At 39.8% G+C, this 123,817-nt stretch overlaps 1 long non-coding RNA gene, 1 other non-coding gene and 1 pseudogene across 3 annotated transcripts; 2 read left to right on the top strand and 1 right to left on the bottom strand.

Moving 5' to 3' along the window:
* Positions 1–4,959: 4,959 nt before the first annotated feature.
* On the top strand, positions 4,960–86,120 carry LOC132372597 (uncharacterized). 2 transcript variants are annotated; one of them, XR_009505211.1, is made up of 3 exons: positions 4,960–5,092; positions 45,107–45,218; positions 86,105–86,120. It is a non-coding gene; the product is annotated as an uncharacterized LOC132372597 (long non-coding RNA). The 2 variants fall into 2 exon arrangements; XR_009505210.1 differs by lacking the exon at positions 86,105–86,120 and adding an exon at positions 45,370–45,587.
* LOC132372596 (large ribosomal subunit protein uL30-like) lies at positions 63,351–64,082 on the bottom strand (annotated as a pseudogene).
* TRNAE-UUC (transfer RNA glutamic acid (anticodon UUC)) lies at positions 64,203–64,275 on the top strand. The gene has a single exon. It is a non-coding gene; the product is annotated as a tRNA-Glu (tRNA).
* Positions 86,121–123,817: the final 37,697 nt, after the last annotated feature.

The raw sequence follows: 123,817 nt of genomic DNA, 5'->3' as shown, positions 1-123,817 counted from the left end.
TGAACTAGGCTCTGAGGTTGGAGAATAAATTTGAACCTTCTTTGGAATTTTTCCTTTTGACTTGTTTTCCTTTCCAGATACAAACCACAGAAGTGGAATTTGTTGCTCTTCATGCTGTGTATAAATTGTTGTTGGCACCGACTTTTTGAATGATATTATCCTCTAAGCATCCTTCAGAGGGCTAAATTTTTACTCTTTCCTCTCCATTTTAAATGTAAAAATTTCAACTTCAAGAACTAACAAGATCCAAAGGTCTCCTGGTTCATCATCTGTTCAGAGTTTTCATTAACAATTCATTTTAGAAAAATTTCCCCTTTTTCAGATTAACACAGGTAGATAATGAGTTACTCCTTTTTTGTTGATGTTGTTTTTTGCCTACAATGAAAAAGATTTAAAATCATTATCTATAATTTAAAGAAATCTCCGGTCTTCGAAAGGTTATTAGGTAGACTAAGAAAAGTACATCTTATAATCAGTAAAATCTTAACGTTTCATGAAAACTGATAAATATTTGATCCTTTTGGACTTTATTATTAGGCTTGTTATCAGTTTCAATTGCTACTAAGTTTTTGTAAAAAAATTAAAATTGACGTGTTTTAATTCAAATGATCATTTTAGCAGCATAAAGAGATATAGTAATATCTCCTTATTTGTTGAGTGTATGTGCATATATGTTTGTGTAGAGCAAACTTTCCATCACTTCTCTTTCTACCTATTATGGCAGAGCAATTATAGCAGAGGATTTGAAACCAGAAGAAAGGCCTGCTTTCCAGTCTTCATTCTGCCTTTTGCTGGTTGGATGACTTTAGGTAAGTCCCTTAATTTCTTTGAGCCTCAATGTACTCAGCTCTAAAAAAGAGGAATTAATAACACCTACCTCGAGGATTGTTGTTAGAGAGGACAAATTCTAACATATGTAAAAACATTTTGTAAACTGTAAGGTGATATATAACCACGTTCGTTACCAACCAGGGATGAGTATCTGCTATAAGTAGCTCTCCAATTAGCATGTTTATTACCTAAGACAATGGGGAGATAGTGGTTAAGAGACAAGTCTTTGGAATTAGACATTCCTGCGTTCAAAACTTGGCTCTGTGTGTTGTTAGCTCTAATAAACTTTGACAAATTTTCTTGATCCCTCGGACTCAGATTTCTCACCTATAAAAAAGGGGATAATAAACTTACCCCAAGGGGTTACCAAGAGGATTAGATTTGGTAATATTTCCATTGAACACTTAGTATAGTGCCTGGCACTTGTAATTGCTCAGTACGTAGTAATATAATTTTACGATTTTGTCTTTGCCCATGGTAGTCACTGTAAGTTCTCCTTGAGTAATTATAATCATTACTCTATAAAAAAAGTGACATGTCAAGGATTTATAGCTGATAGTATCTATACAAATGAAATAACTCAGTAAACATTTGCTGAGTGAATATATATAACCTTAACCAATATGGAATTTTTAAAATGTACTTTGCATTATCTAGCAAACGCTTAGCCTTTTTAAAATATTTTTGTAAGACAGCTATCAATCAAGGCATAGCTACATAAGTTTCCAATGATTATTTCACCACAAAACTTCAAACAAAGATACTTATAACTGTTCTCTGTTCAAGGACTTTAGCCTAAGATAGGTCTTTAGTCACAACATAATTATCTTTATACAGTGCACTCCCTTGCTAATAACGTCAAATCCCTACACTTGCTGTACGGACTTTTCCTAGTGCTCAAGAAATTCAGAATTATAGTCGTCCAACAATTTTGGAGACTAACGAAAAACGTTTTTCACCAAAAAGAACATTTTGACAGTTTCATAATTTTTTCATAAAATAAAACAAGTATCTTGATTTTCTGTGAAATAAATCAAACCAAAAACAGAAAGTCCGCAGATTATTCTCCAATTTTATTGCACTCCTCAATTTGAACTTTTATTGGTCTAAGATGTAACAGTAGCTGACGGCATATAATAAGTGCTATGTTAGTGTTTATAAAATAAATCTTTAGTACTATGAGGGGGGGTAATGGAAGGTTTGGCTACTTTTTTTGGATTGATTTCTTATTTTATTGCATTGTGGCCCATGAAAATTATTTGTATAATATCATTGTTCCAGAATTTGTTGAGGCATCCTTTGGGGTCAAAATACTGAACATTCTCTGTATGAAGGTTAGAGTTTTAGGTTAGGCTTGTTACTTGTCATAACCTTTTTAGTTGTATTAACCCACTGATTATTTTATTAGTCCAAAAGAAATGTGTTAGTATCTCCTACTATAATTGGGTGTTTGTCAATTTCTCCCTGTAGTTTTATTGGTTTTTGCATAATACATTTTGAAGCTACGCTGTTAGGATCTTATAAATTCACTAACGGGGAAAAAAAAAAAAAGAAGAAATAACAGTAGCTGAAAGAGTGGAATCACACAACCAATTGTGGGCATAAAAGTCAACAAACAGTGAAAATAGCCAAATGGTAAACAACAGAGAAAGTTATTGAAAGCACGGCTAATACACATATGAAGCAACCAGGCTCTGGAATTTAGACTACAAATGGTTGTTTGAAGAAGCTCTTTTTGTGAGACTGACAAAAACGAGGACGCGACTTATTGCTGTTTATCTGGTCTTCCCACTGGTGTCGCTCAGGTCTTCTATCACATGCTTGAGAATTTAGGAGCAGACGCTACCATTATTTGACAGAAAAAGAAGGGAAGACGGGAGAGCAGTTAGGGGTGTCTGGGAGACTGCGGGCTGGGGGCCGGCTGGAGAAGATGCTGGCAGCAGATGTCATGAGCTGAAGCGGTCTGGTGTCTGACTCAGCTCTCCGTGCAAAGCCCCCTACAAACACTGCCCCACTTCTCAACCTTCTCAGGAGGTTTCCTCTTGATCGGTAGACGCCCGGGAGACTCCCAAATCATGCCATTTCGGCTTTGAGCTTGCTTCGCCTTTTGCCTGGAAAAGTCCTCATCCTCCTCTTGGGGACCTTCTGTTCTTTCAGAGCCGCTCAAACATCACTTCCTCCGTAAAGCCTCCCCTCCCCCGGGCACGCCCCCACGCACCCCACGTGGTAGTGTGGCTGATCTACAGGCACGGGTCGTGTATTGTATATCGTCAACCATTATCCAGCTCCCTGTGCTGTGATCAGTGGTTTACTCACCTCTCTCCCACTGTACTCTCAAGTCTGGCTCGTGTTGGATTCTTTAACGTTCAACCCACAGCATAGCGCCTGGCAGATAGAAGGCCCCAATGTAATCTAAAATAATGGCATATAAATGTAAATGAAGCCATTTTTATGTGCATTTTAATTATATAATGGCTTTATAAGAGAGCTCAAGTACAATGAATAACCCTGTAGGAAATTCTAAACCTGAACATTGATTGGGAGATTAAAAAATTAATTTTCAAATGTAAAGGAATGACTTAGAGTGGCATTATTAGGTGCTTCTTGACAAAAAAAGTTTTCTCAGGATTCAAAAAGTTAGAGAAATATGGGGTTCAGCAAAATTAAAAATAACATATCTTTAAACTCCAGGTTTTACCATAGCCTAGTTTATTGTGTTTTGTTTCCTTACCTAAATTTTAAATTCCTTAGAGAGTATTTTTATTTCTATTTTCCAACAAGTAGGCACTCTGCTTGACATGTAGTTAATGCTCAGTAAATGCCTAATTGACATTACACACACACACACACACACACACACACACTCTTCACCACCACACACAAATACCCCACATCCTGAAACCCAGTGGGAAGACTGGCACTATTTTTGGTTAAGAAACATATAAGAAGTTATCAGCTTTTAATTGAATTAATAAATATATAGTTAATTCATGAATAAGAGAATACGGGTCTTAGTCAGTGAATGATTCAGAGTCCCCCCAAATTCCTGGCAGCCCAGTGACTCCAATTAAAGAAAAAAACTTCAAGGGTGTTTTCCCAATATGGAACTTAGGCTTGTTTTTATTTTGTATTTGTGAAATCCTATAGCTGCTACTGTAACCCAAAAGCTGGTGTGATGTGAATGTGCCTCTAGCTGCAGGAATGATTTCAGCTGTGAGGACTTCTCCAGACAACCTGTTTTCTCTATTTGTCTGAGGAAGAGATAGAGAGCAAATACAAGAATTTCTCCCTTGTAGGACTGACTTCCTCTGAGGCCCCAGAGAAGCCATTTGAACACTCTTCCTTAGTTCCTCCAGCTGTAAAATGGAACTAATAATGACTAATAATGTATTTCACAAGGTAAGTGTGAAGATTAAGTGGTCAGTGTTTCAAGGTGGTAGACTCTGAGTACTGAAATATTTCTATAATGTGAAACTCTGTTGGACCTATTTTTTTTTCCTGGCTGAGCATTATTGTTTTCTTTTAGATTGGATTTTCAAATCTCCTAAGTTCATTTAAATACTCAATTCAAGTGACATGCAAGCAAGGTGATTTATTTCTATGTTAAGAATTCCATTTTGTGGCAAAGACGTTTCTAGAAACAATAACACTTAGCATCAAGACAAACAATGTGAATTCCTATCCCAGCTACATTGCAATGTGGGCAGGTCCCCACATTTCTTTGCTCCTCTGTTTCCTTTTAGGTCCTAACTCAAAGTATCTGGTGCCTGACTACGGGAGTGTGAGAAGTAAAGAGGTAACATATGGTGAAATGCTTTAAGCTCTGTGGTGAGGATGCCAGAGAATATTATTCTACAGATGTGAAAACTGAGTCCCACAGAAGCAAACAGGCTTGCCTTAAATCATGTGACAAGTGAGCATCAGGAACTACACTCGATGCCCTGGATTACAACTGGTTATTTTGGCCTTATCGCTTCCTAAGGAATCAAGTTCCTACAGGGGTCGAGTTTTCTCTTGGAGGAACTGCCCTTCCCACTTTGATGGAAGTCCGCTTTCGTTCACCTGTTGAGCTAGCTTTTGCCTTGCTCTAAAAATGGAGCTGTCTCTCTTTGCCTGCAGGACAGAAGAGGAAGCTGCTAGAGCTTCTTGCAAGGAAAAGAGCCTGGTTACAGTGTCCAGCTGAAGACTTATTACTGGCTGCCGAGAACCCCATTATATGGCTTGTAGAAATCAAATAAAGTCTTGAGAGGAGGCCAGAAAGGTAAAGAAATGCTGTTAAATCTTGAGACCTTTATGATGCAGAATAAGGGGAAAATATAGGGTGTAAATTGAGTTGTAATTCCAACCAAGTCAATGCAGTCAGTTGTGATGGCCAAACAACAGATACATAAAGGCTTAAGGACCCCAAATGTTACAGACTCTGGCTGCTACCCAAACACCCTTGCAGCTGAAACAAAAGAGTCTTGTATTCTTGCAGAGACAAAGCCTTAAAGACAAAGCAGCAGACCCTCTTGACTAAAAGGGTGTGCAATGGATATATTGCTAGTAATCTTAAACCTGCTAGGCAGAGACTGGGCAGGCTTGGAAGCAAGCAGCTTTTGTAGAATGACGGGTTTTGTGTAATGCCTCACATCTTCGTGGTACCCAACGACCTCGTTATTATGCCTGTGAGTACTGGTTGATGTAGCACAATAGTATATGGACACAGGACTCCCTGGATGGGGAGTTTCTTTTCTAGAAACTGGCATGATTTCTTCAACTCCTTCCTGCTGGTCCCACCTCTTTGGGTCTGGGCTAAAAGGAGGAAAGAAAAGCTCAAAATAATAGCTGGCATTTTTGATTGCTTATTATACCCCAGGCCTGTGGTGAGTATACAGTATCTCATTTGACTAACACAATATATCTGTGAAGTTTATGGTCTACATTTTTTAAGAAGAGAAAACAGGGGCTTAGATAGGTGAGACAGTGCAGGTATTAAGAGCTTGTGGTCCCCTACTTCTGAGCTGCCTGACGTTGGGCAAGTGACTTAATTGCTGTCTCATCTATAAAGTGGTGTGAAAATAGTACTTACTACCGTTATGATGATTAACTAAATTAATAGACACAAAACATTGAGAAGAGTACCCAGCACATAGTAGGTACTCTGTAAATGTTACTTTTTTTTTTTCGGCCTCGCCATGCAGTTTGCAGGGTCTTAGTTCCGAAACCAGGAATCAAACCTGGGCCCCAGCAGTGAAAACGCCTAGTCCTAACCACTGGACCATCAGGGAATAACCTTATTTTTATTACTGCCCAAGGTTTTAAGCACAACTAGGAACAGCTGTGATAGCAGAACGGCGCCTAGAACTCAGGTCTCTCTGAAGCCTGAAGTGGCTTTTCCCTTAACCGTCTCACTCTATTGCCGATATAAGAAGAGAGGATGTGGCCAGGAAAGGCAGAAGCGATGTTCTGGAGCAGTATCTAGCTGTTTAGCAATAGTGAAGCATCAGAAAGACAATGCCTTCCACGCTCCTCCCTCAGCCACTCTCACCACCACCACCTGTATTTATTTTATTTTTATTATTTCCAATTGCTCCCACTGACAGCCAAAAATAAGAGTAGCACAACATTATTTACTTTTGTGCTGTCTCAATTTTGTCTGCTAGCAGTGTGTCCCCCTACTGATTCTTGCCTTTCCTTTGCATCCAATGTTTCTTGCAAACAAGAGAAAGGAGAGATGGTTTTTCTGGCGTCCCTTATGAACTTAGAACAAATAGCTTCGGGGGGGGGGGAATCACCAATTCTATTCAGTGTTTTAAAGGCACAGGCATTTAGATGTTGAAAGGGGACTGTCTAATGTGATTTCCTTCACACAACCCTTTGGACTTGGCTTCAGTTTGGATGAAACACACAGGAAAGCTCTCATCATCGGCTTGGACACATACTGCTTTCCTCACAGCCCTGCATGTTGTCTGCACAGGGAAAGGAGAATGTATTGTGTCCTCTTATGCTTGCAGCTGCCAGCCGTGCTCTGGTGGCAACAAGGTCCTAGGCTCTCTGCAGGTCACAGTTAGATTTCAAGTAGGATTTGAAGAGCCTGAATCTGTAACAGAGTGAATTGTAAAACTCAAGCTACCAGTTTAGAGGAATAAAGCAGTTATTAGGTTTTTAATTTTAATAATGATGTTAAGTTTTTAAAAACTTAGGACCGAAAGAAAGTACTCACATGGCTGTATTCACGGGGTTTGCAAGTTTTAACCCGGGACATCTGAATTGATTTGGTCCTGCTGGCAGGCTTCTCTGATGTCCGGTAGGAGGTGGGAAACAGCGCCATGGAAGTCCCTGCTGTTAAAATGGTACAGGCAGGTAGGGCCCTGCCTAGCAGTGTGGGGACATCTTCTCTGGGGCCTGCAGCATCACAGCGTTCTCCTGCAAGTGGCCACTGCTTTGCCTCAGACTCCATAGGTTAGAGACCCAGAAAAGACCTCCCACTTGTTGGGTGGGAAACCAGGACTTAAAGGTTTGAGTTACTGAAGGGACTGATGCGACAGTGGAGTCCAGGAACTTGGCCTTTGCCAGTGAGCACAGAGGGCACTAGAAGAATCTACAGCACAGTCTCTGGAGGCATTTAAACCCCATTTCCCCCCCCCCCCCCCCCCGCATATAGCAAATGTTCTCTGGCACATACCCAGGGGCTGTGTTATATTTTCACTTCAGAAGAAACTAGCCTATCTCCAGTGGCCACAGGGAGACCACGTCAGAGTATTTCAGCAGCTCTCTCTCGGGGGCAGGCTTCCCTCTGTCCTTGAATGGGTCCGTTCATCAGCAAATGAACAGCATGTGCTATTCAACATCTGGAAACACTGAGTCCACACTCCTGCCCAATGGGGAAATCCTTCTACACGCCTGACACTGAATATGCCCTGGGACAGGGCAGGCACTACTTTCAGAGTTTGATGGAATAAATCATCTTTATACTGGGTCAAAGGCTTCTTAAACAGAAAATGATAGAAATGTAAGATTGACCAGCTAATATTCTGGACGAATATCTGATTTGTCATTATGTTGGAGCTGGCTTCCCTTTCTGATGGTTTTGTTAGCTCCTGCATATGGAGCTGGTGTCTGTGTGGAATGATTATGAGAATTTTCCTATTTGTAATAAGCTTGATCAAAGAGTTTTGTTTGAGGGAAGTTGAAACTAATACCTAAATTAAACAAGAGTGTCATCTATGCATTTTTCTTATGCTTAGTGTTTTCACTGCCAGTCTTGCTGGGGAGAGGGGAAAGCTATGATTGGTGGGTACTAGGAAAGCAGCTCCTTCCCCTCTTTTTTCTTCTAGAAGTATGAAAAGTCACTTTACATGGTGAAAAGTGGGTAAGTTCACAGAAGCCTGTTCCCTGCTGGATGATCAAGACTTGTCTCAGACAAAATTGCTTTCTAGAAAACGTTTTGCTTCATATTAAAGACCTACATATGGACACACACTTGGGCTCATTGGCTTCCTACCTCCCTAGATCTTTTAAGCACTCATCTCTGAGGTAGATGTTGGTGATTCCCATACTGAAAGAAAATGTTTTAAAATTGTTTTTCTTATCAATGGGTGATACATCATTCGCCCATTTAGCCATGAACACAATGCTGCTAGTCAAAGTTCTTCTTTGTTCCAAGTTTTCTATGTTAACGTGGTCTGCGTAGTAAAATCCTTGCCAGTGAAGGGAGAGCCAGATTTGTGGCATGGCCCATAACACACATACGTTACTGAGACCACACACAGATCAAAAAGATAAAGGCACGCATTACTTTTGAGCAGTGACCCGTGTGCCAGAAATGAGGTTTCACCTACAAGAGACCAGAAGAATGTAAGAGTTTGGGTTCAGGGTATCAAGAGTTTCCTTTTCTGTTCTAGTCTTTTTTTTAAAAGGACAGTAGGACAACATTTTTTAACCCTTTCGATTGTCCTAGTCTCGCTATTTACAGCTGAAAAAGGAATAAAGAACATCTCCCTCCCACCAGTAACCTTTGCGAGGAGAGGAGTAGCCTGATGCAGGGCTAAGATCTGTGGCTCTGGAGCCAGACTACTTGGCCTCATTTCTGAGTAATCCACTGTTTAACTATGGGCCTCAGTTTCCTGTAAAACAGGAATAATCACTGTACCTACCTCATGAGATTGTTGTGAGAATTAACCAAGATAATACAAGTAGAATGCTCAGCATGGTACCTAAACCTGAGGAAGGTTTCAACTGTTTGCTATGAGTACAGTAAAAATCTTGCCTTGATGCCATCAATATGCTCCAAAAATTAAATTGCATAAAATATGGGGTCAATTTACTCCAACATTAATAAATAATATACTTTCAGTTGATCTGTGCTGTTTCAAAAAGCACCAAGAAGACTAGATGGTACAACTATCACTAGACTGTAAAGGTCACCTCTTGAATGCATCCTCTTCCAGAAAATTAAAGCTTTACTCATCTGCCCACCTCCCAGCCCCTTATAGGGTTGGGGTGTAGCATAGGTATAATGTGTCCGGACTGGTGTTAACAGTAACAGGGGAGGGGAAACATTATGGAAGGCGTTACTTGTTATTACGGTGGATATCTCAGACCTGCTTTTAACCTTTCTAATAGGTGACTTTTGACCTGGATGCACATTAGAATCACCCAAGGAGCTTTAAAGACATTGGGCCCAGCAAAATGTAGTCACCCGGACTTGGGTTCAGATTCTGTCTCCACCATCTTTAGATATATAACATTTGACAGGCTATTAACCTCTTTCTTTTCTCATCTGTGAGATGGGGCTGTCGTAAGGGTTAAAGATAATGTGTTTAAAACTCTGAGCATGAATCTTGGCGTGTGGTAGTTTATCAATAAATACAATTTGTTAATAACCTATTTTCTCTAAAGAGCTCAGCCTGAAGTATCCTCCACCTCCACTAAGCTAAATTATAGAAACTTTGCCGTGAAAATGGTTAAGAACTGGTTAAGAGGGCCTCTTATTTTACAAATGAGAAAACGAAAACACAAAAAATTGCTCCAGGTTACACAGCGAATAATAGGCTAGAACTTGAACCCAGGTCTCCTAACTCTTTGTTCACGGTTTTTCTTCCTGTTCCACAGTTTTCAATCACATGATCTCTGAGGCCCCGAATTGTGGCCCTAGACCCCAGTTTCAGCTTCACGTTTTGACAGTCCCTTCCTGCGTTTGGCTTTATGGTGCATCAACACCAAATTGTTACTTCCTGAAACTTGTGCTTGTTGTTTCTCACCTGTTTTCCTTGGCTTATGCGATCATTCTTGCCTGCAATGCTCTCCTTGTCTTTATTTTCTACCAACTACAATATCTCCTGCTTCTGCTGTTGATTAGCTACTACAGCAATTGCCATACCACCGTAAACATTTAGAAATCAGACAAAATGTCAGCTATTGGACAACAAGACTTTATTCTTGTGAATGAGAAAGCAAACAAGGTGAGCCCTATGATTGCCAGAGCTTACTGCTTGGAGGCAGTTTCCAAGCCACTTCTCAGGATGGGGGAATGAAAGCAGAGCCCAGTGATCTCAAAGCTTACTCAAAGTGTTTGGCTGAATATTATCTGCACATGCATGTGAAGAAACTACCAAGACTAGGGAAAGAATGCACTGAGCTGAACCATACCTGGAGCTCACACAGAATTGGGAAGAGTTTCTGTCTCCACTAGCTCATGTGAAGAAACTTCAAAATCCACAGGGCCTTGGGTGGAATTCTCAGAAGTGTGAAGCCTTAGTAGTGGGGTTACATTAGTCCTAGAATAAAAGCTACTGTGGGCCCACCATAAAAAGCTTGAAAGCTAGTCTCTCATGGATCAAACTGAGCTGCTATAAAATCCAATATTCTTTAAAGGAAGACAATAAAATCCAGCATCCAACAAAATAAAATTCACAATATGTGAAATTCAAAAAGTAATGACTAGACATAAACCAAGAAGAATGAAAATATTGTTTATAACAAGAGAAAAATTAATCAATAGAAACAAGTTGAGGAAGGACAAAGATAAAGGAATTAGTAGATAAGGACCTTGAGAATACTGTACAAAGCTTATTCTTATGCTGAAGGATGTAAAAAAGAAAACATAAACATGATAAAAGGAGAATGAAAGATATCAAAATGACCCAAATGTAACCTGTAGAGATGAAAATATTTGAAATTAAAAAGACTGGTTAGGATTAGCAGCATATTATATGATACAGAAGAAAAGATCACCAAACCTGAAGACATAGTAACAGAAACTATCCAAAATGAAGCACAGTTTAAAAAAAGACCAAAAACAGAACCAAAAACAAGTACACACACAACAGAGCCTCAGTGAACTCTGGGACCATATCAAGCCATGCAATATATGTGTGATTGGAGTCCTAGAAATGTGGTGTTGGGGAAACAGAAAGACTATTTGAAGAAGTAATGGCTAAAAATTATCCAAATTTTATGAAAAATATAAACCCACAGATCCAAGAACCTCAACAAACTCCAAACAGAAGGAACATAAAGAAAGTCACACCCAGGCACATCATAATTAAATTTCTGAAACCAATGCCAAAGAGAAAATCTAAATAGCAGCTAGCAGGTAAAAAAGATACCTGCTATAGAGGAACAAAAATAATAATCATTGCAGACTTCTCGTCATAAGCCATGCAGGCCTAAAGGCAATAGACTGTTATCTTTTAAGTGCTGAAAGAAAAAATTCCCAACCTAGAACTCTATACCCAGTGAAGATATCTTTTAAAAATGAAGGCAAAATAAAAACCTTTTCAGGGCAATAAAAGGTAAGAGATTTCACTGTAAGAAATGCTTTTTTTAAAAAATAAATTTATTTATTTTATTTATTCATTTTTGGCTGTGTTGGGTCCTTGTTGTTGCACGTGGGCTTTCTCTAGTTGTGGAGAGCAGGGGCTACTCTTCGTTGCGGTGCACGGGCTTCTCATTGCAGTGGCTTCTCTTGTTGCAGAGCATGGGTTCTAGGCGTGCGGGCTTCAGCAGTTGTGGCACGTGAGCTCAGTAGTTGTGGCTCATGGGCTCTAGAGTGCAGGCTCAGTAGTAGTGGCACATGGACTTAGTTGCTCCACAGCATGTGGGATCTTCCCGTACCAGGGCTCGAACCCATGTCCCCTGCATTGGCAGGCAGATTCTTAACCACTGAGCCACCAGGGAAGCCCAAGAAATGCCAAAATAAGTCCTTTCAGCAGAAGGAAAATAATATCAGATGGGAATTTGGAGCTATAGAAAGAGGTAAAGAGCAATCCAAATGATAAATATGTGGGTAAATATAAAAAAACATGTTTTTTTTCTCATTTTCATCTCTTTCACACCTATCCATCCTTCTAGGGAGAAACCCTATACTTCTTTAGCAACTCTCCTTAGGTCAAACTCAACACCCTATATGAGCCAGATTGATTAGGTAAATGAGGGAAGCCTGTGAATGATGACAGGAAATAGCGGGGACAGTGATAAACTCAAGAACGTATGCCTCATCTAAAAGGAACATCTGTTACTCAGCTTTGGCTGATTTTTGTTGGGAGGAAATTGAGCACAACTCTTCCTTTATTTTAATGTAGTCAACTAATCAAACTCAACCAAAACTGAAAAGCCCTGTCTCTATATATTATACTTATGGGCTATATTTAGCCTCTGGACCACCAGGATACGACTAGTATGTTAGCTATTCTTCACGTGTACTCTCATAGTACTCGGTGGGTATCTCTGTTACACTTACTAAAATGTATTATAATGTTTTGTTGATATATATATGTCTTCCCAACTAGATTAGAACTGTTCGTGGGAAAGAGCCATGTCTTATTTGTTTTATATTCCAAGTGATTAGCACACAGCCTGGTACAGGAAGCACTTCAGAAATGCTTATTAAAGTGGAGATCATTTCGATGTATTTTTTTCACAAATAAGCTCATACTCTCTGCATCTCAGAGAACTGAGGAAAGTTTAGGAGTTAAGCACTTGACTAAAAGTTTGGTGCAGTACTCTGGGAATGCATCAAAATAATTTGGTTTACTTTCTTTCATTCAGTTGATAATTCTATGCTATCCTTATTGTGGAAATGTTCTGTGACAACCACAAATATGAGGATTAAAGCAATCTGGCATTTCGGTAGCTGCAGTCTTACTTCAATGCCTTTATTTTTGGACTAAAAAACAGAAACCACAAAGCTTGTCCCTCACCTTCTCCAGGAAATACCTCTCCTAAAGTAATTTCACAGAGGTGCATTTGTTACTGGCTAGTTTCTACCTAAGCATGAATGGAGGTATGGGTGGGAATCTCTCATTTTATTCCACCCCAGGTTTTCTTTTTAGCCCACCTCCTCTACCCACCCACCCAGCCTCCCTACACATACACATTTCACCTCATCCTGCACACCTTGGTCTCACCATTAAAAAACCAAGTTGACAATGAGCGTCATTTTTTGGAAGTTGTCCCAGTACTCAGAGCAGTAAAAATAAAATATTGATGGTAGTCAATGCCTCGAGTCCTTATTATGTGCCAGGTAGATGATATCATGTCGTTTAATGCTCACAATAATCTCTGTTTCACAGATAAGAAGACTGAAGCCCAAGGTTTCACAGCTCATATGTTCTGATATTGGATTTTGTGTCCTTACTTGCTCCTCAAAGCATCATCACCTTCATGTCTGTTAGAAAGGTAGCATCTTGGGTCTCACTCAAGACCCACTGAATCAGAACCTGCATTTTAGTATGATCCCAGGTGACTCGTATGTACGGTCAAGTTTGAGAAACACTGGTCTACATGGCACCACTTCCTGCTGGGTACACACTTCCTGATAGTGTCCATGATCTCTGTGGCTGAAAGCTCCAACATACTTCTTGGTGTGCCCAACTTTCTCTTCAGGAGTGATTTGAGCAGCAAGATTGTTGCTTGTAGAATCCCATTGTGTTGATATGAATACTCACCCCAAGAACTCTCCTTTCCTCCCATCCATCATCATGTTTCATTTTCCACTTTTGGACTTAGCTCAAAGATGTGAACAAGGAGGGCCAGGAGGTTTGCAGAGAAGTGGGTGGGCCACTGGGCTTGCTTGTGGCACTGATGCCGTAAACAGTATATGGCCCCAACTTCTGAGTGACTCTGGAGGGCCACCTAACTAATAATTTCTCCCAGTGGCTGCTTCTGTCCCTGTGAAGGTCATAGGGAAGTGCTATGTATGGGAGGGCAGGGGAACCCTCACAGGTAACACCCCTCAAACAAGAAATTGGCAGAACTAGAGGTATAGAAGCGGTTATGGGTACAAAGGTACATGGATGCTAGTAACTTTATTAAAGCTTATTTTTACATCAGTACCACTCACAAGCAAACGTCTAACCATTACATACACATGTTATTGGGTCCAAAACAGCATGGAACTGACTTATTGTAAAAGTGGGCTCTCAAAATACTATGTGAATCAAAGTTGTTGGGTGGTCAATGAAAAATGGTTTTTCCAGTTAAGGTGTTTCATACACATTTGCTTTGATATGGCACTGGTGACAAAGGATGCTTTTTATGACATTCTTCTAAGCACCATTATGATGTTAATAAATAAATAATTAATGTTCTTCTTTTCAAGAGCTAGGGTGTCTCCAAGCTTTTTTTTCCCCCCCCCCAAGCTTTTTGTTTGCCAGTTCTGTCTTAGGAAGCCTTTTGTCTTCATCACCAGCCATCTGTAGGGGTCTGAGTTAAGCAGAAGGGGCTGCTGTGGAGTGATGGGAGGAATTCTTTCCTCCTGAGATGTGGTTGAGGCAGAATGCTGGGACAGGGGCCAGGTTTCTTGCCAACAGTGTAGAGCATGAAACCGTAGGATACTCACTGATGTTGTTGTAACTTTGTTTTCCACATTAAGTGAACATAAACACTTCATAGAAATAATGTCATTTTGTACAGACAGCATGGCATAGCCAACCAGAGCCCTGTCTCTGGACACTTATCCACCTGGGTAGCAAAGGGACATTTTCACAGGGTTCTTGCATTAGCAAGACTAGGAAGTTATGGGAGTATCTTTACCATAGAATCGAAGTGCTCCAAGGAGGCTCTGTAAGATCATTTTATGTATTCTCTTCAAGGATAGGCAAACATCCAAATTTTTACAGAGATGAGAGGCAGTGAGGTATAATGAAAAAAAGCTAGGCTGTAGGCTGATCCAAATATTGGAATGAATTGTAGTCATATTATTTACTAACATGACTTTGAGGGAGTTGTTCAAGCTCTCTGATTTTTAATTTTCTCATATTCAAAAATGAGGAAATAGGTGCTTTTGTACTTTCGATTGTAAGACAGTGAAACAATGGATTTAACGGGTGAGGCATGCTGTTTCCATATAAGTTTTGCTTTTTAGACACAATATTTTAATGATTTAGATTCTAGCATCTCACCTATGTTCTTTAATTTTGTTTCTCTTCGCAGCTGAACAAGTAGTAAGCCTGTTTAAGTGAGAATCTGGTGAGGTTAGAGATTTACCATTTTTAACATGCTGAGTAACTTTTCGTCCTCTTCTGGATTGTATTAAGTTTGTGATACTCCTATTACTTACTAGTATCTATCTTTTATTTTTCAATTTTTCACCCTTTTAATAGAAAATAATGATAAATTGGAATAAAATATTCAAATAACTGCACGAATATTGAACTTTGTTTGGATTGCTCTATTCACAGACGTTACTTATTGGGGTAGTTGGTAGTTGGTAGCTGTTGCTACAAAGAACTTCCAAACCTCAGTGGCTTTTTTTATTTTTTTGCTCACATAGAGTCCAATGGAGCTGATCTTCCTTGAGCAGTTCTTCTCCAAGCTGGGACCCAGGGTTCCTGACATCTTCCCTGGGTGGCTCTGTCACCCATTAGGGCCTCCTTGGGAGGCCTGTGCTGAATCTGTTCTATTCAGCTAGCTGGTGCGCAAAGAGAAAGAATGAGGAGAATCTCATGGGTCTTTCTAAGGGCCTGTAAGTAGGTATATAATATCTGCTCATATTCCATTGGCCATAAATTGTCAGAAGATCCCATCTAGATGCAAGAGGAGTGAGAGATGTTGTTTTCCTCTTTGTTTTCCAAGAGAGAAACAAAATGGTTTTGGTGAACCCATCACAGTGTCTCTGCCTGACAGCACTGCTGACCACACTGAATTATAGCTCCAGGCAGCCAGCAGGTGATCTCTCAGAAAGTTTGTTCATCAACTGATGTACAAAACGGTGGTTTGGTTGTATAGTAGGCAGTTTATAGCCGTCCACGCATGGTATATGGCAGCTGAATGTATGAACGTTGTAGAATTATCTGTATGTCTATCTCTCAGAGTTACATCTACTTCTGAGTTGTCGCAAAGAGTCAGGGAGAGAGTTAAGTGACAGTGCCTGACACCGAGTTAGCACTGACCAGTGGTTCTCATGGTGCAGCACCCAGATCAGCATCATTGGCATCACCTTGGAACTTGGCAGAAATAAATGATTGAGTTTCACCCCAGACCTACTGAATCAGAAACTCTGGGGGTGGGGCCGACATTCTGTGTTTTTACAAATCCTTCCAGGTGATTCTAATGCAATGAAGTTTGAGAACTACCACCTGAGACATCGGTAGGAAGGGAAATATTCTTTTCGAAGAAAATAGATTCTTTCACAATCTCCTTTAGGAAACTTTTCTAGTGATGAATGGGTTCCAGCTACTCTGAAATTTCTTATAGGTTGCCAAACTTGATTCTTCTACATTTCATCATATTCATTTTGAATTGTCCTCAGAGAAAGAGTAAAACATCTGATCATCACTCTTCCTGTACTTCTCCATCAATGTCAAGACCGTTTGGCCAGCTGTAAGTCTTTTCTTCTTTAGGTTCACTTAAAACTTTTATGACTCAAAAATGTATTATGACTCAAAGTGTATTAACTGCTATTTTTTTGTGGCTTTTTGGGTGTGAAATATGGAGCATTATAATAATTTCATACCTGAGAAAATTTCCAGTGACTTTTATTTCCCATTCAAAAATGGATGTTCATTTCTTCAAAGCTCTTTATCAAATAAGACTGTATAGCATATGAGAACACATCAGGAAAACAAAGATTTCTTTAGAAAATTCAGAATGTTAATTTATTGCAATGGGCTACTGTTATCTGAAAATTGTCAGCCATACCAGCATAACAATATTTTCTATCAAGAACATATGAGTGATACTTGCTATTATGATCATTATTTATATCAGAACATTTTAAAAAGAAGTAAATCCTGATGAGTTCAATAACTTGAAATGTATTTGACTTGAGTGAAAAATAGTTAGGTCATACAATAAACCACAATTATTTAACCAGATCGAAGGTTAGTAGTTTTTCTTCTGGACTGGTGGTGAGATCTCCCCTTTCTTCATCTGGTGGAGAGAAAAGGAAGAGATAATGACTTCATAGGTGAATTTATAGAAGGCACTTTAAAAAAGAATAGAAAAGAAATACAATCACACACAGAAGATGGCTTGGGACACTGGCTTGGGAATAGGGCAGATCCTTTGGAAATACCTTCCCAAGATTTTCACCTTATCCTTTTGTTTAATTTTGTCTGCATCTGAAAACTTAGAAGATATTCCCAGAAGATATTCTGGGAATGAATTCGATCTGTCCTGGGCCTTCCTTCTGATGTGCCCCTAGGATTCAGATCCTCAGGACTGAGGAGCCACCTCATAATGTGGACACTTAAGGGAACAGAGACCATGTTTTCTCTGGTATGATTAGAACTTGGGAGCACTGATTTGCCTAATTTCAGAAGTGTGGTGACCCGGAGACATGGGGGCCATGTTTTCCTGCTTCCTTACCAATCCACTTACCAGTTTCCTGTCCAATTCTTTTCTTTTGCTTAGTAGCTTTTTGGATATTTTCATTTATTCGTGTTAAAAATACCTTTTCAGATGAATTACTCATTTACACATTCAACTTAGAATTTTCATTTGCCAGTTTTATCACAGCTGGCATAATTAACAATGTCAAGTTTTTAAACTATATTGTGACAACATTTAAACTTGTTATGCTTTTGCTTGTGGATGTAATTAAGACAGTGTGTTTGGTATCAGTTTATTCTCAAAAAGCAAAGTAAAAGCAGATGAGGTGTATTTATAGACTCATCAACCAATGAATGGATGAAAGATAAAAAGAAATTAATGGGGAAATGTCAGCCAGAATGGAGGAGGGACCCACTGCGAAGTTCATTTCCAGACCAACTATTTGGAATTTATTCCAAAGACAGCTGTCTCTTGAATTACAGTAGGGGAAAAAAAATGACATTGTAAGACTATCAGGCCTCAAGTTAAGAAGCAGGCAAAGAGTAACATACTTCAAATAAACTTCTGCAGTCAGGATGGGGGCCCAGGCACAATACATTCAGTCAGAGCCCCACCTGGAGTTATGCCCTCCTACAAAGATTGGGGCTTAGGAAAATCTGGGAAAGAAGGAAAATCTCTAGGAAGCGTAGGAGCTTTGGAACTTGGTCCTGGCCACTTGAAAGCTGTTTTGATTTGGAGCCAAGGACCCCGCTGTGGGGGAGGGGAAGTAGAGGAAAGGGCAGAAGACAAAACTGTAGCATGAAACTCCAACCCAGGGAATTCAGTTTTCAGAACAGGCAAAGAAGAAAAACGAATTGGAAAGCTTAAGGGACCTAGATTCATTTCTCTGTGTTTTCTTGCGAGCCTGCGCAGTACACTTCCTTGACTGTGACATGAAGCCCAAAAGTTGTCAGAGATTCTTGGGCACGTGTCTTACGTTGGGCACGTGTCTAACGTTAGACACAGGTGAGGCAGAGCAAATCTGCATCGTCTTGAGTACATATAAAGGGGCGGCCTGGTGGGAGGAGGTATGGTTGTTTTGGGCGTCCTAGTTTTAACCTTCAGTATTTCAGAAACTAGGAGAAATGACTTGGGTCCGATGGAAGTTCTGTGGTCTGAAAGCTCAGCTGCGGGCGGGGTGGGAGGCGGGAGCGGCAGCGGGAATGGCTTCACCAATTTTCTTCGCAGAAGAGTCTAAAGGAATCTCTATTAATGACTTAGAAGAAATTTCTCTGGATTTTCATGGGTGAACGGCCAAGAACAGTTCTTCCAAAATTCAGATTGAAAATCCCTTTTCTAGACAATTAAAACATGTTAGTGAAAGGTGACTTAATTCAGAAAAAAAGGGGTTCATGGAGGAACGCTTCTTTTGTTTGCTGTGGACGCTCCTCCAGATCCTAATGTACCCGTGTTTCCCATCCGTAGTTTTGTTTCTTCGTATTTCCCTACAGTCTTTTCCTCCTTCTTCCACCTCAGTGAATTTTCTTGACATAATTTATTGATGTGTGTGAACACGGGCTCTTGGTTTCACTCTTTAAAGAGAGAGAAGATTATGACACTGTCTCTACATAGAAAATAAAGAAGGGAGGGAGGGAGGAAGGGAAGAAGGAAGGAAGGAAGGAAGGAAGGAAGGAAGGAAGGAAGGAAGGAAGGGAGGGAGGGAGGGAGGGAGGGAGGGAAGGAAAAGAATCAAGGCGTGACAAGTTGTTTTCATCATCTAATCATCTAATCAAACCATCCTATTTCTGAACAATCTCCTCAGCTGTGGCACATCTGGAAAGACTGAGGAAATGAGTTCACAGAATTTCGAGCTTTGTTTTTGTTGAGTTGATTTTTCTGTCATATAGATAAGGCCTGTGTACATACATATTTTAAATATATATATATACATATATATATATATATGTGAAAGCTGTACATTTAATTCACAAGGCAGTTACCTGACTATCCAGATCACTTTGTAGTTTAAAACAATACTTCTCAAACTACCTGTGACAAAGGTCCAGTGTGAGAATTTCCAATCAGTCATGACTGATATTTTTGTAAAATATAACAAAAATGAATTACAAGAAAAATTAAATTAAAAAAAAACCCTCAAATCATGCACAATGCAAGCCTCTAATGTTAGATTTAGCAGGCAAAAAAATTACCTGTGAAATTACTCTAAAAGTATCTAAATGCTTCCTCTCAGTTTCTGTGCTTCACTTGTTGTATGGTGACAGTCAGCTCAGGGGCAGGCACTGTCCATCGAGTAGCACCAGTTTAGATGGTCTCTGTGCTGAGGTACGGAAGGAAAAGGATAATAGTTTAGATTGTTAAACTTCAGAGCCATTAACGTACTCTTGAAATACAGACAGGGAGGTCAATTCGGGTACTTTTCAAATAATTTGGTCTTGTATAATTATGTATTCTTTTCTTTTGAAAGAAAATATTTAATTGCCTGAGCACTGTTGATTTATAAAAATCACTGAAGTGTTTGCTTAAGTAAAATAAACTATATACATGGAGTATCTCTGGTATCATATGGGTCCTGTTTGTACTCAGACACTGGAAGAATGAATCTATTTTAACACTGAAATTGTTTTAAGAATGAAACAGTTTCTAAAATGTAAATAAGGGCATGGTATTCTGAAATGCATATACAGCTGACATGATATACACATTCATGTATGCCATGTTTTTTTTTTTTCAGTTGATCTTTCTTTACCCAAATATAATGAATTAATGTGGACCATTGCCTAATCCAGTGTTGACTGAAGTAGTATTAATTCACATATTGGGTTGAAATGCCAGGAATATTGTGGAGAGCTGGAAAGATTGTAAAGTGAATTGTATGTTTTCCTCTTAAACTATAAGACATTTACCAATTCCCACCGATCCTGAGTTGCCGTAATGAACTTTCCACACATAGGCTAATAGAATTTATGTCTATAAAAGCAGTAAGTTAAAGAAATGGAAGCTTGAGTCACAAAGACATTCTCTTGCTATAAATTTATTATTTGTGAGGAAGAATTTCTTTTTTAACAAAAGATGCAGAGCAGAACTATTGATTATCGTCCCCACATGGACCAAGTGGTGAAAGGACTGTGGCATTGTGGAAATCATATTTATTGTTATCATATGTTTTCCTTAACTGTGGCTATCAGAGAGAACCTTTTTGGGAGGGTGTCATTTACAATACTCTATTGTTTGACATTCAGCTCTACGATTCTGTTTCAATAGTAGTTTATTACCATCACATCTTTTTTTTTTTTTTCCTTTGTAGATTTAATTTTAGATAAATGTTGCACTCTAGTAATGAGATTTTAAGAATTACTCAGTAACTGAGCCATGTGAATTCAATGGTCTCTAAGTCTCGGGTCTTAAGAAATTACTGAGTAAGTAAATTTTGGGTGGTGAGCATGAAGAGAGTTCACATAAATATGTAATTTAAACATGGAACTAAAATCCACAGAGAGACAACAAATTGACACCAACAGGCTTTGTTGTGGCCAGTGAGAGGAGCTGGCTCTCCCAAGGCTGAATTAGAGGTGGGGACAGAATGTCAGAGCTTGCATGGGGGTCTTTGTGGGTCCAGGTGCACTAAGGCTTGGAGTGTGACTGTTGACTCTGTACTTTGGACACCTCAGGCTGCTGAAACCTCTTACAATTTTCCCAGTGTAAGTTGTTTGCCCCCCATAGGGGACCCTTCCAGTGCCCTGGACAGCAGGAACCATCCAGTTTTGTCAAAACACATGCATAAATCTGAGGGGCTCTGTGTTCTGAGAGAGGATGCATCCAGGAGAAGACCATCATTCTCTTTGTCCCTTGGTTAGATCCATGTTTGACCCCAGGGCATGATTTGCCATCATTTGGCCTGTTCTGGGTCTCTGTCTTCCGTCCCTTGTACTTGCTAATATATAGCCCCCAGCTTGTTGCTTTTGTGTGTGTGTGGTGAATATTTTTATTTATTTATTTTTAAATTTTATTGAAGTATAGTTGTTTTACAATGTTGTGTTAATTTCTGCTGTACAGCAAAGTGACTCAGTTATACAGATATGTATGTATATATATTCTTTTTCATATTCTTTTCCATTCTGGTTTATCACAGGCTACTGAATATAGTTCCCCGTGTTGTACAGTAGGACCTTCTTGTTTATCCAACCTATATATACTAGTTTGCATCTGCTAATCCCAAACTCCCAATCTTTCCATCCCCCCACCCCTTGGCAACCACAAGTCTATTCTCTATGTCTGTGAGTCTGTTTCTGTTTCATAGATATGTTCATTTGTGTCGTATTTTAGATTCCACATATAAGTGATATCATATGGTATTTGTCTCTCTCTTTCTGACTTAACTTCGCTTAGTATGATAATCTCTAGGTCCATCCATCTGGTTGCTTTTTGAGTGTCAGTTATGATCCATATTTCCACAGTGATGACATTCGCTGCTTCGGTTTTAGGAACTGTCAGAAATAGCCACTAACTAAGAGAAAGAGAGCAAGGACTAGGCCTGAGTAATTGGTAGGTGACCCTGGTTTTGTCAGTTTCATTTTCCTCTTGCCTCCAGGGAAATACAGTCCTCCAAAGTGACCACTGAGAATGGGTTGAGACTCCAGCATTGTCAAACCCAGAAGGATGACTGTGAGTTCCGTCACCTCATCTGTTCCCTATGGACCCAATATTAGAGTGTTTTAGGAGGCTTGAATCAGATTCTATACTCTGACTCTGGTCTGTTCTCCAAATGGAAGCACAAGGGGAGAATAGACATTATTTGTCTTCCTAACTTTCTTACAAGGTACTAAGTAACATCGTTTGGGGACCATTTTGAAGATGGGGAAATTCATTTTTCAAGGCCAGCAGGGATGGTTGCTATGAGCAGACTGATGTCTGTGCACACACCCTGCTCTCCTCAACCTGTGAAGTTTCCAGATGATGAAAAACTTTTCCATAATCAGAGGATAGTAGTTGAAGGATGAGGGGGTCACTAGATTATGAAGATGGTTATAGTAACAGTGACTGATCATTTCATAAAGTTTTGTTGAACCTTTACTTTGTGAAAGGCCCTCTGCCAGGTGCTGGGGAGTAGTATATTTTCATTGCTTTGTGAACTCTTTAAAGTCGTTTTTGTTATTTTATTTTATTAGCATTTATAAGTCAACATCTAGGGAACTTGATCAAAGCACTCAATAGAACTTCCCCCAGTGGGCAAAATCTTGATCTAATGATTTAGATGCCTCTGTCTCTCTGTCTCTCTCTGTTTTCTCTCTCACACACTCCCACCCATACACACTTCTCCTTCTAAATATTTATCGAGGTTGCAGTGGGAGGAACAGTAATATAGCTATACAATTACTTGAGTGAATTTAAAATGATTATTTGTGAGGCCTCTTTCATTCATGTCCAGAGAAGCAGAAATAATTTGATCTAGACTTTGTTGAAGCAATGTTTCAAGGTGGAAAATACTGGTTCTCATTTCAGAAGAAGTAATAAGTAACACGTTGTGTTTTATTGCTGAGGTGTGTAAGACATAGATTTATAGAAATCCAAAGAAGGAAGTGTCTTTAAGGGAGGCTCTCCATGGAAACCTATCAAGCTCTGAATTTGAAGAGTGCTAAGTGGTTTCTGGTAAAGCCACCTCATTGGAGAGGTTTATCACTTAACAGTGTTTGCACATGGAATGCTGTAATTCTGTGGTAACTGCAGCCAACACCTCCTAGGTTTTCTGGACAACTACACGAATGTTTTCTCTTAGTGTGATATTTAACATCTTCTATCGTAATTCTGAAGGTTTTTCTCATGCCTCTGCATCTGAAACAATTCAATGCTGTATTTATTTGAAGTCTCTTCTGGTCAGCGGGCTGGCTGTTAGTGATGTATCACATACAGTGGTTTCTGTGATGTGGTTTGCTGACCACGGAAAGATGAATGAAGGTCACAGTCACATCAAGTTGAGGACTATGGTCAGACTTAAACCATTTTCCTTGAGTTGTATGGCTGTTTATTAATCAATGTCCTCATTTTTAAGAATGAAATCTTCTCAAGGTTGCCGTACACTTTGTGGATGTATCAGATGAAGTATAATGTTATACTCGCTCATAACTTCATAAATAAGAATATATTGCTTTGAGGCTGGAATAAAATGACAAGCTCTATTTGACATCTCTATATTAAAAGGGTCATGAAGAGATTAATGGTTGTTGGCAGCTCGTCAAATTTCTTTGATGTCCACTATTTTTTTTTTCCACTAGAATTCTGCATCTGTCACTCCCTGAACGAGTTGCCCACACATTTATGTACACAAATTATGGTGCCTTTATTACATCACTTCCAACCTATCTGGATAAAAGCATGGTGGGATTTTTTTCCCCGTGTGCAATTTCCATTTTGGTGGCATTTCTGCTTCTTAATAAATTCCAGACAAAGCAAATACCCAAGCCTATTTTTTTAATGTAGTTCAGCTTTCTGTTTTCAGTCACACTTTGTTTGGGAGATATCCTGCTAGGAAGTTACTTAGATTCATGAATATTTGGAGAGATATTTGCAGACATGGGGGTCTGGGGATTCATATAATCCCATTGTATATGGTATCTCTTTTCTTTTTAAATTCTGTATTTTAAATTTTAATAATTTGGATGTGATATTTAATAACTTCCTGGCGTAATTATTTACTTAATAGTTTCAATTTTGATCTCTTTCTAAACTGTTATCAGAAGAATGTAAAAAAAGTCCAAAATGAACTCTGACAGATACAAAAGGTGCCTCCTGTATTCATATGGTTTTCTGGTCTTCAAAGACAGGCCAGGATGAGGAGTAAAGATGGCGGTGTGGGAAGACGCCGAGTTAGTGTCTCCCCACAACTAGGGTGCCTGCTGTATGCTGGTGGGGGACTCTGACGCCCAAGGAGATGGGAGGAACCCCAAAGTGAACCGGTAGGATGTGGGGGGATTGAGAGGGGAGGAGAAGTGGGGGCCAGACAGGATCAGCACCCCTGAGGCCGGGGAGATCTGGAGAGGCAGGCGAGAGGAGCAGGAGAGGAGAGGAGGGTGTTTGCCCCGCCCACTCGAGGCCAGGAAGGCTGTTGGGCTCCCAGGTGAGGTCCCCTGTCCTCTGAGACCAGGGGTGGGGGCACGCCTGGGCCCCTTCTGGTCCTTGAGCCTAAGTCCCATGCCCCACAGCCCCGAGGGCCTTTTCCAGCCCTGTGGGTCCTGAGCATTGGCCCCGCCCACCATCCAAACCTTGTCCTTGCTTAGGCCCCGCCCTCCACAGCCAAGGCCTTCCCCCCCCTTTTTTATTTTCTTTTCCCTCCTCTTTTTTACTGTTGTCGTACTGATGTACATTCTGGTTGTTGATTCATCTATATTTTTATTTTTGTATTCTTTCTAACATTTCTGTTAGTTTCCCAGTCTAATTTTAGTTTTTACTTTGTTATTGTTTTCTTTTTTTTTTTTTTCCCACCCCATGCAGCAGGATCTTGGTTCATGAGCTGGGAGTCTGGCCGAAGCTCCTGCAGTGGGAGCTCCAAGTCCAAACCACTGGACTAACAGAGAACCTCAAACCCCAGGGAATATTCATTGGAGTGAGGTCTCCTGGAGTTCCTCATCTCAGTTCCAAGACCTAGCTCTACCCAATAGGCTACAGACCCCAGTGTTGGAAGCCTCAGGCCAAACAACCAGTAAGACAGGAACACAATCCCACCCATTAAAAAAAAAAAAAAAAAGAGATGGCAAAAAAATATCTCACAGATGAAGGAGCAAGGTAAAACCTACAAGACCAAATAAATGAAGAGGAAATAGGCAATCTACCTGAAAAAGAATTCAGAGTAATGATAGTAAAGATGATCCAGAATCTCGGAAATAGAATGCAAGCACAGATTGAGAAAATACAAGAAATGTTTAACAAAGATCTAGAATAACTAAAGAACAAACAGATATGAACAACACAATAACTGAAATGAAAAATACATTAGAAAGAATCAATAACAGATTAACTGAGGCAGAAGAATGAATAAATGAGCTGGAAGACAAAATGGTGGAAATAACTGCCAAGAAGCAGAATAAAGAAAAAAGAATGAAAAGAATTGAAGACAATCTCAGAGACCGCTGGGACAACACTAAACGCACCAACATTCGAATTATAGGGGGTCCCAAAAGAGGAAGAGAAAAAGAAAGGGTCTGAGAAGAGACCCTTACTACTCAGCTATAGAAAGGAATGAAATTGAGTTATTTATAGTGAGGTGGATGGACCTAGAGACTGTCATACAGAGTGAAGTAAGTCAGAAAGAGAAAAACAAATACAGTATGCTAATGCATATATATGGAATCTAAAAAAAAAAAAAAGGGTACTGATGAACCTAGTGGCAGGGCAGGAATAAAGAGGTAGACATAGAGGATGGACTTGAGGACATGGGTGGGAGGGGGAAGTGAGTGTAGCATTGACATATATACACTACAGAATGTAAAATAGTTGGCTGGTGGGAAGCAGCAGAATAGCACAGGGAGATCGGCTTGGTGCTTTGTGTTGACCTAGAGGGGTGGGATATGGAGGACAGGAGGGAGGCTCAAGAGGGAGGGGATATGGAGACGTGTATGCATATGGCTGATTCGCTTTGTTGTGCAACAGAAACTAACAGTACTGTGAAGCAATTATACGCCAATAGAGGTCTATTAAAAAAAAAAGTGAAGGATAAATAAAGACTTTCTCAGAGTAAAAAAAAAAAAAGACAGGCCCACTCTTTAACTTCCACCACTTCCCTAGCATAAAATGTATAGGTGCCCTAAAGAGGTCTCAGCCCACACTCACTTTCTGTTACTTCCTTTCTTCATTTCACTGCTTTTAGGTGTGGAAGTTGGCTTTTTCTATCACTTGAAACCAATGTCTCAAGGATGAGTGTTTATATATTTTTATTTTGGTTTTTTAATGTTTTAATACTAACACACCACTGAATAAATGTTTCTGGGGCAGATAAAAAGTCCAACAAATATTAAATCAATAAAATCAGTTTATTGATTTTGCTTAAACCACAAACAAAACAGGAAACACATTAATATCTAAACCTGCAGTCTCTCAAAGTAAAAAAATATAAAATTGTTATGTTCATTGTACTGAGGATTCAATAATAGTACTAGATTTACTGAGAAAGCATTCTACCCTCTGCAAAGATGTGTATAACAATATGACTCAATTATCCAGGTCAGTGGGTTAGAGCCCCAGGCTCATGGGAATCCACAGAGAAATATCAGAGCATGACATTTCTGGTCAGCAGTTTTGACTTCCAACCCATATACTTTTTACTCACCTGGACTTGGGTTGACTTGTTGCATTGCTCTCCAGTGGAGATGCTTAGGAATATACTCAGAAGTTGGCAGTGGGTAGGGTTGGCAGATAGTTGTGGAGAGAACAAAAACCCCTAAGCCAACAGACAGGCAGTTATCTGAAAACTAACTATGATGTATGCAACAAAGGTGACTCCAATGTTAAACTTTCTGCTCTAAGAAAAACCACTTAAGATATATTTCACACCTGTTAGAATGGTTATTATCAAAGAGGCAAGAGATAACAAGTGTAGGTAAGGATGTGGAGAAAAGGAAATACTTGTACACTGTTGGGAATGTAAATTGGTGCAGCCACTATGGAAACTGCTATGGAGGGTTTCCTCAAAAAATTCAAAATAGAACTACCATATGATCCAGCAACTCAACTTCTGGGTATTTATTTGAAGGAAAAGAAATTACTAACTCGAAAAGATACCTGCACTCCCATGTTCATTGCAGCATTATTTACAAAAACTGAGACAGGGGAAACAACCTAACTATCCATCAGTAGATGAATGGATAAAGAAAATGTGGAATGGAATATTACTAAGTCACAAAAAAGGAAAGATATCCTGATATTTGTGACAATATGGATGGTCCTTGAGGGCATAATGCTTAGTGAAATAAGTCAGACAGAAAAAGACAAATACTGTGTGTAGTCTTAAAAAAAATTATATGTGGAATCTTAAAAAAAAAACAAAAAACCGAACTCATAGATACAGAAAACAGATTGGTGGTTGTCAGAGGTGGAGGATTGGGGGTGGGCAAAATGGGTGAAGGTTGTCAAAGGGTACAAACTTCCAGTTATAAGATAAATAAGTCCCAGGGGTGTACAGCTTGATGACTATAGTTAACAATACTATATTTTATTATTATTATTATTATTTACATTAAGCTGATTTTTAATTGTTTTCTCTTTGCTCATGGTAGTTTTTTTTTTAATTGAAGCATAGTTGATTTATAGTATTGTGTTAGTTTCAGGTAACAAAACTGTATTTTATATTTGATTGCTAAGAAAGTAGATCTTAAAAGTTCTCATTACATGCACACAAATTTATAACTATGTATGGTGATGGCTGTTAAGTAAACTTATTGTGGTGATCATTTTGCAATATTTACATATGTCAAATCATTATGTTGTACACCTAAAACTAATACAATGTTATACGTATATCTCAATTAAAAAATCACTTACATAAAACAACAATAAAAACAAAGTTAAGTCAACAAAAGAAATCTTCCCCAGTCCCAACCATTAAGGGAGGGTTATTTGCAGATAGAGTTTTTGTTTTATCCCAGGCTCCTTCTCAGTCTGTTTTCTTTGTTGTTGTTAAACTCAGTAATCTTTTCTATTGCATTAAAAAATAATTCACTTAATAAAGCTGGAAAAAAAGTAAAACAAAAAAATAAGCTAAATTTTAATTTCAAAAAATTTTCACTTAAAAAGTTAAGTTTTAGAACAAAGTTTTGGTAGATGTACTTTGTATGTCTTGTACAACTTGTCAACTGCATATTGTGAACTGCTATTACTACATTTTGTGGTAATGTCTTCCTATCTTACCACATAAGATACTGAGTTTTCTTAGTCCTAAAGGTGAAAGTATAGTGTCCTCTGTACATGAACTAGTAACCTCATTTAACCTTAATTATCTCCTTAAAGGACCTATCACCAACTACAGTCACATTGGGGGTTAGGGCTTCAATACATGAATTTGGGTGGGACACAATTCAGTCCATAACAATCACAGACAGTTGTCAGAGTGAGGTGAGCTGTAGAAAGACGTGATCAGACTTTCCTTTTGAAAGGATCACCTTGGTTGCTGAGAAGCTGGGAGTCCAGTTAGAAGGCTGCCACATAAAATGTGGAGAGACGGTGACAGTGGTGAACCACGTGTTGGATCTACCGTGCAGGTGAATTTGAGAATAATCTGGATGCGACATTTGTCCTTCCATTGAGCTCTTCTGTCAACCTCTCAATTCCTTTGTGCATCAACTTCTCTGATATAAGACTCTGCTGTGTCTTAGTCTGTTGTGAAATGTGTAGGGAATTTCATTTTGATCAAAATTAATAATAATAGTTAAAATGTCAAATCTTACTAATGAAAGTTTAAAATTCAGAATAAAATATTTTTCTTTATTCTTAGTAGGATGACACTTGCAGTCACTCGCAATTTTTTTAAATAAATTTTATTTTATTTTTTTGGCTGCATTGGGTCTTCGTTGCTGCGCGCGGGCTTTTCTCTAGTTGCAGCGAGCTGGGGCTACTCTTTGTTTTGGTGCGTGGGCTTCTCATTGCGGTGGCTTCTCTTGTTGCAGAGCACAGGCTCTAGGCGCGCGGGCTTCAGTAGTTGTGGTGCACAGGCTCTAGAGCGCAGGCTCAGTAGTTGTGGCGCACGGGCTTAGTTGCTCCGCGGCATGTGGGATCCTCCCGGACCAGGGCTTGAACCCGTGTCCCCTGCACTGGCAGGTGGATTCTTAACCACTGCACCACCAGAGAAGCCCTCACTTGCAATTTAATAAGTTATCTTGGGTAGAAGAAGCAAACAGGTTAAAGAAAAGCATAACTGGGGAAGTCTATAGGAGCAAGTTTTGGCTGAAAAATCTGTGTTCCTCCAGTCTTCACACGGCTGGCTTTTTCGTATCATTCATGTCTCAGCTCAAGTCTTCTTGCCTAGGAGGCCTTCCCTGACTACTCAATCTAAGGTATTTACTGTTGTCACTTTCCATCCCATCACGCTGCTTTATTTTCTATATGGAACTTTCAGTCTCTGATATTTTCTTGTTTGTTTGTTATTCACTATCTGCCTGCCCCTCATAAGATCTGCACTCTGAAAAACAAGCTCTTTGTCTTGTTCACCACTGTATCCCTGCATCTAGAACATTGCCTGATGCATAGTAAGCACTCAATAAATATTTGTCAAATAAATGAAAGGATAAAAGAAAAACGTGAAGACCCAGTTATGCAGCTCACCAAGACTTACAGACTATGTAAGGGGAAAGAAATCCCTTCTGTGTAGTGCAATGTTAGTGGTTGACAGAGGACCACACAGCAGACAAAGGGCTGGGCAGATTTCAGGGCTAGAAGGTTTGTATTTTTGATGGTTTATGTGCAGATCTGGGAGTCAAGAGATTGGGGGTTCACATCTGCTCTATCTCCAAGTTGCTGAGTGACTACGGTACAAATCATGAACTTCCGCCAGCATTAGTTTCTCCATCTGGGTGGCGTTACTGGCTAGTTTAAACATTTAGAAACCTTCATTGGCAAATATGACTCTATTTATGCTGTTTCTTTCAGGAGATTGAGTGCTTTGTGGAAGCGAGCCCTGTTTTTCCCTTTGGTTTCTGAGTTGCCCCACCTCGGCAGGCAAGGTGATTAATTGCTCCGGATTCCTCCTCTGCTGTTCCCTTTCCCAGCCTCTCCCAAATATGTCCTCATCCAGTGAGGCTGCGTGGCTTTGGTGGGAAAAACGAGCCCTTGGTCACCTTAAAACTGCCTTGAGTTGTCATTCCCAGACTTCATTCCTCTTTACTGGCCTCCCCTGGCTAGATGAATCCACCAGCTCTCCACCACCCAGGCTTAGTACCAGAGAGAGGCTGGTAGCTTTGATTCATCTCCCACGTGATTGAGCACAGAAATTGTCTTGTGCCCAGATTCAAGAGGCTGTCCACGCATCCATCACCCATTTATTCTTCCCTGCCAACCAGACCTGCTCTGCAGCAGAAGGCCTTGATCCTGTGAACAGCCATTGAGTGATTTCCATCTTCACTTCAGGGCATTCTTACCTGCTAAGAATCTAGCTTTCCTCTAGATATGGCTCTGCCTTCTGTCCTCTGGCCCTACCTAGCTCAGAAGCAGGAGAGCTATTGGACACGGCAGTGAAGGGCATAAGCTTTGGACTCAGCCAGACTTGGGTTAAAATCCCAGCTACACAACTAGCTCTGTGAGCTTGGGCAAGTTACTCAACCTCTCTGAGCCTCAATTTTCTCATCTCTCAAATGAAGATGAGGAGGGATGATAAGAATTAAAAGATGTAATATGGGCCAAGAATTCAGTGTAGAGCCTGGCATGCGAGTCTAGGAGTTACTATTCTCAATGACTGGTGCCCTCTTTACAAGTCTAGGGAACCCACCTGAAAATGTTATGCTCCCTCTTTTTCTTAGTTCCCAAGGTTGTTATTGAAGATTTACATTTTGGGTTTAAAAAAGTTGATCTCCACCTTTTTGAGACCTCATTTGTACGGTTAGATAATCAAATGATTTTCACTCTCGGCATTATCTATTCATCAGCTCACCACTGATGGCTAGTGTTGCTATTGGTCAGAAATGTTTCACTTCATCCTTTAAGTAAAAACCCTGAAAAAAGGAAGTGTTCTATCTAATGCCATGTCTACACAGACAAAATCCAGCAGAAGTTCATGTAATTTCTGGAAACTAGGATTGTAGAGACAGCCAAACTGGATGATTCCACTTGGATTATAACATATTAATATTTTATAGGCTACTTAATTTTTCTTAAAATGTTTGATATGAGCAATATTTTAAAAAATGATTTTATTCTGAAACTGACCTGATCTAATCTTTTCCATGCAATGAATGGTGTTTTGGCTTCCCAAACAACCCAGATTGATGAAATATTTGCTTAGTCCCATGGATGGAATTTGTTTCCTCTAAAAAAGGAGATATCTCAATAGGGGCATTTGTTATACATTTTCCAACTTATCAAGTGGTCCAGCAGGTTTTCCTGAGTGGCATGTAATGTTACCTTCTGGTTTAAAGTTCTAACTTATCCTGTAAGTTAGAACAGTGAAAGGGGGCATAATCTTTTGGTGTTAAGAAGTCAGACTCAGCACTAGAAGAAAGAAAGGAAGAAAGAAAAAGAAAGAAAGAAAGAAAGAAAGAAAACAATGGAAGCATTGTAAGAAATATTTATAAGTCAAATGTTACAGAGAAAAACCCCAAACCAAAACCTATTTCAAAAAATGTTGGAGGAAATGGTATATCTTTTTATGTGCTTAAGAAAACAGTTAAAAAGAACTTCACAGCATTGGGTCTATTAAGTACATTTATTCCAGTGATTTCCCAGATATTTCCAAGTTCCATTTAAAACAGAAATCTCCTATCAAGCAATCCTTTGAAATTATTTACTCTTTTGTGGTTGTAAAGTATGGAAACCTAATACTTTTAATGGAAACCCTAACAAACGGCACATGCTACAAAGTGTCTACTGATGTGCTTTATAGGCTGGGATTCTTACGTCACACAAACTTGCCAGTCTATGTTTCTGATCCCAATAAATGCCCCAGTGATGTGGAAGAGGATGGCTGGAAGGGCAGGGCCATGCAAGAATGGCATGGGTCATTCATACTCATCAGAAAGGTATGGCAGCCGGAGTCCTTCTGACGGGAAGCACACCCTGCCAGCAGGCAGAAACAGAATTATTTGGATTAAGGGCTTTGTTTTGTTTGAGGGATGGTGATTTGGTGGGCACCATAACTTGAAAAAGGTTTTTCTTATATTCAATATAAAGGAATGTTTTGTAAAAACCTGGTTGTGAATCCCCAGGATAAAATAGTATGTAATATTTTTAGCACATATTTAATTGGCAACAGAAAAATCAAAACCACTTGACTTATAATGTTAAAATGGTACTCTGGTTAAAATTAACTCCCAATCAAGAAAATTTAATGTGCTTCACCAAATGCATATTTTCATACAAAATAAATGTATTTTAAAGTTATATACTCTTAATTTTATGCTGAAATAGTACTAGCAGTTCACAGATGGATTTCCCCACCCCCCCCGGCAAATTATTTTTCACTGAAATGTTTTCAAAGCATTCTCACTTGGTGGGTATGCTTCGATTTAACAATTCAGGCATTCTACATTAAACAGTAATTGATTTACTGACATTTGATGGATTCACACTCACGTTCCTTGGTTTAAAAATCTTGTTAAAATGTTGTTAATAATCTGTGGGTATATATTTCAAATAACTGCCATTAAATTTAGAATAACTGTCATTAAATAGAGAGAATTAAATTTAATAGAGTAGTTACTATATATTTAAATACCAATGATGATTAGAAGCAGATTTATTGAGGGTTTAATCATGGCTGGACAGATTCATGCCTTTCCAGCAAATAAATATATTCATTTTATTTCTTTTGTTTTATTTTTCTATTTTAAAGTAAATGGCTAGTATGCATTTAAATTGGTAGTGTATCAAAAGTAAAAGCTTCAATTAATTATCATTCAAAATATACAGAAAACATTTTACTTCTTGAGACAATTCAAGACTGTACCTTAAATCTTTTTTTTTTTTTTTAAGTGGAATGAAAGGGGTTTTTAAAAAAATTTTTTTTAAATTTTATTTTATTTTTGGCTGTGTTGAGTCTTGTTGCTGTGCACAGGCCTTCTCTAGTTGTGGCGAGCGGGGGCTGCTGTTCACTGCAGTGCGCAGGCCTCTCATTGTGGTGGCTTCTCTTGTTGTGGAGCACGAGCCCTAGGCGCGCAGGCTTCAGTAGTTGTGGCTCGCGGGCTCTCGAGCGCAGGCTCAGTAGTTGTGGTGCACGGGCTTAGCTGCTCCGCAGCATGTGGGATCTTCCCGGACCAGGGCTTGAACCCATTTCCCCTGCATTGGCAGGCGGATTCTTAACCACGGCACCACCAGGGAAGCCCGAGAGTGTACATTAATTCTTCATGAACCTGGAAAAGTATGCCTTTTGTAGAAAGACTCAGAGAAGCCCAGAGAAGAATGGCTATGAGGAAAAGAGAGTTAGGAAATTCACCTGATTTTGTTCATTTTTTCCACATGGTAAAACAGTTGTCTAACCACTTTTAAAATGTCTTTGATACTGTGGGTTAAATATCAAAGACTGATGCTTTTAACAGCAGTGTTCAGAAAATGTCAGTTTGATACACTCAGACTATCATGTTTTAGTTTTGTTTTTATTTTGAAATAACAAGAGATATCTTCCAAACTATCTGGAGAGGTTGGTTTCTATTCACAGACCTTCAGCCCACCCTATCCCAAGTCTGAAGCATTTTGTTAGATCTCTTTGATCTGTTTGACTTCTGCTTCATGGAAAAATGCTCATAAACCTTCAGAGAAAGGCTTTCTTTACTTTTAGCTTTATTCAAGAGTTATAAACAGTGGACAGATCTATAGCAAAATGATTTTAAGAGCACTTAGGACCCCCATGCTAACTTATTTGCTCCCTAGCAAAAAAAAAAAAGAGCTTGTTTGGTAAAAAGAAGTTAAAAAAGTTCAACTTTGCTTAGTGAAAAAGAACTCCACTTTTAAGTGGCTGAAAGTATTGCATTTCATTTTTTTAAAAAAAATATTAAGATCTCTAAAGCAACAATCTTTTTAAAGATGTTATGCACAAGGATTGGCATGACGTTTGAAATGGCTTCAAGAGTCCTGTTACTCTTGACATAGTGGCAAACACTTCACAGATGTGCTTTCTCACTGCAGCCGCGTCGAGAGAGAAGACAAAAGCTGCGTCTTCCAACGAGTCCCCGCGTGCGGTAGTGCTCCGGTGAGATAGGCTAGAAGCCGTGAGGGTGAACGAACCCTATTCCCTGTAATCCATCCTTACTCCAGCCTTATTGTAGCTTCTCCATGAATTATGGGATCCACCAGCTGAGCTCTACACTCTTAGATGTGGGATAACAGCTGTAGCTTCAGAAAAAACGAGCAAACGATCAAAGTTCGAAATCTTTGCCATGTGGCATTTTGCATTTCTCAAAGTATCTTCAGTATAGAAAGTGAGAGACAAAGATTGTTTCTGCTACTGCTTTTTAAAAATGGAGTCTCCTAAAGCTCTACAGGAGTTGTAAAATGATGTTTCCTGGGCAGAACCCGTACCGTTGAGGAATTTTATTCGGAAAATCACTTAATTTCATGTAAAAATTCAAATTTCAGCTTCTCTTGGAAAATCAGATCTGACTACATTGGCATTTTCTCCAGCAGCATCAAGTGGAAATAGTAGTGGCTGAGCATTTTATAGAGACAGTTTCAATTTTTATAATTTTCCCCACTCTTTAACCATGTCACTGGGCTGCTCATCTCACTGGTGGACCTCAGCTGGCGTGTGGGTCTGTGACTCCTGTAGCATAAGATTACTCTGAAATACCAACAATGTTACTGGTGTATAGGCTCTGTCCAAAAGGCACCAAAACACCTGACCAATTGCTGGTATTGTCGATTCAGCCAGCTGGCTTGGCTTTCTTATTTCACAAAATTAGCTGTTCGGCTGAATTGACTGATCAGTTCTGGATCTTGCAGGGGGGCAAGGTGGGTGAAGTAAGCATTCAAGAGTTAATCTGTGAACCTGGACCAGAAAGGGTATATGAGATACCCTGAGTTAAACCGGGTTTTCAGCCTCAGGCTCTCTCCTCTCACCTGGCAATTGGCCTCCCTGACCCCATCATTTTTTAGCTAGAAAGTCTAAAGGGTTGAATTTTCTCTGGGAATCCCCTTTGACCTCTGGTTTGTTCGCCTATGGCTTGAAAGCCTGGTCAAACTCCCAAAGCTTTTGGCCTTCCTTGCTTCCTTTTGGCTGTGTCTGCCTTGTCTCAGATTTTCATCTTCGTATGTCTAGCTCTGGCCTGGTAATCTTACTCCAACTCCTGATTTCTCCCCCAGCCTGGCAGTTTGGGGTTGTGTATTTTTGACCTTGAACAGTAGCCAGACCCAGTTAATCCAACCATAGGAGTGCAGCACACAAAACTCAAGGCCTTTGAATTGCAGTTGAACTGATCCGAACTGGTCAATTTAGCATGAGGCTAGGAAAGTTATTTAACTTTTGTGTCTCATGATTACATTTTCCTTCCTTCTTCATGGAGCTGAGTGGACAGCTGTAATGGTGCTTATAAAGTCATTAATAGAAAAATGCTCATGAATTCCAGATAGTATAGTAATATTTTTTACTAAATTTATGTTGTTATATTTAAATATAATTACATAGGTATAACCACAAAAACAATCTTCACATACAAAATCAAATAATTATGAAACCCAGAATGGAGAATCAAAACTGAAGCAAAGGTAGAAAGAGATGACCATTAAGGTGAAATAATTAAACAACTTCTGGAATTGGGATCCATATTTTTTTAGATAACACTTTTGTCTGTATCCCTCTCCATAATTTTTTTTTTCATTAAAAAATTAGTGTAGTTTAGATACAACAAAATTTACCATTTTTAGTATAAATTTCTATCAGTCATATAACTACAACCACATTAAAATCATAGAACAGTTTCATCACACCAGAAAACTTTCTGTGCTTCCTTGTAGTCAAATTATCCCTTTAACCTCAGTTTCTGGAAATCAGTGACAACCAGTATAAAATATTTGGGTTCCCTAACCATTTGCAGATATCATCCGGCCCTCTTCAGGCTGCCCTGTGGGAACTGGGGTTAGAGTTACTAGCACAAGAAAATACTGATATTTTGATGAGTGCTATTGCTGTAAGTAATGAAGTTCTTTTCTCTGACCCAGGAATCTTGTGCCCTCTGCCAGCATCCATAAACTGGGGCAGGCTAACTTGTTAATTTGCAAGTCGGGTAAAATTTCAGACCATTTATATGGCTCCAGACCAGTTTATTTCCTCTTTTCCAATCCATACGCATCTTTTTTCTTTTTTTGCCTTATTGCATTGGCTAGAATTTCTAATATGATGTTGAAAAGGAGTGGTAGAAGAGGACATCCTTGCCTTGTTTCCAGTCTTATGGGGAAAACATTCAGTTTCTTACCATTAGTTATGATATAAGCTGTAAGTTTTTGATAGATGCCCTGTGTCAGATTGTAGATGTTTCTTGTTATTCCTAGTTTTCTGTTTTTGTTGAGGATTTTTTTCATCTTTGTTCAAGAGGGATATTTGTCTGCACTTTTCTTACAACATCTTTGGTTTTGATATCAGAAAAATGCCTGCCTCATTAAACAAGTTGGGAATTTTTCCCATCTCTTCTATATTCTGGAAGAGTTTGTACAAAGCTGTTCTTATTTCTTTCTTAAGCATTTGGTAGAATTTGCCATGAAGTTATCTGGACCTGGAATTTTCTTTTTTGGAAGATTTTTTAATTAGAAATTCAATTTCTTTAAAAGATATGGGACTAGTCAGGTTAACTATATCTTCTTGAAGGAGCTTAAAGTCTCTGTCTGATAGTTCCAATGTCTCTCTATTATTTGAATGTGATTCTGTTGATTGCTTTGTCTCTTAAAATAGTGTAATATTTTTATTTTCTGCTTTGTGTGTCTTGCAATTTTTGGTTGAAATCTGGACATCTTATATAGAGCAGTATAGACTAAGGTCAACTGAATTTATGCCTGAAAATGGGCATGCTTCCTATTTTTGCTAGTGTGTGAGATTGTCATCCTAGATGGTAGGGCTGGGTTTGGGGTTATTTTCTTGCTATGGTTGCCCTCATTGTACCACAAGCTTCAACATCTAGCATTACCTTGTGTTTAGGGTGGGGAGTGGTTTGCTAGAAGGTTTTTCTCAATGTCTACTTCACTTTCAGATTTAGATCTTCCCTTTATGCCTATGCTTCAGAAAGTTCTCTCCCCATACTTTTGAAGACTGCTATTACTTGTTTTTTGAGTTTGCTAACCTGGTGTTGGGGAGTGGAATGGAGGTGTTTTCTGTTGTTCTGCTTCAGTCCCAGTTTAAATAGACACTGCATCCCTGGGTCTTACAGGTGGAGCCCTCACAGTGATCCTTTTGCTCACCCAGCAGTTGGGTATCTCTAATGTTCTGAGCTTTGGAAGTATTCCTGATCTTTCTCAGAGGGTATTTTTGTTCCTCTCCCCAGCTGCAATATATCTTCATCTGTACTCTGATGGTGACAGGGTTTAATGTCTTTTCCCCAGTGGGATAAGACTTTTATTCTGTAGGAAATATAGGAGGGAAGGAATGGGCAGATCTTCATGCCTTCACCTCAGTGCCTGCTCTTCCTTTCCCCAGGTCTGCACCGCAAGGGATGCTTCTCCAGACTCTCATCTCGTCTCCAGTTTTCTTATGCACACTCAGTAAAGTCTGTGGAGAAGAGCCTGTAAATGCGTGTGAATTCCTCTACATCTGTGACTCTCAGTAGTTCTAAACTCTATACCCTATACTCTTACACTTGCCCTTTAAGGGTTTGTTAAATATTTTAGCCAAATTTTTCTTACCAGCTTGTATAGCATTTGGTATTTGCTGCAGTTCAGCAAGTGCTCTCCTTGGAGGCATCTGTCCTTCCTTAAGTTAATTTTCTGACCTGTGACCACATCTCTGTGACAGATTCAAGAAAAGTTGTAATTTTGTAAGTTATCTACCTTTTTTTTTCTTGGTTGTGAGTGTGGGGTGATGTTCTTTCCTATTTTCTACATCCCCTAGTGAAGCCAGAAACCTATTTATTGACATAAGAAAATTCATTTCTAGGTGTTCAAACCGTCTATAGGTAAATCTTATTTTATAGACCAAATATCAGTTAGGTCATCTAGAACCTCAAGTAACAGAAAATCCAACTTCAAATATTGAAACCAAAAGTTATTTATCATCTCATTTGAAGAGAAAAATAGAGGTAAAAGGTTTAGTTAAATCACGTCAACAATTTTATTAGGGTTCTAGGTTCTTTCTCTTTTCTACTCTGTTATTTTCAGGATATTGTTGTGTCTTTTTATGGTAACTTCCTCCAATGTCCTAAGATGGTTACTGAAGTTACCAAAGAAGAGAAAAAAAGCACATAAAAATATAAATAAAATTAATGGCCTTTTTGTATTATTATTTGCTCAGAGAAAGAAAAACGTCCCAAGAAGCTTCCCATTAAGACTTCCTACATGTCTTATTTAGCAGGATTGGATCACACGCCCAGTTGCTAAGTAGGAATGGAACTACCATGTTTGATGTAACATCAAGATTCATCTCTGGTCTGGGAGGGGAACAAATTCCTCTGAAGCAGATAGCCACCTGGTAGCTGAGCAAAATCAGGATTCTATTACTAGCAAATAAAAATGTAAGGAATAGCTGTTAAGTGATTGACTAATGGTGCCTGGTAGAGTGATAAGGTGTAAAGAGGACAAGCTTTGCAGTCAGACATATCTATCCTGGCCCACTGAACTTTGGAAAGTACGAAGGGGATAATATTTTGTAAATATTGATATTTATCTCCCTCCCTTGTTAAATCATATTCCTTGGCATTCATTATTTTGTTATTGTAGCCCAGGAAGGGGGCATGGAGAATGCCACCTGAGGAAGATAGAGGAGATGATTTTGGACTTGGTAGATGCTCAGAATATGTAGCTATTGTTAACCCACAAATATATTCTTTTTTTTAAAAATTTATTTATTTATTATTTATTTTTGGCTGTGTTGGGTCTTCGTTTCTGTGCGAGGGCTTTCTCTAATTGCGGCAAGTGGGGGCCACTCTTCATCGCGGTGCACGGGCCTCTCACTATCGCGGCCTCCCTTGTTGCAGAGAACAGGCTCCAGACGTGCAGGCTCAGTAATTATGACTCACGGGCCCAGTTGCTCCGCGGCATGTGGGATCTTCCCAGACCAGGGCTCGAACCCGTGTCCCCTGCATTAGCAGGCAGACTCTCAACCACTGCGCCACCAGGGAAGCCCCACAAATATATCCTTATAATATATTTAGCTAATGGCTTTTTCTAATGACAAGCCCTTTATTACAACTGCACTTTCCATTTTTGAGGGAAGATAGGGAAGTGTTTTCTTGCTGAAATGTAGAGTGACAGGCCTTTAGCTGAGCACCTCTTATGTGATAGCAAAACACAGGGTCATATGGCAGAAATGGCAATTTAAGCCTCTCCCATTAGAGAGGAGGGCCCTATATTCCTCTCTGATTGAGGTGAGCCACAGCTGTAGAGGACAGAGGGCCAAAGAGGTGCAAGGGAAGTAAGAGAGCTCTTCAGGGACTGGTGTTTGTCTTTCTATCCACAGCTGTGGGACTCTGCAATGAATAAGAAAAGTAATAGCACTGAACAAGAAATAAATAAACTCCTATTTATCTTTAGCCATAACATAAGAATAAGACACTGCTCAGGTTAAAGTGCAATGCATTTAATATAGGACCAAAAAACAAATGAGTCTTTCTGTTTGCACATCAATTATACTTTAGTTATTCTAAAATTTATGCTTAGTCTTAGTAGTCTCTCAATGTATTTATTTCCCCAAGGCCCTCAATCATATTAATTCCTTCTTAATCCTGGAATAATTTTTCTAAATTGAAAGTGCTATAGCCATTCTGAAAAATAAGATGGACCCCCATCCACAATTTGGTTCCAATATAGAGACACACCAAGAGGGTATGAAAAGGTTTATTATTCACCTAACTGAGGATTTTCTGGGGAAGGCAGGGCAGAAACCCCAAGTGGGTCTGAAAATGGCTTGAGAGAGCAAGGAAAGGAGATGAGCTTGGGGTTTTAATGGTGTTTAGGGGTGGATCTGGGCTGAGGGTTCCTGTGCATGAGTGGAGATTTGTGTGGTTTGAACCCCCACCAATGCCGAAAGAGGGAACACCCAGATTTTATCAGTTTGCCCAGATGTGGGGCAAAGGGAAAGAGAGAGGTGAGGCTTACAAGCTGTCAGCAGTTAAGGCAAAAAATGGAGTCAGAATCCTCATTAAAATAAGATATCCTTGTGAAGTCCTATTGAAGATGATATTCCAGCTATTTGGACCTCTTGAGAGCTGGGTGGGAAAGTTGCAGGAAGCAGGATGAAGAGAGGATGGAGAAGAAGAGAACAAATAACCTTGCAAAATCTTTTGCTAGTATTAGTTACTTATTCTAGTTCTCAATGAACTTCAGACATATTATTTTGCCTATGGCTCCTTCGTGACCAAGCTCCTGCCTGCCTCCTCCCTGTCATTCACTAAGCTTCAGCCCCACTGGCCTTTTATTTTTTTTAATGCTTTACAATTGTGAACTATTTCTTACACACACAAAGTTTCTTTTAAGAAACTATTTTAAAAAATATGTTCACATACCCGTAACTCAGATGTAAAATATACAGTTGGGGGCTTCCTTGGTGGTGCAGTGGTTGAGAATCTGCATGCCAATGCAGGGGACACGGGTTCGGGCCCTGGTCTGGGAAGATCCCACATGCCGCGGAGCAACTAAGCCCGTGAGCCACAACTACTGAGCCTGCGTGTCTGGAGCCTGTGCTCCGCAACAAAAAAGGCCGCGATAGTGAGAGGCCCATGCACCGCGATGAAGAGTGGCCCCCACTTGCCGCAATTAGAGAAAGCCCTCGCACAGAAACGAAGACCCAACACAGCCAAAAATAAATAAATAAATAATTAATTAAAAAAAAAAAAATATATATATATATACAGTTGGGAATTCCCTGGCGGTCCAGTGGTTAGGACTTGGTGCTTTCACTGCTGGGGCCTGGGGTTCAATCCCTGGTCGGGGAACTAAGATCCCGTGAGCCCAGCGTCACGGCCAAAAAATATATATATTTAATAAGTATATTATATATATATATATACACACACACAGAGTCAATTCTCATTGTTCACGGTAGTTAGGCTCTATAAAGTTCCAGGGAACACTGAGTTAGTGAATATCAGACCATTAGTACTAGGAGAAATATAGAGTTAAATTCCTGCCCATCAACGCATAACCTGTCTTATATGTTTCTGTTTAAAGACATCTTATTTAATGTATATTGTTGATTCACTAACACTGAACTCACAGCAACAGCATTATAACTCATGCCTGATTAGAGCTTATATAACATGTGTTGTCAGACTTCTTAATTTTTGCCAAATTACTTAGCATAATGTGCTATTCCACTTTCGTTTAATTTGCATTTTCATAATTACCAGGGAAGTTGAAAATCTTTCTGTGTGATTATTTGCCATTTGGTTTCCTTTTGTTGTGAACTGCTTGTTCAGATCATTTGCCCAGCTTTCTTTCTTTTTCTTAAATTAATTAATTAATTAATTAATTTTTGGCTGCGTTGGGTCTTTGTTGCTGCACATGGGCTTTCTCTAGTTGCAGCGAGCGGGGGCTACTCTTCGTTGCAGTTCACAGGCTTCTCGTTGTGGTGGCTTCTCTTGTTTCGTAGTGTGGGCTCTAGGTGCACAGGCTTCAGTAGTTGTGGCACGGGGGCTCAGTAGTTGTGGCTCACGGGCTCTAGAGCGCAGGCTCAGTAGTTGTGGCGCATGGGCTTAATTGCTCCGTGGCACGTGGGATCTTCCCAGACCAGGGATCAAACCCATGACCCCTGTGTTGGTAGGTGGGTTCTTAACCACTGCACCACCAGGGAAGTCCTCCAGGTTTCTATTTGATGGTCTTTTCCTTATTAATTTATAGATTTTAAAAAATGTACATTCTGTATACTAATATTTTCTTGATTATATCATCAACATCTTCCTCCAATAGTGTGTCTTTGCATTTTTAGATGAGCTTTGCCATATGGAAAATTTCAGTTACTTTCATGAGGTAAATTTTGTGTTTTATTTAAGAAATTCCCTAGCATTACAAGGTTACAGAGACATTCCTATATATATTGATACTCTCCACATTGTCTTCTCATAATTTTAAAGTTTTGCATTTCATAGTTAGACTTTGAATAAACCTGGAATTCATTTTTATATGTGGAATTCATTTTTTAAACATAAGGGTAGTCAATTTTCTCAGCCTCATTTATTAGATAGCCCATTCTTTCCCCACTATTTATTATGCCACTTTCAGGGGCCCCCTGACACCAGAAGTACATATACCAAAGTACATATATCAGAAGTACATATTGGGAAATATGTGAATGTCTGTTTTGGGGTTTTCTATCCTGTTGAATTAGTCCATCTATTTGTCCTCCAGCTAATATCACACTGTTTTAAGGACCAAAGCTTTATAATAAATCTTGAGGGCAAGATGTCCCCCTCCTTATTTTTATTTTTCAAAATTTTCTTGATTACTCTTGGTCCTTTATTCTTCCATATGTATTTTAGGATTAGTTTGTCAAATGTAGTCAAAAGCCCTGTTAAGAGTGGGATTAGAAGGGCAATAAATTTACAGATTAATTTGGGAAAAAATTAACATTCTTACAACATGGAGTCTTTCCATCTATTAACATTCCAGGGACTTCCCTGGTGGCGCAGTGGTTAAGAGCCCACCTCCCAATGCAGGGGACACGGTTTTGAGCCCTGGTCCGGGAAGATCCCACATGCCACAGAGCACTAAGCCTGTGCTCTAGAGCCCGCAGGCCACAACTACTGAGCCCGCGTGCCACAACTACTGAAGCCCGTGTGCTTAGAGCCCATGCTCCTCAACAAGAGAAGCCACCGCAATGAGAAGCCCACGCACCACAATGAAGAGTCGCCCCCGCTTGCCGCAACCAGAGAAAGCCCGTGCGTGGCAACAAAGACCCAAAGCAGCCAAAAATAAACAAATAAATAAATTTATAAAAACAAACAAAAATTCTATACATCTCCATTTATTGGTTTTATGTCCTTAAATACATTTTAATATTTTCCACTAAGAATTGCACATCTTTGGTTAAATTCATTATCTGCCTTATAGCTTTTTGCTGCCACTGTGAATGGGATCTTTTCTTTAGTTACATTTTCTAAATAGTTGTGTATTAGGTATAATGAAGCTACTATTTTTATATATTGCTTCTCTTTCCAGCAACTTTGATGAACTCTCATTAATTTTATTAAACCAATTATGGATTATCTTCAATTTTATATGTCGATAACCATATCATTGGCTACTATTGACCCTCCTGTTTCACTTTTCCAGTTCTTTCTCTCTCTCTCTCTTTTTTTCCTGTTATGGATTTCTGTCCTGAATAGAAGCAGTAATAGTGAGCATCCTTCCTCTGTCCCTGACTTTAAAGGTAATGCTCCTGTGATGTTGTACACCTGAAACTAATATAATGTTATATGTCAATTGTATCTCAATTTTTAAAAAGTCATGCCTCTAATGTTTCACATTTAGAATGAAGTTTGCTTTAGATTGTTGGCAGGTAGCTATATCAGGTTAAGAACATTTCTTTTTACTCCAAATTTATAATGTTCCTTTCTTTCTTCCTTTTTCCTTCCCTCCCTTCCCTCTCTTTTTTCTTTTTCTCTTCCTTTCCTCTCTCTTCCTCTTCCTTACTTTCCTTTGTAAAAAATTAATGAACAAATGTTAAGTTTTACCAACTGTTTGTGCAACTATGTTCATAACTATGCTTAGCATATAATTTTTCTCATGCTGTACTGTCCATGTGGAGTTTTAATATCAAAAGTTTGCTAGTTTCATAAAAGGAACTGGGGATCTTCTCCCTTTTTTTAGTTGTTAGAACTGTTGTTATATGGTCTTTGAAGGTTTGCCGATATCTGATCCAATACCTTTAATATATATTAGATTAAACATATATCTAATAAATTGAATATTAATAATTATTAAATTAATGTATACTTAATACAACAATTATATTAATATAGCATATTAATATAAAATAATGATTTAGTGTAATTATTAAGACAATGCATTAATAATGATATATTAAAATATAACTTATTAATTGACTATATTTCTTATATTAAATGAACGTAAATTAAAGTTTGGTATTTAGTATTTCCCTTTACCTCACAGTTGAGGTAGCAGCTGTATTACAGCTACTCTGGTAATTGTTCTAATTTTCCATTTGGGCACCTTTTGAGCTTATTTTCCTTCTCTGGGAACTTAAAAACTTCCACGTGATCTCAGTGTGTTGAGAAACACAGGCCTAGCCTTCTGACCAGTTCTCAGAGGGACTGTCTCCTTGGTGTCTCCTGTCTCTCCATTGCTCACTGGGGTGACCTGGAAATCACCTTACTGTGGGGTTAGGATCTTATTTCGAACATTGAGAGTAACACGATTCTATGTGAAAACAATCTTGTACACCTTTCCAACTGAATCTTCCCAATGGTCTCTGAATAAACCTCACCCATAGCAAAAATTCAATGGAAGTTAGTTCTGGTTTTAATAAAGCACTGTCAAACAGTATCATGAGCCATTAATCCATGCCAAAATAAGAAAGTAGAGAAGATGTCAAGTGCTTGGTCATCTACCATTTGAAGGCTCCTTGTTGATTTTTTTAGGCCACCATAAGGCATCTAATAGAAGAGGCCTGCATGGACATGGTCAGGCCTTCCCTTCCTTTTGTGAGATCTAGACCTAAACGTGTCATCTCCGATCTGTTTAGGTGCCCTTCCTTCCAACGAGGGACCTGAGAACTTCTTCTACCATCTAGGTATGAAGCCACCATGGACAACACAGCTCAAAATCTCTATGCTGGATCTTCTTTGCGTCAAATGGTAAGTAATGGTCTTAATCAGGTCATTGAAAAGGGGGGTCTCTTGATCCTTCATTCTCATTTCTGAGCTTTATTTTCTCTTCACTTCCACCTTTATTCCCTGAAATCAGTATTGCCTAGAAATTCTTCCTACCACAATTATGCTTTCCCAGAAACTCTGGAGCTGGCAGGCAAGAGCCATCCCGGCCCACACCCAGGCCCCTGCACGCCGCCATCCTTACTCACAGCTCCTGTGGGGTTTTCCAAGACTGAGAAGATTCAAAACACACTCTTTGAGGCAAAATGGCCCCAGGAGGAGATTCATGCTAACATAACAAAGTCTGACAAGGAGTACAGCTCATTCCGACCCCTCACCCATATCAGGATGCATGTTTGAGAAGAATTGCCAAATATTAAATTAAAAAAGCACACAACTTCATTCTTGTGGTTTTTGTACCATTATTTCAGACAGGCTTGGACAAATTCTACTAATTCTATTGCTAAGTGATGGCTCCAGAGGCATTTCCAGCAACTCGAGGGAGAAAGGAGGTAGGGAGGGAGTGGGAGAGGGGGAGTGGGTTAAATAAGCCTGGTGGGCTCCAGTGGGGCCACCCAAACTACTGAGGGAAGCTGCTGCCACTCACCTTACAAACGTTTTGAAACTTTGCTCCTATTGAGGTAGAGGTTGGCGGGGGTGAGGGGTACACGGTGAAGAAGAAGGAAGGAGTATCCCCTTCGGCAAGGGGAGGTCAGCTTATTCTGCCACCCTGCGTGGAACAGCTGTTGCGTACAGAGGTAAGCAATGCCCACACGCTAGCTGAACTAGGGGACAGGACCCTGGCTTTAGTGGTTGTCCAGGTACCAGGACTGATCCAAACAGGCCTAAGATTGTAAGTTTTGGTATTCTAAGCAAAGTCTGGGGCTGGAAACAGGGATTGCAATAAACTATTAAGCCCAAAGCTGATCACAAAGAATAAAACCCAAGAGTTGGAAGCACAGTGAGCAACTGGGCCCAGAACAGGTATAGAATGCGAGGCCTGGAAAAATCTCAGGAAGGAGACCCCATGGTGCGGAGAGAGCTATACACAGCCCAGCCCTGATCAGAGAAGTGAATCACAAGGTTTCATCCTCACAGAAGGAACCACACCAGAAGACGAGATAGTCACGTAAACAGATAAACCTACACTACATCCCAGCTGCAATCGTGGATATAATCTCCCAAACGCTAAGGTAAAAGAGAGAAGAACCTGACTGGGTCCATTGTGGGGGCAGTGTTGTGGAAGGTTTTGCAGAGGAGGTCACGATTAAGAGGGTTTAGCGTGATGCTGGCAGATAAGGATGTGGGAAAGGCAAGAGAATCGCTGTGTGAAGACACAGAGGTGTGAAACAACATGGTGTGTGGGGAGCCATAAGGAGTGAGGTCATTCTGGAGGGGAGGAAGAGAGGGCGAGGGTGAGAGTCAAGACTGGAAAGGAGGACCTATGGGCTGGCATAATGATGGAGGGCCTCAAATTCCATGCTAAGGAGTTGCCTCTGCTGTGTTATAACCAGGCTGTGTGACTTCATCATTTTTGAGTTTTTGAAGGATAAATTTCTGGAGTCTGAAGCATAGAATATTCATTTTGGCTGAAGGAATGAAAGGACTTGGCCATTTAGAAAGCTACTGCAGTGGTTCATGTCAAGGCTAAGAAGGCTGGAACCAAAGTAGTGGCAGTGGGATTGGGGCAGGGCATGGGGAACAGATCCAAGATATAATTAAGACTTGATCATGAGTCAGATATAAGAGGTGAGGTAGAGATAAGGGTCAAAGATGACCAGCTCAAGTGCCATTCATCCATCTGCTGTCATCTCCCATGCCTCTAACTTTCCTTTGCACTTGACCTTTACATATACTCCATGTGGATCACAAAGCCCTCCTTACCTGCAACCTCCACTAACCTTTCCAAATTCACTTCCTACCCTTGCTCATTGTGCTTTGGTCACACCGGTCACATCAGATACTCCAAGCACGCTCCTGTCTCAGGACCTTTGCACTTACCTGTTCCATCTGCCTGTAATGCTCTTCACCCAGATATCCTCATGGCTGGCACTCTGATTTCTTTCAGGTGTCTGACCAAATATCAATTGATCAGAGAGGACACCTGTAACTACTCTATCTGAAATAGAAACAGCTTCCACCCATATCATTTAAAAAATACCCTTAATTGTGCTTGATTTTTCCACAGAATACTTAGCCACTCCCTTTTTCCTGAAAAGTTCTGATTATTCTGTGGTAATGATCATCACCAAACATTAGTGGCTAAACACAACAAAAATGTGTCTGACTTGTGCAACACGTCCACTGCAGACCAGCAGGGGGCTCCACTTGTGGTAATCACTCAGGGTCTCAGAGTGATGAGGCTTCATGTAACATGTTGCTTCCACAATGACCACAGCAGTGGTAAGGGAATGTGGTAGTCTGTACCCAGGCTCCTGAAGCTTCTGCCGGCAAGTGACACAAGTAATTTCTGCTCCTGTGTCACCGGCACTAACAAGTCATACGACTACACCTAAATCCAAAAGGGGAAGGGAAGCGTGTTGTCACCATGTGCACAGCAGGCAGACAACCAGCAATATTTGGGGAACAGCACTCACTATTTGGTACTGTAATAGCAGACACATTAAAGAGTTATTTCTTTCTCGTCAATCTCTTCTCCAGAATACGAGCATGATAGCCATATCTTTACTTTGTTCCCTGAGGTTTCCCCAATGTTGAGAACATGCTTGGCATATAGTAAGCACTTAAAAAACGTTTGTTCAATGATTAACACCCATCCAAGGTCTTCCTCTTGGCTGAAACTCCCTGAGGGCACATTCAAGGTTCCTCTATCTTTGTATCTCCTTTGATTTCTGGACAATGTCTTGGACCTATTAAACATTTTCTTAGGGAAACACAACCTATGGCTTAAGTCCATGCCACCCTGTTTTATCAGAACTCAAAAATAAAATATTTTTTAGCCGAGAGAATACTAGAAACAGATTGGGAGAATGAAGGGAGAGAGAGAATAGAGGAAAATGCAAAAACCTTTTGACTAAGTATGATGTGCTAGGCCCTGTGTTAGGTAATTCCAGAACTCTCAAAGATTGGGGGTAGGGGGTGTCAACTGAGTCCAGATTTCTTAAAATAAATTATATTTGCTACCTGTTTTTTATTTGAATCCACCTTCTCCCCCCTCTCCCCACAAAGCACATAGTTTAACACAATTCTCTCTGATTTGGGTTAGAAAATTTTACAACTTAGAAAGCCACATGGCTCCCTGAGTACAGATCCAATCAGCAGATACTGACTTTTAAAAAAATTGCTGTCCTCTTTATCGTTGGTTTTGAGTTTATCAATTAGTCAGACTTCTTTATAGTGGGAAACTCTGCAGTTGTGGCCTTCCAGGGACAAGCCTTAGTGGGAAAGTGAACTAAACAAACCACCGTGAGGCACCCGAGGTTGTGGCTGAGAGAAAAATGCTGTTTTTAACACAGGCAATTGACTCAAGTTTCCACTTGTTGGCTCCTGGATATTGGGTGTCAACCCCTCAGAAACATGGAGTGAGTAGACGGACGAACATTCGGTCTCATTCAGAAGCTGAGGTTCATAGAACACATCTGTCCTAGCTTTCGAATTTATGAATAAAAACACGGTAAACATACACACAAGGAAACATGCCTGGACCAAGACAGAAACTCTTGGAGGCCTTTTCAAAAATGGAAAGTATGAATGTTCCCTCCTACCTTCACCTGCCAGAGAAAAAGCTTGATACAAGCATAGCAGTGAGTGCTGTGGTTGCAGAAGAGCTGGGTTTTGCTTGTTTGTTTTTCGTGTCCCAAAAGAGGAAAAAAGCAGTATGTTGGTGGTACGAAAAATAGTGTTGATGGTAACACATACCCTACAAGTGAGCACCAAAGGAGACCCTGGGGAAGGGAACTGGTCTGCATCTTGGCCTGAGGACCTTATCATCGTGGCACCCTCGCTGGAGTGTGATGCAGGGAGGTGACACCAGACATCTCCAGCAAGAATGGCTCCTTAGTGTTAGCAGGCTTCTTGGAAACAAAGGCAGGGTTTCGGAAAAATGAAGATGATGTTCAAAGGCAATATCCTTTGCCAGGTCTTTTTCTCTGGCTAGAGGCTATGATTCAATCTGGCACCAACTTCTACCTGTGCTTTGGAATGCTGGGATACCCACCTGCCTCTCAAACACTTCAGATTGCGGGAGAGATCGGAATAGTGGAGAGGAACACCCAGTGTCACCACTAGCACCCTTAAAGTGGAGGGAGCCTAGGGCAGGGCTTTCACTAGTACAATTGGTGAATGTATACAGATTCAAGTAAAGTTCCCCTTCTGAGCAGGCACAGTCCTGTACCAGTGTTCATGATTTGGCAAGCAGAGTGCTTGCTAGATTTTAGTCTTACTTGCCACCTCAGCTGGGTACCCTTCCGCAGTGAGCAACCTGTACAGCCACACATGGCAGCCTAGCTGCTTCAACTTTCTTCAGCAAACTCTCCCATCATCTTCTGGCTCTTAGTGACTAAGATTCATCTGTAGGGAAATTTCTTCATCAAGCTTTTGTATCCTGAGAAGTAATTCTTTCCCTTCTCTGAATATTTCCATTCTTCCAAACATTTCTAATAGAAGCAAATGCTTCTAATTTGAAAAAAAAAGTGTGTCTCTCAACTGATTTCTTGGTGGGGCAAGTAGACTCACAGTAACAGTACTTAAGAACTCTACAAAAGGAAACCCTTATCTCTTAGCTCTGTCAGTTGAGTAACTGTGTTTCCTTGTTGGCCGGAGATTCCCTTAAGCCACCACAGAAACCCCAGCACCAATCCATTGAGATGAGCACGTTTTAGAGATGGGCCAGATGGAAAGAGTCCAGATTCCATCTGTTTATTATATAGACGTGGCCACTGTCCAAATCTTGTAGAATTGCCAGGAGAGAAAAAAAACCACAAGGCGGTGCATTTTGAGGGTGATCACAGTTCTTTGGACTATTTTAAAAGCTCTGTCTGTTCCGTGTGTGTGTGTGTGTGTGTGTGTGTGTGTGTAAAGGACACCTTCCAGGTCTCTCTAGATCCAGGCAGACCTGGATTTGAACTTCTGATCTATTGCTTATTAGCTGTTTCAGGGCCGGTTAATTCATGTTGCTGCCCTTCAGTGTCTCCATCTATGTCAAAGGGTTGGTGTGAGAAGCAAGAGATTGTAGAGACCATTCATGAAGAGCACTTAACATAGGGATCAGCACATATTAAATGACTGATAAATGGCAGCTGTAATTATTGGTAATAATAATATTTTTTTCAAATAGGAATGAAACACCCTTGGGTTGTATATTCACAATTTTTTTTAAATTGGGGTATAGTTTTTTTACAATGTTGTGTTAGTTTTTACTGTACAGCAAAATGAAGTGGAGTTCCCTGTGCTATACAGCAGGTTCTTATTAGTTATCTATTTTATACATATTAGTGTATATATGTCTATCCCAATCTCCCGGTTCATCCCACCCCCTGCTTTCCCCCCTTGTGGTAATAATAATTTGTTATTATTTTAATTTTCATTAATATTTTATTGTTTGCAAGGCTTCAACTCCCTCAAAGCATTTCTAACACTGAGCTAATGGATTCCCTGCATCCCTCAGACTTGAGACCTTCGGGAATAGTTCACAACTGTGCTTCCTGCAATATAGCCTTAAGGATAAATTCAAATATGCCAGTAATAATTTTTTCACTTTAATTCAGCAATTGAATGTGTGGAGTACTTTCTTGGTTTAAGATGCTGGGCTGGTTAGAACTGCAAGGATATTTGTCCCAGGATCCCTTCCTTCAGGTACTTCCTAAGACATGCACAGTGACTGTGACACAACGTCTTTCTCCACGACACTCTCCACATAAACCCTAGAGAGCAAAATTGCTGCCTGGTTTGTAGTTGTACCTCCAGTGTCTAGCCTAGTGCCTGGCAAGTGGCAAGTACTCAAAACAGATATTTCTGAATGAATAAAAGCAGTAGATGATGTGTATCTGCTCTAGATGTCTTTCTCCAAGTCTTATCTCTAGCTCCATGCCCAACCATTCTCTTATCTCCACAAAACTTTATGCCCAAATGTGTCACACATACTGCATTTCACAGTGCATGATCACTCAGCTTTGCAGGTGCTGTTCCTACACTCTGAATGCCCTTCCTTCCTCTGCCTGTTGAGTTTCTAACCATCCTTGATGATCCAGTCAAGCACCAGCTCCTCAGTGGAACCTTCCTTGACCTTCCAGAGTTAATCACACTCTTCTTGGTACTCTCTTGGTATTTTGAATGAGGCTGCCCCTATCATTTGCAGGGCTCAGGCAAGAGCACAAATGGACATCCACATACCACATGTCCAAATGTTTAAGTTATAAATCAAACCAATCAATGGTTGAATAAAATATGTTCTATCTTCTTCCCTTGTCAAATGTATACAGTAACAGAATAAAAAATATGAGACAACATTAGTTTTATAAGACTGAAATTTGGCAAAATATTGAAGATGGCTGAATTTAATTTAACCATCATTACTAAGCACCATTTAATTTATAGGCTGGAAATATTTAGATGAGTAGTAAAAAAAGATATGCAGAAAGATTGGTTCACGATGGCGGAGTAGAAGGACGTGAGCTCACTTTCTCCTGTGAGAGCACCGTAATCACAACTAACTGCTGAACAGTCATCGACAGGAGGACACTGGAACTCACCAAAAAAGATACCCCACATCCAAGACAAAGGAGAAGCCGCAATGAGAGGGTAGGAGGGGTGCACTCACAATAAAATCAAACCCCATAACCATTGGGTGGATGACTCACAAACTAGAGAACACTTATACCACAGAAGTCCACCCACTGGAGTGAAGGTTCTGAGCCCCACATCAGGCTTCCCAACCTGGGGGTCCAGCAACAGGAGGAGGAATTCCCAGAGAATCAGACTTTGAAGGCTAGCAGGATTTGATTGCAGGACTTTGACAGGTCTGGGGCAAACAGAGACTCCACTCTTGGAGGGCACACACAAAGTAGTGTGCGCATTGGGACCCAGGGGAAGCAGCAGTGACCCCATAGAAGACTGAACGAGACTTACCTGCTAGTGTTGGAGGGTCTCCTGCAGAGGTGGGAGGTGGCTGTGGCTCACCATGGGGACAAGGACACTGGCAGCAGAAGTTCTGGGAAGTACTCCTTGGCATGAGCCCTCCTGGAGTCCGCCATTAGCCACACCAAAGAGCCTGTAGGCTCCAGTGCTGGGTCGCCTCAGGCCAAACAACCAACAGGGAAGGAACTCAGCCTCACCTATCAGCAGACAAGCAGATTAAAGTTTTACTGAGCTTTGCCCACCAGAGCAACAGCCAGCTCTACCCACCACCAGTCCCTCCCATCAGGAAGCTTGCACAAGCCTCTGAGATAGCCTCATCCACCAGAGGGCAGACAGCAGAAGCAAGAAGAACTACAATCCTGCAGCCTGTGGAACAAAAACCACATTCACAGAAAGACAGACAAAATGAAAAGGCAGAAGACAATGTACCAGATGAAGGAACAAGATAAAACCCCAGGAAAACAACTAAATGGACTGCAGATAGACAACCTTCCAGAAAAACAATTCAGAATAATGATAGTGAAGATGATCCAGGACCTCGGAAAAAGAATGGAGGCAAAGGATGGACCTAGAGTCTGTCATACAGAGTGAAGTAAGTCAGAAAGAGAAAAACAAATACCGTATGCTAACACATATATATGGAATCTAAAAAAAAAAAAAAAGAAAATGGTTCTGAAGAACCTAAGGGCAGGACAGGAATAAAGACAGAGACATAGAGAATGGACTTGAGCACATGGGGAGGGGGAAGGGTAAGCTGGGACGAAGTGAGAGAGTGGCATGGACATATATACACTACCAAATGTAAAATAGATAGCTAGTGGGAAGCAGCCACATAATACAGGGAGATCAGCTCAGTGCTTTGTGACCACCTAGAAGGGTGGGATAGGGAGGGTGGGAGGGAGATGCAAGAGGGAGGAGATGTGGGGATATATGTATATGTATAGCTGATTCACTTTGTTATAAAGCAGAAACTAACACACCACTGTAAAGCAATTATACTCCAGTAAAGATGTTAAAAGAAAAAAAAAGAATGGAGGCAAAGATCGAGAAGATGCAAGAAATGTTTAACAAAGACCTAGAAGAATTAAAGAACAAACACCTAGAAGAATTAAAGAACAAACAAACAGAGATGAATAATACAATAACTGAAATGAAAAATACACTAGAAGGAATCAATAGCAGAATAACTGAGGCAGAAGAACAGGTAAGTGACCTGGAAGACTGAAGGTGGAATTCACTGCCACGGAACAGAATAAAGAAAAAAGAATGAAAAGAAATGAAAACAGCCTAAGAGACTTCTGGGACAACATTAAATGCACCAACATTTGCATTATAGGGGTCCCAGAAGGAGAAGAGAGAGAGAAAGGACCAGAGAAAATATTTGAAGAGATTATAGTCAAAATCTTCCCTAACATGGGAAAGGAAATAGCCACCCAAGTCCAGGAAGCACAGAGAGTCCCAGGCAGGATAAACCCAAGGAGAAACACACCGAGACACATAATAATGAAACTGACAAAAATTAAAGACAAAGAAAAATTATTAAAAGCAACAAGGGAAAAATGACAACATACAAGGGAACTCCCATATGGTTAACAGCTGATTTCTCAGCATAAACTCTACAAGCCAGAAGAGAGTGGCACAATATATTTAAAGTGAGGAAAGGGAAGAAACTACAAACAAGATTACTCTACCTGGAAAGGATCTCATTCAGATTCGATGGAGAAATCAAAAGCTTTACAGACAAGCAAAAGCTAAGAGAATTCAGCACCACCAAACCAGCTCTACAACAAACGCTAAAGGAACTTCTCTAAGTGGGAAACACAAGAGAAGAAATGGACCTACATAAGCAAACCCAAAACAATTAAGAAAATGGTAATAGAAACATACATATTGATAATTACCTTAAATGTGAATGGATTAAATGATCCAACCAAAAGACACAGGCTCGCTGAATGGATACAAAAACAAGACCTGTATATATGCTGTCTACAAGAGACCCACTTCAGACCTAGGGACACATACAAACTGAGAGTGAGGGAATGGAAAAAGATATTCCATGCAAATGGAAATCAAAAGAAAGCTGGGGTAGCAATACTCATATCAGATAAAATAGACTTTAAAGTAAAGAATGTTGCAAGAGACAAGGAAGGACACTACATAATGATCAAGGGATCAATCCAAGATGAAGATATAACAATTATAAATATATATGCACCCAACATAGGGGCACCACAATACATAAGGCAAATGCTAACAGCTATATAAGAGGAAATCGACAGTAACACAATAATAGTGGGGGATTTTTAACACCTCACTTACACCAATGGACAGATCATCCAGACAGAAAATTAACAAGGAAACACAAGCTTTAAATGACACCATAGACCAGATAGATTTAATTGATATTTATAGGACATTCCAACCAAAAACAGCAGATTACACTTTCGTCTCACGTACACATGGAACATTCTCCAGGATAGATCACATCTTGGGTCACAAATCAAGCCTTGGTAAATTTAAGAAAATTGAAATCATATCAAGCATCTTTTCTGACCACAATGCTATGAGATTAGAAATAAATTACAGGGAAAAAAACGTAAAAAGAACAAATACATGGAGGCTAAACAATACACTACTTAATAACCAAGAGATCACTGAAGAAATCAAAGAGGAAATCGAAAAAAACCTAGAGACAAATGACAACAAAAACACAATGATCCAAAACCTATGAGATGTAGCAAAAGCCCTTCTAAGAGGAAGGTTTATAGCAATACAATCCTACCTCAAGAAACAAGAAAAAAATCTCAAATAAACAATCTAACCTTACACCTAAAGGAACTAGAGAAAGAAGAGCAAACAAAACCCAAAGTTAGTAGAAGGAAAGATATCTTAAAATCAGAGCAGAAATAAATGAGATAGAAATGAAGGAAACAATAGCAAAGGTCAATAAAACTAAAAGCTGGTTCTTTGAGAAGATAAACAAAATTAATAAACCTTTAACCAGACTCATCAAGAAAAAGAGGGAGAGGACTCAAATCAATAAAATTACAAATGAAAAAGGAGAAGTTACAATGGACACCACAGAAATACAAAGCATCATAAGAGACTACTACAAGCAACTCTATGCCAATAAAATGGACAGCCTGGAAGAAATGGACAAATACTTAGAAAGGTATAAGCTTCCAAGACTGAACCAGAAAGAAATAGAAAATATGAACAGACCAATCACAAGTAATGAAATTGAAACTGTGATTAAAAATCTTCCAAGAAACAAAATCCAGGACCATATGGCTTCACAGGTGAATTCTATCAAACATTTAGGGAAGAGCTAACACCCATCCCTCTCAAACTCTTCCAAAAAATTGCAGAGGAAGGAACACTCCCAAATTCATTCTATGAAGCCACCATCACCCTGACACCAAAACCAGACAAAGATACTACAAAAAAAGAAAATCACAGACCAATATCACTGATGAATATAGATGCAAAAACCCTCAACAAAATACTAGCAAACAGAATCCAACAACACATTAAAAGGATCATACACCATGATCAAGTGGGACTTATCCCAGGGATGCAAGGATTCTTCAATATATGTAAATCAATCAGTGTGATACACCATATTAACAAACTGAAGAATAAAAACTATATGATCATCTCAGTAGATGCAGAAAAAGCTTTTGACAAAATTCAGCACCAATTTATGATAAAAACTCTCCAGAAAGTGGGCATATTATGTTGAGGAACCTACCTCAACATAATGAAGCCCATATACGACAAACCCACAGCAAACATCATTCTCAGTGGTGAAAAACTGAAAGCATCTCCTCTAAGATCAGGAACAAGACAAGGATGTCCACTCTTGCCACTATTATTCAACATGGTTTTGGAAGTCCTAGCCATGGCAATCAGAGAAGAAAAAGAAATAAAAGGAATACAAGTTGGAAAAGAAGAAGTAAAACTGTCACTGTTTGCAGATGACATTATATTATACATAGAGATTCCTAAAGATGCCACCAGAAAACTACTAGAACTAATCAATGAATTTGGTAAAGTTGCAGGATACAAAATTAATGCACAGAATTCTCTTGCATTCCAATACACTAACAACAAAAGATCAGAAAGAGAAATTAAGGAAACAATCCCATTCACCATTGCATCAAAAAGAATAAAATACCTAGGAATAAACCTACCTAAGGAGGTAAAAGACCTGTACTCATAAAACTATAAGACACTGATGAAAGAAATCAAAGATGACACAAACAGATGGAGAGATATACCATGTTCTTGAATTGGAAGAATCAATATTGTGAAAATGACTATACTACCCAAAGCAATCTACAGATTCAATGCAATCCCTATCAAATTACCAATGGCATTTTTTACAGAGCTAGAACAAAAAACCTTAAAATTTGTATGGAGACACAAAAGACCCTGAATAAAAATGCAGTCTTGAGGGAAAAAAATGGAGCTGGAGGAATCAGACTCCCTGACTTTAGAGTATACTACAAAGCTACAGTAATCAAGACAATATGGTACTGGCACAAAAACAGAAATATAGATCAATAGAACAGGATAGAAAACGCAGAGATAAACCCTTGCACCTATGGTCAACTAATCTATGACAAAGGAAGCAAGGATACACAATGGAGAAAAGACAGTCTCTTCAATTAGTGGTGCTGGGAAAACTGGACAGGTACATGTAAAAGAATGAAATTAGAACACTCCCTCACACCATACACAAAAATAAACTCAAAATGGATTAAAGACCTAAATGTAAGACCGGACACTATAAAACTCTAGAGGAAAATATAGGAAGAACACTCTTTTACGTAAATTACAGCAAGATCCTTTTTGACCCACCTCCTAGGGTAATGGAAATAAAAACAAAAATAAACAAATGGAACCTAATGAAACTTCAAAGCTTTTGCACAGCAAAGGAAACTATAAACAAGACGAAAAGACAACCCTCAGAATGGGAGAAAATATTTGCAAACGAATCAACAGACAAAGGATTAATCTCCAAAATATATAAACAGCACATGCAGCTCAATATTAAAAAGACAAACAACCCAATCCAAAAATGGGCAGAAGACCTAAATAGACATTTCTCCAAAGAAGGCATACAGATGGCCAAGAGGCACATGAAAAGCTGCTCAACATCACTAACTATTAGAGAAAAGCAAATCAAAACTACAATGAGGTATCACCTCACACGGGTTAGAATGGACATCATCAGAAAATCTACAAACAACAAATGCTGGAGAGGGTGTGGAGAAAAGGGAACCCTCTTGCACTGTTGGTGGGAATGTAAATGGATACAGCCACTATGGAGAACAGTATGGATGTTCCTTAAAATACTAAAAATAGAATTACCATATGACCCAGCAATCCCATTATTGGGCATATACCCACAGAAAACCATAATTCAAAAAGACACATGTACCCCAATGTTCATTGCAATGCTATTTACAATAGCCAGGGCATGGAAGCAACCTAAATGCCCATCGACAGATGAGTGGATAAAGAAGGTGTGGTACATATATAGAATGGAATATTACTCAGCCATAAAAAGGAACGAAATTGGGTCATTTGTAGAGATGTGGATGGACCTAGAGACTGTCATACAGAGTGAAATAAGTCAGAAAGAGAAAAACAAATATCGTATATTAACACATATATGTGGAACCTAGAAAAATGGTACAGATGAACTGGTTTGCAAGGCAGAAATAGAGACACAGATGTAGAGAACAAACGTATGGACACCAAGGGGGGAAAGCGGCAGGGGGGTGGGTGGTGGTGGTGGTGGTGGGATGAATTGGGAGTTTGGGATTGACATATATACACTAATATGTATAAAATGGATAACTAATAAGAATCTGCTGTATAAAAATAAATTTAAAAAATAAAATAAAAGATATGCGTAATTCACACATTATTATCAGTACATATTATTGTGTACATTTTTATATAGTTATTCCATAAAACAGATTTTTCTTGACTTTAGCAAAGTCATTTATCACGTTGTAATAAAGATTTTCATTTAATTTGTGTCATATTGGCAGTTAGGTTCTGAAGGATTAAACAATAAAATGTGGGTGTATTCAGTGGATACAAAATTGGATATATTCATGAGTGCATATTAGAGTAAATGCAAAGTCAAAAAGTTAAAATTATTTCTGTCTTTTCAGGAAAGTTATTTCTTCTAAATAGTTTAAATTGTCTACAAAAGTTAAAGGCAAAAATACATATGATAATTAATGCATATCAAAATTTTAAATCAAAATTATTAAACTAAAACTAGTCCATCTCCAAAAAATGTTCAGACCAGTGGACTGGTGCTGGGATACCCATGGCATGTTGACCGTGGGATAAAGAAATGCAGCTGATCCCTTCACGGAGCTAAAGTTCAAGGCTTACCTCTGCAGGGCTCTGTGCCTAATTTACATATATTTAAATTTAAATGGTTTGGAAAAGTTAATTAAATCTTACTAGGTATTTTCATAAAAGTAAAACCATTTGCAAATCTAGAGTTCAATGTTCATCTAATTACCAATGTAAATAATCAGTATCATAGTTCATGCATTAGTTAGATCTAGGTCTACATCTATAAGTTTAAGAGTAATGACAATTTTTAAAATATTGCCAATTGTTTTTTCAGAAACCATATGCAACAGTTTTGAATAATGAGATAGTTGGTGGGTATCTTCCAGGCCACAAATTGGAGCATCAAGAGAAGCAAGAAAACTGATGTTCAGTACTGCTGGGAAATGATGCTATCTGTGTAAGAGGAAAGGTATAACAAGGTCATTTGTCTCTCTTACCTGAGAACTTGCACTGCTCCAATCCTCTTCTCGCTCAAAGCAGTGTTTCACCTCCAGCACTGGGAATAACATAACCTGTATACCTTCAGGACAGTCATATGCTTATAGTTCAAGGATATGAGGCAAGAGGTGTTTCCCTGCAGGCCTGAAGGATGTTAGTCTTGAGAGCAGTGTTTGGGATTACCAGACACGTGCAGGCATTGAGTGCCAGATCATAAGTAATAGAGTTCATGAGCTCTTCAATAAAATGTGTGTGTGTGGTGGTGTGACATGCTGCCAGTATTCTTTACATAGTGTTACCTCCATGGAGCCCTTGCTTCCTCCAGCAAGAAGCCTTGAAATCATCCTGGACCCCTTTCTTTCACATCCTCTATCAAATCCATCTCCTAATCCTATTGGCATTGACTTCAAAGATAATTCTTGAATTTGACCATGTATCCAGCTTCTACCACGACTATCGTAACCAAAGCCACTGTTATCTTTCATCTTTTGTTGGTGCTCTGTGCCTCCTCACTCATCTGGTTCCACTCTTCCCTCCCCTGATGCCTCCTAAAGTCTATAACAGTAGGCAGTCATCCTCTTAAAATATAAGTAGCAACATGTTGATCCTGAGCTCAAATTACTTCAATGCCTTCCTGCTCCATTTAGAATAAAGGTTACGGTCTTTGCCATGGTCTACAAGGCGGTCCCTCATTTGCCCCCTCTCTCCCTCTCTTCCTTCATTGCCTACCATTTACTCTTTGCTTGCTGTATTTCAGCCACAGGGGCCTTCCACTGTCTGTCAGATACTCCCAGCGCATGTCACCCTCGGAGCTTTTGCCCTTCTCATTGCCCATAGCTGAAACCCTCTATGCCAGAGTCAACCACTCGTCCTGACCTCATTCCCTGCTGACCCTTTCTAAAAAGCAAACTTTGTCCTCCTCTATGATTTTTTTTTTCTTTAGCAATTTTTTAAATTAAAGTATAGTTGATTTACAATATGGTGTTAATTACTGCTGTACAGCAAAGTGATTCAGTTATACATGTATACGTTTTTTAATATTCTTTTCCATTATGGTTTATCATAGCATACTGAATATAGTTCTCGTGCTATACAGTAGGATCTTGTTGTTTATCCATTCTATATATAAAAGCTTACATCTGCTAACCCAACCTCCCACTCCATCCCTCTCCCAACCCCCTTCTTCTCGGCGACCACCATTCTGTTCTCCATGTCCGTGTTTCTGTTTCTGTTTTGTAGATAGGTTCATTTATGGTATTTTTCTTTCTCTTTCTGACTTACACTTAGTATGATAATCTCTAGTTGCATCCATGTTGCTGCAAATGGCATTATTTCATTCTTTTTTATGGCTGAGTAGTATTCCATTGTATATATGTACCATATCTTCTTTATCCATTCATCTGTCAATGGATATTTAGGTTGTTTCCATGTCTCGGCTATTGTGAATAGTGGTGCTATGAATTTAGGTGCATGTATTTGTTTGAATTATAGTTTTGTCTGGATATATGCCCAGGAGTGGGATTGCTGGATCACACCTCTATTCTTTTAATTTGCTATATTTTTATATTGAAAATAAATAAAAATATAAATTTTTATTTAGAAGACTTATCAGTACCTGATATAACATATCTATTTTAAAATGTTATGTGTCTTGCATCCGGATGTGTAATTTTAGATTTGGTTTATGTAGTTCAAGGACCTGACTTAATCCCCTTGCTCTGGAGGTGGACATTTTACCCAGGTTTGGCCATTCCTGTCCACAGTGATTGGTTTGAGATTGGACAAGTGGAGCAAATAGGTATCTGCCTAATACTGTTTCTGAAACATTTTGGAAATAGAAGCTCTGATTTTGTTGGAGTTGCTAAATTGGAGCTACTAGTAGCCATTCCACCCGTCTATGGGAGTAACCGCTTGAAAATAAAGACAACACAGAGGAAATTACACTTAAGAGAAGGAAAGAGAGATTCTTGAATGTTTAGTTTGAGCACCTGAATTTTCAGTTCAATGATCCAATGAATTCGTCTTTTCACTTAAACCAATTTGATTTGCAGCCACCAAAAGATTCTGACGAATATAATTACACTGCATTATACCTATATTTACCTCAACATTCTCATACAATGATTTCTGGGTAAATCAGATTTTATTGAAGGGTTGGTGTATCTAAAAAGAATTACCACATGGAGGGTTGTAATAATAATATGATATAGTATATTAATATTATTATGTTAATATAACATACCGGGTATATAATAATAACAATCTAATCTAATAATAATCTAATATAATTATAAATAATCTATAATATAAAAATAAATACCCCAAATGTTATACACTAAATACAGCATTTCCCATAGTCTAGGAGAAAACAATCCAAGAAGTTGAACAATTCACAGGGTGTTTTCTTGTGGGTGTTCCATACCCAACCTTACACCTCTGTCCTCAGATATGTGCCTCTCAAAAAAAAATGCCTCGTTTCTAAACTCCCATGGGAGAAACTCCACCCACCTTTTGGGAAATCCTACCCTTATACACAGGATTTGGTTTTATTCCCGGGTCCATCCCTCATCCCTAGCATTGCATTTCCCCAAGTCTGAGTTTTTCAGCCTATAATAATGCCCAGGGCTGGGAGTGGAATGAGGGAGAGCGGTGGGAAGGGGTGGCACCAGCAGGCCAATCCAAGGTGGCCTCTGGAATTTCAAGTGCCTCAGAGTAGCCCAGGGCGGCCGTGGGTGTCCCAAATCCAGACTGCTTTTCAGGTCTCCCTGCTAGGGGGAGTGGCAGACATTCTGTCCAACAAGTATTTCCTCTGGTCCCACAATTAACTGTTGGATCACACACATACAAGCGCTAACAATTCTCAAAGGCAATGTCATCTAGAAAGCAACGATTTTCTAAACATCCCCCTGGAGTCTTGCAGAGTAGTGTCAGTTCTTTTTCTTGATCCTCTAACCTTTATTAGAAATGATACTCTGTCAGTCATGATGGGAGCATGAGAAGGTCTTACATGTGCCATAATGTATAGGAGCTGATTAAATTTTCAGCCCAGGGATCATTCTCCTCCCCAGTGTCCTGATCTGGGGGAAGTGAGATGGGAAGTTGTCTACAGAGGGGACGGTTTCATTAACTTAGTTACAATATCCTTCTCCCCTATTGGGTCTGGGTCTCCTTGAAAAGTTCTAAGTTTCACAGCCAGAGTAGATAGAGTAATAAACAGGTGCTGGATTAACGAGTGACATCTGCCATGGTTATATTTAGGATTCATCACTCGTGAATTTGTTAATGGACTTTATTTATACACATTACTAAACAGAAATGGATTTGGAGTCTTTATTTTGGGCCAAACTCTTGGTTTTCCAGAAGTTGCTGATTAAGATAAAAATATCCGAGAAGGAAAATAAATCCTCAAGCTCCAGTAAAATGGAATCAGTTCCCATATTGGCCAGAAGAGGGCAGAGTCCCTGTGGGAATGTGGCAGGATAGATGTATTTTGATACTGCAGAAAGGTTTTGGAGCATAGGCACTGGCTAGGGAAGGGAAGAGTAAGTGGCAAAGAGAGTCTGGTGGGGGACAGAGGAAGAAATAATTTCTAAAAGGTGACAGAAGATTTTAAAAATTCTGTTTACTGCATCCAAATTCATCATTCATTTATTAATTTATTCCTTTACCAAACATGGCTGAGCACTTACTATGTGTTAGACTCTGTGCCTGGGGTGAGCAATGCAGAGATGAACACAGCAGACATGGTCTGGGGAGTGTACAGACCAGTAAGGGTTACAGGAATTAAACAATTAAGTGTGTGTGTAATTCATGATTTTGATAAGAGCTATGGAAGAAAGTAACAGGATGTTATGAGGACTACTTTAAGTTGGAGGAGATCTCTCTGATAAGATGAAACCTGATGGATGAAGAGTCATGTGGAAAGTTAGGAGGCACGTGTTCCAGGCAGAAGGAATAGCTTGTATGAAGGCCCTGAGGTTGGAGGGGGGTTGGAATCTTCAAGGAATTAAAAGCAGGTCAATGCGGCTGCACGGGGGTAGCGGCAGGAGATGGATTTGGAGAGATGCAGGAGGATCGTGCGGGGCCTTTTAAGCCATGCTCAAGGGTTTGGGTTTTCTTTTTTCTTTTTCCTTTCAATTTGAAAGCAGTCACCGTTTATTAACTGACCAGATTACAGAAATAATCAAGGTAGATACCTTAGTTCATCCTTCTAATAAGCCTATTGATCTGGTGCCAGCATCTCCACCTTCTAGAAGATGGGTGGTCTTTTTCTTCATTACACCTAGTGGAGAAGACAATTGGAAGGGTCACGGGAAGTTGTTTGCTTCTCTGAAACGTTTTCCAACAGAACAGATCTCATGAATCGGATCCTCCATGCAGATGATGCCACATTTACCAAGTGACTGAGCAATCCATGTGTTGTCTGTCAGGGCAATTCACTTCTTGTTGATTTTGCCATAGCCAAACTTGTAGATCAGTTCATTTTCTGACTTCAGGTTTGGGTACCCCCATGCAATATGTGGTTCCACAATCCTCAACATGTTGACTGAAGCCTCGCTGAGCTTCACAAAGGTGCCACTGAAGATCTGGAGCAGGCGAAGAAGCTGCAGCACCTTTCGGACCTTTGAGCTCACACCTTGGCTACCTCTGATCCTGATAACAAGTGCCAGTTTGGGTTCCTCAGGCACATAGAAGTTGCCAGCTTTTCTTGCCATCCTAGCTATTCGAATATTGCTTCTGTACATCTGCCTATACTCCTTGTAACAGTGCTTAGCCTTTTCATTGATAAACTTCCTCCTTGCCTTTCAAAGCATCTTTTGGATAACTTCTCAGGAGCTTGATCTTCAGCTCTGTGAAATTTCTTTGCTTTTTCTTAAGGGTTTCTGGTACAGCGGGAACCTTCTTTTTCTTCTCTTCTGCTCCCTCCATGATTCCAGCCAGAAAAGAGCAGGTTTGGATATTCTCGCACGAGCAACGGGAAGCCCGAAAGGGTCTTAAGCAGAGGCATGGATCATCTTATTCATATTTTGAAAGATCACTCTGGGGAGTTCCCTGATGGTCCAGTGGTTAGGACTCTGCACTTTCACTGCGGAGGGCCCGGGTTCGATCCCTGGTCAGGGAACTAAGATCCCACAAGTCACGAGGCGGGCCAAAAAAAAAAAAAAAAATCACCCTGGCTGCAGTGTGGAGAATGAACTGGAGGGGTATTGAGGGAAGCAGGGCTGTTAGGAGGCTGTTACAGTAGTTCAGGGAAAAGATGATGATAGCTTGGACTAGGGTGGTGACAAAAGGTGGCAAGAACTGAGTGAATTAGAAACAGATTTGAGGACAGACTTGGCAAGACTCGGTAATCGGAGGTTGAGAAAAGGTGTCAAATGTTTTTTGACTACTTTCTATCATGAGCAATTGGAGAAGTCTAGGGAAAGGCAGGCTGGGGGTGTGAGGATGGGGAGTGGAGAGTAGAAAATGAAGAGTTCAGTGTTGGATCCCTGTAGCTTGAGATCCCTGTGAGATACCCAAGCGGAGATATTCTGGCCTGGAGCTCTGAAAGGAGGGCTAAGTGAGAGATACAAACTTGTGGGTCAGCCCTATATAAAAATGGCATCTAAAGCCATGAATGTGGATGAAGTTACAGAGTCAGGGAGAACACAGAGGGATGAGATGTCCCAGGACTGAATCCTGAGAAACTGTAACCAAGGCAGGAATCACAAACATAGTCTGGATTCTGTGGATTAATGGGAACAAAGTCCTTTCAGAAATGTATCCAGTGAGGGGTCACCTCATCTTTCTTTCCTTGTAAGGAACTCTTATATATTCGTTTCCTGCTACCACTCTAACAAATTATCTCAAACTCAGTGACTTAAAACAATACAGATTTATTCTCTTCAGCTTCTGGAGGTCAGAAGTCCAAAACTGGTCTCACTAAAATTAAGGCATTGGCAAGGCTGCGTTCCTTCTGAAGGCTTAGGGGAAAATCTGTTCCCTGGCTTTTTTCTGGCTTCTAGAGGCTGCCCACGTTCCTTGGTATGTGACCTGCTTCCATCTTCAAAGCCAGCAAATGACAGGTGGAGTTTTTCTCCTGCTGCGTCCCTCTGACTCTGAGTCTCCTCTCTCCCTCTTTTATTTCTAAAGATGCCTTGCGATTCCACTGGGCTCACTGGGATAACTAAGGATACTGTCCTCATCTCAGGACCTGCTGATCAGCCGCTTTAATTCCATCTGCAGCATTAAATGCCCCCTGCCATGAAATGTATTGTAACAAATTCACAGGTTCAGTAGATTAGGACATGGGCATCTTTGGGAGTCATTATTCTGCCGACCAAACCTTACAAGTCTTGCTTATTCCTCTTTGGAAAAGTGTAAAAGAGTACACATTACTCCTCAAGTCCTAGAAGAAAGTCTTCCATGATAGTCCAAAACGGTGCACTTGACAAAAGTGGTGAGATTTGCTTGTGTGTCTGTGTATATTTGTGCGCCCATACCTATATTTCAGCAATTCACCCAGCTGGATAAGAAAGAAAAACAACTAGTGAAGTCATTGATTAGGGACTTGTTTATATTTATTCCCTTGTCAACTAGAATAGGGATCCTTGGGCTGCTATCATAACGAATGTCTCTGTCTTAGCGCATTTGGGCTGCTATAACATAATACCATAGACTGGGTAGCTTGTAAACAACAGAAATGTATTTCTTACAATTATGGAGGTTGGGAAATCCAAGATCAAGGTGCTGGCAGATTCATAGTGTCTGACGAGGACTCGCTTCCTGGTTCATAAACGGCCATCTCGCTATGAACTTCCAGGAAGGGGTGAAGGATCTCTCTAAGGTCTGTTTTATAAAGGCACTAGTCCATTCACGAGGGCTACACCTTCGTAATCACCCCCAAGGGCCCCAACTCCAAATATCATCACATTGTGAGTTAGTATTTTCAACAGATGAATTTTGGAGGACACAAACCTTCAGTTTATAGCAGTCTCTTAGTAAAACATAATGTCACTTAATACTTATTAGAATGGTAAAAAAACAAACAAACAAAAACACCCACAAGTGCCTCCCCACCGCCCTGCCCTGACGATACCGGCACTGTGTATTCAGTAACCTGTAACAATCATTTGTGGCTGGTACCAGTGTCACAGCAACTCTAATCTACAGAGAAGGAAATTGAAGTTTTCGGAGGTTACATAGATGTGCCAAAGTCACCCAGATAATACAAGATTAAAGTGGAGACAGAATTCAGTGCTCTCTGACCCCGGGCCCATGTCCTTATTTATTCCTTCATCTTGCTTCTCTCAGAGCTGTTTTCTATTTAGAGGCAAAATGTCCGAGTTGGACTATGATATATACATACGGAGAATCATATTGCATGTACATATAGATATTATATATACGTAATACATATGAAAAAGCCAAATATCTACTAACCCATTGAAGTTTTTGATCAATATAGATATAAAAAAGCAAAGAAGGCAGATTGAATGAAATCAGCATTTTTATTACTTGGCTGATATAAATTTTACTTGGACAAATAGGTGTTTGTTTATTTACCCAATAATGTTCCCCTTCCCCCCATTTTTATTATGGTAAAATATACCCAATAATGTTTTGTATTAAAAAAGATGAGACTTTGGTGTCTAAATTTTTTTGAGTGAGTTAATGCATTTCTTGAAGTAAATGCTTATTCATTTCAATTCTGTTTTAAAGAAATATTTGAGGCCACAAACTTATACCTAAGAACCTAAAGTTCCTATGGGGAACTTTAACTGTTCCCCATACGTTCTGATATGTAATACCTTGATGGTTGTTCAGGTCTAGATATTTTGTAATTTCCATTATCATTTCCTTTTTAACTCATGAATTGTTTGGAGGTGCTTTTAATCAAAATGTGGTATTCCTCCTTTTCTATATTGCTATTGTTGTCTAACTTAGTAATAATGTGGTTAAAATGTAACCTCTATGACATCAAATTTTTGAAAAATTTCATGCTGTCTTTGTGACTGGTATGGGATCGATTTGGATAAGTGTTGTATGTGTGCTTGAATAGAATGTGTATCTTCGAATTGGGGAGTACACTTTCATGTAGCTGTAATTAGCATGTTGAATCCACGATGCGTGGCCTGCCACAAAAATACAATTTAAAAATTTTTCAGTGGGAGTAAACTTCCTCTGTCCCTGGAGATAAATTCTGGAAATTGTGGTGTCTTTTCTGTGGACTCTGAAGTAATAAACAGTCCTGTTCTCACTTTGGTCCCCAAATCACCATTTCTGGGGAGTGTCTGGCAGGATATATCAATCAGTGCTTCAGTCTACATTCCGGTGAGAGGGCACCTCCCTCCATGTGGATGGCTGTGGGCTGCCTCGGGGGATATGGCTGGCTTCTGGATCCTAGTCTCTTCTCTCTCCCCCATCAGCTTCTTCTTAAGCTGCTGCTCTGTCTGTCTAAGCTTCCTATCTTAGTGAATGGCACCAGCACCCACTGCCTAGGTCAGAACTGGCAATTTTCCCTGACTCCTCTTCCCATTTCCACTCCTATTGCTAACAAACACCAAGAGTCATCAACTCTGCTTCCCAAATATCTCTCAAATTGGTCCAATTCTTTCCATCTCTGCTGCCGCTACCTCTGTTCAGACCACCTTTATCGCTTGCTTGCATCATTGCAATCATCTGCAAGCTGATCCTCATCTCCATTTTGCACCCTGCTTAAATCTTTCTGCTGTAGCCAGTGATTTTTCTAAAGTATAAATCTGATTACATCATTCTCTGCTCAACTCATTCAGTGGTTCCCTATAGATCATAGAATAAACTTCAAACTTCTTAACTTTGTTTACACGGTCCTTCAGGATCTGGCTCTGTTTTAAAAAATTTCTCTCCAGAGTCTTCTGTGATCATTTCCCTCTTCCTAAAACAAACCTACACTCTAGCCATTCTTACAGGCCCTAAAATATGCTATGCTTGTTCACCTTGAAACATAATGTGTAGGACTTTATGTCTTTGAGATTGATGATCTTTCTTGAGTTTACATATCTTAACCCCAGAAGAGTGGAATGATGGAAAAAAGATTAACACACACACACGCACACACACAAATACATACCGATATACTCATACATTTGTGTATACAGACACATATATATTAATATATATTTGGGATAAATATATGGAAAATTTACATAAATGTATGCATATATATGATGGAAATTAGCAATCAATAAATGCTTTTAAAAATTGTACATGGATATTCAGTTATAGACAGCAGGTTACACAATACATTAATTTTCTCTTCTTCCCTAGATTCCATCAGAATCGTAGTAAAGGCATGTAAAAGTAACAAATCCATGAGTACACAAAGAATGTGATTGGAATCAATAAAAAATAAGAGATTTCCACATATTTCTGGAATACAGATTCAGCAAATTTTGCAGAGCAGAAGAAGCTGCCTCTTCCACTGCACACAGAGGAAGATAGAGACAAGAGAAATCAGATTTGCCCAGAGGAATCCCAGAAAGACTTAGGATTCTGGAATTCCAAGTAGAGTAGTGGGTGGTATTTAGGCTTAGGGCTGAAAACAGGGTGATTACATGGGTCAGTGGACTGCCATCCATTTCTTTGGGCATAAAATGTCATCAATTTGGTTTCTTTCCTGAGCCTAGAAGTCAGAGGTGACTTCCCAGGAGACCTCAAGTGTCTTAAAAAAAAGAAAGAAAGAAAGAAAAAAAGAAGACCTCCACATACCTGTAGTATGAAGAGTTGAAAAGATAAAATCAAGAAAATCCACAAAAAACAAAACAGAGAGAAATTTAAAAAATATATTTAAAATATCCAAGCAGCGTAGAGGATTAAACCAGCCCTATCTGATCAACAGGGCATCCCAAAGATAGAATAGAGAAAACAAAGGTGAATAAATTATCAAAGGAACAATATAAGAAAATTTCCCAAGATTAGAGTCAAATAATCAACTTCTCAGTGAAGCATTCCCGGACTAACCCATTAAAACTGTAGTCCCTCCACCTAGCCCCTCCTTACTTAATTGTTCTCTTTTGAACTTATAACCACCTGGCATACAATGTATTTTACTTGTTTGTTTAATGTCTCTCTTCCCATTAGAATGTAAGCTCCCTGCAGGCAAGGCGTTTGGTCAGTTTTGTTCACCGGGGCATCCTCAGCACCTACTCAGTGCTTGGTACAGTCGGTGTTCAATAATTATTTGTTGACTGAATGAATAATAGAATGACTCAAGAGATCTAAACCCTCATCTGCTGTGGAAAGAATTCAGTTGATAATGCCTCAAATTGGTTTCTCAATAAAATGATATATAGGCCTATAATTTAGAAATATGAGACAACCCCCTGAAGCAATTACTAAAAGAGTTAAAGGCACTTAACTGCATCTGAGGAATAAGATGGGAGAGTAGGAGTGGGAGGGGGCAAGTCGCTGTTGATTTTCATCCTAAGTTATTGCAAACTATTTGCTTTTTTCACCATGTGACTGTACTGTTTTTTTTAAGAGTGTATATGTCTTAGAAAACATTTTATATTTATTTTCTGTAAATATATATCAACAATAATAATAGCTAACATTTATTGAGCACTTATTACATGCTAGGCATTGTGCTAAGCTTTATATGGATTTTTGAGGAATGTATTACATATCTGTTGTCATTTTACATGGATTGAAAACATCTGGATTTAACTTAAAAATAGAAAAAAAAAAAAAAACCCTCAATCCCCAAATGTAAATATTTAGTAAGCTTAAACTCGATCGAATAAATTCTGCTTCTCAATCTTCATAACAAAGATATGAATTTGATATGCCTCTTCATCTCCTTAAAATGCAAGAAACAAAGCATCATGCAATATTTTTTAAAGTTTTTATTTATTAGGAAATCCTCATAGAACTGCAAAAGCACCTGTCAACAGGAACTATAGAAACTGAAGGAAAAATTGTGCGTAAGCTCTTTTGGAGACATCTGTCCATGTCATCTGCTTGCTTTCCCACCACCCTTCTTTCCAGTCCACATTTCTCTTTCAGTCGGTTCATCTGAAGTATAATTGACCTTTGTTTCAGGAAATTTATGGGATTTTCACAACATGAAATGGCTTCTGACAGAGTCATTTTTGGGCCTCAGCTCTGATCTGCTTCCTCCTGTCTCTGCCCGGATATTCTGCTGTGACGCCATCCATCACTGGTTCAGGAACACATGGTGCCATCACCGCGGCAAATCATTCTTCCATCATTCCAGAGGTGAAATTGAAACATTGATAGCTGTTAACAAAAATCCTTTTAGCACAGTTCTGTCGTTTGGACGCTTCTGGGGTTTAGACTGTGCTCTGGATCTGTTGGGAGCAGCCCCTTCTTCCCTTTTCCTTTTTGCTTGACTAAACTCCTCCTCATCTCTCAGGCTTCAGCTGAGATGTGCCCCTGGAGGAGCCTTTCTCGACAATGACCCCACCTGAATGTGGATCCTGCACCTTCTGCAGCTCCCCAAGTATCCCTCTGACATTGACTTCATAGACTGAATTGTTGCTGCCATTTATTTTCAGTCTCCTGTGCTGGACCTCACGCTCCCTGGGCACAGAGACTGAACTCTTCGTCTTGCTAGCTCCAGCGCACGGTGTGGCGCCCTGGTATATAGTAGGTGCTCAGTAACCATTTGAATGAATGAATGAATGAACGAAAGCCACTGTCACTGTGTACAGTTCCACTTTAGCTTCACATACTGAGTATGTATGAAAAATAACAACCAAAACAACTGGACAGCTGTGATTAACAATTTCAGTGAAAGGCTAATGAGTTAAATAATCTTGGCCTAAATCCAGAAGTTAAGGGAAAAAGAGATAGCGAGAAGGCTGTGCATATTTCCTGTGTTCTGTAGGAAATAAATATTTCCTAAGCTCTTTTCCTCCAGCAATTTCCGAAGTTGAGAATGCACCATATAATTTTATAGCCCCATGAAAGAAGAAAGTAAAATGCTTTCAGAATGGTTTGTGCCACATGCTGTAACCTAGCCTCTTATTTATGGCTTGAAAAATAGGTGAGGGAAAGTTGTTATATATTCCTATTTCTTCAGAGCCTTTGAACAATAGTTAACAAAGACCACACTGAAAATTGAACTTACCTTATCACTCATGAGATCAGGTTCTGAATTATGTGAAGCAAAAATGTTTCCAATACAGTCCCCTCCGCCACCAATCCCTCCATCCCCTCAGCTGGCATGAGAGAAGCATCGTAGTTACTTCATGCCTTTTCTACTGCTGGTCTTCATTGGACCAGAGCTAATATGCGCTGAATGCCCTTCCAAATGATAGGAAAAAGTTGAAAGAGAACTTTAAAGGTGATTTTAAAATTTTAATCTAAGGCTAGTTGAAAGATGATTGTTTAAGGTCGTTCTGTGATTATTGGGAAATTGGGCAAGATTTCATTTTTTAGCTCAAGTATGTGACAGGCGAAGAAATAACACATCAAAGAGAAAAATAGAAGAACAAAATTATTCTACTTTGATGGCTTATGTGTTTTATCTGTGATGCTAGATTTTCAGTTCATGTAACTCTGAGGGAAAATGGATACATCAGGATGCTATTAATAATAATTGTGGGAAATTTTTCATTGATTTATGTGAGATTAGACTCTGGCCCATTGTCTATTTTCATGCGGCAGTTTTTTCTTTTGTAAGAAAAGTACTTTGGTTAAACAGGGTGTATCTTTGACCTGAATGGTGTTCCAAGGACATATTTAGTTACAAGTTGAAACAGTGTTGGTCCCAAATCTATTACCAGAATAATAGTCACATTATCTCTCATTCATCTATGGGTGATAATATGTGATGTTTCAGTCACTTTCTTTACTAGCTCTACTTTGTTTACTAGACCCTAGTTGGCATTGTGTATTGTTATTATTATTATTTATGCTTAATTATGAATTACTTTTTATATTATCTTAAATTTAAGGAAGGACATATCTCCCACACATATTTAAAGTTAAGTATATATATATAAATATATATTAATATATAAATTAAAATATAAATATTAAATTAAGTTAAATGTATTTAACTTAAATTATATTAAGTTAAATATATAAATATATATAAATACATTTTATACATATACACATGTATGTATATGTGTTACATATATATACATATATAACTGCAGTGGTTGTGAAATAGACAAACTCTCTCATGAAGCTCCACTGCTGACTGTGAGGTTGTTATTTTGCCATTTGTTGGTTTCAGACTCCAGTAGCTTCTATTATCAGTCCAGGAAGTTCCTTGTTTCTCTAACCTGGAAATATAATAGGAAGCCATGTACACGTGAGCTACGGGAGAGCCAGGAATGGTTCCCCCCATCCATTACTCTTTCCTTATTCTAAATTCCCGTCACTTGGAACTGATTCCTTTGTGTTTAGGCTTTGTGGACATCTTAGTATTACAGAATCCTAGAATTTTAAACCTAGAAGGAATATTAAAGATCTGATCCAACCACCTTCCTAAGCCTGTAGATAAGGAAACTGAATTCAGAATTTTGTGCAAGGTTTTACACTCTGAGGGTGGTAGAACCACTAGAATCAAGGCCCTCTGGAGGTCACTTCTGCTAACTCTCACTGTGTTCATTCATTTCTTCGCTCTTTAATTTATGGCATAGTCAGGATTCTTCTGGGTGAAAGTGAGAAAAACCCAAATCTGACATACTTCAAGGAAAGAAGAAACGTTATTAGCCTCTGGGCACGATAGGCTCAAATAATGTCTTCCACACTTGGACTGTCTCCAAATCTTGCCTCCTGTCTGTGTGGGCTTCATCCTCAGGCAAGCTCATCCCATGCTGTGGCAACACGCCTTCCTCCTCACCACCCTCCCCTCAGAAATTACAGGCATGCATCCTACCAGCTTTAATTCCACCAGAGCGAGAAAGGCTCATTTTCCTAGTTAGTCCCAGAAAAGTGGTGACATGAAATCTCACGGGTTTGCCTTGGGTCATGTGCCTGAACCAATCAGAGGGTCACAATAGATCAACTGGCCTAGCTTAAGTCACACGCTCTCCCCTGCCACCAGGGGAATCTCATAGGCTGAACGTGAGGAAGAGGAACTTCCTCCAAAAAATTAAAAAACAAATAAAAATTGGAGTACTGTGGCAGAGGAAAGTAAAATAGAGACCAAGCCGTTTAAAGCAACCACTATCAGCTTCAAGTGCATACTATGTCTCAGACACTGCGCTACGTGTTTGTCTGGGTAGCACCTGTTGTTAGCTCATTTGCCTACCAGTTGTTTTTTCTTAAAATGAACATGCTGGCCGAAAGCTGAACTGACAGAAATAGAGTCAAGGAGAGATTACATTGGATGTGTTGAGAGGGTGATGGGGAGACAATGGGGAGAGGTTTGGGGTGCAGAACCCTGCGCAGGGGAGGAAAAGTGAGGCCTGAATGAAGGTCAGCAGGGGCCCAGAGGACAGGAGAGATCTGGGAAAAGGCCTATGAGAGGCTGCCAGTCTCCACTGGGCTATCTGCTCGGTCTCAGCTCTGCTCCCTGAGCAGATAACCCTGTGGAGACGCGGTGTGGTTGATTCATTCATTCGTGCACGCATTTTGGGAGGGCCTACTGTGGCCAGCTGCTGTGCCAGGTGCTAGGGAGGCAAAGGTGGTAAGACGGATCTTCCCTCATCATCCACCGGGGGCATGTTACACAAAGCTTTGTGACAACTGCAGGAATTGCTACCAGGGAGAAGTCCAGAGTGTTCCAAGAGAATATACAGAGGACCTGACTGTGTGGAGGATGTGGGCAGGGAGAAAGGCAGAGAAGGTCCCCTAGAGTAATACTTGAACTGAGACTGAAGAACAAGGAGGAGGCTTGCTAGGGCGGTAGAGGGACCAGGAGAAGAGAAGGAATTCCAGGCAGAGGGTACTGGAGCCTGTGCGAAGGGGTTCAACGTTGTTGGGGAACAGTGGGGAAGGCCGGTGACTGCTCAGGCTGGAGGAGGAATAAGAGCCAGACCATGCCACTCGCTTTGGGCCACTGGAAAGACTTTGAACTTTATGTGCAGGCGTTCGGCTTGTGATCAGATTTGTGTTTTTAGAAAGATCACACTTGCTGAGGGTGGAGAAAGAATTGAGGGGGGCGGGTGAGACTACACAGCCAGAGCTTAAAGCGGGGATAGTGTAGAAGTGGCAACAGAGATGGAGAGAAAGCGACCACAGTCAAGAGGTGACTTGAGGATATGGGGTGGGAGGGCGAAGCTGGGGCGAAGTGAGAGTTGCCTCGCCATATATGCACTACTGCATGTAAAATAGTTGGCTGGTGGGAAGCAGCCGCATAGCACAGGGAGATCAGCTCGGTGCTGTGCGATGACCTAGAGGGGTGGGGGATAGGGAGGCTGGGAGGGAGACGCAAGAGGGAGCGGATATGGGGACACGTGTATGCATACGGCTGATCTGCTTTGTTGTGCAACAGAAACTAACACAGTACTGTGAAGCAATTATACCCAATAAAGATCTATTAAAAAAAATAATAAAATAAAAAAACATCTGAAACAAAACAAAACAAAAAGAGGTCTTTGAATGTCTTAGTATTGGAAAGGTGACTTCAGCAATAGTTGGACAGGCAGTGCAATATACCCATGGGTTTGTGAAAGTTTCACATTTTCGTTAGCTGGTTGAATAGCAGGTTTTATTTTCCATGACAGTATTAAATTGGCTGGGGATTAGGCTGAATGTAATTGTTTTATGGCCAAATGGATCCCATTGTAATAGTGACCATATATCAGCCTGCCAAGTGCCTGATTTAAGAGTACAAGGCCACAGGGAACTTCTCTGAGCCTACAGATTTGCTGACTAAAGATAAAGGAATGGGACCTTAAACTCTGGCAGCCCCGCAGAATGTCCTGGGGTCTTAACGGTCTTGCTTGCTGCAGTTTAGATAATCCCTTAAATCTGTAAGAGTTCATATATGTAGACTCTGGAACTATATTCTTGGATTGATGAATGGGATGAATAGCCAGGTTCAGATGCTCTGCAGTGCCATGGGAGAATTCCAGTTGATGTGGGGCAAAGACTCCAAGACTGGGTGTGCTGTAATGATGGTGGTCTCCTGGAAAACCAGCTTTGCCAAATTGAATTTGAGCCTGGGAAGCTAGAATTAAATCTGTTAGGGATGTGCACCTGAAAGAAGGCTTATCCTGAGCAGTGATTGATAGGATAGTCTACGGTTGTACAGTAGTCTAGAGAAGAGGGTGTGGAGCCAGAGTCAGGGACTTACGGCTCTGTCATTTACCAGCTCTGTCTCCCAAGCCAGTCACTTACGCTTTCCGAGCCTCAGTTAACCCATTTTTAAAGTAAGTATTATAATACTACTATTACTACTACTAATAATACCTGCTATGTCACCCAGCATGGTGCTGAAGATGAAAATGATGAAATGAAGTTGAAAAGAAACGAAATTTGTGAAAGTGCTTTGTAAGTGAAAAAATGAAGATGCCAAAAGAATTGTCAAAGAAAAAAAAAAAAAAAGAATTGTCATTATTTGTTCCAGTCAAGATAGGCCAAATTGTACCATGGTCAGACATAGCAACATCTTGCCTTGAAACAAAGTCTCTTTCTTGCTCCTTCTGGCAAAGTCCACTGCCCGCTTGGCAACTCTTAGGGTATCACTCTTCCATTCATGTTGATGATAAATACGTGACTTTAGGGATCCTTGCTCACATTGACCTCACCTCACTTCCTGGTTATGCAGCGGGTCCCACTGGCTGTACCACTGTAAAAAGCAGCTGCTGTTTTCCCCCTCTCCTGGGTTTGTTTTCCCTTCTGGAAGTGCGTTTGGATTTTTCTTTGGGCCATCACCCATTTCATGTTTTACACGGGGCTGGCCCTTCTGCACACCACCAGTTCAGTCACCAGGGGAAATTGCAAACAGGAGAATCTCCTTGTTTACTCTCTTTTTCTCTTCTGGAATAAGCAGTCACTTATTCCTGACTGGTCCAAGGAGACTAGTATCCTTAGGTGACCAAAGGGAAATCTAAAGGGGGTACAGAGTTCAGTGGGAGAGGACTGGGCAGAAGAGAAGTATTAGGTGGCCTGAAGAATGCTAATGAGAAGGTGAGGGGCAAAGACTGGCTGTAGAAGCGCATTTAGCTTAGCCCTGGGGGGGCTATAGCTGGAGGCTGGAATTTAGAGGGAGAACTGGAGTTAGGTGCTAGGATCTGGGAGGAGGAAGACCACCGAGAAGCCCCCTCCTCCAACGCTGTGATACATCCAACCAAGAACAAAGTCAGGAGCCTGGAGCAGCCAGGGCTGAGGGCTGGACTAAATGGCAGAAAGGAAGAGACCCCACAAGCAAACGAAGCTGCGGGGCATCAGGGACCCCTAAGACCATCGCTGTAATGGAGGTGATTTGCATTTTGCTGATTTTTCAGGGGTGATTCCTTTTAGTAACCAAATCCATTGAGATCAAACACAATGCAAACCACAGTGGGAAAAAGGAGTCTGTACCTATATTAATGATTTCCATGCATGGAATGTACAACCAAAATCGGGTTTGAAAACCTTGATACCTTTTGGACCATGTCTGTGGATATCCCTGTGTGCAAAGATCAAATAATGGTAGAAACTAGAGGAAAACATGCTAGCTTTAAGCCCACCCTGCAGCCAGAGTCCAGATAACAGAAATAACAACCAACCCTGTATAGCACCTTCTATATGCTGAGTGCTTTTCAGCATTTCACCTATATTGACTTCTTTAATCCTCAGAACAACGTCTTTTTTTTTTTTTTTTTGGCCACGCTGCGCACCTTGTAGCAGGGTCTCAGTTCCCTGACCAGGGATTGAACCCCAGGGCCACGGCAGTCCTAACCACCAGACTGCCAGGGAACTCCCACAACAATGCTTGTAGATAGATGCTGTTATTATTTCTATTTAAAGATGAAAAAAAACGATCCGAGAATAATTATGTGACTTGCGAGTTAGTGGGAGAGCCAGGATTCAAACCCAGGCAGTCTAGTTCCAGTGTCCACACCTTTTGCACCATATGGGGCAACGGGATGTCTTGTCCTGTGTCCCTGGTCATCACCACCTTTGCAAGGGAGTTGAACGACCTGCATCTTTTGGAGTGATGCCGCTTAAATGGCAACTCTCTTCCTTAGATTCCTCTATGACATAGCTGACATGGCCTGCAGAAGCAGCAAACACCAGTTAGTGACATGGCTTGGGAGGTCACTAGAGCTCCTGGGATCTCAAACATTCAGGGAGAAGTTGAGGCCGGGAGTTACAGGACTCCTCTTTCCTCCCGCCTCTCTGGGTTCTCAGAGGAAGCAGACCACTAGGGCTAGATCTGCATCTTCTATTTTTCCTCCTGCAGCAAGTTTCTTCCTAGGTAGGTAGCCCGCCCTCCCTCCACCACCCCTCCTCCACATCTAGGTTCTGGCAGTGAAGCATTTTCAAATGTTGTTACTCCATGTTTCTGAGAATGTCTGCTTAATCTAGGATTAGGGCAGCCGCAAAACAGGTGGAATCCGAAAGTGAGAAAATAATCAGATGAGAGAAGGAGAGATGGGACTAACAGATCACGAGGGGTTGGCTCAAATACAGGGGCAGGATTAGGGTCCTGGAAGGCTGGTAGGGGTGAGGCAGGGACGACCCCTGGATGAATGAAGGTAGAGGCGGGTCTTAAGGTTGTGAATCAGGCTCAGAGGCAGGAGACAAGAACCCAACTATTATAAACTGGACACAAAGTGGGGTGCTGCTCACTGACATTAGGCCTTCCCCATAGGCTCTACCGGGACCGGGTATGAGAGTAGGACAGAGGCATGGCCTGCCTCAGCATGGATGGAGTCCTGAACGCAGAGGAGGAGGAGGGGGGGTGGGCAGAGGGTCGTACTGCAGCCATTTCACACCTCCTTGAGGAAGAGACCAGATGGCCAAGTTTTACAGATGGCTAAACTCAGACTGTGGGTGTAGACCTCTGTTGTTGCCTTCTGACTCTGGTCGTTACCCATCTGCATTTCCTATTTCACAAGTAATTTTTATTCTTTTCAACTTCTCTTCCCCTTTTAGGCCAGATTTCTTAGAGCTGAAGAGCAATTGCTCAAGGATGACCTTGCTTAACTTGAAGAATTACTCTTGTTCAATAAAAAATTAATCTTATGTAAATAAAACTTGATAAGAAGTGCACCCATGCTGCCCTGGTCCCCTCTCTTGGGCTTCTTGTTTCCCTTTTCTGAAGTTTCATTCACTGGTCTATAATCTCAGCTTGCATCACGTCCCACGGACTAGACTGTTATTCATTCTGCAGTACTGTTTTTATTGCTGCCCAGACACCTAAACCACTTACCATCCCTGAATTCACCAGAGTCGAGCACCCCTAGCCCTGTTAGAACATTCCCCTCTACCGCCAGCCCCCGCTTATGAAATGCTACACTGGCTGAGACTCAATGTCCCTGCAGCCCCAGGATCCTTCTCTGATGACGGCGCTACAGCCCTTGTGTGAGAGGACCTGCGATTTGTCTCTGATATTGGCAGAGAGTTCAAGATGCATCGAGCCACTTTCAGGGTAACTCAATAAGGTTCTATTTCCACAGCTCTCTCTTGAGTCCAGCTCCCTCAGGAGAAGTTTTGACTCTTCTGTAGGTAGGGATGAAGTCTCATTTACCTTTATTGCCCCAAATGATATCCAGTACATATTAGAGGCTCCTCTGATATTTGAATGCATTGGCTGAGTTTTTGGACACCCTCCTTGAACTTAGGTTTAAACTTAAGAGATTTCTTCATAACTTTCACAAGTGTACTACTTATTGTTTGAAAGCAATACTTTAACTTTTCTAAAAAGAAAAGGAAAGAAAAGCTTACTCAGAGATCATTTAATGAGCATTAACTCTAAAATATGGGAAGTTCTTTTATCCCATTTATCTACTTATCTTATTCTGGACATAGTATGTCCTTTCTTAGTCTTTCTTTTTCAAGCCAAAGATTCTCTCTTGGTTTGTTTATTTTTGTTTTCAAGAAGTAATTTCTTCTCACGTGCTTTTCTATATTAATAAAAATGAAGAGACTAAATATGGGTTACATTAAATACATTTGGCCTGTCTATTATTAGGCTGAACTAATCATCCACCCCAGCAGGAAACAGCTTTCCCTCCTATAAATTCTTACAGCTTGTTGCCTCAACAGTTTACTTGGTTCTTTTTGCATGCTGCCTGTATTTCTGCACCTGCATAATTTTTTTCCAAGGAGATAATATTTTGAAAGGCCTCTTGGTCTGGGACTTAAAGCATAAAGTAGGCACTCACAAAATATAGGCTGTGAAAATAAATAAATGAAGGAATGAAGTAGTAAATTTGACAATAAATTTCCTGACAGGAGATTTCTTAAAATGAACAAGCGCTTCCTAAGAACTAAACACAGAGAGTTTTAGTGACAATGGTGGCAGCACAACCCAGAGGATTTGGCTTTAAAAAATCCTGGATCTACTCCTAACCACCAGCAGAGTTATAAAGATGATCTTGAACTTGGTGGAATGATTCTGACTCTGCTTATAGGTTTTATAGAGTAAAAAGATTCCTATTCAGTAGACACTTTGTAACTTTCATTTCTTATTCTTTTCACCAAACTGTTGGACCTCTACAGATATTAAGTCAAAGATAACTGACGTATCAGTTACTCCCATTACAAACTTTGTAGATGCAGGCCTTCAATGGAAATTCTCTAGTTTTAAACTGTAGACCATTCTTCCTTTACATTTCTTTAAGGTCATCTTTGTAGCGTTAAATGTCAGGCTACGAAAGGTGAATTTAGGGCAGTTGATTTAAGAAGTATGATACAGCCTTCCCTCAGAATCCACGGGGCATTGGTTCCAGGATCCCCTGCCCATACCAAAACCCAAGGATGCTCAAGTCCCTTATATGAAATGACTCAGTACAGTCGGCTCTAGGGAATCCGTGGTTGGTTGAATCCGCGGATTCGGAACCCGCAGAGGGCCGTCTGTACTTTAAAACTTTATGTTCGTGTGTGTAGAGGTGTGGGTGCACACAACAAAACGACTTGTGAATGTCTCTCTCCTTGACCTGTTTTGACCAAACTTTATTACTCATTTAATGGAGCCGTGACAAAGAGTAGGAATCAAAACACATGGGGATCACAGAGGCTGTTATGTTTATTGTGCAGAACAGACAGTGATAATCCACTAGAGAAATATTTTCAACAAGCAAGCGATTCAAAGTACAATCATAGACAGCAACTCTACATGAAGAACAAAGTTAGAAGACACTCAAAGAAACAGGGAGAAAGTCAACTGCAGTTCAACGTCTTGATACTTTTCTCCTGCACACATACCTAACTTGCAGAAATGGTAGAAAAGTTAAATGTCCAGTCTTACTTAGCCCGAGACCAACAACAGCAAAGAACAGTCCTATAAAATTTATCTCCCACAAAAATAAACTATATATATAAAAATTTTATGATGTTCTTACTGTTCCATTGGCCACAAGCTTTTTTCAGTATGTAAAATGAGGTATACTGGGGCTTAAGAGGTAGTAGTGTGTTTTGATTGTACAACGTATAGGAAATAAGAGAGTAATTTCATCAGAGATGGAAACTGCCGGGTGCTCTGAGTTTGGCCAACACGAGCAACTGCTTTAGTTTTATGAGCTGGCCAGTGAGGTTTCAAAAGGCCCAACCCAAGATACGGAATGGGGCTTTTTATGAGCCACTGTTTAGTTGCTTATTTAATGCACAGTTAACAGTAATGTTGAGTTTTAATTCTCTCCATAGCTCCTTTGGTGATTCACAACAGTGAGCAATCTGCCAGTCTCAGAGAGGTATGTGGCCTTTGAAACTACCTCCCTGAAGCGGCTGGAAGAGAGATGGTTTTGAGTTTCATTTGGCATCAGTACTAAAAGCCAGACTGACACAAGCCGTCATGAGAAGCTACCTCTTGGCCCAGTTGATAATACCATGTTAAAAAGTCAGCACACTCACTAGGAGAGAAAGGAATAAAAACTCTACATAAGAAGCGTTTAAAATAAACCTGGCTGAGACATATTACAAAAATCACATTTGTGTAAAATACATGAAAATATCTGTCAAGCATTTTCTCATATTCAACTAATCTTCAAAACACATATTTTTGATTGCATCATGCAAAAGCTGAGCTTGTTGCATCTCACCTACAAAGCTTCAAGTTTCTTTGAAGGTTGGCTTTATTTTATTTATTTGCAAAAAAGTATGTAAAAACGTGTTCCTTTCTATCAAAAGCCTTTTACAAAAATAGTTTTGACGAGGGTTAGCTGCAGTCTGAACTATTTCAAACAATGACAAAAATGAATGCTGCAAGTAACAAGTTCATTCCTTTTGAAGTCTGGAGGTAGGTCTTTGCAAGTCAATTAGTCCATTTCCTTAAACAATTCATGTGAGGTACAAACTTGGAGGGTGATATTTAAACATTACAGTCAAATTTTGTGGGATGTGTAGTGTAAGGAGGAAAAATATCCTTAAGAACCTAGGAGCGACTTGGTTAAAAAAAAATTCAAGTTAATGTGGAAAATCTAGCAGAGAAGCTGAAACAAGTATTTGTAAAATTTTAATTAAAAAAAAAAAACCATAGAAAAATACATAGCCATGCTGAAACACAGTAAGGAGACTGCTTCTTTAACTGTAACTAAGTGTACACAAAGAACTGTAGATGATTAGCATCACCTACCCATTACTTTTTTTTCTTGCATTGCTTGTGTATAGCAGCATGTAGTAAGTACTAAACTGTAAATTAACTGTAACATTCAGAGGTAGTATTGAGCAGTGGGGATGTATTGCATCTCTGGCTAAAAGTGCAGTTTGAGTGAAGAGATGGTGAGCTGAAATCAGAGTAAAGCACCTCAGCCAACCATCCTATGTCAAAACGTATTACTTGAAGTAACACATAAGCTTCATTTGAGGTAAGTGGTATTTAGGTCTTTCACAGAAACTGATACACAACGGAGAGAGAGAGAGAGAGAGCCTGCTTTTTTGTTGTCGTTGTTCTTTAAATTGTAGTATAAACTAGAGCAAAAGAAATTTGGATTTCGCTCCTCCCACCTCATAATCCAGGTGAGTTCATCATGCATTATTCTGTTGTACCTTTTCATTAAATTACAAAGAGGATAATTTTACTTGTCTAGGTTCCTTAAAATGCTTTGAGGCTGACAAGTGTGATTTATTGCTAAATGGCATTTGGCTCTGTAGGAAGTAGATTCTACCCGGATGAGGGTTCCTGAAAAAAAAAAATGAGGGCCGTGAGTAAATTTATTACTCCTGCTGATATGTGTGGCATCCATAAATAAAGGAGTTGGCAATCTGAGTTTGCTGACTTCCCTTTTTGAAAAGTGAACATCACCTTTTCTGGTTTGTTAAGCTGGATGAAAGGATACATCAGCATTTCGTCTCATTTAGAAATAAAAGTAAAAATTAAAAAAAAAAAATCATCAAGTAAGTGTCTACAAGGTTACATGAAAAAGAGAGAAGTAGTATCTAGTCCTATCTTTGGTGTTCTAAATAGAAGCTTCACTACTGCGAGCGGGCTGGGTGGTGTCTGAGGCGTCCAGTGTCTCCCACCGCGCCTCTCCTAGAGGAATGCCCGGCGTCACACGGGTGACACGTTTCTGGTTTGGGTGCAGTGATTGACTAAACCCGATTCAGAGGTTCTTCTCACCCACCCACTCCTGCTTATCAGATCCACAAACTATTAGTAGGTTAAGGAAAAAGAGAACAGTAATTAAAAGTTGCATTGTTAAACTGTGTCCCCTGTGTTTACAGCAGTTTTTCACTAAACCTGGGACCGTGAAGGGATTACAAAGAAGGTGATTAATATAGTCCTTTTTAAGGTTACGTGACTTCTCCCCCCACCCCCGCCCCGCCCCGCCCCCTAACCCCAGATGAAAGTGGAAAGACCATGGCGACAGAGAGTTAAGTGGTCACTGCAGTGTCTTCTCCCTTCAAAAGATCCAACTGCTGCTGAGGTAGAAATTGAATGTTGGCGCCCCCTAATCCTCTTCCGCAGACTCTTGTGAGGATGTCTCTTCGGTCTCCTCCTGGAACACACAAAGGGCACAACCATTACACTGTGTGGGCTGTTCAGACAAACAGTTCAGAGGTGACCTGTTTCCACAGCACATTATGCTGGCTTCAAAAGAGGATGCGGATGATTGGCAAGCCCCCTCGTTCCCAGGGCTTCTTAAACCGTAATTGAGGAATCAAGGTGTTGTTTTTTCCCAGAGCAGTCATTAGCCACTGTTGACTTAAGGCTTGACATCATGGCGGCTGCTCAGCAAATTCAATTGTCTGCCATCCAGAGAATGTCAGGCCCGTGTGAGCTTACTCACCAATCAGAGGGAAAAAAGAAATGGATAAATTTTTCCCGACAGCATGCCAGTCATCACTTTTAAAAACCAGCAAATCAAGTGAAGGGGATCTGTTCTTAAGGGACAAAGAAAACGCGTCCTGAAGATATTGGTAATCATAGCTGATGCTCTTAGGGACTGGCTGTTATTATTCCCATTTTACAGGTGAGAAAATCAAGGCACAGTAAGTCGTATACCTGAAGTCACAGAGCAAGTCGAGCCAGGCTTTGGGCAGAGTCAGACGGGTGTTGGCAGCTGTGTGTAATCAGGATGCCACTGCCATGTACCAGAGGCAGCGTGAGGGCAGAATCGAGCCTGAGAAAGGGCTGCAAGAGCTGACGACTCACTTCCTTTCCAAATGGATTTCCTCCTTCTTGTATTTATTAAAGCGCATTTTAAGACAATGACCAAAGTTTGGCATTAACTGCTCAATCTCAATACTAAATCCACACTGACCAAACATTTAATGGTGGTTTGGCCAAGCAGAGAAAATCTAATATATGTGTTTTTGCAGGGCCTCCTCTTCCTATAAATCTAATTTCTCCTTCTCTTTTCCTTTTTCTGATTCCGTATGGCTCTGGAATTTGTTGGAATTTCTGCAAGCCGGCTTGAGCTGCAAAGTTCTCTTTCCTTCTGCTTATTTAACAAACGTGCAGTACCTTTCAGGACATGGGTGGTAAAGCGGAGACAATAAACATTTCTGATAAAAGCGTCCTTAGTGAGGGGATGATTTTTATCAAATGCTGTACATTGTCTCATAAGATGGCATGTGAAAAAGATCTGGGAGAAGAGGTAAACATTCCCTCCTGCAGCAAACTTTAAGAATGGCCAGCTTAAAACAGCTTATAACAGTCTTCATACTTTAATAGATTTGATTTTCCACATGGCTTCATTTTGTCTGGGTGGCTAACTGACACAATTTATACCTCTCTTCCTTTCCCAGGTCACTACAGTACACCATTCAGTAAAGCATGCCTTAAAGCTTGTCTGCGTTATATGACCAAACTTCCATTCATTAGTGTTTGAAACACTTCAGCTGTGAAGGAACTCCTAAATGCTACCATGTGTGACGCTTTTGCGTAAAAGCAGCAAACGGGAGGGAAAAAAACCCCACATGAACGGGTACTCACATGCTCGCATGAATGCGTGCACGTGGACACACGGACACATACACACACACACACACTCTATCCTGGGCTTTAACCACAGGCCACTGCTTACTGCAAACCCTTTGCAAAAGGTTTCAAACGTTCTCTTCCCCCAAGACTGAAGGAGCTGTAAATCCTGGGAATAAACACACACACAAATGAATGGATTACAGCTTAAAAAATATAACCACCGCAGCATCAAGTCATGAGATTTCACACCGGTTTTGTTTAGTCTGCTTTGGGTTATGTGGGAAACGTGGAACGTTTGAAGCTACCTCGCATCTGCTCCCAACCCCCAAACGGCAGGCTTCACATATTTAAGCAGCACGTTTATACCTCTTGACAGGCAACAGGCCATGACCCTGAGATTCTCTATGGAGTCCTGGCCACAAAGGAGGATGTAGCAGGATCAAAGCCACGGACGGACGTGAGAGAGACAAGCCAAGGTTCAGCTGCCCTCTGACCTTGTTTTTTCACTTAATATTTAAATTGCAGAAAGTCATTAAGCTGTTCGGCAGATACACTCTTCACCGTCCCCAAACGACTCACTTCTCATTATGACAGGAGGTGTGGACTCAGGTAACTACCCTGAAACAGACCACAGAGTACACGCCGGCAGATATATGTGGTTCCTTCTTCGCCTGGTTAACAAATTAATAGAACGCAGTCAAGCTGGAAACCCCCCTGGATGGAGCTGTAATTATTCCATTTCTAACTGCTCGAGTTTTCTAGACTATCTGGAAACCAAAGTACTTCCAAATCCGGAAGGAAATCGAATTTTCAGGCCATGAACTTACAAAGACCTTGTAGTAGACGGAATGTGATCAGCTTTTCAAAACCTTCCCAGAAACTTTGCTTGATCTGAGCTCTTGAAGCTCCTGATATGTAAGTGGTTTATTCAAATCCCTTAGACACAACTCAGCTGAAAATGATGGTCCCTCATCCTCATCTTGTTTCCTTTACTTAACGCTTCTTAACACAACATGGAGAGTTGTTTTATTTCCACCGACACTGAAATGCTTCTACTAGTAGCTGTCAGTTACTACTGGGTACATAACTAGGATGTCAGAGGGTGGGAGCCTCACTCCGTCAAACTTTTGGAGGTCATGCGGCTCTCACACGCTCAGAACGATGCTTTTCTCCATGTTTGGTCCTTGGAGAGCTCTCTCTTCCTGGCATGGCCCTGACTGGCCATCCTCCAAAGGACGGCATGGCTGCCAAGTGGACGATGTTGGCGGGGCATGTGGCACCTGTCACCTCTGCAAGACCCAGTTCTCACCTTCCCAGTGACTTGGCCCTTTGCTACATGTATGGCTGCTGTGACAAAAGTGTGCATGTAATTAAGAGAAGGAAAAACCCTCTTCGTTTTGGTTCCACAATTTACTGAATTGGGGCAGGTGACTTGGCAGCAGATTGCGAGATAAGGCTGGGAGAGAAGAGTTCTTGCTTTTTTCCCTCCCAGGAGCCATGTGGGTCATGGATGCACGAAGATGGAGTCGGGAAATCCATGTTCAGCTGCCCTGTCACGGCTGACCAGACTTCACACAGGGCCCCTCTGCGGTGCAAAGAGTGGACAGGACCCGGTGACGAAGGGAATAAGCCATCAGGTTCTGACGTCCCCCAGGGATCTTACTTTCATAGCAGAGTAGTTGGTAGGGACCCTTGAGATTCAATCCTCCTCAGTTAACTTAGAAGACACTGCCATTTACTGCAGATGATAGCTTGCAACTTGAGGTATTTATTTAAATTGCTTCATGTTCGCAACATACGCCCAAAGGATCTTGGAGCTTGGGTAGCCCCCCAAGAGCAGCTCTGAGACACTAAGGAGGTGGAGAGACCGTAGCCAAGCATTCTCCACATCTCATTAGGGGCTGGCTGGTGAGGTGAGAAGGCCAAGCTGCCACAGTCTGGTCAAGGAGGCTTAGCGTTGGAATGGGGCTTCACGAACGTAGGATAAAAGGACTTTTCAAAGTGAAAGTGCACAGTGACATTTTTATGAGTACCAGCCATTAAGGCCTCTAAATACTGAACAGCCCCCAGCCATCCACTCAGTTACCTTACAAAGACCACTGAGGCTGTACCACACTTGGGTGAAACGTGGATTTTTTTGGCAGAAAACTGAAGAGAAGGAAAAGAAAGTGGGCAGAGTTGGAGAACTATATTTTTATTATGACTACTGGAAAAATTGCACTCATTTTGCCTTAGTCTTTCTTTTGTTCCCCCAAAAAAGGAATTTAATACGTGTAACTCTTTCATTGCTTTCATTACGCTTGTGGGAAAAAAACCCCACTAAAACCTAGAAAACTGCACCTATCTCCATCCTTTTAATTTGGTTCAGCACAATGCATGTGGTGTATACCCTTGGGTACACTTCTGCTAACTTATTCAAAAGGAGGAAGAAGACATCCCAATATCCACCCTGATCCCCTAATGTTGGATGGAATTTTTCAATGTCTTAGGCGTTTAACCATAGATGTTACCACACAGGCACCGGTGAGGGTGTGCGCTGGAGGAAGGTTCAGTGTTTAATGTGACAGCTGAAGCTCTGGGTTTAATTTTCAGATGCAGACTAAACAGCAGATCCGCAGTGGAAAGGAGGCCAGCGGACTTTAAATGGAACCGAGAAGTGGAAATACTCTCCCCGCAAACTTTAGGAGTGCTGTCACCATGATGCCCCTCTTTGTGTGTATAAGGAGTGCAAAGTCATAGAAGTCCACGTCAGCTTTAATAAATCCTTGTTTTTTCCCCTTGGTTGCAAAGAATTCTGTAACTCTCTTATCATAAAATGCTGTAGGCTACAAATACATCTGTAATTTAAGCTGTCTTGCCAGTAAACCTACCAATACCTGGTAATTTAGGAAGCGTAGTTATGGTTTAATGACATTCTTTTTGTCATCTTAGTATGTCCAGTTCCTTAAGCACTCAGAATGCCACACTCACGAGTGTTTCACGTTCGTGACTACCTCGAGCCAATCCTGCCGGAACAGAAATAATGGGCTCTCCTCAGCAGCAGTGACCAGAAACAAGTTTTCAAGTTCCATCTGCAGCTAAGTGACCCTCAAGACCACAAAGCGGACTCTTTCTATTTCTGGGTCAGATATTTTAATTTAAAATGGATTGGGGCTGTTTAACTTAAGGGAAAATGATTATTTCCTCCAACTAGGAAAACTTTATATCACAGTTTAAAAAAACATATCCACTGGAACCTACATAAACCCTATGATCAGGCAAGAGCAAGGGATTCTGGTAGAAACGGTAGGGGGGAAATATGTTTTTCAAAAGGAGACTTTAGAAGTTGGGATATTTACGGTATTTGTACCTGATCTTTTTTTTTTTTTTTTTAATTTTAGTTTTATGTATTGGGTTGGCCAAAAAGTTCGCTCAGGTTTTTCATGTTACGGAAAAACCCGAACAAACTTTTTGGCCAATCCAATATATACAAATATACAAGCATCTACCTTGCATGTGCTACCATCAATGTAATAAAGCCAGTATAAGGTCTTATTGGGGGATATTTGAAGTAAAGAAGGTTGATCCTAGATGTCACTGACCACAGGCACCAACCCTGGCATTAATGGGTGTATAACTTGTGCCTTATTCTCACTGTGTCAGACCGGTAAGGAGAATACTCATCTCGCTGCCCAGCAGGGTGTGAGAAAAAAATGTGACAACCAAATGGGAAAACTTTGAAAAAAAGCGTAAAAATCCTGTAAGACTACAGTGTGGAGCTTTGATGATTAATTATAGCTACTCATTCTGTGTTTCTTTCTTTACCTGTGATTCAATGAGAGATTGTTGAGAAAGAAAGGAAAAAAAAAAACCCTATTATTAAACAATGCCTCCTAAATAAAACAAAATAAGACATCTTAGATTTGTAAAATACACTCCTGTTTGTCTTGTTCATGCCTCTGGTCAGAGTTCCATCACTGAAAATATTGTAAACAGAGGTAATATTTATCCCTGGGATACTACGAATTTCTTTCCTGGGATGAAAGACTATTTAAAAATATCTTCAGGAGGGAGTCACATTTTTCAGATAGGGAATTCATTTTATGTATAAACTAACTGCAAGTTTCAGGATCCTGGAAGTCACGATTTCTGAGGATCACAAGCTTGATCAATTTTCCATGCCAGATCTAATTCGTACTGAAGGAGTCTCATGTTTAAAAAATAGCTAAAGATGCAGCAAAAAGATTTTCACATGAAGGAAGCACTCAGAAGAAGGAAATTTATTCCAACATTTCCAAAATTGTTGAGGAATGTTCTTCCTTTTATGCAGAGTAGTTTTAAATAAAAGTGGATAGATTAAAGGCTGCTTAGTGGTTATATTCTGGATATGTTTATTAATGGCATAGATTAGGAGAACCTTCTCTCTTTGTTTTCCATGTGTATAAAATTTTTCATAACTTGTATTTGTTGCCAGGGAACAGAACATTTCTGGGTTTTAATCATTATTGCACCAAACATTTTTCATTATCCTGAGATAGGACTTTTGAATAAGATTATGAAAATATCAGTAATAATACTAAGCTAACAAATAATTCTTCAATAAGACATTTCAGTGTCCAGCAAACATTCTCTGAAGGTACAGAAAGTTTCTTGGATAAAGCCACATATTTCTATTCAAACATTAAGGAATTTCTTAGAAAGGCCATGTTTTAAAGCCAGTTACTATTTATTCATATTAATTTGGGTCAGCAAGTTTGGATAATAAGAAGAAAGCTTACATATTGAATAAATAATCGGTTTTTATCCAATTCACATCAAAATGCACAGGAAAAGCATTCTGCAATATGCACAGAAAAGCAGGCAGACATGGCCATTTTATTTTTAGCCTAATCCACAGGCTTTACCACACAGTTAAAAACAATCACACTTAAAAAAAAAAAAAAACTCCTATGGGAAATCTGTCAAGTCCAGAAATACTATATTTTGCCTTTTGGAATTTTATATCTTGCCTCAAATTGAGTGATGTTCTTTCACTTCCGTTAGAAGTTTATGTCATCTCTGTAAGACATTCCCTGCCAAGAAACAGCTGACTTCATCTTGCCAATATTCCTTTATTACAACTAAGCTAATGACTTCATATGTTTACGGTTAATAATCATTTTGATATGCTTCCTCTGCCTTACCCGTGTGCTGCTATATCCTTGAGCCACTTTATTATAAGAGTTAAATGTTGCTTTCTACTTGGTTCTCCTCTTCCCTTGACCTTTGCAATGTCAGAGGTCAGAGGTTAAAATCAAAAAGTATTTCCTATACAACAAAACAGTCCCACTCAGGGCAGGCTTTGATATAATTCTTCATGTTTTGCCAGTTGGTACCAAACATTTACTGGCCCACAAAATGTTTTACCAGCTCAGAAGGGCGTAAGTTGGAAAATAACGAAATCAGTACTCTTTATGACTTAAGCGGTATAAATCACTATTCTCCCTGAGTGAGTAGAGAGTGCCTCTTTTCTTCAAGTCTGATTTATGATGAACTATTGACTGTACTGGCCAAGATACCATGTAAAGGATGAGTGTGAGAGTGAGAACTCTCCTTTCTTCCTCCTTCCTCCCTTGTACGTCTAGACTGAAAGCCCCCAGGAAAAATGCCTTCTTTGAGAACAAGATGTTGACTGCAATTCATCAACCTGCTTGTCCCAAAATGAAATCTCTCATTTTGCTTTAAACAATGTTTAGGTTGTCTGAAATATAAACATCCTTAAAACTGCCCTTGAAGTCTCTGTAAAAACATTCAGCTTTTTTTTTTTTTTTTTTTTTTAAGGGGGGGAAGTCCCGTGATAACCAAGGCTTACCGAGATTTCTTTGCCCCGATACACACCACCCACAGAAGATGTTACTCCCAGGTAAAAGCTCTATTTCGAAACAGAAAGCTTTGTTTCCAGTCTTTTAGAAACTGAAAACTTTCCAGTTCTCTCACTGGGAAGTTGAAAAGGAGCAGGTTTCTACCTGTCTTAATTGCTAGAGGTGTAGCTTGCCAGGGCTGTACAACAATGAGGAAATTGGGTTGAAAGGAAGGAGAACTTAGGGTTTTTAAAAGCTGTTTTTACCCTTTGGGTAGGGCTCAGGTGAGAAAATATGTCTGAATTATATATAAGGACTCACTTCTAATCTCAGTTTAAAGCCTTAAAAGGGGGAAATCAAGAGACAATAAGATATCTAATAAACCAGCAAGATCTTTTCAGAAGTCTGAGATGGAGTGAGATTTTTTTTCTTATCAAAATAAAAACTTGAGGAACAAAGCCCGCTCTATCAATAATAATAACCTGATACACTATGGGATTTCTCTTATAAAAACAACAGCAGCAGAAACAAAACGTACCACTGTTTCCTACTCAAGTTGAGAATGTAATCCATGTGGCTGAGAAATCAACTTTCAAATTGCTAAAAAACTAGGAAATTAGCTAATTTCTTACTTTATCACTTTAAAATGAAAATATAGTAGAGTTCTCCAGTAAGCTTTGTTTTCACTGGTTTTGGAATTTAAAAAAAACAGTTAACGTAAATATTAGAGATTTTCCCCTTTAGATTTTTAAGATTATTAAGGTTTGCAGCTGATGGTACCTGGTGGACTTCCCAAGCACAAACCCCCGCAGTAGGGTTTTCCTTAAATTTTTATTCCTCTCAAGATGCATGTACTTATGTACACAAATGCACATGAATGAGATTTATCATAACCCTGAATTTGTCTCCTTAGAATGAATTGTGACTTTCTGTAACCCAGTTTCAAGAAGTGGCATCCTTGAAGTTCTGAGGTTTCAGAATTTGATGGCATTAGGATACTTTAGAAGAGAGTCTTTGTACTTCCACACATATGGAATTACATACAAGCCAAGTGATTCTAACTGCTTTAGTCCTAATGATAGGATGTAGCAATCACCATAAAATTTCCCCCAAGTTAAAAAAATCCTTATTTTAAAAAGATGCAGTGAAAACACTTGAGGTCAAAAAGATAGTAGTTTTGAACTATTTAGAATTCTAACATTTTTGAGAATACAAATCTCTGGAAATAAAAAACCTAGCATACAAAAATAAGTCAGAATGTAATAATACTCCCTGGAATGTATACAAGTCTCTTCAAAATGTTCTTGGGAGTAAGGTAAGATGCATTGTTATTATCCAAGTTCATAGATGGATACATAGGGAACAGAAAGATTAATTCAGCCATTCATGGGGCCAGAAAGCAAAACCTAGGTCTCCTTATACACTGCTGAGTCCTTTTCTTGGGATGTAAAATATTTAATTGTGCTAAAATTTTCGCCACCTCAAAACAGGACCTGAATGTAACCCCTCAAAGTAGTGTTGATGAAGAAAGGATATGAGCCTGAGTTAATCCAGACTGCTACATGGAAAAGCCATCTGGGAGGGTATTTTGAAAGAAACAGATGGAAAAGGAAGAGATTCTTTTGAATGTGATGTAAAATTTACATTATCCTCCATGAACTTCTGTGTAGTCCCCATGTTTATATAATTCATCACTGTGTCCTTAGACAATATAGATTAGGAAGCCCAATGAGCTCATGTTCTTTTTTCTGAGTCTGAACTCTCCTTTCAAGGGCAAATCTGGAGCAGGGTCTGTAGATCTGTAACACAGCCAGATTGATCAGTGAGGACCAACCCAATCCATCTGTGGTTTCTTTGATATGCCTGATTCTCTTAGGACAAAAATTTATGATGTCACTTACATCATTTCTTGGTATATTACTGCCCAATTTGCAGTCAGTTTCAGCCACATTGATAATCTCCACCAATGATTTATCTGTCTCTGCCTCTTTACTTTTGAATATGCCATTCATCTCATCTGTAACATCTTCCTTTCTTTCCCTAATCTATGTCTTCATTTTCTCTTCTGTGGCTAAACAACAACAACAAAATTGAAACTCTTCCGGGGATCATCCCTTTAAGCAACACATGGCATTCCACTCATTCATCTGTATCCCATTGTGCGTCATATAGATTGATATTCTGTGCTCATTTGCTCAACAAATGTTCAAATGTCTTCTCATGTGTGTTCACTGAGTATCTTCATCCCTGGCTCTACATTAGACTCACTTGAGGAGTTCATAAAAAATACTAAAGCTTGGGTTTCCAGACCAAATAATCAGAATCACTGAAGGGTGGGGCTAGTGGTGTGTAGGTAAATGTTCAACAACTTGCTCTCCAGTAAAAAAGAAAAAGTCCTGATTTGTAGTATTTTCCAATTTCCGCGGTGTAAATACTCCTACCATAGTGGATTTCAAGTTACCTACTTGACATCAGTAAATATAGAATTTGGAAGAGATACAGCTGCCTCACAAGGGCTGGTTCCAGCACATACCACTGGGTAGGGTTCAGGATGTACACACACACACACACACACACACACGCACAGAGCTGTCAGTCAATTCAGCATCTGTGGGGGATTGGTTCCAGGACCCACCACAGATACCAAAATCATCACTGGGTAGGGTCTATACACATGCACGCGCACACACACACACACACACACACACACACGCACCCACACAGAGTTGTCTGTCCTTCAGTATCCGAGGGGCATTGGTTCCAGGACCTTCCTCAGATACCAAACTCTTCAGACGCTCAAGTCTCACAATTGGCCTTTACTCCGTATTCGTGATTTTGCATTCACCAATTCAGGCAACTATGGATCGATCGTGTAGTACTGTAGTATTTATTGAAAGAATCCACGTATAAGTTCACCATCACAGTTCAAACCCATGTTGTTCAAGGGTCAACTGTATATGGCATATAATATACAACTGTATATATATATATATATATTATATATATGTATATGTGTGTGTGTGTATATATATATATAATTATATTTATATTATCTGTAGGTGATTCTCATATGCAGCCAAGGGTAAGAACCTCTGAACCAGACTACACATTTCTCAGATGCATGTGAATAAGTTTTCGTTCGCCTTATCTTCCCTAAACCCCAAGAACAGAGACCGAATCAAAGTTGTTAACAGACCACGTAAGGTTATTAATCTACTGTTCACAGCCCATGATGCAACAGCGAACACTGCAGTCTCCTTTGACCCCAATGCACAGATTTATAAATTCATTTGCTCTTTTTTAAAAAAATTCCTTCCTGATTTCCTTACTGATGAAGCATGAGAGGCTAAATATATTTGGGATCTCCTACTTAAAAATGTCAAGTTTGGTTTATATTTTGTTTTGTTTAATATTGCATAGAAACACTTGAACACAGTGTACTTATTTTTAGTGCCCCCAACACTCTTGGCTTTTGGGAAAGGGAACAGCTATGAGGATGATTTTTTTTCATGGAAACTCTGTTTTTATTCTATTTAAAGCACATGTGTAATTATTCAGATGCATTTCCCCTGTGTGCTTTTATATCTGTTTAGAAGCTTCATTTCTCTTTCAAGCTGCATTTGTAAAGAATAGTAGACACAGGAGATTGTCTGAATGGTCTTTCCCAGGCAAGGCAACATTGTCCCAAGAGAACAGGGTGCAAGGTACAGTTTTAGAGACCTCTAAGGAAAAGATCCCATGGATGACTTAAATTATATGAAAGATCTACAAAGAACTTGGTAACCCATGACACTGCTTAATAACTTACTTCAGCAGGTTCTGCATGATACACCTAGATCTCCTGGGCATCTCTTTCAACCCAGAAAGGGAGAACAGCAAGATATTTTCATATTTTAATAAAGCTCACGTACTTGGCAATCATGGTTAATTTATTCTTCAAGATATACTTCCTCAATAAGCATGATTCTTATGCTTCTATGTACAGATTACAGTTGGGACAAGGAACTCCAGGCATATGGAACAAGAGAAGTAAAGCTGGTTCCTAATTTTGATGTTGCCAAAGACGTCAGAGACTGTGATTCAGCCTAACTGAAGTGAGACCTGAGAGTTCATCAATAGCAAAATTAGTATAACCATTTCCCAATTTCCCAGCCTTCTTTGGGAGTGTTTTGGGATCACCAAATGCTATGGAATAATTCAATGAATAGATATGTTTCCAGTCATGGATCATGATATATTTTGTGGCTAATAAGTCCTGTATCAGGTCAACGGAATATGGATAGTGAGATGGAAAGGACAAAACTTGATGTTTAAGAGTTGGCAAAACACATGATAAGATTAAGTATTTGTTTTATATGAGGCACTAAAAGGTTTTATTTTTTAAAGTATTTTTATTTGTTCCGTATACTTCAGGCCTTGATCTTTTAGAGTTTTTTAAAACCTCAGTCTACGTATTCTTGACTTTGTCTGAAGGATACAACAAATTTTCAAGAATACTACAATGCTGACATAATCAAGACTAGAAAAATACTAATTAAAGGTTTAATTTGGGGTCATATTTTTTTCACTTTTTATATTAACTGGGGGAAAAAAAGCATAATGACCATCTCTTACCTGAGCAGGCTTCTTCTGAACAACTTGTTGAGGCTAAGAAAGAAAGAAAGAAAAGAACCGTTATTATTTAAAAGGAAACACACATAATGAAAATGATCAAGTATACATGTTTTAAACATAGACACTTGTCTGCAAAGACAAAAATTTCAAGGTTCAAATGGTTTATCTCACGTTAAAGGGTGTTTATTCATTATCTTCACATGTTAAAGAAATACAATGCAGGTTATCTCCATTAAAACAATTCCCAACTAAGGTCTGCAATACATACCAATTACATCAAAATAAACTTGCTCTTCTATTCACTTTGTTTTAGCCTGTATATCACAAAACTTAGGAAGTGAAAGGGCCTAATTTATTAATATTTTGTTTTTTTAAAAAACCAGCTTTACTGAGATATAATTTATATTCCATAAAATTCACCCATATGAAGTGTATACGTCAAAGTTTTTTAGTATATTCAGAGGGTAGTACAAGTATCACCACAATCTAATTTTAGAACAATTTCACCTCTTGTGAAAGACCCCATATCCATTATCACCCACTCCCCATTCCCTCCTGCTCCCCTAGCCAACCTCCCATCCCTAACCAATCACTAATCTACTTTCCTTCTCTATAAATTTGCCTATTCTGGACGTGTCATGTAAATATATGGTCTTTTGTATATTTTGTAATCATACAATATATGGGCTTCTTTCACTTAGCATAATGTTTTCTAGGATCATTCCGTTATAGCATGCATCAGTAATTCATTCCTTTTTATGACCAAATAATATTCCATTGTATGGATATGCTACAATTTGTTTACCCATCCATCAGTTTATGAACATCTGGGTTGTTTCCAACTTTTGGCTATCACGAATAATGCTGTTATGAACCTTCATGTATAAGTTTTAGTGTGTACATGTTTTCATTTCCCTTAGGTACATAGCTAGGAGTGGCATTTCTGGGTCACAGAGGTAACTGTACGTTAAACTTTTTAAGGAGCTGCCAGACAGTTTTTCAAAGCAGTCTCACCATTTTACATTCCCACCAGCAATGTATGAGGATTCCAATTTCTCCCCATATGTGCCAACACTTGTTATTGTCTGTCTTTTTAATGATAGACATCCTACTGGGTGTGAAGGTGAATGTCATCGTGGTTCTGATTTGAATATTCCTAATGGCTAGTGATGTTGAGTATCTTTTCATGTACTTTCTGGATATTGGTATATCTTCTTTAGAGAAATGTCTATTCAAATCTTTTAAAAATGTATTTGGCTTTTCACTATTGAGTTATAAGAGCTCTTTATATGTTCTGGATACAAATCCCTTATCAGAATATGATTTGCAAATATTTTTTTCCATTCTGTGGGTACGTTCACTTTCTTGATGTTACCATTTGCAGAATATTTTGTTACACCTATACCTGTGTATCTTTCTCATCTATATGTATTTAATTCTGGATGTAGTGCAAAACTCCCCTCTTTTGAGTGAAATACCTGAGGAAACTTTTTTCTACTCAGCCTAAATTAACTGTCCAATATGTAGAGCATTAGAAAAATATTTAAGTTATTCTTTGGTGTTGTAAAAGGTGGATCTGAAGCCCAAGTTTTTTAATGGATTACTTCCAGTACTCACTCTCATGTCTGAATATAAGCCTTATTTATTCTATCTACACATCCCTGAGATTTGCAAATACAACGGAACCACTTTGATGTGGGGAGTGACATGCTTCTGTGGTACAAATGAAAGAAATAAAATTGCTACAGAAGTTAAGGTAAATTCACTATATTGTGAAGGGGTAGAGCTTCTATTCATTTTCTTTCCTCTCAGAATTTCAGTGATGGTGTGATGTCTTATTGCCGCTATAGTAAATGTGTTTTATAAAAATCATCAGAGCTTTTTTTTTTTTAGATGAACAAGATAAAAATAAAAGAAATGGCAAAATACTTTTGTTTACTGAGAAAAAAAAAGTTTGTGTTTAAACCACAGTAGAGATGACATCATAAAAGCCCAGGTTTTGAGATGATGTTTTCTCCAGGTGGTATCCAACCAAGGATGATTAGGACTTCTTGCCTCTTAGGATTCAAATGTGTGTGCTAAGAGAGTATTCATTTCAAAAGAGTCATTTGTAAGAACAGACCACTTTTCTTCCCTCTCTTTTTTTCCTGCTGATTACACCTGTACACATGTTTACTCCCAAACCGTTTCAAATCCACACACATTCTTGCAGGCTGACTGGTTCCTACCGTTCAGAAGTCCCCCTCCTTTTTTGGCCTAGGAGCCCACATTCATGTGACTCCTGCACACTGTGGGTCTCAATGAAATCCTCTGAAAGGGCTGCCAGCTCACCCAATTTTCCATGAATTAGGTCCTGACACTTCAATGAGGAGAAAGACAATGTCTGAAACCCTGCCAGCCCTGGCTCCCAGCCTAGTTCGTGTCACAGAACTTCTACCAGCTGCCCTTCCACACAGCACTTCATACTTTTCAGACCACCAAACAAACAGACCCTTGAGGACTTTCAATGCCGGTTGGGGTTCTGGCTGCCAGGATGTTTTCCCAGCCTCTGGCACCCAATGGCTCCAGACTGTGCCGAGAACGTTTTCTGTTGTTGTTATTTTGTTTTGCTTTTATTCTTATGAATGGCTTTGGTAGAAAATGCAGATGGAAGCACAATACTACTGCCATTCATAAAAAGGGAAATGAAACAAACTGCTGTCTGGAAATTTTGGGGGACACCAAACAAACTGCAAATCTCTTATCTTCCTTGGGGCATCTACTAGCTTAGATACCTAGAAACCAGTTGCCCCTCAGGGTTCTTGTCATTAGAAGCATGGTCGACCACTATGTTTTTCTAAGAAAAAACGGATAATATCAACTGTGCATATTAATCTTGAGTGTGGTTAGCAGTGTATTTCCCTACACCTTAATAAATGAGTAATATTTTACACATGCATGTCCCATATAGAAGCTAAAATCCTTTCTATTTTCAACATCTGCCCCTTTGTGACTGGAAGGACCCAGGCCTTGTTATTTTCGTTTGCTCACAGGGAAACTAAGGCAGAGGGAATTTAAATAACTTCCATGAGATCATTTTCTAAAGCTGAAACAACCGGGGTCTCCTAATTCTCTTAATCCCCCATATAATGCTCTGAGGAAACCCATTCTCAACCTTTTAAAAACAGTCAAATCCGATTCAACCCAGGAGGATAAGCTATACTTCATGGCCTTGGTTTCCACCTCCAGATTCAGTCTTCTCCTTGGGATCTCTCAGGGTTCCCCTCCCCACCCCCACTCCTACCACAGCCAGGAAGCCTCATGGTTTCGTCAGCAGGGCTAGCTCTGATTCTCCTAGGCTGCTGATGGAGAGTGAACCTTGGGGGGCAAGAGGCAGGTCTGCAAGGTCCAGCTGTTCCCCCTCCCCACTTGGAGATTCTGCCTTTATTATCTGCTGTGGAGGGTCTGAGGACATCCCTTTTAAAGGCATGGGTTTCACAACGACTGCTCTATTGAACAGATAGCAAAGCCCTCCAAGCTGCTGATTAAGACACTTTTATTTTTTTTTTTAATTTATTTTTGGCTGCGTTGGGTCTTTGTTGCTGCACGTGGGCTTTCTCTAGTTGCGCCGAGCGGGGGCTACTCTTCCTTGCGGTGTGTGGGCTTCTCATTGTGGTGGCTTCTCTTGTTGCGGAGCACGGGCTCTAGACACGTGGGCTTCAGTAGTTGTGATGTGCAGGCTCAGTAGTTGTGGCTTGTGGGCTCAGTAGCTGTGGCTCGCAGGCTCAGAAGCTGTGACGCACGGGCTTAGTTGCCCTGCGGCATGTGGGATCTTCCTGGACCAGGGATCGAACCCGTGTCCCCTGCATTGGCAGGTGGATTCTTAACCACTGTGCCACCAGGGAAGTCCCCTGATTTAGACACTTCTGATGGTTCCATTTCTAGTTAAGTCTGTGCATACGGGGAGTTTATACAGTTTAGGCGCTCTGTAGACCTGGCATGCCAACCTTTCCAAGCACTCAGATTTTGAGTTCCTTATAATATTGTTACACTTTTCAAATAGCTTGTAATGAAAATCTCTCATTCTGCGGTTGCATTTTAACTTCTAAAATCCAATGGGTGGAAGAGCGCTTCCTCCCAGAACAAAAGAACATCAACAACAAAGGACTTTGAAGAAATGCTTTGAATTAATATTATGTTAAAATAAAACTGTGAAGAGAATTAAAAAAACCCATCAACTGAATGAATCATGAAAAGATTAAGAAGGGCCCTCTCTAACCACGGGGACTTCAATGTGCAGTTTTCTGCAGGTTAACCCTTATATTGGACTAGCTCAGACAAATTGAAAGTACAATCTTTGAACAAATAAATATTATTGTTAAAGTCTGTAAATAGCTTAGGATACAGCATGCTAAGAAAGTGTAAAGGATATGAAAAAGGAAAGAACCTATTTTGGGATTTCTGAGATCATACAGCAAACCAGTATTTCTCCCAATGAAAGGGAAAAAACTATTGAATTTTTAATGTCCACAGAGTATTTTGGTTTTTAAGATTTTGTAGAAAGACTCTGGTGTAGGAAATTTATTTCAGTATAATTAAGGGGCTCCCCAGCCCTCCTGAGAATCCAGCCTATGGTTCCAGGGAGTCTAGGTATTTTAAAGCTGATGCCTAGATAGCTAAGCTACCCCTTCTAATAGGTACTGAAAGAAAATCCTTCATAACAAAGAACCTGAACATTAGTAGTTCATTTTAATACTAATTTAAACATTAAATGAAAAGAGGCTTGAACTGGGCTTAACCACTCAATTTTTTTTAAAAAAATAAGGTACAATGTATAGTAAAGTAAGGATGATCATTATGCAAAGGGTCTTAAGTTGACCTTTGAAAGAAGATAGTCCTTCATTGGATCTCTGTGCAGATGGGTCTTTTGGTTTTATGTAAGTAGTAGACTTTTAATCTAATTATATTTTTTGTTTTACTGCCAGCTAGCAATAGGTGGTTTTGCCCCCTTGGTTTTAAAATCGTAAGACCACTGTTGAGTCAAGAGGTACTTCTGTTCCCTAGCATAAACTTCATGTAGATCGTTTTTGCATTCTCATAGCAGTATAAGGCAAGACAGATCCCCTGGCTGTTTACTAAAAAAGAATTTTAAAACCCTCATTTCTTTTGTGAGACATGAAAGGCCCCTAAAACGTTAACTCTCATTTCTAAATGAAAGTTAACATTTTAGGGGCATTTCACAGCTCACAAAATAACAGCTCACAGGATAAGCTCAGTTATTTAAAATTTAAAATTAAATATGGTATCCCGCTAAAAAGATATTTGTTTTTAAACTTCCCAAAGAGTCCTTTATGGCCTAAGTCAGCTCATTGAGATAGGGGCGCTTATGTTTATGTTTGTATCCGTACAAGTGCAACCAGATCCGTCTTCTGCCTGAGCTGACTGATGAATTTCCCCCACCATTTGGAGAAAATTTCAATAAACAAATCAACCTATTGCTCTATTACCTCCACTGCTTTCTGAACCAAATTTATTAAAAAGTATCAAATTGAATAAGTAGACACAACTCAGATTATATAAACTGTCCAGTCTCTACGTAAACACTCCAAATACAGCCATGAACCAGGAAGGCCAGCAGCAACTTCATGTCATGTACCGTACAAACTGACAGGAATTCTTTTTGACTTGTGATTTGAACGATATCCTTTATTGACCCTTTGTCCCAAGTAGTTTAAAGTCTCAAAAGATGACCTTTTTTCTCTGTATATAACCATTTACCAAGATTCACTTTCATTTATGTGCTGAGAAATATGCTTTTCATTTTCAGTCTCTGAAATTTCACAGTGCCGTTCTGAATATATATATATATTTGAATATACGTATACCCAAATATATATATATATATATATATATATATATATATATATTTGAATATGACATTAACCCAACTGGAGGGAGACTACCATCATCAAGAATGGAAATTCTTTCCTGCATTTCATGAAATGAGGTAATCAACACACTTGTTCATGGTGCTCTAGATTTAGTCTTAAAACTTCAGTATTTCAGAATGTCAAGATTTATATTTGGTCCCTTTAAAAAATGAACTGTATGTGCTATAGGTTTTGAACCATTTAAAAAAAAAAAAAAAGCCTAAGACCCTCTCCCTCTTCTTTTACAAATCAGATCTTATCCACGTGGAATCCTACAACAGGAAGCAGACAGTATGGTACTTCTGACTGGAGTGCCAATGCCTCATTCACATGGCCTCCCAACACACTCCCTGTCTTCCCAGGATGTCCCTGAGGCTCCTCAATGCAACACCAAGAGCTCCAGGGAATGTAAAATAACAGTCTCTGATCTCTAGATGCAAATCCTCCATCATACCCGTATCACCAGGATAGTTGGAGTCAGAGCATCTTCATAGCATTCACTCAGTGTGGTGTATACTGTTAGGTTGAACCATTTGGACTTGAGTTTTTGTCAGTCAAAACCAGTCAACTAGCAACAATTTCATATGGTTTAACCTAATAGAATCAAGGTAAGGTGGCCGTTCTCGCTAATTCAAGTATATAATTTTTGTGATTTGTCATTAGGCTGTATCAGCCAACAGATTTTTGTACCTTTTATTGACCTAGATCCTGCACTCAATCTCCCTGCTTATGACTCTCCACCCCGCGTCCTGACCCTTAAAGTTATTTTGCCAAAGTTTTCTGCCAGACTCTGTGGCGAGAGAAGGGATTTGCCTTTACCAGGTGTGATGTTCTGGTGTTCTCATTTATTCTGCAGCCTTTCTTCCAGAGCACCATGTCTGTCTTTGTGACCATCTAGCTAACTTCTCATACCCACTCCAAGCCCTTCTGAACTCGACCTCTTCATTGAAACTGAATGGCTGGAGTGACTGGCATATAACAATTCTTGGTGGTTATTCAGGGTGGCTTTCTATGAAAACTGTGACTTCTAGTTCAATTTAAAATGAATGGTCAACTCTCAGTTAGTGACATACCTATACGGAAGTTGAGTTCAGAGCATTCTCTAACACCAAGTGGTCAAAAAATTATTTGATCTCCCTAAGGAATGTTTTTGGTAGTTATATAGGAAGGTGTGTCTGAAGTTTGAAGAATTTCAGATCAAATGTTCGTTCAACAATGTGAGGATGAGACCCAGGTGTAGCTATATACAAATCTCACACCTATTGCATATACCACTCTTACTGGGCTGAGAGGCTTCCTGTTTTAATGGCTTCCTCAGTTGAGAATGATCCTGCCCCCTAGTGGTGGGAGGCCTTAGTAAAGAGGAGAAACCATCCATCGTAAGTAAGTAGCTAGTGCCAATTTTTCTCCAGCTTAGAAAAAGCCTGGGTTGGGTCACAACTTCTATATTTTGCGCCTTCCGTGTGCACTTAGAGTTGACTGTGCAACGTGTGTTCACGTGGAGCCTCAAATGGTTACAATTTGACAGTAACATCTGGTCCTTAGAGAGTAAAGGAGATTTTGTAGTTCTCTGTACAATGTCTCCTATCAAGTGATAAATCTATGGGGAGTTTTGGCAAAATCTCTGGAATTTTTGCTCGGTATTGGGGAGAAGGGGAGGTGTTCTTTATTTTCTACTCAACTTGGCTTTACTCTTGGACTTATCGCAAAAGACAAAAGTAAGCATCATTTCAAAAGTATTTATTGGATTATTATAGTAAAGTGCCCTCGCTGCAGCTGACCTTGTTTAATCTGTTCAAGGATGAGAATAGTCACAATCTGCTCTAGTTAGTGTTTATTAACATCAGCCTGCATGTGTATGGCAACGAGCCACAGTAGTTCTCATGAAAACAGATTTGAGAGCCAATACTTTGGAGTTTTTGCCTTCCTTCTGGTACCTTTCAGACACCTTCAGAATGGAGGAGAAAGATCAACGAGAAATCCTTAAAAAAAACCTCAGCATCCTGATTAGTTTCCAAAGCCAATCTTTTACAATTTGACCTGATGAAGTTAGTTATTCACTGGCTCATTAAATTTGAATTGATATTTGATAAACTACACATCAGATGGGCACTGGGCATACAAAATGAATATGAAATGTTTCCTAGTCTCAAGGATCCTAGAGTCTAATAGGGGAGACAAATGAGGATATTAAGAGTATAACGTGAGACTTCCCTGGTGGTCCAGTGGTAAAGAATCTGCCTTCCAATGCAGGGGACGCAGGTTCGATCCCTGGTTAGGGAATTAAGATCCCACATGCCGCAGGGCAACTAAGCCCGCGTGCCACAACTACTTGCGCACCTCAACTAGAGAGCCTGCGTCCACAAACTACAGAGCCCACGCACTCTGGAGCCTGTGCGCCACTAGAGAAGAGAAAACCTGCACGCCACAACTAGAGAGAAGCCCAGTGCTGCAAGAAAGAGCCTGTGCGTCGCAACGGAAGATCCCTCATGCTACTACTAAGACCTGATGCAGACAAAATAAATAAATAAATAAAATATTAAAAAAGTATAATGTGCAATTTTAGATTAATTTTCTCCTATGTTCAATGTAATCTTAAGTGTAGAGAGGCATGCTCATCAAAGTAAAAAACGAATAATCATAAGAAAGAAGAGCTATTTTCCCTCTAATAGGGAACATGAGAAAGTAGAGGTAAGTTCACTGAAGAAAAAAATTACAAGAAATTTGAAGACTTGATATAGAGGAAAAGTATCATTCATCCCCATCAGGAAAAATACAGGTAGAAATAAATTTTCTTTGTTTTCACTTTGGAAAGTTAAAGATTAGAATTAAGTTTAAAAAAGTCAGCAAACGAAACAAAACAAAAATGCAGCTATGGCAGTAGTGTTGTTAAAACCATGGTTAATTTTAAAATGATACTTTGGTGTGCTCCTGAGCTGCAGCATTTAATAGGCATTTTTATCTTACGGAAGATGGCTGTACTTTGGGGATATAAAGCATTCCGAAGTAAACAGTTACACACAGGTCGGGTAAAGAATACGTTGTCTCATGAGTAGACTTCATCTCAATTTTTATGAAAAAATTTCATCTCCAAGATTTGGGGGGAAGAATTCACCCTTAGGCAAAGGAGCTGAGTAAAAATTGTGAGATTAGTGTTACTTCATAGAAAAAGAATTAATCTTGTTTCAGACCTATGTACTCATCCTACAGGTTTTTAAACAGAAACACTATGCATTTTTTGGGTATTTTTTAAAGACACAAATTACTTATTTATTCTCTTTACATATTTCTTTTTTCTGTATATAACCATTCACAAAGCTAGTTCACTTTGCAAATGCACACGTGGCTAACAGCACCAAAGTAAAATGAATAAATATGTGAAACGCTATGCTGTTGGGTTTTGACAAATCAAACACATGTGCATAGATGCTATGGACTAAATTCAAACTTTAGCTAATGCCAACTTTAGCCAGACAGAAGGACTAATGGTCAATAATGGATAAAAGTAGACATCTATAAGATAATGGAAATTAAATTGTATACTATAGGAGATAAGCAATAATTAATACTCCAAATTTGTTGGGGACATACTTGAAAGTCCATTTAAGACACAACATCTTCTTAACATTCGATGGATTATTCAGAGTGGTTATATGAAACTGGATTTGGACTTGATGAACTAGAGACACAATTTTTCGTATCACATGTAATACCCTTTTTTGTGTGTTTGCCCATTTGCATGGGATAGAAATCGTGTGATTTTTAAGTAGTTCTAATTACTTTTATTTTAACGAAAGAGATTTAGAATCAATACTTAGAAAACTTCTTTGATGCTGAGAACATCTGTCTGGGTCGTAGACTAAAACACTTAAAAATGGTTTTACCACTACTATATATAAAATAGATAACTAATAAGGACCTACTGTATAGCACACGGAACTCTCCTCAATACTCTGTAATGACCTATATGGAAAAAGAATCTAAAAAAGAGTGGATATATGTATACGTATAACTGAATCACTTTGCTATACAGCAGAAACTAACACAACATTGTAAATCAGCTATACTCCAATAAAATTTTTTAAAAAATCGTTTTACAAAATGATTTGAGGAGCCAGTATTTCCCAGCAGCTATACTAGTTACACATGGAAACCGAATTTAAAAAGCTGAATCATGATTTTAGGCACTTCCTTTCCTTAAGGAAAGAGTCAGTAAATTTATTTGTAATCTCTTACGCTGTTAAGGAATACAAAGGGATAGTTTATGGGCTGAGAGCTCTATGATACTTAACTGAGTCATATCTCTCCTAGAACCCTAACTTAGCAGTATTTTCTTGGCCTTAGCCTGGGACTGACTTTAGCAGTTGAGTTGTTTTTCTTGGAGGAGGTTTAATATTCAATCCGAGAAATGTTAACTATTCCTGAACATTAGCTTATGTCCTTGAATGTTTTAAACAGTTGTAGAAGTGGGCTCTCTTCCTTGCACGTTCTCACACTTCCAGAGTGTACCCAGCACGCCTGTCTTTCCAGAGAATACCTTCTTCCTGGACCCTCCCTGGAGGTTCTCTCTGGATTAATGTCCCTTTCTTCAGAATCTATAAATTAAAACATCTCCCTTCCTTCTTCAGAAGAACCTCACATTTCATTCGGCTTGTCTTCGAAATCTCTATTTCAAACTCAAGGGGAGATTCAGGCAACCAACCCCCTGCACTATCTAACTCAGCTCTAACTCAGCTCAACTGCTCTAAAACTGATGATTCTAGCATCGGTATACTGTCATCCTAAAAACTACATGTCTTTGTTTAGACCATTCCAGAAATGTCTCTCCGAACTCTGTTTCGTGATCACATCCATGGAATCAAACACTCTTAAACTACAATTCAGGATAAGGTGACATGACTCTTCATTTTATATTTCTGTTGATCATATATGAATATCAGAGCAAGGTACCGTTTACAAAGTGATTTAATGTGTACTGTTTGATTTACCCCACAACAGCCATCTGCTGTTCAGATTTACACACAAGCAAGCGGAACCCTAAAGACAGTAAATGGCTTACAAGGGATTACAAGGCCAGTATACAACGAAGCTACAACTGCAGCCCAGGTCACATGGTTCCACATCTTTTGCTCTTTCTACTATGCCACACTGCTGCAGTGATCAGCTTATTCTGTGCTTATTTTCTTATTAAAAATCAGTGCTATATGCAGCATCTTCTCTCCTCCATAAAAAGACCATCTGTTTAAAAAGATAATAAAAGTCTAGCTTTCTAGGATTATGACTTCACTAAGAAGAAAAATGATCAAATGAGAAAAACTGCATTTTAATGTAATGATATTAAAAGATCTTAGTTCAGACGAAGGCTTCTAATATATTTAAAGGAAAAATCAGTATTAGGAAACTATTTTCATAGTAACAGCTTTCTTCTGGAAAAAGTTTTCTTGTCAAGGAATATAAATAGCATCTTCTTTCACACTAGATTTCTATAGAAGTAGAAATCCTGTCCTGCTATGTATATATATGCTTTCCTTTATTCTTTTATTTCCTTTGAAAAGTTTACGGAAAAAAATTCAGGCAAGTCTGTGAAGGCTAAGATTTCTGTGATAAATGCTAATAAATTATTTTTGTTTTTTTTCCCTGTTTATCACTTGCTCTAACATGTGACGGTGTTAAAAATGTTAGCTATGAATTCCATGGTGTTTATGACATAGGAAATAATAGACACAGTTCCTGTATCTGTGGTGTTTATAATTTCATGTATTATATATAGTATTGTCTGTGAGCGCAACGTGAGGAAGAATAACGATGCCTGCTTCCCATCAGATGCCATACAGATCCTTCCATACTGACTCCTCATCTACACCGTCAGACATCTCTCCTCATTCCCTGCGTCTTTCTACTCAAGAAATCTCTACGTCTCTTGCCTTTAATCCCTTGTCCTGTATGGCCTCTGCATTCACCGGCTGGTGCTTTTGTGCATGTGTTCATTTCTTTGGAATGTGACCACCCATGACACTTATTTTTTACCCACGATATATATAAATATACACTGCCATAGAGAGGGAGTCGTTTAAAACACTCCATTTAAAGCCTGCATATATATATATGTAATATTTATATATATTTACATTAAGGCACAATTACTAGTCAAAGCTGTGGACGCAGACCACTCCATGCTCCAGTCTCAGAGAAGCTGTATCTGCAAACCCTAAGCAGACCGCGCCACCAATGGAAAATTCCCAGGGAAATTGCCCACCCACCTGACTCAGCTCCTAGCACACTTCCTGTCTTCTCCATAGAGTAAATATTCAAAAAAGGTTTTCAGCTGATTTCTACACCCTCTTGGTGCCTGGAGGAAGTCCTCCTCCTCTTCCAGCTCCTCTTCCTCAGGTGGTGGTGATACCCTTTCATAGTCTTCATAAAAGGACGCTGGAGAAATGCAGATTCCTGACTCCACTCCTTGATTCAGGAGGGACCAATAACCTGCCTTATAAATAAGCAACTGGCCCTCTGGATGTTACTCTGAGGAACATCGTCATAGGAAAACAACGCTTAAACTACAATTCTTCCCTCCAACAAGGCTGTAGTTGACACGAGGGAGATATTTTTCCCAGGGATCCAAGAGTGGGGAGAGGGACATGGGTATATTTTTAAAACGTGAGAAGACATATTAAATACGACTTTATCTCCCTCTATTTCCTGTAGATCAGTGTATGTGGGGAAGGGTAATAGAAATTTAAGCAGTTTATAAAAATGTAGGTAATGAATTCTGATGAATCTCAAGTATCCCACCAAAGAAAATTCCTCTTGTATGCTTTTGGGTACAATAGGGAACCCCAACTCAAACTGTCTTAATAAGGATATTATTATTATGAATAAAAAACCCCCCCAAAAACAGAAAGCCTGGAGATGATGTCTCTCCAGAACTGGTTAATTCAGCAGGTTAAATGCAGTTGGTCCAATCCTTGGGGTTTCAGATTCTTTCTATCCCTCTGCTCTGCCATCTTACATTTGTTCTCACTCCATCTTCCTCAGAGTCACAAAATGGGTATGGCTGTTCCTGGTGGCGCTTCCAGGAAAGTCAATGTCTCCAGGAGGAGAGACTGTCTGTCACTTCCTCTGGTCCCAAGCAGACTGCTCTGCTCTCCTCTCCCTGCAAGAGGAATGGGGTCACCATGACTGGCGCAGACAAATCAGACTTACCCCTGGGCTAGGAAAAGGGTCGCTTTCTGTGAACAAAGGAAAAGAGGGAATGGATCTAGAATAGCAATCAGTTGGCTTTGGTACTCTTCCCTGTGCCATTCCTTCTGTCTTTGAGCGCTGGCAGGTAGTGCCCTCTTGACTCTGAAATCACCTGCACAAGATTTTTGTCTGCCTTGTTTGTCCTGCACTAGGGCATAAAGCTTTTGTCTTTGTCAAGCTGTTTCACGGGAGGTAGAAGAAGAACAGGCCTCTTTGTAGAATGTACGCATTTCAGTGTTATGATTATTATGGAGATGGTTGTAGGTGGGTTTTGCTTTCCCGGACTGTTTGGAATTTTCCTTCGGTGAATCCAGATTTGAGTTCATTTCACTGTGGACCGAAGGGTGTAGCTGTTCCTGACAGTTAGTTAATGCGTGTGCCACGCTGCCTGAAAACCAGCTGTAACTCATTGGTCATGTCCAAAAGGGATTCCAGAGATGGGCAATAAATAACTAACAGGAGCTTCTGCCCATAGCCTGGAAGTCAACTAAATGTCGATTGACTTTTAACGGCAGTCAACCGGAGTTCTGCCTTGCTAAACTGTAGAAGAGCAGAACCTGGGCTAGGGTTCTTGTGAGTGTGCCTGGGGCCTTAGGCTGCCCAGCCTTAGGCCTTAGGCTGTCCCTACTCTGTGAATGAGTTGCCTATATAACTGAGATGCTTGTCTCTCTGTAGGACAGTGGGATTCAAGTCTTGGCTCTAGATAATACATGTTTTGGTATGTCTGGGCTTATTGCCAGATCCGTGTGTGCATCTCTGATCTTAGGAGGGACTGTTGGTGGTAGTAGTTTTTTTTAAATAAAGGAAGGATGTTTGTAAGGTGCTATCTTTGATTGTAGCTGCTGTTTCCAGGATGTGGAAACTGCTTTGGAGTACTCCAGAGGCAGCTATTTGGCCTTGAGGAAATTCTCCCTGAAGAAACTCCATTTACCTTGTCAAGGTTTGCAGGTGACGTCTTGGTACCTGCAGAGTTTTGGTCCCTTCACACACACACACACACACACACACACACACACACACACACACACACACACAAAGGAAGTTTAAGGCAGTGGTGGAGAACAAGCTTTAGAACCAGAATGGCTTCTAAAATCAGGTCTAGACCAGTTATGCACAAGCCCTGTGACTTGGTAGCAAATTAAACTTCAATTTCCTAATTTGTATAATGTGGATACCTCACGGGGCTGTTGTGGTGATTAAAAATGATTAACATCTCTAACACACATGGCACAACTGCTGGCTGTAAAAACTTCATAATCATTATTTAATAGCACTAGGGGGGTAGGGGTGGTGTAGTAGTAATAGTAACAGCAACAGCAACAGCAGCAGCAAGGGGCGCATCCCTCCCGGCTTGTGGTTTGCATTGTTCAACATCAGAGAACTGGGTTTCACTCTGGTGAATGATTACTGGAGTCTCTGCAATATAAATTTAAAATCCCCCCCTCTCTGATTTGCCAATGTGTCACTTCTGTGGCCTTCAAGATTCCGATTTCGGCTGCACAGGAATACGCATGACAACCAGAACAGGATTTTTTATGTGCTTTGTTCACCTAACTTGCACAGGACAATGGCAATTTCCTTTGTATTGTGTGATGCAGAGTTCATTGGCATACATTTTACAAAGATGTTATCTAGCCCGATTTCCTTCATTCAGCTCTCTCCTGGCTATTTAAAGCACTTGATTTGTGGATAGGGATGTCCTCCCCCCACATTCTTATGAGGCCAAAAAAAAAAAAAAAAAAGAAGAATGGAACAAAAGATTTACAGAGAGGAGCAAAGAACACACGCATTCACAATATTAACCAGGAACCATTACTTAATGGTAAAACAGCTTAATAATAGTGGCTTGCAAACTGCATCTGACCCACAGATCCCATTTGTTGAACGGATCCAGCCATGTGAACATTTAAGCTATATGTGTTAGGCATGTATGAGAATTCCCTGTAGTAGCTTTTTTTCATAATATTACTGTAATATGACGCTGCATCAAAAATGCAGCGCCTAAAGCACTTAACTGCAGCCCTGCAAGACTTCACGGCTTAAAGTACTTCCCTTGTTCTCCTGTCTTCAAAACACCCTGGGCTGCTGGGAAAGACAGCCAGGCTTTAAAATGTACTATTGTCAGGCATTTCTTTTGAGAGGAAACTATATTTTATTAAATTTAATTAATGACTACCAATTAGACTGCAGGATTAAAAATAAAAAACCCCAACGCTTTATTTTCTTCAAAAATTACCTCTCTCCAAAAATAACTTTCAGCAAGTTACAAACTTAGAATTTCAATTAAATGCAAATTTAATTCTCCTTTTTCAAAGTTACCTGTTGCTTGCAAACTACCTTTAGAATGCTTAGGCTGTTAAAAAGAGTCAAGAGATAACACTTTAGGATACAGCAGCATTATTCACATTACGTCTGCATGAGTGTTACACAGACAGAAAAAAAAAAAAACCCAAATCAAACAGATGCCCTTAGGCTGTAACGATCATATATACCACACTGCCATTATGCAGATATTTCTGTCAAAGAGATTTCATTTATTCGACAAAATTTTGAGTAGCTACTTTGTGTTAAGATGACTACCAGACTATTCTCAAACAACTGCTAAGCAAGCATCCAAAAGAGGACATTCCACTACACGTTTACTGCTTAATAACTCTTCTAATGGTTCTAATAATTGATAATATTCCCTGTATAAGTATAATCTTAAAATCAAGCTAAGTTTCCAACCTATTGTTCGACATCAACAGAATGCGGAACTGATGTGAAAGCTTGGCTATGTGCACAATCTAATTTTCCTAATGTTTCCCCCCAGACTCAACAACTACAGTAGTATCTTCCGGTTGCTAAGCCGTGCACACTCTGAAAGTCCCCTGCTATTGACCAGCCGTCAAGCCACTGCTTCCGGCAGTAGGGACAGGGGTAAACTAAAGGGAAACTCTGCAGTACTGCTTATGCTTAAAGAACAAACATCAAGGAAAGTTTAAAAAAGACGTCTAGGGGCTTCCCTGGTGGCACAGTCGTTAAGAATCCGCCTGCCAATGCAAGGGACACGGGTTTGAGCCCTGGTCCAGGAAGATCCCACATGCAGCGGAGCAACTAAGCCACAACTACTGAGCCTGCGCTCTAGAGCCCACAAGCCACAACTACTGAAGCCTGTGCGCCTAGAGCCCGTGCTCCGCAACAAGAGAAGCCACTGCAGTGAGAAGCCCGCGCAACGCAACGAAGAGTAGCCCCCACTCGCCACAACTAAAGAAAGCCCGCGAGCAGCAATGAAGACCCAAAGCAGACAAAAATAAACAAATAAATAAATTTATTAAAAAAAAAAAAGACATCTAGCTCGGAGTTGTGTCTGGTCGGGTATATATAATCTGATAAAGGTGACAATAATAAAGCAACAAGCTTTTGTGGAGCTCTGCAAAGGTCTTTCCTATATATATCACCATATTTATGAGGACTGACCAGCAGGCCTCGGGTCCGCAAGGTCACCCAAGCAGCTAATAATGGATGAAACTGACACTGAAATCTATGCTAGTCTATTCCAAAGGGCACACTTTCCCTCCACTTATGCTGCATAGGAGTGTAATGATGACAAAGTATTTGTACAAATACAATTCATCTCCCAAAACACCCTAGCCCCAATTCTCAAAGTGGTGAGGAATGTTCCTCTGTCACAGCCCAAGAACAGACTTAGCCTACATGGGACAGAAGCCCGGGGAATAAACTGGCAAGTTGGTGTCTGTGATGTGCACTGAGGATGCTAAAATCACGGATGTTTTGAAGGGCAGTGGCAAAGAAAAGTTCATTGACTGTAGCTGTTACAAGAATTGTTTTTTAGAAAGTGAGGAAACCCTTAGAGGAGATGGCTGCTTTAGGATTTTGCAGATAGTAGCCATGTCACAATGCCCAGAGAGTCCAGCAGATGCACAGATTTCTCCCCATTTCATGAGAAAGTGGTTGCTCTCATGTTAGGAGTACTTTGCAAACATGGAACAGGGCACCACGTCTGGTGGGGAATACATTCACCCCTATATACCACACTATTTATGATCGGTATAACTGTATCTATAGTCTCAGCTAGCACTGTGCTTGGCCCTACACCCAAAACGAGGTTTGATGAACTGAATCTATCCTTCTAACTACCCATTGAGCTTGTTTGTTCGTTCATTTTTTTCACTCCTTCAACATACATTCATTGAGTGCCTTCTAGGATCAGGGTGGCACATCGGTTCGTCTCATACAGTAGGTACTCAAGAAATGAGAAAGGAAGAGAGGATGAAAGAATATGATCTTTGTCACTTGACATGTCTAGTGATGCTCACGATAATGACGAAATGTCATCAAGAAGCACAAACAATTACATTCAGTGCATTTATAGATGTAGCCAGAGACACACGTACCATATCCATTAGCCAGATTTTCATATACAACATTATCAGAATTTCAAGTTAAAAATTTAAAGATGTTAATATTCAACTATCTGGAAAATTAATATTTTCTGAGAGTCCAAAGATCAGCTGAACTTTTACAGTATCTGGTTTTGACCCCAGCTCTCACTTTCCCTTTCTTCTGGGAAAGAGTCATGCAATGACGATGAATGTGAACCTTCAGTGAAATCTAAGTATCTTGCCTTACGCATCTTAGGATGAAAATGTAGATTTCTTGCATTCAAAAACCTGAACCTTGAAGCCAAATTGTGCTACAAACTGTGTACAACTGAAGAACAAAGATAACTATTTAAACTAGCCAAATTTATTAGTTTAAACTATTCAAGCAACTCCAATTTCTTGGATTTGATAAATATTTTAGTCCTCCATTGGTTGCGGTGATCTGGCCTCTAGCTACTAACAGGTCCACACACTCAGAATTTTTAGAGGGAAAAGAATACAGATGCCTGATCAGCAATTTGTATGCTGAAAATATCATGCATATTTGGACACACAAAGCTTTGGATATATATCGATTTGCCTACACACGCGTGTGCACACACATACATCTATCTATAAACTTTGTTAGCTCCTGGATTTCATTCTTGTTGCCCTTGATAAACAAAGAAGTTATAACCATATAAAGGATATTTATAGGAGCGAGAATCTCTTAAGTCTTTCAACATTGGATCGCTTTACATGGTTGTAAGATGATGGTTTTGGGAGGGAGTAAAGAAGGAAATTCCAAAATGTGAATGGTATTTAGACTTCTTAAATTTTTTTCTTCAAAGGCAAAGAAAAAGAATAAAATTATGTTTTCGTTATTCGACAAGATGGCATGCAGAAGGGCTGTTGGGCAGAAAAATAACTACAAGGAATACAAAGATCTAGTGACTTGAGTCCCTTTCATGAAATATGTAAGTTAAAAAAATATTCAATAACCACAAAACAACTTTTTCTTTGATGCTGAACAAAAAACAAGCTTGAAGTTTAGTGCTGCTGAGCAAATGAATGAAAAATACAGATGTCTTTACCTTCAGCTCAACTCAGAGTCGCCATCTGAATAGTCCCATGCCTAACTCTTTGTACAACTGACTAAATGTATCACAGCATTAGTCAACAGCAAAGGTTTAAAGCAAAACTTAAAAGTACATATTTTTCCTTCTTTTAAAATATCTTTTAATGAATTAGTAAATGCAGTTCTGCCATATCCCTTTTCTTGTCCTCCATGAATTCAAACCTTAAAATAACACAGAAAAGCGAAACATGTTACGTCTTTTCCTGGTGTAGTACTCCAGTCTAATGTTTTCATATTAACTAAGACATTGTTTCATTTAAAATGTAGGACTTTGATGCTATTTTAATTTTCCAAAGTCAGCTCATAATGCCAATTTCCCCAAAGGTCAAAAACAATATATTAAGGAAATACCACCTGCTACTAAGAGCTTCCATAGGAAATTTGCATTTCCACTTTGCAGTGTATTATTTAGGGGAGGAAATGACAACCTACTTCATTATCCCAAAGCACGGAATTCCAATCCCTGCAAAGGAGCAGAAAAAAAGAAAGAAGACCAGTGTCCATTTTTCCACTGACACTTCATGGAAATTAAAAATTCAGTAGGAGAAAGCAAAACGCATGTGTTGAGAGATGTCAGGCCCACCCACACTCTCTCTTCTGTTTCTATTAAAGCCAGGCTTGCTTGCCAGCTCACCTGAGTGGGGCTAGTTCCACAGAGGGGAGGGGATGGGCCCTGGGCACATTTTTCAATCTTTTGTAAACAATCCTTGAAGGAATAAGGTGGTGGTCACAGCTGTGCCCTTCATCTGGCCTCTGAGAGTGAGAGGCAGCACATGGAAAAGGTCTTTCCAGAGTGCAACAGATCTTTTCTACAGAGCTATTTACAAACCAAACAAGGTTGAAGATAGATTACTTCCTACTGTCCAGCTCACAGGGAAGAAGCATTTTGCTCAGGTATAAGATATACATCAAGGAACAAAGGCATTGCAGAAAGCATCTCCTCTTATAAGCATTCAACCATATTGAGGTGTCCAATGTATTTCACTCTGAAAGTAATCCGTAATTTTTCAGCTTTTCTTGAGGGTATCATTTCTCTCTTCTTCCCTCTCATCCTTTTCGATCTTTCATGGTTTTCCTCCTTCTACAGTTCTTATCACCATTTACAAAAACCTGCTATTCCCTGCCATATACCCCATATTTAATGTGTATGGTAGTTAAAGAAACCTGTATCTTGACACATTACAAAGATTTGTTCAGTGGATCAGTGATTTGATCTGGGTAAGGGCAAACAACTAGTTTGATCAACTGTTTTTCGTCACTGAGTTGACTGACTATCCTCTTTAAAGTATAGAGTTATTTTCAGTTGAATTTAGTTTAAAATTGAGTAAAGGTGTATTCTTTGAAGTCATTGATGTAAGGTGCTTGAAGAACTGATGTAAGGTTTAGTTGGTTATCTACCTGTGCAAATTAACTACTTAAATATGTATGCCCTCAGGAAAGATCAAGTTGGTAAGTTTTTTTTTTTTAACTTTTAAAACAAAGGTGAGTTTATATAGGTCTTTAAAATTAGCAAGAGCTTCCTTTCACCTTCAGAGATGAAAATTATTTAAATTTTGTGGTCACGATGCATATAGCTCAAAAAATCAGCATTGTTAAAGATACAACGCTGCAATACAAGACTGGAAAACAGAGGGTTTTGCTACTGAGAGAAATGGTTCAACAAACTGGCCGAAAGGATACCCAGTCTTTACCTAAGAAGCAGTTTTGAGAGCAGAGAAAACCGCTCTTATATACATATACAGAACTCATATACATGAACGTAGACACAATATCCAAATACCTATACAAAACCTTGACCAATTCCCTGAATATTTTAGTTCAGAATCTGAAAGTCTGCTGTGCACAGACCGTGTTAAAATGGTGAAAAGATTAATAAATGGAAATATCAAAGAAAATGAAAAAGAATTGGGATTGTTTAGTTCGAAGATGAGGATGCTGGTAACTTAAGAGCTGTCTTGGGGGGACCTCCCTGGTGGTGCAGTGGGTAAGACTCTTGTGCTCCCAATGCAGGGGGCCCAGGTTCAATCCTGGTCGGGGAACTGGATACTGCATGCATGCCGCAACTAAGACCCAGGGCAGCCAAAATAAATAAATATTTAAAAAAAATAGAGCTGTCTTGGGGATATGTATATAGGATAGGGACGAATAAGCCTCTCTCTTCCATGAGCGCAAACCAGGAAATATTTGTATTAATTTAGGAAAGGCATCTGGATAGCTGAAAGCATGACAAACTATATACATCAAGACTCTGGCTTCTAACTCGTCTTCTGCTTCTAGCTGGCTATGAGATCTTGGGCCAGTCTCTTGAACTCTCAAGATTTCCATTATTTCCATCTCAAACGTCTAATGTCACAATTCTATAAAGCATAAAGAACTGTTTGTCTTTGGCTTCTTCAACACTGAAATAATGACCCGGCCACTTAAAAGTGAAGGAATGTCTTTTCCAGTGTGGTTAATATATTTGGCAGTAAAAATGAACTCCCGGCAGAGGTAGAATGAGAAATCAAAAGGCAGATGGTCTGTAGTGAAGGAGCAATTCGTCTTTTCAGAAAGTTGTGATTCCTTCCCAGAGCCTGGCGTGACCACGGATGGTAGCTCAGAGAATTACATTTCAGAAAACGCTCTTGGTTTTCCTACCATGAAGGGAATAAATTCAGTACCTACAAGTATAGCAATTAATAGGCACCTGTGACCATCATGCTCGGAGGAAGAAAGGAGCCATTTTGTGCAAACAATCCAGGGCTGGAACTCAGGCTGGTTTGAAAATGGTGTTAAGTTGTACTTTTAAAATGAGTAATAAAACTCCCATGTGTTGAAAGAAGGCCATAAAACACTGCAACTCCTCCCTTTCCAAAAAAAAAAAAAAAAAAAAAAGGAACATCTAGGCCTTTCCCTGGAAGCCTGCAATGGCACTCTCTCTCTCCCAACATGACACTTCAGCAGCAAGAAGAACCCTGCGTGTTTCACCGTTAACAATGTTCAACAGAGCCATGCAGAAGATGAAATGCAAGAACGCTTTTTTTTCTTTCCTTGAATGAATACAGGGATGCTTCTGGGATTGGAGGTTGCATTTTTCTCGCCACATACCTCCCTCAGAGCTGCATGTGTGTTGGGAGACAGCTGAAGGAGCGGCTTGCTGAATGTTTCATGTGACAACGGGCGCGTTTCAGAGCTTCCTGCGGCTCGTGGTGATCCTGCTAACCTTTCCTTTGTAATCTCAGCAGTTAACGAGGCTGTAAACCAGCATCCGAGCTGATTGAATGCAGGTTTAAAGGGCAAAAGAAAACGGTGGTTGTCTAATGATTAAACGACTTTTTTTTTTTTAACAAAAATTGCTCAACGCTGAAGTTGTTTTATTTTCATGTTTTCATCAATGTACATGCCGAAGCAAACTGCGTTCAGGCTGAAACTGAACTTTCCCACACTGTTGTGGGCAGGGGGAAAATGGCTTCTATGACTTTAAAAACTCAACTCCGTAAACCCGCCTTGAAAGCCTCTGCCCCGCCCCCTCCTCCCGCCTCCCATGAATTAATTCTATAGAGACAGAGTTAAACACAGAATTTGTAAAACTATTGAGAAGTAAACTTCTGGTTCCACAGTAACCGGGAGTAGTTGCCAAATGCAGATAAATCTTCACCCGGAGTAGGAAGCCCTACACTGTTTAGAAAACAATTCCTAGACTTTGCCACGGTTGAAATTTACTGAACGCTCAAACCACCGGCACCCCTGTGCTTGCTCTCACACATGGCTTTTAGGGGTGGAGTTAACACTTTTCAAAAAATCAGTGGCTTCCCTAATAAAAAGCTCCAGTGATTCAGTGGAGATTTTGATGGTCTTGCGTTTTGGTGTCCCCGAGAGCAGAAGCTTTAATAAATACAGTGATTTAGTGGAGATTTTGATGGTCTTGCGATGGTGTCCCTGAGAGCAGAAGCTTTAATTCATTTTGCTCTAAGCAGGTGTGTAATGAGAATAGAGGCTGTGTTGATAAGAGAACCCTGGGAGCTGGTAATATATTATCCTCTGTAATTTCTTCCCAAAATAGACTTAATGGAAAGAGGATGCATAATATACCCCTTCTCAAAGGAAGCGTTCCCCAATACAACAGAAGCAGTCATTCTAAAAACAGCTTTATGGCTCTTCAGTCAATGGCTCTATTTTCTTCCCTTTCACAACTTCCTTCCTTCTACTATGTAAGAATGCACGTGTGGACACACACATTCCCATCTCCCGCACACACCACTGAAAATGCCCCCAAGATCTGCATCCTCCCACTCGCTGAAAATTTAGATCATTATTTGTGGCGATTTAACCTGAGTACTTTAGAATGCTTTTCATTTAATTTCATTTTTACTCCAAATCTGATGGTGAAGAACCATTAATTAGCTTCGGGTGAAATTCAGTTCAAGGAGCAATTACTAAGTGCCCTACTATGAAGCCTTGTATTAGACTCAAAGACAAATAAGGGTTCACGAAATATGATGAGCTGCAAGCAGTACACTTCCCTAAAGATAAAGATGGCCTCAGGAGCAGAATCAGAACGCTGGCATCCAGACTGCTGATTATCGATCCTAAACACACCCCTAAATTGCAAGTCCAATTACTTTCCAAGGTCTCAGAAATGAAATTTCCTTGCTATACCTGTGATATTTTCCTTAGCTATATTTCACAAGCTAGAGGACTATTTCCTCCTGCTCAGGGCTAACCAAACCCTTATTAGAACAGAAGCAGTCCAACAGTTGAGTTGGGTGTCAAATTTTTTCAAATTTGTAAGATATTTTCCCTTGAGTGAATGAAGGTATAAATGGTGGTTAAATTCTCAGGCTGGGGACAAAAGTCTATAACCTAAAATGTAGCACATTTATAACAGAAATGACAGAAAGAAACACTTGAGCTATTCACAGTTAATTAAAGGAGTTAAAAGTTCCTAAGAAATAAGTTTGAAATTCATTTTGGAACCTGACATTTGAGGAATACCAGATTTTAATAAAAGGCAGTGGATGGAAACTTTTGAGGAGGGTCTGAATGGGAGCTTCTAGGCATTTTCAAGGGTTGGAGATTAATGGCATTCTTGCTTCATTCTCTTAAATTTTACCTCAAAACATATGGTTTGTCTCTTCTCTGATACACGTATTGCCTGGGCCACTCTAGCAATGGGACAAAATGGTAGAAGAGACATGGAAGAAAGTGGGAAGACATGTTCTGAAAGAACCTGAGGGACTTCCCTGGTGGCACAGTGGTTAAGAATCCGCCTGCCAATGCAGGGAACACGGGTTTGAGCCCTGGTCCAGGAAGATCCCACATGCCGCGGAGCAACTAAGCCCGTGCGCCACAACTACTGAGCCTGCGTTCTAGAGCCCGCGAGCCACAACTACTGAGCCCATGCACTGCAACAAAGAGTAGCCCCCACTCACCGCAACTAGAGAAAGCCCGTGTGCAGCAACGAAGACCCAAGGTAGCCATAAATAAATAAATAAATATTTGAAACTCTGAAAGAGTTGAAAGAGAGAAGGAAAGGGAAAGTAAATTGGATACTTGTGTATATGAAAATATACTTGAGAACATTATCTTGAGATGTAAAGGCAGGAGGAACCTCTGAGCCACACAGTACTCTATTCCAGTGCACAGCATAGTACCCTCTGCCAGAGACCTCATAGATACTGCTGTTTAGAGTGACCTCTGAACTGTGTGTGTGTGTGTGTGTGTGTGTGTGTGTGCGTGTGCGCACGCACGCACATCCTGTGGAGGCTGAGCCAAGACAGAGGACACCTGGGATTTGTAACCACGGGGCATTTACAGAATTTGAGTACCTGCCCTCTATCCAATTTACAGCCCAGGAATTAACATGTTGGAGAAATTGGAGAGTATCTTCAGACAGCAAAAAGAACAATGGGATTAGAAGCAGGTCAGATGAAGATAGAGGAAAATAATTTTACACCTTAATTTGAAGTGAAGAATTTAAAACCTAGCTTCAATAACACGCAGGAGAGTAGGTAGTAGGCAAAGCTTCCACAGCCCTGAATAAACCATGACAAAAGGAATCTTAGTAACCGCAGGAGAAATTTTAGTTACTCTTAGGTAGTACCTTCCCAGGCAGGCTGGGGTTGCCATTGGGGAAAGCTTTCTGAGGGGTGTGAAAGTTTGGCATCTCTGATCAGGCAACCTCTAGAGCTCCCATTTGAAGCCATAAAATGGCACTTCTATTGGTGTCCTAACACGCTTATTCTTGTTTCCCCCTGGGTACAGGAACCTACAGGAGCTTAAGGTACTCACCAGGCAAGTCAGACAGTTGTTTGCTCTTCAGCATCCTAACATATTTTGTTTGCCTAGTTCAGGGCCAGAGCTGGCACGTGGAGCCCATGACGGGACCAGCTTATTCCCTGAAAGCAGAGAACTGACAGTGACCTGCATATAATACAGGGAAGCCCATCGTGGGTGACCAGTGTTCCTTCATCAAAGAACCCTTCCACTTCCCTTTCTTCCCACACACAGTCTTAGAACATCAATTTGTATAAATGATAAGGACAGAGGTGCTCTTGTCTAGGAGTGGGAAAGGACCTAGCATCTTGTCCTCTTATTCCCTGAGGAGCCTTCTTACGGCTCCTATACATACATATACATATGGCTGTAGGGAATTTTTGCTTCTCTTTTACTGGACCCGAATTTACAATTAAATCAGCCAGAGGAGCAAGCCACCCTTCTCCAGGGCACACCAATTACTGAGGAGGAGCAATTTCCCCTCGATTCCAATTGGAGACACCAAAGAAATGGTCAGATTTTCCCAAGGCCACGTGGTTAGTAGTAGGAGAATTGGATCTAAAATACACATTCTGTAAAATCTTTTACATTTTCCTTGTCTTTTTTTCTTTTCTCGATCATTTCCTATTATATTTTAGTAGACCCTTGATGTTTTACAAGGATTTGGCAACCCCCAAATTCAGTCTCTAAATTTGGGAATCCAGGAAATATTTTGCTCAGGTTTGGACATTGCTCCTAAAACTGTATTCCTATTGAGAGGCAAGCCTTTCCTGTGGGAGAGGTTAACTGCCTTTCCAACTTTTCCCCAGGAGTCATCCCTCATGTGATGGCTATTTTCACAGAGAAGCCAAAACAATTGTTTAGTCTCCTAAAGAGAGTGTCTACGTAAACCTCAACTAGGGGACAAGCAGGTCGCATTGTGCTGGGACTGCTGGCTTTGTGTTGCCTCCCTTCATCCACAGACTGAATGGTTTCCTCCCAAACATCAGCTTCCAGGAGCCAGAATTCAACTTTGTGCCTAAGAAAAATAGCAACCACTCAATGTTACAGATCTTAGAGTCCACATCTGGTCACTGAAAACTTGGGTTGTCCGAGATCCTTCGTGTTCTTTTTTATAGCCTGAATCCTTTACAGATTGAGGTAAAACAGGTTAAATAAAGCCACAAATAAACAGAGCAGATCTGAACACTACCCGGTGACGTTTTTTGGTCCTATTCTGTCATTTATATACATACTCTACCCCTTACTTGATTCTATGACATGTCTTTCAGTGGTGTTGATGGATTCTCAGATGTTCTAATTCTCATCAATTTAATGGCAGGTAATAGAACATGCCACACCCTTCCACATTGTTCTCTGTCTTCCAGAGTTGGGAAAACAGCTGATTTACATACATGTTAATGAATTATTGCATTAGCATTTGAATCATGTTTAGTTTCTGTTTCATACATTTTATTTCATCTGCAAAGATCTGTGCTGGAAACACCTGCCCTTATCAGTGAAAACATCTCCTTGGCTGCCAACTTCCTCTTGCTTCTAAAGCTGGGAATTAACTGACTATAGGTACCTGTCTTCTGCAGTCATGCTCAAGGTGCCTCCACAGTCTTAAGAAAGTCTGACAAAAGCGGACATAGAAAAGTGGATCAGCATATATTTGGCTTTCCATTAGGACCACTACCATGTCTTTATTCGATATCTTGCCTAATTCACTTGAGCTTCCTTTTGGGCCAGGAGCTCTTGGGCTACTGCTATACTTTCATTAGTCATACTATCTTATGTGTCATTTAACAAGCACACCACAATGTCTAGTGTTTATATCAGTGTGATTAACGAAGACTGGCTATTGTTCTTCTCAGGGTGCCAGTCTATATTTTTATAGTGCTTTCCGTCATCCATGCTTGGGATTTAGCGAGTCTATGCTGCATACTGTTCCCACAGAGATGTGGCTGTAAAATCCATGAGGTCTGATAAAAGTTCTTATCTGATATTCATCCATTTTCTGTGGGAAAGTTCTATCACATGAACCAACACTGTCTGGACCTCCCTTTTCTTTCTTATCCTCCTGAGAGATTTACCAGAGTGGTACCCTTTTCTTCCTGCAGAAACTTTTTTTTTTTAATCGAATGAAAGATTCTTTAAATTCTAAGGTGCTTTACAATTTTCAAAAGTTTCACACACATGATTTCATATAATCCCATAATAACGCTTTTTTAAATCCCCTACCACTATCTTGCCCCTCTCCCCTCCCATTTCCACTAGTAACCACTAGTTTCTTCTCTGTATCTGTGAGTCTGCTTCTTTTTTGTTTTATTCACTAGTTTGTTGTATTTTTTAGATTCCACATGTAAGTGATATCATACAGTATTTGTGTTTCTCTGTCTGACTTATTTCACTTAGCATAATACCCTCCATATCCATCTATGTTGCTGCAAATGACAAAATTCCATTCTTTTTTATGGCTGAATAGTATTCCATTGCATATATATACCACATCTTCTTTATCCATTCATCTGTTGATGGACACTTGGGTTGCTTCCATATTTTGGCAATTGTAAATGATGTTGCTATGACTGTTGGGGTGCATGTATCTTTTCAAATCAGTGTTTTTGTTTCTTTCAGGTATACACCCAGGAGTGGGACTGCTGGGTCATATGGTAGTTCTACATTTTTTTTACATCTAGAGGCACTTTGTTATGGTTGACCCACTGGTATCTCTTGCTCTGCAATATCACTGACATCACCCCTAAAAACAGGAACGACTGCCAGGAAATGGATGCCAACAGCCCTTATAGATTTAATAAAACAAGTAACATTGGTGCCTTTTCAACAGTCTATTCATTGCCCTTCTACGAACACTGGTGCTAGAATATACTAAGGGTACATACAGATGCCATTCCTAAGACTATTTCCCGAGTCTCCAGCCTCTGAATATTTGTTAACACTTCCATCTTGATCTCTACTTACAGGTGAATTTGACTTCTTTTCTTAAAAGTTTGAGAAAAATGTGTGCAGACATTTTTAAATGATAAGAAAATTACATTTTGATGCTTTCAAAACCATTTTCTTATTCAGATCATTGCTGCACATAAATTGGTAGAAAATAAAAACGTTGATTTTTTCAGGTGTCTGGGATTCTTCAAAGGAGATCTTGTAGACTAACTATAGAGGCATTTCCCAGGTTCAAAATTAATTAACCACCTCCACCAAATTTTCTCACCAGCCTTGCTTTTGTTTCCCATGTGTACACTCAACATCAACAAGCCTGAGCTCCCTTTTTAAGTCCTCCTATCACAAAATTACATGGACATCAGATTTCCCTCCAGAACAACACTCTCTTTAATTCATCTGCAAATACTTACAGGTATTCTTATGAAAATGGAACAAAAATAAGAGTGAGGGAAGTGAGAGAAGCATATTTCAAATCCTTGAGGCCCGTGTGTCTGCATTTTGCTAAGATTAGGAAGGATGTTTGTATAGCTGGCTCTGAAGGACATGTCACAAGCAATGCATCTAGACATTCTTTTAGAGGAAGAGGTTGGGGTAAATGATTTAGAAAATCCAAGTTAAAAGTCTCCTCTGAGTGGAGAAGGGATGTTTAGGGATGTTTTAGTTTGATTTATCAAAACTGGAGGTTTCATATATAAAATAGATAACCAACAACAATCTACTGTATAGCACTGTATAGTACTATATAGTACTGTATACTCAATATTTTGTAATAACTGTAATGGAAAAGAATCTGAAAAAGAATGTATATATATACACACACACATACACACATATATATATACAAATGAATCACTTTACAGTACACCTGAAACTAACACAACATTGTAAATCAACTATACTTCAATTAAAAAAAAA

Source organism: Balaenoptera ricei, chromosome 10 (genome assembly GCF_028023285.1).
Source record: "Balaenoptera ricei isolate mBalRic1 chromosome 10, mBalRic1.hap2, whole genome shotgun sequence".
Classification (NCBI taxonomy): domain Eukaryota; kingdom Metazoa; phylum Chordata; class Mammalia; order Artiodactyla; family Balaenopteridae; genus Balaenoptera; species Balaenoptera ricei.
The sequence above is the reverse complement of the archived record's forward strand: the minus strand, read 5'-3'. Positions and strand labels throughout refer to the sequence as shown.